The following is a 142386-nucleotide window of genomic DNA, read 5'->3' as shown; positions in this document are numbered from 1 at the left end:
CTTTGGCCAGTGAAGCCACAGCATCGGTCTATGGTTTCTGCAGATATTGAGTAATGCAGACTTCAAGGCACAACTTTTATATAGAGAAAAGCACAATCACGGCACATTTATACTAGAGAAAATTTGAAAAGGGTAAAAATCCTACAGTATTGAGTACACTTCTAAATATGATTGTAAACAGTTCCCTGCTTACAGTAGGTTACTCTCAGATGAAGTGTAGTTTGAAATACATAGATAAACACCGGCGAGACACAACATTAAAACCACTGACGGCTGATGTGAATGACAACATTGCTACAATGCAACAGTCTGCTGGGAATCAGCCCATTCATCATACTTTGACACGTACCTCCCGCCTAAAGGTTGTTCTATACACAATACTACATTACTTTGGCAATGAGTCAGTGGAAAGTGCTTAAAAACCACTCGAGTAACTTTAATTAAAGAACCCATGGAGTTGAGACAGGAGACAAAGAACGCACTTCCAACATCCCAGGACACACCCAGACATCGCCCGTCCATTTCCCAACGAGCAAGAGCTGGGAAATGCACAGGGGAGACCTTCACTGTACGTAAGGCATGTGGTTTTAATGTTGTGGCTGATCGGTGATTATTAGTTCACAGGTTTACGTGCTTCACTGAGTCTGCAGCGCTGGGGGGATGTTCAGGGCTGAGCCAGGCGGCAACGCCCAGTTTTCCTGGCCCTGGTGGGTCTGTAGCAGGCAGTAAAGCTGCTTTAGGTGGGTCACAATGTTATCCTTGATGTCTGGGATGGAAATCTGGAGGCGGATGCTGCCGCTGTCGAGCGATCGTGTGTTGTCGCTAGAAAACATCTCACTTATCATTCGGGCCACCACTGGAATGACCTGCAGGGTAAAAGAGGGTCATTAAGTGTTGGGACAAGACAATTCACAATCTTATTTGTTTAAAAGACAGAATTCTTATTATCTTTGGTTCCTTAAGATTCTTTAAACTTTTGGCTGTCATTTTTTATGACTTGGTGACATTTTACAGGCAAAAAGACGACTCGAAAATTATTTGTGCGTGCTGCAATGACACGACCTCATCATCCTTTGATGACCATTAAAATACACATTTCTTTACCTGGACCATGATAAGTTTCCTCTCCTTGGGTCTTCCATCTGGCCACTCCTCCCCAAAACACAGATTGATCTCATAGTCAGGAGTACTTGGTGCTTGGCCACGCTGTTGAGCTATCACACCTGCACAGCAAACAAAAAATATATATTAAAAAATAAAAATAAATGCTTTTCCACAGGTAATCAAAATCATTTTACATTGCAGGCCACATGCAGCCCACCTTGATCTTAAGAGATGGGCCAAACTGCTGAAATGCCCATTTTTGTCAGTGTAAAGATGTTTAACTACACATTGTATCTCATTTATTAAAAAGAAAATAAAAAACAAGTGCAATTTTAACAGTACGTCTCAGTTTTTCTGCATTATAAATGAGGATGTAGCAAATTAAAGAAATCTATCAGCGTATTACTTTTCCCAGAAATCATCTTCTGGGTCAGATTTAGGTCTTTGCTGGGCTGATTCTGGCCCCCAGGCCTTATGTTTGACACCCCTAAACTACTCATTTTTATTGAAGGAAGGTATAAGTTAAGTTATGAAATGAAGAATAATGCAGTGATATTAATACATACCAGCGAGAAAAGACTCAAGACAGAACAGCTTGACCTTCCTCTGCCGCTCTATGAGATTTGGAGCAGCTGGATTTGGAGCGCAGGGGCCAGACCAGTACACCTTGCACTGGCAGAGACGGACTGCATAGATATCGTGGCCGCTGACCTCTAGGATCAGACCTCTGTCCATCACGTCCAGAAGGCGGTTAGTGAAGACCCTCTGCTTGTCATTGGTGATGTGCTCCGTGGTCGGGAAGCGTAGCTGTTCCAGGTTCACTGGGCCGAACAGCTCTTCCTGATTGACCATGGGCCCGAGGTCTCCGTAGAACAGCCTGCAGCCAAGCGGGTTGCTGACTGTCGCTGTAGGACACATCTCCTTCCCTCTGTAAAGAAACTGCACCTCCAGGTCTGTCACTGGGTCAGAGATGAAGGTGGAAGCGTGTTAAAAAGGAAAATACAATAAAACTATATTTGAGATAAAAACAGAAAAAGAAAAATGCCTAATTTTTGAAAAAGGAGAGAGAAATTAAACTTTAATTTCACAATCGTGGTCCACATACTGGACACATATTCTCAATTAATTAATAAACAGTTCTGTTTATGTCTAGAGAAGACTTGAGGTTTTTTGATGTTATATTTTCCGAATTTAAACCAATCGAGACTTGACAAGACTCGTGTGAAGTCTTAGCAACAGTTCACACTCACTTGGAAGGGAACTGATCCACATTTCGGGAGAGGCAAACAAGCTGTCGGGCAGGGGAGGGGGCTGCAAAGACGGATCGGGCAGAGTAACTGGGGGCATGTCGTGTGTCGTTGGCTGCATCTCCACATCCACGGGCTCCTCTTTAGGCCAGGGTTTAACAGGCTCCTCTTTGGGCCAGACCTCGTTTGATGGGGGACAGCTTGCAGGCTGCATGGACGACTCAGAACCCATCGGAGACCACAAAATGAGAGGAGAGGGGGTGCCTACACAAAGAAAAGAATTCATTTACTGTTAATAAGTAATCAAACTGGACAATAAAGGCACAAGTGTAATGTTTTTAGACAAAGCCATTCACCATTAGATGGGTATGGAGGCAGAGACTCTGGAGTATCTGGAATATCTTCCTCAAGACCATCATCTTCCCCGGGTGTCCAGGGGCCAGCGTCTGAAGAGCCTGTGGAGTGAGGGAGATGGCAAATATTGCAAAATTAAAGATGAACAAAGAAAGACGAGAGCAAGCCACATTAAAGAGCTCTCATTTACCATGGTTGCTGGGGGGCTGGGGGATGTCACAGACATCATATATCTTCCAAGGATTCATAGGGATCTCTTTGGTGCCATCATAGACAAGGTTGAATTCTCGGCTTTTGTTCAGGGCACATCGAAGCTGAGCTTTCCACTTTGCGGGATCAGGTTCGTCAACTCCCTCCTGGAACTTTCCGGTCTCCACAGCCCATGCCTGGGGGAACATTTAGACCAAATGAAGGGATCAGTATCACACTGTTATTTTTATTTCTATTTATGCACAGTATGCACTCACTTTTTTTTTTTTTTTAAATGAAACCAGTGTTTATTTACGTGCTGGGTCAGCATGCATGTCAGGAAACAGCTGTATAATGTATTCACAGCTATGTCAGAACAAAAAGACTCCCATGCCCAGAGGCTCAATTTTTCGCGAGGTACACACCCCATCACAACAAAGTTTATTCTGATCAAATTCTGTTTTCTATTCTTTAATTTTTTTTTTAAAGAAAACAAAACAACCTCGTGAGCTACAACCTTTTCCTTTTGTGCCGCTCCTGTTTAATTTGGTAGGTTTACAATAAAATAAAACACCTGCATAAAATTTCATTCAACAGGACCCAAAGAGACCAAATGTAACTGGGCTACAAAGTCAGACGTTTTATTCAAACTCCTGCTGAATATTATTATTATGTATTTTTAAAGGAGTATTAACCAGGAATTAATGAGCATAACGCCTGCTTAAACATCTTGACTGTCTCTGCAGAAGTACAAGTTCTGATCATGTATAAGGAATAAAGTCACACACCTCTTTTAGTGAGTCTTTACCTTAAAGATGGTGTCCTCATCCTCGTGCTGGGGTGTGTGCCGTGTGGCGTGTTTCCATGGGATCCTGAAGCGCATGTTGTCACGGTCAAGCCACGTCAATCCCGGGTATCGCCCGCTTTCCACCTGCGCGACCAGCCAGGGCTTCAGGCGGACACGCCGAGGGGTGACTGCCATCCTGACTGCCGAGAAAACCCAAGTGAAATCAGTCCACCCTCAGAAGTCTTAATACCCCCCCATATCCCGGGGATCTTTAGTGCACCCCACGGCAAACTACACTGCAGCATTTATCAGAGGGAAACAAACATTTTAAAGCTGCTGGACTTCAGCTCTGACAGACGGAGCGACCTTTCAGTTGTTTGCCAGGTTACTTACAGACTGGGCCTCGTTTGGCGATGTTGCACGGTGTGTTTAAATAATGTGTGAAGCGCAGTATCTGTGTGTCAGATCCAGTCCAGTCCAAATATCAAACACCCGACCCAAGCAAGCACGAAAACAAAAGACGACACACATACCTGTGGGCAAAGCAGGAAGTTGGATTTCTCTTCGGCCTGTTAACCAGCAGCAAGGAATAACACCGCCGGGTTGCTTCGGTGGGTCCAAACTCCCCACGAATCTCCCCTCGAAGCGAACTAACCGATTACCGGTTCGACGAAAGGCGACTAATAACAACGACAGGCGGAGAGCTGGAGCTCAGAATGGCTGATGTTGCTCACTCCGTTTGGTCCTTCCCTTTTCCACACCGAAACTCAGGTAGAAGTGTGACGTCACGCCGGCGGCACACCTTTTCTTAGCAGCTGGGTGATCGTTTTTCACCAAACATGTGGACAGGGCACTTTATTTTTCCATGAATATCTCAGCTGATCTCGACGAGAACGACATTTTTTTTATTTTTGTCCTTTAGGAATTTATTTGATCAGATTCGTAATTTCGATACTCTACATTCCTTTTAATATTTATTTATAATATATCAATAAATAAGTAGAACGAGGCAGACCGTGCTTTTTGGGACAGTTAATATTAAGATCTTTAAATACCTTCGTTAAATATCCAAATGTGAAATACAATACAATATATATAATTGTCATAATTGTCATATGTACAAACAACTACACGTGTCCTGCCAGCTTTAAATACTCATTTTTTATACTCACACACTTATTTTGCTTCGATTAGATAAGAAAAGCGCGACTGATGTGACATGACTCAGCTGGCAGGAAAAGGAGGCGTTTCCACGATGCACACAATGAGTTTGCTCCAGACAAGTGGACGGTTGATGATGATCCTATCACCATTAGGAGCCAAAAACAGGCCGACAATAACAAACCACTCCCTGAAACTGCTCATGGGCTGCAGAAAGCGTGTCACTTGGCCTGCTTTTGTGATTTTTCCCGGGGTTGGCACAGCATGCATCAAGTGCTTGTTGCTTCCTGTGTGATGCTAATTGGGGGAGGGGGGTGGTAGTTTTCAGACGGGGGGTTCTTTTGCTTGGGGGCGATATGGGTCAGCTTACTGCCAGCTGCCTGCAGTATCACCACGATCTATGTGATCAGTTCAGTTAACAGAGGTTTATGGTTTCTCCCAACATAAATGTGACCTTAGGGGCTGCAAAGGGTTTACTAGATCTTTGAAAAATGTAAACGATAACACAGTCTGACAGGCAAAAACAAACACACAAACAAACAAAAAAATACTTTGTACCAAATAGTTAGTAGCCAAAAACTTGGGATATTTCAGGAGGCTGTACAGTTTGTCCTTAAAGGATTATATGGAAACTGGAAAAAAGAAGAAGTTGCATGCCTAAAAAACTATGTACATCAGATGAACAGTACCTGAAAGTCATGTCCACAAGATATAAGTTAACAAAGACATGACAGAGGACCGGAGGGATAAATCCGACCCTTCAGTTGATCCATCTACTGTTCACTGAAATCCAAATTACGCAAGAACTGGAAATCAGTGAAAGTCAGTGGCAACAGCTGTTATGATGTGGGGAATCTAAATTTGAAATTCCTGGTTCAAATCATCTTGAGTTAAAAAATTACAAAACAGCTTGGCTAAGAGCGGGTGTTCATACCAAAATCATCATGCCAAATACTGACTTCCAAGCTTCAGAGAAATTCAATTTTTGCCTTAGATACTGTTTTTCCATGTAGGTTCGCACATGTTTCAATGAAATGCTGCATTTTCTGCATGCCATGTCAGATAATAGATTTAACTATTGCCCTATAAAACAATAAAATTTTATTCTTTTATTCACCCCCAGGACTACAAACCTTGTAAAAAGTGCAAATACCGACCGGAGTATCTGTAAGTAAAGTGCAATGGAAATATATGAAATAAAATGTTTATTCATTCACATAAATAATCATTAAGGAAATTGTGCTTGATATAAACTGAATGTATACCAATCAAGTATTTCATTTTCCTGGATTCCATACAAATTAACATTTGTGTAACAAAATTACATGGAAAAGTTGCATGAAATTACTGCAAATTAGACAGATAGTCAGCATTTTGGATCCACATGATCAAACTACAGTAACTGACAAACTGTATGTTAACTTTTACTTTAATATTGTTACCTGCCCAACCTTCTCCACCAATTGAGACCTAACTAAGATCTCTTTTAAATGTAGTATTAAAATAATTTCTTTAGTTTTACTAACATTTAGCATTAGTTTGTGGCCTTCACACCAGTGCACCCTCCCTTCTGCCTCTGATGTGTCAGACAATACTGCCAAGTTTGTAATGCATAATAAACATGGATAGAAGTCATGCAGGAATCAGCAGACAATGAATCTGAAGACTGAAACGGTTGCAAAGAACTGCAGAACTCTGTAACAAAGTCCCACTAAAGCAATTTTCCCAGACTCTCCAGCTTAATCGAAATTACAGTGGTATCAGTAGATAGCATTTGTTTTGATTTTTCTTGGATTCTTGAACAATGTGCCAGATGTCCAAACCCTCCCTCGGATAAATAAATAAATAAATAAATTCCTGCTTTAAATCAAATGCAGTCTGAAATAAAATCTAAGAGTGGACAGCAATAAGAAGCACTCTGAGCACTCTGCAAACCTCCACCAAGGGCAGTATTTACTTGTCAGAGAATAGTATTGTACTTTGCATATTTGAATACATTACTTTTCAGTGTTGACTTATGACAAGCAGAAAAGCATTGATGGATGATGGATAGTACACATGTAGCATTCAATTCATCATTTAGTCAAATTCATTTAAAGGTTTAATAATAAATATTATATGAAAAAGTTTTTGATCACAAGTTTATTTTGGGTTTTTTTTATACTTATTCAGGAACACTGGACATGTATTCAAAGTATGTAAACAGTTATAACCTGTTACTGTAATCTAAATAAAAAGTCACGATAAAGTAATGTGATATTTAAGAGCCCCTTATTATTCCCTGTATGCCTGTGTGTTGCCAATACAAACAATGGCAATAAGAAATGAATTAATTCTATATCCCGTTATTATCACTTTGCCCTTCAGATCAATCTATTGACCTTGAAGGAGAGGTCAAAGGTTAAATGTGACAGGATATTTTAAATCTTTCAACATGTTAACAATACACACCACACTTATAAGGCTTTGGTTAAACTTTGGCTTACATCCACCTCAGTGTTAATTGTTTACATGACTCCACTCTCCTACAAGGTTTTATCAGAATTCATTCACAGCTCTTCAAGCTCTAAAGCTCACAGACAAATTATGGCACACACTCACAAATGGTTACAAAAACATACCCTGCTTGGCTCAGGCAATAACAATCCAGCAGTAAAACAGTGCAGCTATAAATCGGTTTCTCTGTCTACTCTATTTGCTTCATGAAGCTATCACCACACCCGGGATGCAGTTGCTGCAGTTGTGACATTTTGATTCATTTCACACATCAGTCATGTTGTCCTCTTCTGACTTACTGGAATTACGGTGAATAAACATGACACAGGGGATCCGGGTTAATGAGTGACTCAAACTCACTGCTTCATTGTTACATTTAACAACCAGCAGGTGTCAGCTTAGTGTAAGTTATTAGTACTTATATAATCATCCCTCTGTAGACATTATTGAGCTATTTGGTTGTTATTGATAGGAAGTATTATTTATCAAAAGGGTGTGAATTTATGCAACTCTCTGTGTTTACTCAAAGCTAATGTGTTCTTATATTTTCCCCCTACTTTCCTTTCTGTCTTCAATATGCCTGCACTAAAAAAAAGCAAAATAATTATAACGTCAAAACTGAAAAATTAAATCATGGTTCACAAGAAAAATCTTTGGATTACAAATCACTCATAAATACGCAGTACAAATTAGCATAGAGTTCAATCTGGAAGAGGCGATGTTGTAATTCCTACTTGAATGCTTGAAAGAGTGAAAAATGTCATATAATTTTATGTTGATAAAACAGCAGCATAAACTATAAATCAGGACCGAGTGACTGGGTACACATGGATAATCTTCTTCTCCGGGTTGTAGTCCTGTCAGTGTCCCACAGGTGAAATCAGGGCCACAGATGGCCTGACGTCCCTCAGCCAGCACAGTGAGTCTTCTGCTGCTACTCTTTTAATGCAGATGTTGACAAGAACTACATTTAACAAGGACTCAGAATATTTCCCGATAATAACAGATGTCCTTTCTTCAGTCTTCTCTCTGTGATCTCTCAGCCCACCCATTCTCTGCACTACTATCCAAAATAATACCAGATGTAATAGTGAAACACTGTATTAAAGGTGGTACACGATGTTCTAAGCTCTCACTTAGCAGCAGGTATGCATATAGTTTTAGTTTCATTAGGCTACTGTTTCCGTCACCAGAGAAGGTTTCTTTAACAAGGAGAATGACACATTAATAATCAAATTAGCCACAAGAAGCACTGAAACAGGTTTTGAAAAACTCCATAGGAATGGAGAGTAGACAAAGTGAGCTTTCATGAATTAAAAGAAACTCATACATAAATATATAAAATAGTTAACTATTGTCAAACAATACAATAAAAGGACAGTAACAAAAGGAGACAGAGGTATATAACAACACCCTGACCGCACACAGTGGTGAACAACAAAGACAGGCTTGAAACACAGTAATTAAAACCCAGCATCAGGATTCACACCAACAGTGCCTTCATTCCTCGGGAGAATCCGCAGTCCTTCCCGTGAACACTTTTCACAGTAATAATGAAAATGAAAGCTACAGTGCGGGTCTGCGATGCTGCCATACACCGAAACTGCTTTATTGCATGCATTCTTTTATTCAGTAAATTTTAAGATATCATCAGTGCTTTCATTTCCACTTCCAGCCAGTTTACACCACATCATAATGGAATTCAAAAATATTTGTGCTTTTTAGGTCTTCATTTCCTTTTACTTCAGTGCCTGTAAGCTGTCTGTCTTTTCATGGTTCACAGCTGAAGTTGCAGTGGAACCAAGTGGAAAGAAGGAAGAAGCTCAGTTAAATAAAACACAGCAACACTTCTATTGCTTATTTGTGGTAACTGGTAACTAAGTGAATGAAGCTCATGCTATGAGTAACTCTTTCTGTTACTGCTGTCTCATCCAGTAAGTCCAGTGCTGTCAAGCAGGTAAACCATTAAAAGTGCATTCACACCACACATTCCTCACATTTCGTTGAAAATCATGGCCACGATCACCTTCCATCAAGTACAGAGGAACTGGATGGACCAGCTTGTCTCCACGACGACCTGGTGCTACAGACAGACTTTTTTTTTTTTTTTATTTGTTAAAGGACGGACTGGTTTTCTGGACAGCAATAAAATAAAAACAATGAATTAAAGCATTGTCCCAAAACTGTGCTTACATAACTACCTTCTATAAAGAGTATATTCCTCATCCTGTAATTATTAAAAAATATACTTAAGTTAAATCTAGCCCTGCACTATGTGAAAGCTATCTTATTATCCTTTATTTATCCAGGTGAAAAGTCTCATTGAGATTTGAAATGAGATTTAAATCTCATTTCATATCTTATGTTTACCAAAAAGAATGCCAACTTAAGCATGCCTCAGAGAAAAAAAACAACTTATATTTGTGCAACAGTTATATTAAGCTGAGCTACTTACTTAAAGCATAAGTTGCCAGAGCTTCATTTAGTGTGTAAAATTAAGTGAGTTCTGTGAAATCTTAAGTTAGACTGAATTAATATGACTGAAAAAGTACATCAGCGCTGGAAAAGTGATTCACAGAGGCCTACGTTGTATATTTTAAAATTCAATCCAATCCATCTTTATTTATAAATCACTTTAAAATACCCAGCACAGGACCAAAATGCTGTACAGTAAATAAGTTAAGAACAATAGAATGAAACAATAACAATAAAATAAACAATAAAACAAAAAAACAATAACAAAAACAAAAACAAAACACATAATACATAAAAATTAAAACAGCCCTATATTTAAAAACAAGATAAAACAGAATAGAATCAACTAAACAACTAAAGTAAAAATAAACTAAAACCAACATCTCACAAGGTGTCAAAGGCCAGGGTGAAGAGAGGGGTTTTCAGGAGTGATTTAAAAAACAGGCAGAGAGGCCTGTCTAATCTCTAAACGCAGATCGTTCCACAGTTTTGGAGCTGCTACAGCAAAACCACCATCTCCTCTAAGTTTACGCTCAGTCCTCGGTACATTCAGGAACAGCTGATCAGCTGACCTGAGAGAGTGGGTGGCTGTATAAGGCTGTAGTAGCTCAGAGAGATAAGATGGGGCAAGGCCATGGAGGGCTTTAAAAGCAAATAAAAGATTTTAAAATGAATCCTAAAAGGAATGGGCAGCCAGTGAAGTGAAGCTAAAATAGGAGAGATGTGCTCAAACCTTCGAGTGCCAGTTAAAAGACGAGCTGCAGCATTTTGCACCCTCTGTAAATGAGTAATGTATGAAGTACTGACCTCTATATAAAGTGCATTAAAGTAATCCAGCCAGGTGCTAACAAAGGCATGAATAACTGTCTCAAAGTGCTGCCGTGAAAGGATTGGCTTTATTTTAGCCAGCTGCCTGAGCTGAAAGAAGCTTGATTTTACGACTGCCTTAATCTGACTGTCAAACTTCAATTCAGAATCCACTTTGACCCCCAGGTTTGTGACAGTTGGCTTATTATACTGGGCCAAGGTATCTAAAAACACATTGGGGGTCTCAGTGGGGCTACCAAAACCATCACCTCAGTCATTAAATTTTAAAAAGTTAAGAGACATCCAAGCCTTAATGTCATCAAGACACTGAAGTAATAGCTGTACGGAATATGTGCCATTTTTCTTTAGAGGGACATAGATCTGACAGTCATCAGCATAGTGAAATGCAATGCCATGTTTCTCAGTATACAACCAAGAGGGACCAGATACAAAGAAAAGAGGAGGGGGCCTAGAAATGAGCCCTGTGGGACACCACACAAGAGAGGAGCGGAGGACGACACATGGTCACAGAGACTGACACAAAAAGTTCGCCCCGCCAAATAGGACTTGAACCACTCCAGCGCTGTGCCCCTAATGCTCACCTAGTGCTCCAAAAGAGAGAGTAAAATGGCATGATCCACTGTATCAAGCGCAGTCATCAAATCTAAAAGCACATGAACAACACAGTCCCCAGTGTCAGTAGCTAAAAATGTGTTATTAAAAACTTTTAAAAGGGCGGATTCAGTGCTATGTGAGGGTTTAAAACCAGATTGGAAAATCTCTAAAACATTTTGTTTTTCCAGGAATGTCATTAATTGGCTGTGAATTATCTTTTAAAGAATTTTGGAAAGAAAAGGTAGTAGTTTGGAGATAGGCTTTTAATTTGCAAGAATTGCAGGATCAAGAGCAGGTTTTTCAATCAGGGGTTTGACTACAGCATGTTTAAAATCTTTAGGGACTACACCTGACATCCAACTGTGGTTTGCCAGCTCAAGAACCAAAGGTCCAACTGCTGGTAACACTCTTTTAAGAGTCGAGGAGGGACAGCATCATTTGGAGACCCTGCAGGATTAAAATGACCAAAAGTCTCCTTTAAAGAGGACAGAGTCATCGGCTCAAACCTGTCAAAGACAGCAGCGGAGGAGGCAGAGACTGAGGGGTCATGAGCAAAAGGAGAGATTTGAGCACTGGTTGAGGAGACCTTCTCAATAAAAAAGTGTAAAAAATTTTCACAGGCTGCAGGCGAAGGCTCGATACAGTCAGTATGTGGTAAGAGTAGAAAACATGCTCTACATGTTGGGTGACAGGGATCTAAGTTATTGTCGTAGTTGTACTTCTCTAGATCATAGCTGTTGTTGCACATCTATTGAAACCCTTCATTACATTTAACATTTGAAAGAGAGAACCTTAAAGATGAACACCGGGGCATCAATCACCTGTTTCAGCAGCTAAATCTTAACACAAAAACACAGGAAAACATATCACATAGTGACACAAATCAGCAGCAACAAAACACAGGAAACTGTTGGACTCTATTTTAATATACAGTCCCCTGTTTTTAGAAGCTAAACATGATGTGGACGACCTAAAGTAGTTTTAAATGTTTGAAGCGTAGAACCCTTGGACATTACCAAGTGCTGTGTGTCCTTTGAGATACTCCGTTAGGCCTTTTACTGCAGCTACCTTCAGCTGCTGCATTCAGTTTTGTATCTAATAAATAAAAAGCACGCTCTTTGTGGCTGGAATCAGATAGCCGACATGGCCATTGAAGAATATCCCATTTCTTTGCCCTGAGAAACTCTTTCTTTTGTGTCTTTTGTGTCATCATACACTCACACTGTGAAATGCCGTCTGAACAGTTTTGGAGCATTTGGCTGAATTTGAGCAGAGAGTATAGCCCTGTATACTTCACAAAATTCACCCTGCCACTTCTATCAGTCACATGATCAATAAACGCTAGTGACCTTGCTCCACTGGTTCCATTTAAGAGTGTACATGACTGTGGATTTGGCCACTCCTTTTTCTGTTTCTCAGACTGGTTTACTTACATGAACATGTCTTTGGACCTCATGTTTAGAATTCCAGTTAACAATAGTTAAATGAAAGTTCAAGATCTGAAATCAACTCCAGATCTTTTATCTGATTAATTAGTTTGAAATTACAAATAAGCAGACTTTATTTGACCGTGAAACAGTTTATCACTTAACTGTCCAAGTAGTTCTGAGCCTCTGAAAAGGGAGAACAATGTAACTCCAACAGTTAACTCAGAAATTTAAACCCACTGAATTCAAGCCGAAAGTCTGCGCTCCAATTAGATATTGATTATCTGGTCTAAAATCCACTGTGGGGGTGCACAGAAAAATGTATCATTGTCTTAAAAATGTATGTATCTAACTGTGTCTGTTGCTGGATGACATGCAAATAAAATGTTATTTTAAACCACATCATGCACTTAGTTATTGTAATGCTTGGACAAACTAAAGGGCTAAACTTTATCTCAACACTATTGTCAAAAGATCAGAATATTTTTTATCAAGAATTTTATGTTTACTCATTATTATTTCTCCATTTTTAAGCTTACTGAAGTGAAATTCTAAGTTCAAGAGTTTACTATAATGCACTTTAGACCAACCAAGTACATCAATATACTGATACAACAATATACTGATAACACAGTATATTAATAACAACCACTAATTGCAGCTTTGAATTGAATATATTAGCATCACAACTGAAATCTTTCTAAAATGATGTGAAATACAAAGTAAAACGTATCAAGCGTTTTATAAAACTGAATATGAGCGTAAAGGGAACATACTTCTATAGCAATACAAATTATTACTCTGCTACCAGCTGTAAACAACCCCAAATACCCCCAGGTTGTTAAACTGTGATGCCGAGTACATAAAATGCTGTTGTAGGGTCACTGTTAAAGGATTAGCTCATCTGTTTAAGATTTTTGGCCCCTTTTAGCCAAAATCTAATTTATGAGTATCCTGCTTCCACGTTTCTCATGCTTCACTATCCTTAAGAAAGTCGCACCAAGGAATGAAGGTTTCACTTCAGTAATATCAAAGATTTATTTAAGATTAAAAACATGCATTTGTTACATAAATGTAATGTTCCAACGTGAGCTAATAGCTAACTGAACAATCATCCAGAGTGTTGAATATAACACTTTCTGATTTGTTTAGTTCAAGCACCTGGCATGGCACGTTACAGCACCATCATATCTTTGTTTGAAATTTTTCTAATGTTTTCCAAGGAGACTTGTCATTTTAGCTTTCACACACCATAGCATTTTCAAAACTTTAAATACTGTGATTTATGTTGTTCTTTAATAATGTCTGATTTATATTTCTATGTCAGAAATGTATTTTTGTTTCGAAGTGCATGAAAACTATATGAGGACATTATGAAGCCTGTGCCTTGTGATGGAAATATGTTTTTCTTTCCTTGTTTTTTATGGCAGGCTGCTCTGTCACTCTGGTTCCTGTCTCAGCTTGAGTAATGGAAAGCTGAATGAACACAGAGTAAGAATCTTTAAGTGACAAATGTCTTTCTTCAGTCACTCTGACTGGATCACCAACGTGACTGAAACAGGAATGAAGAAATTAATTTATGATTTCAATTTAATGCAGTTCGGTTTTATTTTTATAGTAAAAATTATATAACAACAGACACCTCAAGGTGCTTTAAATTCTAAGGCAAAGAGCAGCAGTGTCAAACATAAGGCCCGGGGGCCAGAACTGGCTCACCAAAGACTCTAGTCCACATAATGGCTTTGGAAAATGGGAAGGAGAACAGAAATTCTGGAATTCTATTTTTATTTTCATAAATTTTACAGCCTTTCCTTCTGATAAAGACTCTCCCCAATGGGAATTCATACTACAGCAATGTAGTTAAGTTAAAGATTTCTGTCATTTTATTTATTTACTTCTTACAATTTAAGTCCAAAAAGTTGTGCTGACCGATTTATTTTATTTACTACAGCAGCATTTCTGAAAAAGGAAGAGATACTGTTGAAATAACACTTCTTTTTTGTATTAAGATACCTTTTGGATATCTGCTCAAACTTCTGTACACTGGCAGAAAGAGTAGTTTCACTGTTCTGGCTCACATTAAATCATAATGCGCTGTGTGTGGCCTAAAATGTAAAATGAGTTTGACACCCCTGCTAACAGAGTAACTAGACAAGACCCTATGAGCAAGTATTGGGTGACAGTGGGGAGAGAAAAAACTCCCTTTAACCAGGATCGGAGAGGGACAGCCAAAGAATAATAAGCTACCACAAGGTCTTTAAGATACGATGGCACCTGATTATTCAAGAGTTTTTATCTGAAGACAAGGATTCTGGATTTAAGAGAAATCCAGTAGTGAAGTTAAGTCAATATGGGAGAAATATGCTCTCTAGTTCTAGTTCCTGTCATTACTCTTGCCGTAGGATTCTGGATCAACTGAAGGGTTTTGGGGAGCTTTTAGAGGAACTTGATAATAATCAATTACAATAGTCCAGCCTACCAGTAATAAATATATAAACTAGTTTTTCAGCATCACTCTGAGACAGGATGTTTCTAATTTTAGACATACCGCGCAAAAGAATGAAGGCAGTTCTGCATATTTGTATAATGTGCTCACTGAACCAAATATCCTGGTCATAAAATACTCCAAGATTCCTCACAGTGGTATTGGAGGCAAAGGTAAGATCGTTTAAAGTAAGGCAGAGTACAGCAACCTCAACTTTGTTTAAATTTAGAAGCAGGAAAATATCGGCTATCAAGGTTTTTACGGTACGTTTTCAAGACAGGCCTATAGTTTAATTAGTTGATGTGTTTCAACCTTATGAATAGATAATGGTCGGTATCATCTGCATAGCCATGAAAACGTATATAGTTATCTTTTAGACAGATATAATTCGGGCCACTGCAGCGCAGTTCCGTTAATACCAAGTGTGTGTTCCAATCTCTGTAGTAAGATTTTGTGGTCATCGGTGCTGAACACTGCCCTGAGATCTACCAGGACAAGCACAGAGATGAGTCCATTATCAAAGGCTGTATGAAGATCATTCAGTTTTTACTTTGTTGATAATTGGTTTCATTTTATTCTTCAGACTTTAAACTATATTCATATATTATAACAATTGTTTTAGGTGCACATGCAAGACACGCAGAAATAATTAATCAAGTACATAAAAGCAGCAACAGCGCACTATAAAATACTGTTACAGGTGAAATGGCACTCGAGCAAAAGTGCAATCAGCAAAACGTATTCTATTAAATGTAAAATCACCGTGAGATAGAAGGAGCCCTTTTAGTATTAGTCTACATGCTTACAGACGCATTAAATACAACCAGCTTATCTAGTGTTGTGATCTGATTATTAGGCTTATGCATTCAAATATTTGGATCAAATTTTTAACCATAAGAAAAAATAAATTAAGATATTCAAATGTTTTGATGTTTTCAAATGCTTTTATTTTTATTCTTTGTTTACACTTATGACCATAATAGCAGTGACATGATACATAAAATAAACCCTTGTTGTCTTTTTGGCTAAGATGCTCAGCCAAGTTTACTCGCGTTCCTGAGCATTTTAAAGTGATCACTTCGCCCTAGATTTACAGACAGTGCGCTGACGCTCGGATGCTGATGGCAGACAAACCAAACAGTGAGAGTACAGGGCATGAACGTAAGCAAACCTGTGATTAAAGCACCTGATTCTTTCCACAGGTGAGGTTTGCGCTGGAATGTAAGGAGAGCCGTGGGCCTCACCTGCTGCTGCTGTTGCTGGGAGTGTACAGACAGAAACAGGGAGGCACGGTGGAAGGCGAGTGGGCGGGGTTTGCTCCATTTTCTCTATCGGTCCGAGAAGTTAGCACCAAATCACAGGAGTCAGGTGTACCTGGAGAAACGCCGTCGTTCAGAGCAGCACGTTTGCGGTTTATCCCGGATTTACCTGCCGGCGAGAATGCGCCAATGATCCGCTGAAGCCGAGAATCGTAGCTACGCATCAACTAATCAATAACAATGAAGAAGGGGTCGCTGAATTTTCTGGGTCGAAAGAGTCATTCTCTTTTCGACACCAATGTCAAAATGAAGGAGATGGGTGAGTACCTTTTGCTAGAGGCTTACAGTGCGGTCTGTTTATAAGAGCAGGGATCTACGCCTACAGTGAAGAGCAGCACGACCTTTGGACTTGGTGTTGCAATAGGGACACATCTGTTTCCACCAAGCTCAAAACTTTAAGCGTGCTGACAGGAGTGAATCCTTCAGGTGCTTTAAACAGGTAGCAGCAGGTGTCATCTAGGAAATTTGTACGGTGCTTTTACCAAAAGTAAATCCATATTTTTAATGTGAATGACTCCACTTGAAAAGTCTGAGTCCTCTTCAGACTGTGTTCACTTTGATCCAAGTTAAGATTTCTCAGACAAAACTGAAGTTTTCATCTAAAATAGCTAAATGTGTACCTTGGGTGTATTTCACATGAGCCAGCTACTCTTTGACACACAATCCACTGTGTTATAGATGAAAACAGAAATCTGTTACTTTTATTTACCTGACACAAACAAATTCACTCTTCTGGCCACAACAATGCATAACAGCATATTTCCATAGTACAACAGCTGGGCAAGCTCCATCTGCTGAGCAAGAGTGTGCCATGCAGTTTAAAGCCTTAGAAAAGGAAACACAACTTAATAGCTTAATAATAACAATATTACTTCCACACACCGATATCAGTTTAGTGATAAGCCATTAGTGTCATTTGACTAGCGAGAGCAGAAAAGGAGAGGACAATTTCTATGCAAAGCTGCAACACAGGAGAGATCGTTTGCCTATTTAAATCAGAAAGGGGCGCAATAGGAATCATTTGCTTAGACTGGTTTAATACCGCAGCCGATTCACTCTGTAGTTTCCACATTTTCCTGAAACGACATTGATAGAAGTGCATAAAAGCTATGAGGACATACACCTTGTGACTGCTGGGAATATGTGGGAAAACAGTTCCCTTTCCTTGTTTATTATGGCAGGCTCCTCTGTCACTCTGATTCTTGTGTCTGCTTTTGTAGTCGAAAGCTAAATGAACACATAGAGTAAGAATCCTTAAGTGGCAAGTGTCTTTCAGCAGTCAGTGTCATACTGGAACAAAGGAATGTGTGACTTCTAAGTTTCCGTTCTCAAATCATCAGTTTCCCAGGAATGTTATTTTTTGTCTTCCATATCTGAAAACTTGGTAGAGTCATGTTTCGGGTCTCTGCCTTGGTGCACTTTTAAGTCATCATCGAGTGTCTTGTGTCATCCTGTGACTTAGATACATACAGAAAAACCAGGCTTTTCCACTGACACGAAAGACAAATATGACTGGTCTCTTAACCACTGTGACTTAAGAATAGACGATCATTGTGTGGCACTGTTTGTTTAAAGAACAAAGGGTTACGCGACATAAAAGCAGCAACGTTTGGCTGCGTGTTATGAAGCTCCTCTCAAAGAGTGAACGCAGTTAAAGCATTTTTTTCCCAAGAATAAACCTTGAAATCATTCTTCCAGGCTTTCCGACAGATAAACTATTTACGTCTGGCTATATGATTAACATTGTGGTGTTGTGCAGCAAGCAGAAGGTGGTGCAATGGATTTCAGTTGGCACCATAACTGTTTTCACTTAAACACAATGGTGGACTTTAAATAAAGACTGTAATCATCGGCTCAGTTGTGCATAGCTATTTTGTTGTCAACAACCAACGGCCACACAGCAGATCATTAGGCTGACTGACAACTACTTAGAGGACACTTGGATGCACACAGTATCTCCTTACCTGCACACTGCGAGTGTACAACCTCATTGTTTTGGCCTTGACTGGCAGATTAATGATGGAGATTTGATGAGAAATTTAACAGCTTAATCAATTCAGTTGATCTTGCTTTCCTACCAGAGGCCCGCTGGATATTAATGATTTTTTTTTTTCTTTTTCACAGACAATGCAGAGTTGGTCCTGGGGTCATCTGCAACTCCTGAGTCAGGGACTGCGAGCGTGCGGGCCAGACCCACAGTAAAGCATTATCCTGTGAGTATTTCTGTGAAGCCACGTGAAGTAACATGTTTTACGTCTTTCATGTCTCTCTACCCTCACGACAACCGGTCACGGCAGATGGCTGCCTCTCCCTGAGCCTGGTTATGCCAGAGGCTTCTTCCTGTTAAAAGGGAGTTTTTCCTCCCCACTGACACGAACTACTTGCTCATAGGGGGTCGTCTGATTACTGGGGTTTTCCCTGTATTTTTGTGGGGTCTTTACCTTACAATAAAGCGCCTTGGGGCAACTGTTGTGATTTGACACTACATAAAATGGAATTTAATGAATAAGATTTGCATGTGAACGGCTCCACCATTTTATTCAGTCTCAAACCCTGTGCCTGCAGATGCAAATGAACTGATAGCTGACAGTTTAGTGTTTAAAGAGTTTATTTACTCGAGCAGGCTGATGTGTGACGTAGTCCGCACAGTAAAAGTCTCCACAGAGAGATCTTGACTTATTTCCTTCCAGTATCTCATGTGGGAGTGATAATGCTCACATCTTTTTTTTAGAATGACAGGCAATATGACTATGAAAAACGACATATCTCACAGCGATGCTGTCACAACAGGTAATTTGCAGAAAAAATAATCAGGTCACATCACACTGCGCACAAAAGCTAAAGCTGCCAAAGTTGTCATAAGAAATTAGAGCAAGTCAATTACAATGTAGTCTTGTACTTAAAGCTTGTGGTTCGCTTCACATTTGATGCTACTACTTTAACCTTCCAGTTACTAGCAAACTGACATGGTAAGATTTTGTTTTAAAAACTTGCAATAAGCTTATTGATTAAATACGTTTAGATAAAGATAAAAGTGTCTAGTTTGGGTCCTTTATATGGGACTTCCTGCAGATTATTTAAGATGCACAACTGTTGCTCGTAGTATATTTTTAGTACTGCGCTATTAAAACATTTCAGTAAGTTTTGAAGTTTGGAACAATTCATCTTAACCACGCGTCTCCCATCGCATTGTCATGGTGCAGACAAAAATGCAAAGCTCATCTGAGCACTTGGTTCACACACCTCAGCTCAGTGTTTTCTGGGAGTGTTCTGTGAATGTGTCTGTGGCATGTGGATGCGGCACACCCTGCAGCACATGGGCAGGACAGCTCTGAGCGCTGTGACAGATTAATGTGAGTCATAGCGCTCAGAAAAGGCGAAATGGAATCAAACTGGATCATACGCTGACTTTCATGGCACGCCCTCGCTGCGTGATGCAGTTTTCATACCTTTCCAAATAGCTACGCAACTGGGATTATTAGCAAAATAGGGTGTTATTCAAGGTGTGATATATCTTTTAAGATGACAGCTGCCTGAAACTGATGATTGTTATTCTTATCTATTGAAACTGATTTAATTCATTACTGCATACAATCAGCATGGCTGAAACATGGTATAAGGGGAGCTTTTAGGGCACAGTCCAGTTAAAAAGACTGCTGTTTGCTTGTCACTTTCCTCCTCAAATGGTCTGCTGCAGACTAAGATCAAAAGGATACAGCTGTTATGTATTCCTGGAATGATTCTCTGCCCCTTTGAAGGACATATAACCTTCCAAGTCTCTTAGATTTGTATTGTGTCAACACAATCTCCGTTTATTTTGGTGTCGTAGAGAGAACAGCAACTAATTTTCCATACCTCTCCCTCTATTTTGCCCCTCTTGCCTACAACATACAACACCCATGTATCTAAGACGCAGTTTTCTCAGCCAGGCCCATCTTAGACAATGTGATGAATAATAGGTGTATCCTCTGATTCACCAAATATTTCTCATCACTCAAGTATGCAAACATGTTTTCTTTTATTTTTTTTCAACCTCTGTTTTATGTTGAAGAAGCCTAAAGGCTATGCATGTACTTAAATTGCTGAAAGCAGTCTAACATATTTGCTTTTAATTATGTGCACATAAGGCACTATGAACCACCATTGTAGAATTTTCACATGATTTTGGCAGCTACTTCTGTTCTGCTGACGTTAAAAATGCTGCAAGCATTGGACAGGCCAACCTGTTTTCAAGGAACACTGAGAGCTGCTATAGCTGAGAACTGGTTTGTTCACCTCAAGACCGAATACTTGCCAGAAAAAAAAAATCTCTGCACATACAGGCTACAGTATGTAACCTTATCTCAACTTTACTGTTGATCTTTGTCTCTTATTTTAAGGGGTTTGAAAAATCAGTCTGATGGTGTTTAATTTTCTTCCCTCGCAGTCCTCGTCTGAGAGTTTCCACGGCTTTGCTGTCCCAACGCCAAAAGTCCCTCTCCTCCCCCCTGTCAATGGTCCAAAGATCAACGGTTCAGGTGAGCATCTAGCTACCCTCCAATATGTACTTTAGGTTTAACTTGACTTAAAGACAAAAATCCCATTAATTAAACTCTAAAAAGTCTGCATAACTTGTGGTGCTTTAGCTCAGACTCGGTTGATGGATCACAGCAATCAAAATAAATAGAAAAAAAGGAGGGCAGGTAAATGTTTGCTCGGGCATTGCTCAATAACTCCCCCTGCAAATGTCCAAATGGTCATACCAGTCGGCAAATATCTTTACATAATGGGAGTGTTAGCATTCCCAATAATAAGTGCAAACCATTTACTTCTTTTGTTTTTTTAAACAATTCTAAATGTATGTAAGAAAGCTGAATTTAAATCTTTATAAAGAATTTTCTTATTCTTTATAATCTTTTCTGCCTCTTGAGATAATATGCTTTTTATTGGATATTATATGCACAAATTAATTGCATTGTTTAAATAAAACAGAAGGATTTCAATTTTAGTGTGTTATTTATGCAGCAGGTTTTTCTTGCATATTTGAATACTGTATCTGTTTCTGCATTGAATTTTTCTCATTTGTCCTGTCTTCTCTTCCACAGTTGGTGGAGATCTGTTGTCCAATGGCTCCGTTACTTCAGTGCCTAACCTTGATAAAGGAGAAATATTTGTTCCTCCTCCTCCTTCTGTAGCACCTCCACCACCTCCAAGTGATTTTATTCCACCTCCACCAGACTTCCTGGGTGATTTAAACACTCTAGATCCAGCAACCCTACAGCCTCCTTCCATGCCCGCACCAAACCCTCCTTCAGTAGAACCAAAGGATTTATCGTTCCTAAAACCACCACCAATGGCTCCACCAAAGCCTCCGTCTACCACTTCTACTGGCTCTGCATCATCCATACCCATCTCTAGTCCGCCGTCAGCTCAAATTCCAGAGCATCCAAAATTTGCTGCCCCACAGCCCCCTACTGAAAGGCAACAGAAGACTCAGAAGAAACCTCCTCCAAAGCCCATTAGAATTTCCTCAGTCTCCAACTCTGACTCCCCCCCACAGACTCCTGCACCACCACCCCCTGTGCAGACACCCACATTGTCCACCTTCAATCCCCAAAACACAGCAAAGGTTTACACTGCTCCTAAAACCTCATTTTTCAATGTGCTTGAAGACCGTGACAAAAAACCTAAGCACATGTTACTCCTGGAAGATTCTGGGTCTTCCAGCTCTGGCCCTGTTCTTGTTCAGGTGGATGGCAATGCTCCCAAAGTGCCTACACTATCTAAACCAGTTCCCAATGTAAAGGAGCTGGAGGAGAATTTACAAGTTGCCCAACCTTCTGAATCTACCCCATTTGAGCAAAAGACAGTGACTAAGACAGAGACTAAGACAAAGGCTAAAACAGAGACAATTTCAGTGCAACCAGAAATAACCAACCCAGTGCAGCCACCGCTTCAGAAGTCTCTACAGCTTGATGAAGTTGACAATACTCTGATTAATTTAGAGACCAGCAAGGACAAACTTGGAGAGAACCAAATTCCAAAAGCAGAAAGTCCAAAAGCAGAAAATTCTAGAGAGTACCAAAGTCCAGCCCCAGTCAAACCAGGAGAGTACCAAAGTCCAGCCCCAGTCAAACCAGGAGAGTACCAGAGTGCAACCCCAGTCAAACCAGGAGAGTACCAAAGTCCAGCCCCAGTCAAACCAGGAGAGTACCAAAGTCCAACCCCAGTCAAACCTGGAGAGTACCAAAGTCCAACCCCAGTCAAACCTGGGCGGTATCAAAATCCAAACCAGAAATACAGTCCGATATTGGATCATAAACTACGTAGCCTGAAAGGAAGTGAAACCCACGGAGCACGAGACGGCCATGCGGCTTCTCCACTGGCTCTTCTAAAGGCAGCTAAAGAAAGAGAGAAAAACAGAACGACGCACTCTATTTCACGGGAAAACAGTGGAAAGAACAATGAGCAGCCAAGTATTCACTCAAGTGACCTTCCAAGTTCTGGCTCTTCAGCTGTAAAATTGACAGAAAAAATATTACCAGAGACTCCAAAATCCTTCAGTCCAGTAGACCGTCCACAAACAAATGATGCTCCTGAAACTTCAAGCAGTCATGCACTGGTCAATGGTCAGGCACCATCTACCAGTCCAGCTCTCAGCAGGATCATAGAAACCCCTACTGTTAGCAAAAAAGCAGAGGAGAGACAAAATGCATATCAAAGCAGCTCACTGTCTCAGACTCCAAAACCTGAGGGCAATAAAGATGGGTTCAGCATGCCATTACTGCCTCCACCACCAGAGTTTGATGATTTAAACAAAATTATGGACCTGCCACCTTCCATCATTCCACCGGACCCTCCCACAAAAAAGGCACCATCACCACCTGTAACCTCTCTTTCTCCTGCCTCAGTTCAGTATCCTTTGAATAAGACACAGCCCTCTGCAAGTCCTCCCTCTTCAGTTCCACCTCCTCCTCTGAAGACAGCACCCACAGCTTCAGTTCCACCTCCTCCTCTGAAGACAGCACCCACAGCTTCAGTTCCACCTCCTCCTCCGAAGACAGCACCTCCAGCTTCAGTTCCACCTCCTCCTCCAAAGACAGCACCTCCAGGTTCAGTTCCACCTCCTCCTCTAAAAACAGCACCTACAGTTTCAATTCCACCTCCTCCTCTGAACCCCCAACCTCCTAATGTCCAACCAAAGGCACAAGTCCAGACAAAACCCAAGCCAGACTCCACTCAGCCAGCACGCACTCTGGAACAAAGACATTTTGATCTCCAGTGCATCCTAAAAAAGAAGCTGGAGGAAATGGCCCCCAAAATGTCCCACCAAAAGGAAGACGTAGAGCCTTCCTCTGATGAATGGGAGGCCAATGACCAGCTGAAATCACCAACTACCAAATATCACCAGAAAGCAGCAACTCTGGACATGAGGGAGCTGCAGCGTAAAGTGGACAAAAAATATTCAGATAACTCGTCAACAAAAGTTTTCAGCAGGTAAGACTGTCATGCTCAAATGTCCCACATTGACTTTTTTAGATGCCAAAACTCACTGGTTGGCCAATATATTCATACATAATGTGTTTTTCTTTTCAGCAATGGACCGAAGTCTAAATATCAACATGGTATGACTTTCACAGTTCGGCCTGGAACCAAAAATCCTATTACTTATCATGAATAGCGGGGATTATTAAGGGTCTTTGGATTCTTGGACATGTTGGGATCTTCAACACAGACTATGGGATTCAACGTGTGTGAAACTATCCTTTTATCAGCAGCAGTGTGTACCACAGCTGAAAAAGGCAGCTTCACACAGATTATTTACACATTAGTGGGTAGCAAATATGTTAAGAATGCCAGTTGACAAAGGACTGCCGAGTCGTAAAGGCGAACGCGACACGGTCACTGTCAAATGGTGTTTTCTTTTCCATTGTGTCACAGTCAGAAAGAATGTTTTAAACATTTGTGTAGTTGCTGCTAATTATTTAGTCTTAAGCTATATTTTGCTATATGTTGACTTTTTAATCACAGCGTTGGGTAATATTATTGTATAGGTAAACTCCATTAATATTCAAATAAAAAAAGTTAAAAGTTTTTTAAAAAGTCTTTTATTGAACAATGAAAAATTATAATTGTAAAATATAGTAATTTGGAGCATAACTGTTATTATTTCATGCTGTAATTACCTGCCAAATAATGGGAAATGTTCTTTCACTGTTACATCTTGATTATGAAAGTCTTATGGAGCAAACTAGTGGAGGTCTAGTGTGATTCTCACATTTATTTATCCCATCAAATCCTTTATGGTTTGTATAGGATTTTCTATACCACTACAGTAAAAAGTGTTAATCTAGTTACGTATACATTGTTATTGATGGATATATCAATTTGTATGATATGAAAATCACATTTGGACATTGCAAGATGTAGTTATATGTACATGTTAAAGTTGTATATAGAAAGTCATCAAATTAAGATGTTCATCTCACTGGTTTCTCTAAGTAGGAAATAAATGTAACAAACAGCTGAGTATTTAATTGAATTGCATTGCGTTTTTTTTCACAACCCCATTTCCAGAAAAAGTTGATACGCGGCTTAATTGTATGTAAAAACACTGCAGTGATTTGCATCATCCTGGTAATTAAAGCTTTTATCTGTGGCTCAGAATGTAAGTGCAGATTTAATATCCTGGGAAATTCCCAGGTTACAGTATTGTTTAGTTTGTGGTTTTAGTTTGTTGTTAGGTGGTTGCTAGACAGTGTGACATCATCATGTGTCATGCTTAGTTTTTGGGATATAAATTATGTGTTACTGTTGTGAAATGAAAATGATACAATACTTTTATAAGTCTCTTCTAGCTGCGTAAAAGCTACAAATGTGTCATTGTGCTACATTGTCAGATGGCTGCTAGGCAACACGACGACCTCATAATATTTTATATAAACAAGAACCGTCAGGGCCCCATGAAGAACCTGTGTGCCAACTCCAGATTGTGTAGGAGCTTGTGTGCAAACAGAGATTTTTTATATTAAAGATTTAAGCTGGCTAAAGAACTGGTTTAAGTTTTTCCCCCCTTCTAAGAATTTTCCCAAGTAGCATCATGCAATTAATTCCAAAATACTGCTAACAAAGAAATGTATCAGATTTAGTTATGAGGTAGTTTTTGTTGTTGGTGTGCTTTGTGCTTTGACCAAAACATGTCAAAGCACATGTAATTTAACAGACCACCATGAAAGCCTTAAATGTACCAAAAGTTATAGATCGTTATTATCTACAACATCAGACCCCACATTGACACTGTTAGTGAATGACTGGGGTCTGCTTCAGCCACACCCTTACCAACAGAGTGGTGTATATTTACAGGGGATGTTATCAAAAAGTTCCAACAATAAAATAAGTTCTGCTAATAAAAAGCAAAAAACAACAACAAAAAGAAACATACTCAATTTAAATTTAGCTACTATGCTGCTCAAGATAGTTTCCTTCATTGCTTCTCCACGGCTACCATTACTTCTGTGTTGAAATGTCTTCTGCGCCAAAGTGAACCATTCTAGATCTGGAAGATTTACGAGTGGTTGGTCTGAGGTTAAGAGTATACCCCAGGAACATTTTTGTCCTGTTTTTTTTTTTGTTTTTTTTGTTAAATATTTACTGGGTAAAGCATCATCACTTTCAGTGCACAGTTGTACTGTAACATCCTGAGGTTTCCCAGGGTGAGCATTCTTTTCAAATAAAAACTTTCACTCACAACGAAGTTATGATTCCTTCTAATATTGTACTTTTCCACAAAATGAATTTCCAAGTTAAAAGCCCAACAGGAATTCCAGGAATCAACTCCACAATAGCTGCAGTGCTGGAAGCAGTGCACAGGTGCATAAGGACATGACCTTGAAGGAGGGGGTTAAGGTTTATAGCTTTTCGGGGAAGAGGAACTTATTGATTGCACTTTGTATATCCTTGAAAAAAACACTCCAAATAATGCCACTGACAACATTAAGTTACCTTTAATGTAAAATTCTGCAATACAAATGTGCTGCTTTGATGCAGTTACACAAACTATACAGTATGAAAGAAGTGGATAGTGAGGTTGTGATGTGATTAGTAGTCATAGAGAGTATAAAAATATGGACGCAGCTATCTGGCCAAAAAAATTAATCCAATTAAGTCAAAGTGCTATAAGCCTATATTTAATCTGAGGACCACCTAATGCCGAAAGCTGCAGCTGCAAAAAGACTCTCCTACAGAATTCCTCCAATAGCTCACTTAGTGGCTAACGACGTGTCAATCACGTCGCTACCCAATGACTAGGCATTTTCAGTCAGACCCGTCCCTCTGTAGAACGTCCATTTTTTGCAACCAAGACGGCGACAGCAGAAACGCTCATCACTAGGTAGATAAGTCCATTTTATGCTCTCTATGTTAGCAATGCACAAAAACCATGACTAGGACAGCAGAATTCTCAATATTGTGCGGTTTCCGGGGGCTAAATTATAGTCAGAGCTTTAAATCCATTTTATTTTCTGCAAAATGACACACCTCAGGAATGAGGGCAAAGTAGTGAGGAGAAAACGGTGCTTTCCTTCAGTGCATTTCCAACTGATGGGTCTAAGAAGAGGAACTGGGAATGCCATCAGTTGGACCCACTTTGTGGTGAAGCACAAGATGATCCCAGCCTACTGTTGTGAGGGTGGAGGAGCCATTGTGAAGCCAGCTCACACCTTTGACATAGTCCTGGTGCCGCCGGTCTCTGAGTCTACAAACAAATATGTGATTAGTATTTTTAATAGAACAAGAAACTAAATGCTTTCAGCATGAATTTCAAGCACTCACATTTCTCGCAGTTCAGAGTCCATAACAGCAACGCTACAGTCGTCACTAACAGAGGCTAGCAAGGGGGTGCTGGGAAGAAAAGGAAGAAGTCAGAATTTTGTAAAAGAGCAATAAAGCCAAAGGTGAGACTGTGACAGACTTTACATTTACCTGTGTGTGGAGAAGGCCAGCCCATTAACTCTGCGGCTGTGAACTTTCTCCACCCGAGACCGCTCCGATCCCAGGAAATCTTTCACAGTCACCCTGCCAAGCTCATCGCCTGAAACACGATCAGAATGTAAGCGAAGTTAACTTTGTCTCAATTAAAGTCAGGTCTTAATCAAATGTGACTCAACAATGTAATGCAGCGTCTTACCAAAAGCAATGGTGCTTCTGTGGTGAGGGTGCCAAGCTAGAGAAGTAGGGGAGCAGCTAGGAGACTCTACATCTGAGGCAAAACAAAAACAGAAACTGAGAATGCGCTTGCCATCTCTCATTACTTACACAGGATATCCTGTACAGCATAGACATATTTCCAAGACAGCCTATAAACGGATTCCGGGAACAACAACACAAAGTCCTTCTTTAATCATCTAGACAAAAATAAAACACTAGGTGGCTAGTTAGGTAATTATGGAGCACTTCCAAAGTTTTGGAAACACTCTTATTAACTCTTTAAACCTTGAAAGCCTTCTAGAAGTAACCCTTGAAGCTCTTTTGTGAACTAAGAGGTTTCATTATATTTCAGGCCTGCTTATAGAACTAAATGATTGAATCTGCATGTAAGTTAGTGAGGATGGTCTCTGCCTATGCCGCCACACCTGAAAAACCTGAAAACTACTCTAATGTTCATCAAATCACATCTTCATGGGTTTTTAATCCATCATTAAGGGGACAGATGAGGTGTTGTCAAATGTTGTCTTCATGGGGGAAAAGTTAAGGCTCTGGATTTGGGTTGATTACTTTGGTAATGGCTGCGTATGTGGAGGAATCAACTCCATTGCAGGTGCAATATTGTCTACCTGCTAGGTATTAGTACATACTCCAACTTTAACACACATACATTTGCAGAGTGAATGACTGCTGCATAGTCTGTGTACTGGCAGAAATTTGTAAACACAACTGTTTGTTTTGGAACAAATTTTACTCTCTGTCATAATTCATTTCCTGTGCAGCTTTACCAATTCTAATCTCAACTACTCTTCCAGTAGTGTTTGGCAAAAGTGGTTATCAAAGCTTAGTGAAGTAGCTTACCTATTCTTGATGCAGGTTTGTTGGGCTTCCTCCTGTCCCACAACAACACACGCCCGTCCTAAGAAGGGATGAGAAGAAGAAGAAGTTGAGTTTATCTGAATGATTGCAGCTCTGCGGTCCAAAAAATAAACCTCTGCGACAAGAATGCAAACAACACGCTGATTAGTATCTTACTTGGCTACAGGAGAGAAACAGAGACTCATCTGTAGGACTGCAGGCAACACAAGTGACTGGTTGTGTGTGCACTGTGGGAAGAAAACAACAAGAACTGTTGAGTTAAACTTTTCATGTCAATGATGTTTATGACATTTTAATATAAAACTTTCCTTCAGCAATACATCGTTCCAAAGAGTCAATAGGAATATGACACTGGGATAGTCTGGTAATATCAGCAATAGAAACAAAAAACCTTGGTAAATTAATTAATCTAAAATCTATACATCCAGGAATGCTACAAAAAATAAACATTTTTTACTTTTATTTTTCCACATTATGGAAAAAAAAGCATTTTTATAAGTTTTGTGCATTTCTGTATGAAGAAATGTTAAGATGACGCTTACCATTGTAGGTAGTGACAACCATTTCCTGACTTAGATCCCAGACTTTAATTCTGTAATAATAAGCAAAGATGCACTTTAAGGGATGACAAGGGCAACTCAAAAATTAAGTAAGCCAAAGTTTGAAACAAAAGCAATTAACATTGCTTCTGCGCTGTTGTGACAGGTGGAATGGTGTATGTATGTCCATGTAAAACAAGTCTAACCTGCAGTCCATGCTGCCAGTGACTGCAGCGGTTGCTCCAACCATGGGGCTTACTGTAGTGACAATATGGTCATGATCATTCTTGGTAAAGCGATTAACCAGTAGACGTTCATCCTCTGCCAGTTCCCAGAGCTCCAAGGCACCTGCACAGACAAATGAGACCAGTCTCATACAAGCCTCAAGTGTGTGCTTGATTCACCTGCCATAAAAACATTTCATTACCTGAATCTGAGGCAACAATAATTCCTTTCTCTGACACCCATTTGACATCTGTGACACCAGCCTCAGTCTGCACACCAGCTTTACAGAATCCCTCACTGGGGGCCTGGTCAGGGTCGCTGTAGATCCAAACAGATCCCTGCCAGCTTCTGCCAGAGAGGCTGGAGGCACCAAGTAGCAGGGTGCCATCTGTGGAGAAAGCCCAACGAGAAAACCTTTCAAACGTCTATATTTTCATTCATCGCCTGCCAGAAAAGTTTAGTCTGACTGGTATTCAACAGAAAATGTTATTTCTTTAACATTTTGTTGGATGTAAACATAAGAGAGTCAACGTAGGACTTCAACAGTTTAGCACAAATGTAAACACACTAATTATAACCAACTAGCGGCACCACGTGTTTACACGTTAACTTCAGCTAGCGCTCCTTTCCCCTACCTGCTCTGTATTGTGCCGCGCACAGGTGCCTCTCCATGCACGCAGGAGCATTGGGGGGTATGTCCCACCGGTTTTCCTTGATCATCCTAGTATCCACTGAACTATTCATCCAGAAATCGCACTTTAAATGTTGATGAGATTTCCTAAACTTCTACAACACAACTCCTGCGTTAGCTAGCTAGTGCTACTGCAGAAATGATGCAGGTTTTGTCTTTAGTTTATTTTGAAAATATTATTATTATTACTATCAATAATAGCACACAGTCGGTTGTTAAAAACACGATTAAGCCCGTAATGCATGAAAAACGAGTCCGTATATTATCGTTTCAGGAATGAATGACCGAGAGCAGCGCAACACATGGAACTGCTAGCAAACGCTTCCTGTCCGGTTTCTTCTTCTTCTCTTTTTTTGGCAGCATGCATAGTACCAGACGTGTTACTGCCCTCTGCAGTATTATTTAGCTTATGGGGCCTCTTCAAAGGTTTAATGTCGTAATGTAATGTAGTACTGCCACCTGGAGTTACTATAGCTTTGTATTTTCACATCATGTTTTTATGTTTTTTTTAAAAATTGTATTTCGTTTTAACTTTTGCTTTGAACACTGTTTAGTTTCAGTTAACTTCCAGAGTGCATTTTCTCATTTAGTTTTAGTTTTTGTTCGTTTCAGTGTTAGTTTTAGACTTAAAAAAGAAAATTGTATTTATGGCAAATGACAGAGGCAACATTTAGGAAAATCAATAGAGATATTACAATATCAACAGGACTTTTTGAAAGTGGTTGACTCACAGTCTTGTAGACATCCAAAGCCTCAACAAACAAGTTCACCAAAGCCTCATCATGCAGTTAGTGATAACAAATTTTACCAAAATAATACAATACTAACAATAATACATCATAACAATACCAAACTAGGGGTGTTTTCACTATCATTTAATTTCATTGTAGTTATTTTTCCAAGTTTACAGAATCACTTCAGATAGTTTACATTTTTTTAAACTAACTACTATGGAAGCTTCTTTCTGCCTTACAAACTCAAACATCCAAGAAAATAATTAGAAATCGCGAGTTATGTCATTTTTTTCTCCCAGTGGCAGAAAGAAGCTTCCATAAGTTTTAGCTGTAGCTTCTTTCTTTCAAAAAATAAGACATAACTTCAACCAGTACTTTGATGTGACTGCCTATGTCAGTTAGTTAGTATGTCAGTTACAGACAAATCAGTCCAGGAGTTATTAATCTTGGAGTATCTTGTCTTTCATTACAGTCTTTTCATTCTAGCTACAGATACCAACTTCTAAATTTACAATTTGGCAGATAGCCTAATTTTGATGTTTATTCCACTTTTGTAATGTTTCCTCCTTGTGCCGGGTCAACAGGAACATCTAAGCTAACTGAACTGCTTTAAGGCCCTTCAGCTTTTCATTACACCATCTGCTTTTGATCATAAAGATAAAATAAACCTGGTCACGCACTGCCTTTTGTAGATGGCATTGCATCTGCTGATAATTTCTAGAGAAACTTAAGGTATTATTATTATTATTATTATTATTGTTATTAATAATAATAATGATAATAATAATAATAATAATAATATCACTTATTATTTCTATTACTTAAAACATTATTACTGTATTATAATTTATTACAGAACAAGCACTGTTTTTTACCAGTTAATATGAATGTAACACTATTTGCGCTTTTGAAAAATAAAGCAAGCATATACGTTACATTTAAATACACTTTAAATCATTAAAAAATTCATCATTAGCAACTAAAATATTCACCTGATGATGAAACGAGATCCAAAGACAGAGGACCACAAAAGTTACACCAGTATTCCTGAAGGGGTATCTGTCTACCACAATGCATCCAATAGTTGAGATTCTTCATTTCTAAATACCACAGTAGAAGAATTGAGAATAACTACTTTATTGTCACTCAACAAGATCAATGTTCATAGTAGTGAATCTCTCAGTAAAAGGATTTAAAGCTGGGTGACAGGTTTCCCCAGTGTCCTCTTATTGCCTAAGAAATCTGATATTGTCCTTTCTTCTGGGGCTTTGGAAGATAAATTCTGTGCCTCAAGTCATATGTGACTATGGCATGACCATTTGGCCAGCTACCTTCAGAACTTAATTTGATGTATAAATTACATTATAGATAACTCATAAATGACTCATTCTGCCACGTGTCTATGTTTTCCATTTTTTTTCCAGGTCTTCAGGATTGGGAGGACATCAAACCCCCTTCTGCTATTTCTAGAAATCCCCATGTCTTCCTAGATCTTATTCTTTTTTGTCATCTCTTATCAAATAAGACTCGGGCTGGACGTTGAAAAGCTGAAGATGCTATGATTTTTATTGGGAGTGACCAGAATTGACAGCTCAGGCTGAGCAGTTTTAAGAGAAAGGTAGAGAGGCAAGGCTGGGAAGGTCTGGACATTCTCAAGAGGGACAGTGGAGATATTGGACAAAAGATGTTAAATATGTAGCTGCCATTCATGGATTTAGTGAAGGAGAACATGCAGAGGCTTGGTTGTCAAAGAGAACGCTAGGGATAGGGTGAGGCGGTGCCTTCACTGTGGTGACCACTAAAGGTTGCAGCCAAAAGAGGAAAAAAACATTATTGATATATTTCAAAGCATTTTTAAACCTTATGCGCATACTGCAAAAACCGTAAAAGAAGAAGAAGAAAAAGACATGACGCAACATTATGGATGCAATTGGAGGTACAGCCGGTGATCTACTACTCAGAAGGTTGGTGGTTCAATCCCTGGCTGCTCCAGTCTGCATGTCAAATATCCATGGGCCAGATTCTAACTCCAAGTTGTTCTCCGATCCATCCATTGGAGTATGAACGATAGATAGATAGACAGATAGCACTTAAGCATAGAAAAATCCATTCATATGAATGGGTGAATGAGGCATGTTATATAAAGAGCTTGAGTGCTCAGGTAGAGTATGACAGCACTATATAAGAACCAGTCCATTTACTATTGTTTTTCTTGACTGAATATGTCAAAAATGAGTTTTTGTGAATATGTCACAAACATAAGCTAATGGCCACATATGTGTAAAGTTACTGCTTAATGTAAATGGAGTTACCGTTTAGGTAAGTCTGACAGCTCAATAGGTTTTTTGAGTTACAAAAAAAGAGGTTTAATGGCGCAGTAAAAGTTGGTAAAAAAATTTTGAACTAACCGGAAGTCCATTTGCGCTCCTTTTCATGTCCAGTTTGACCCTGTTTATTTACAATTCTGGCATTGGATAGTTTATATATACTAACGAAGTCCCTATTATGCCAACTGCTTATCGAACAAACCCCACAGTAAAGTGACAAGAGAAGAAAAGTAATTCCAATAATGTAAATGCGCACTTATAACTACGTCAAGTCCATCAGCACTTTTATTGTGAAGGTAGGAAAACGGAAATGAAGGTTACATTGGCGAAAACGTTACAGTTCTGTCCCCCTGTCTAAAATCGATAAGTGATTGGCTTACTTGATGGTTAAGATTTTGTGGGTGTAGTGCCGTGTTCACTAAAGGTAAGCACACAGCCATGTCAAGTGGCAAAACGTGTGTGTGTTTTTTTTTTTCCTCACACAAGTGTCGTCGGTGCACATAACGGTAGCTTTGTAACGTTAGTCGTCGTTACAGTGATGCCTTTGTCTCGGCTTTAACCCACCAGGTAACGTTAAGGCTAACCGTTAACTGTAGCTAAGGCTAGCTGCTCCGAGGTGTGTACCTGTCCACGCTGAGTGACAGACACTCAGGTGGGTGGACAGCCGCCGTTCTGCATGCTAGGCTGCTGATGTGTGCACACTGGACTGCAGCCTGTGCGCAGCTGCTGGGGAGCATTAAGGGAGAGCTGTTAACATTCTTGGCGAGTCAGACCTCCAGACATACCAGCATCATTGCCGCGCACTAAGAGAAATGTCATTCGAGGTGAAAGCAGTGAGCTGCGGGGTCTGCAGCATTTAACAACGTAAAATAAGGTACTTAAAACCTACTAGGAGAGCAGAGGGTTTCCTTATTTTTTTAAAAAAAGGGGAAAAAAGCCTTCATTTTCCTAGTTTTCTTCTCACGAAAGTATAAGTCAAATAACTTTAAGTTCATCATTTTAAATTAAGGCTCCAACGTGCCGTTTTGGTCCTAGTACTATTACTGCATTTCTATACGGGATATAGTAGCCAAACATCTGCATTACATTTACTGAGAGCAGTGGCCAATGTTCACCTATTATGCCAGATAAATCCTACTTTGCTTATTTCACAAAGAGGTATGAATGACAACAATAACACTGATCATGTGCTACTTTGTCATTTTACACATCAGCATTGGTACAAGAGTTAACAGCTGGAGCATCCTCACTTTCTGCATATTAAAGAATATTCCTGTGTAATGTAAAAATGTCATATTTATTATAAAAGTAACCATAAGAATACAACAATGTGTGTATTTCACAATTCTTCTGGGTACACAGTGTAAACACAGTCGGTACTTTTAATGCCAGGTACATGATGGGTATCAAGTACACCCTACGTGAACATACTCTCACTAACTTCTTTATTAGGTAAACCTGTCCAAGTCCTTGTTTATATAACTAATATGTAATCAGCAAATCACATGCGAATGCAATTTATTCAACAATGCAAAGACCAAGTATACGTAGTGGGGATGACCAGCTGAAGTTCAAACCGTGCATCAGAATTGGGTGGAAAAAGGTGATTTAATCACTTTGAACATAGTATGTTTCTTGGTGCAAGGCAGGCTATTTCAGAAACTGCTGATCTACTGGGATTTTCCCACAAAACCATCTCTAGGGGTTTGCAGGGAATGATCCGAAAAAGGAAAAATATCCAGTGAAGGGCAGTTCTCTGGATAAAAATGCCTCGTTGATGCCAGAGGTTAGAGGAGAATGGCCAGACTGCTTTGAGCTGATAGGAAGGGAACAATAACTCAAATAACCACTCATTACAACCAAGGTATGGAGAAGAGCATCTCTGAATGCAAATCATGTTGATACTTGTCAAATCACCATGCCTTGGTTAAGCCTGATTGTTGTGTTGTAATAGTGCTGGTGATATTTTCTTTACCCACTTCAACCCCTTCTTAAACTGAGCATCATCCAAATGCCACAACCTATCCGAGTAATGTTTCTGACCATGTCCATCCCTTTATGACCATAGTGCATCCATCTTCTGATGCCTGCTTCCAGCAGGATAATGTGCAATGTCACAAAACCGGTTTCTTGAAAATGACATTGCACTCAAATGGTCACCACAGTCACCAGATCTTGACTGAATAAAGGACCTTTCCAATGTGGTAGAACGACATATTGGTATTATGGATATACAGCCCATAAATCTGCAGCAACTATGTGATGCTATCATGTCAATGTGGACCAAAATCGCTGAGAAATGTTCCCAAAGCCCTGTTAGATTGACGTCACAAAGAATGATTGTATTTCTGAAGGCAAAAGGGAGACCAGCCTAGTACTAGCGAAGTGTATCTAATATAGTGCCTGTTGAATGCATGTGTAAAGGACTTTGAGTTGGGAATAATATTAGTAACTACTAACTGAACTGATACTAATAACTACTGCTGAACCCCCACAGAGTGACAGTGGATAAACAGCCATTCATTTCAGTGGGAGTCTCTTATGCTCCCCATTCTCATACTCATTTAAGCTTTACTTGCTTAGATTTGTAATCATTTTCATAACGATTAGTCATGCAGTGTGGTTGTGTGTACAACAAAGGGTTTGAGGAAATTGTTTTTACTGACATTCTTATGTAAAACATAGGAAAATTGTTCTTGATCTCACTGACACCCCTTTAACTAAATACTTAATTGCTAAGTCTTTTACCATAACGAGAAGTAACATGACTTATCGCCAGTTTTTCAAAGTAAAAGTGTATGCCAGAAATCCAGAATACTTGAGAAACCTGCATTTTCTTGTTAAATGAAGAAAATGACAGCCACACTGTATGCTTTGAGCCTGATTCCTTTGTGTTTATTTTCTGCCCTTTTCACACCATTTGCAGTACCTGTTGCGTTTAAGGATGAGAGGATCTGTCAAGAAGGGGAAGAGACCAGTTCTAAACCTTAAGGCAACTTTTTACGTTTAATCCATGAAGTCATTGTAGTGAGATTTCGAGACCACATTTTCTGTAGGTATAGGAAATCACATGACAAATTGTCTACTTTATGTTCATCCCCTTTGAGTCCAAGGAAAGTCACAGCAGCACCGCCGTGAACAGCTGGCATTTCAAATCTTTTGACTTCACTACCTTAATATCAGTTTATATTTTTCATGAGTGACAATCTTATCATCTGCTTCTGATACAGTACAACTGAGTATAGCTCTGATGATTCTGTGCATTATTTCCCAAATACTGTTACTTAATTGGACTTTGTCTTCTCAGGGGTTCGTCATGGCCTTGAAAAGGAGAAGGGCGACGTCTCCCTCTAGCAGTGTGAGTGGAGGAGATTTTGACGATAGCCAGGCTTCATCGTTAGTGCCTTCATTTGGGAGAAAGAGGAGAAGGACCTCAAACATTCCTACTGTGGATCCTGTAATTTTACAAATTTCAGTTACCATTTCTTAAAAAATGAACTGTGAGAATTATAGTACCACACTGACCGTAAGTATTTAATGATGAAAAGGGTGTGGGTGTTTTTAAGTGTTTAAATTTTGCCTTACAGATAGCTGTATGCCACGAACTATACAACACAATCAGAGATTACAAGGATGACCATGGGAGGATGTTGTGTGAGCTCTTCATCAGAGCCCCGAAAAGAAGGTGATGAGAGGGATGAGTGATCACTAGATATACTTACATCATTAAAATCCTATAATAACAATCACAAAATTTGAAATTTTATACAAATATTACAAAAAAAGTATAATTTTCCCACAGGAATCAGCCAGACTATTACCACGTGGTGTCTCAGCCTATTGACATGATGAAGATCCAGCAGAAATTAAAGATGGAGGAATACGACGATGTTGAACAACTAACTAGTGACTTTCAACTTTTATTCAACAATGCAAAGACTTATTATAAGGTAACAAATAGATATTTAAGCTCTAATTGGTTTAACATATTTGTAGAGGAAATGTACGGTCCAGAGTATGAACATAAAATGAATTTGTCTTGCTCTAATGTAGTCGGACAGTCCAGAATACAGAGCAGCCTGTAAACTGTGGGACCTTTACCTGCGCACCAAGAATGAGTTTGTTCAGCGAGGGGAATACGATGAAGATGATGAAGATGGATATGATGCACAAGACAACCCTGGAGGATCTACTGAAGACGAGGTGCATTTTATGGATACATTGTTATTCTTCAGTATCAGCCATCTTCTGGCCAGGATCAGTATTGAATCAGCTCTCAGTGTATTTTGTTAGTAATCAACAAAGTTTCTACACTTCGTAGTTGTCCCTCAGTTGCATTTTTAGTACAGCTCTAGTTAGTGTAGTTTTGATCAAAGCTAAAAATTATTTTAGCCGTATTAGCCCTGCAACAACTGGAGTGTCTCATTCTTTGCACTATTTCACACTTGCATATAAACAGGGGTGCACATAAGTGGTCTGCAGGTGCGCATTCGCTGTCAAAATAAAAGACGCACCAGATAAGAAGTTGCAACGCGCGTTTGCGTACATAAGATTTTCTGGAGGACAGACATTTGTTTAGAACACTTAAAGATGTCGAAGAAGCAAGCTCCTTTAAGCAATTACTTTGGTGTTCCTCCACCTCCAAAGAAATGTCAGAAGGAGTCCGAACCGCAAAAGAAGCGCGTATTCTCGGAAAAGTGGTTGCAGGAGGTGAGCTGGCTTCAAACAAATGATGAATGCACAGAGATTTGGTGCAGAATATGCCGTGAAAATCCCACTCTAGCGGATAAAAACAGTGCCTTTTATATGTACGCAAACGCATGTTGCAATTTCTTATCTGATGCGCGTCTTTTATTTTGACAGCGAATGCGCACCTGCGGACCACTTATGTGCACCCCTGCATATAAATGAAGTATTTCACTGGGTTTTCGGTTTTTCAGGGGATTGGCAAACAGAAAACTTTGATTTGGGATATTTGTAGTTTATATTCAGGTTATTTTATTTCCTTTACTTACCATCACAGCTATGTTTTAAAATTTTACCAGTGCTAATCCCACCAGAAAACCAAAACCAGAAATCTACAAACATGGGATTGCTGTGTTAAAATATGAGTCACACAAGCAAACTAACCAATAAATTCAGCAACAGAGTAACAGGTTTTTGCTTTTTTTCTGACTGCAGCCTAAGCTCCAGAAACACTGTGAATATAGCCTACAGTTAAAATGATAGGGATTAATTAACTCCATCATGCTCTTTAAACAACAAGATTTCTCCAGAGGTTAATTTGTTAATATAGCTGATCCACTTTATGTGTAGTAATTATGAGAAAAATAATAATGAATTATAAAAAAATTAATTGAATGTGTGATTTAATAATAATGCATTATGTAAACCTTTTATGCAAAGATACTAACACTGATGTTAACAAAAGATGCAGTGACCGGATGGGACTTGAAGTTATTCTGAAGATATTGCAGTTGCACTTCTGTCATGTGAAACATTTAGCTCATCTGTTTTAAGGACTTTTAAATTCAGTCCCAGCAGTAACAGGTCTAAACCCATCTTTTACTGTGTCAGTGTTTATACAGTCTGCAGCTGACATGACTAAGGATGATACTGTATTTTGCTGCTTGACTGATGTGAATACTTGTATATCAGAGCGCACCTACCTGTTTGAAAGAACTCCTTGAGCAGCTCCTTGATGCTGTGGTGTCGTACACTGAGCCTACTGGTCGCCTTGTCAGCGAGCTGTTCCAGAAGCTTCCCTCCAAAATGGTACGAGAACCTTCAGTATGACTTGAAAAATGAAACATAAAATTCATAAATTCATCAACATAAAATAAAATAAGTTTGTTTAGTTTGATCTGCAGTTTGCCTTTTTCATTTAGCAATACCCAGATTATTATGCCATCATTAAGGAACCAATAGATCTGAAAATCATCGCTCAAAAGATTCAGGTACAGTTATACTTTGTTGTTAAATTATAATTTAGTGTTTTTAAATATTTTCTTAATGAAATGTCTAACCAATACTTTTACTTTTAGTTGGGCCATTATAGGAGTGTGGGTGCCATGGCTAAGGACATAGACTTGCTGGTCAAGAATGCCAAAACCTACAATGAGCCTGGATCACAGGTGTTTAAGGTCAGCATGCATCTGAAAGCACAACGCAGGCTATCGCTGGTGTCCAACACGCTAACTTGTGACTTGCTGTTGTGTTGCAGGATGCAAACACCATTAAAAAGATTTTTGCGCAAAAGAAGTCAGAGATGGAACATGGAGAGCCAATCAAGTCCAGCATTCGTATCAGGTACTTAACACCTGGAATAATGTAGAGAGAAGTTGTGTTAACTGTGTGGTTTTGACTCGGCTCTTTAAATTTTTCTGTCTGACTTTGCAAGGAATAGAAGATCTGCACAGGGAGACCGCCTCTCAGCTATCACCATGGCTCTTCAGTATGAAAGTGATGAGGAAGGCATACTCTCCGGTACATCATCATCTCATTGTTAAACTGTTGGATGTTGATTAAGTTGCTCTTTACGGTGTTGTAACAGAGATTGTGCCATTGGCCATTTATCTCCTCCTGTGTTTGACAGGGTCTGTCCACTATGATGAGGGAGAATCAGAGGCAGAGAGTATGACCTCTAACATGGACATGAGTAATCCCATCTTCCAGCTGTACGAAGCTGTGCGCGGTGCCAGGAACAGCCAGGGCCAGCTGATTTCTGAGCCTTTCCTGCAGCTGCCGTCCAGGAAAGACTACCCAGACTACTACCACCAGATTAGTCAGCCCATCTGCCTCCATCAGATCAAGTATGACAGAACTGTGTTTTCATAGTGCTGTTTTCATGCTCTTAAACTTGGTTTTTTGTTTTGGTTTTTTTTTTGGTTTTTTTGGTAAAATTATTTGTAGTTCAGAATAGAAAGAAAACTTCATTTTCTTATATTGGCAAATATCAGCTTGTTTTGTTCCTCATTTGTTCTTTAATGTTTTCATCACTGATTTGTTTTTTTCACCTGCATTGTGTCTTTTTTATCTTATGCGGGAAAATGTGGCATCAAACACACTCACTGTACAGTTCAGTTTTTCTGTGCCCTCCTTCCCAAATGTGAGAGCCCATAATTCCCCACAGGAACAAGATGAAGAACAATGAGTATGAGAGTGTTGAGCAAATCGACTCAGACCTGACGTTGATGTTTGAGAATGCCAAGCGCTACAATGTTCCTCACTCTTCCATCTACAAGCGCGCTCTAAAACTTCAGCACATTCAGCAGGTCAGTGCCTGGCTCTTCCTTGTAGTTGTGCGTCTATGTTGGGTTTGCTTGGACGTTCTCTTTAAAAAAAAAAGAGCTCCTTTATGAATTATTAAAGATTACACCTTTCTGTCAGTTTTGTGGTGGTTTTTTTGTTGTTGTTTTTTTTTTGTTAAATAATGATTGTAACTCCGCATTGTGTTTTTTTCACCTTTCACCTAGATGAAGAGAAAGGAGCTTTTACAGAGAGATGATGATGATGGAGACAGCATGCTCTCCTCTGCCACCTCTGACACCAGTAGCACAAAAAGAAAAAGGTGCACTTTGTCACGTATTTTTCAATTCTCTGAAGTTGGTCATTTCTTGGAAAGGGGATACCTGTGTGACAGTTCTTTGGTGGTTTCTCTCTGGTTTCTAGTCACAAGAAGAATACGAAGAAAAACAGGATGAAAGTTCTCTTTGCTGCTGTGACTGAGGCGCGAGAAGCCGGCACTGGTCGCAGATTGTGTGACCTCTTCATGGTCAAGCCTTCGAAGAAGGACTATCCCGATTACTACAAAGTCATCCTGGAACCAATGGATCTGAGGACCATAGAGCACAATATCCGCTCAGACAAGTACCTTACCGAAGACTCGATGCTGGAAGATATGAAGCTGATGTTTCGCAATGCACGACACTACAATGAAGAAGGCTCTCAGGTTTGATGCGCCTCCCTTTTATTAATACATTTTAGAGATCCCAGTTACTTGTCCTGTATTTTCTAAAGTTAAAGAAGCTAATTTTTTTCTTGTTCCTGAAGACGATTCCTTCTTTCACTATTAGAGTAGATAGTATGACAAAAATCAAAGGTCTCCTTTGAGCTTTTAATTCTTTTCTATCATATACACACCCCTATGAACTTGAAGCTCAGACTTTATTTATTAAAACTAAATATCTTTAATATCATAATCTAAGCCACGCAGTTCTGTCAGCGGAGCCACTTCAAATCTTTTGTTTTCAAGGGGCAGCCAATCAAAGGCAAGTTGGCTTGTTTGACACAGAGATTGAACCTAGAGGGCGTCTACCCTGAACTTGTGCATTGTATCTGTAGGTCTACAACGATGCAGACGTCCTGGAGAAGATCATGAAAGACAAGCGCAAAGAGCTTGGCCCAGCAACTGATGATGATGACATGATGTCCCCAAAGTTGAAAATAAGTATGTCACTCAAATAACATAATCAAACAATATATTCAAATATGTAAATTTCATATCTATCAAGAATTAGAAATGTTACTACTTCTGTTGCAGGAAAGAACAGCATTAGTCTAAAGAAGTCCAAGTATTTAACACCTCTACAGCAGAAACTGCATGAGCTTTACGAAGCTGTCAAGAACTACACTGATAAGCGGGGCCGTCGTCTCAGCACGATCTTCCTGCGGCTGCCATCTCGTGCTGAGCTGCCTGACTATTACATCGCCATCAAGAAACCTGTGGACATGGAGAAGATCAGGAGCCACATGTTGGCTAACAAGTACCAGGATGTAGACGCTCTGGTTGAGGACTTGGTGCTCATGTTCAACAACGCCTGCACTTACAATGAGCCCGAGTCTCTGATTTACCGCGATGCTCTGTTGCTGCACAGGGTGCTGTTAGAGACGAGGCGTGACCAGGAGGGAGGAGAGGATGCCCATGTACCCGATGTGCCTCGCCTCATCCAGGAACTCATTCGCAGCCTCTTTGTTTCTGTGCTCGGCCACCAAGATGATGAGGGACGTTGTTACAGCGATTCACTCGCTGAGATCCCAGCTGTTGATCCTGCTAACCCAGAGAAGCCGTCGCTCAATTTTGAGATTATCAGAAATAATGTGGATCGAGGCCATTACAAGAGATTGGATGTATTTCAGGACCACATGTTTGAAGTGTTGGAGAAGGCCAGAAGACTGAATCGGTAAAGTATTGCTGAGCATTGTATACAAAACTAAATCAGCGCTTATTAAAAGAAGCAGAAGTTTGTGTTACAACATTTGTTCATTACAGGACAGACTCTGAGATCTTTGAAGATGCTGTGGAGCTGCAGCAGTTCTTCATACGTATCAGAGATGAACTGTGTAAGAACGGAGAGATCTTGATGTCCCCAGCGCTCAGCTATACCTCTAAACATCTGCATAGTGATGTCGAAAAGGAGAAGAAAGAGAAGCTTCCTAAGGAGTTTGAAGAGGACAAAATTAAGAGAGAAGAGGAGAAAATGGGTATTATGTCAAACACTTCATGTATTAAAACTAACAGTCCATAAAAAGTGCTATCATTGACTAAGATGCATCTGTGCATATAGCCTTGTTTTGCTGAAAATGTGGTGAATTCGCAGAAGCAGAGAAGAGGGAGGATCCTGTTGGAGGATCATGGCAGTCGGGCCTACAGCGCACATACAGTCAGGACTGCAGCTTCAAGGACAGTATGTACCATGTGGGAGACTACGTGTACGTGGAGCCTGCGGAGCCTAACCTCCAGCCCCATATAATCTACATTGAGCGTCTTTGGCAAGATGACACCGGTCAGTCTGTTAACACCAATTAAATTATTTTGTCATTAAAACAAAAATCATATTGATATTTTCAGGCAGTAAAACTGAGTAATTTTTTCTACTGCTTATACACACAGGGGAAAAGTGGCTGTATGGCTGCTGGTTCTATAGGCCAAATGAAACATTTCATCTGGCTACAAGGAAATTCCTGGAGAAGGAAGTTTTTAAGAGTGACTATTATAACAAAGCTCCTGTCAGCAAGATTCTGGGAAAATGTGTGGTCATGTTTGTGAAGGTAATTCACTGCTTTTTGTTCTTTTTAGATAAATAATAGGTTTTGTTTTATGGCGGCTGTGTTTTAAATGCACTTTTCATTGAAGGACTACTTCAAGCTTCATCCTGAAGGCTTCAGAGCGGAGGATGTTTATGTCTGTGAGTCCCGTTACTCTGCCAAGTCCAAGTCCTTCAAGAAGATCAAGATGTGGACGATGCCCCTGAGCTCCGTTCGGTTTGTTCCCAGAGAGGTACCCCTTCCTGTAGTCCGTGTGGCGTCCATTTTTGCCCAGAAACAGGAGGAGAAGCCACCAGAGATTGCAGATGAAAGCAAGATTACAAATGGTATAATAGACAAGGTAAATAGTGATTTTATTGCTTCTATAAAAACTGCTAGTGTACATATAATTATCGCAGTCAGCAAAATGATTTGTGTTTGCAGGAAAGGGAAGATGTCCCATTGGATGTGACCAATGGGGAGCCAGGGTGTCAGTACTACGAGCAACTCTGCTACAACAACCTGTGGCTTAAAGTAGGAGACTGCGTTTACATTGCTTCTCATGGACTTGTGCCCCACCGAGTTGGCAGGTAGAGTAGCTGCACCCATGAAAGTGGCAGTGGTCTGTAAGTGCTGTCAGCATTTCTGTTATGACAGAGAAAAGTTCATATTTTGCGTAATTATAAAGATATGTTTACAACTCAGTTTGCTTTTTCCAAACTGCCATTTGGAATATGTCTCATGCTTCCCTGCAGTTATCATTATTTAAACTCTATTGTTTGTATGCCGATAATAGTTAATCAAATGCTTAAAAACAGTGTCTTTTATATTTTTTATTGAACAGGATTGAGAAAATGTGGATGCGCGATGGAGCGGGTTACTTTTTTGGTCCCATCTTTATTCATCCTGAAGAAACAGAGCATGAACCCACAAAGATGTTCTATAAGAAGGAAGTGTTTCTCAGCAACCTGGAGGAGACTTGTCCCATGACCTGCATCATAGGTACCCTAAACAGAACACCATCAGTTTTGTGTACTACTTTATGACTATAATATTATCAGTAGAATCCTTAAAAGCATTAATTAAATCTGTTCTGATTTCACAGGAAAGTGTGTCGTGTCATCTTTCAAAGACTATTTGTCATGCCGGCCGACTGAAGTGCCTGAAGAGAACGTTCTGCTTTGTGAGAGCCGCTACATTGAGAGTGAGAAGCAGATGAAGAAATTCAAAGGTCTGAAGCGCTTCTCACTCTCTGGGAAGGTGGTGGAGGATGAAATCTACTATTTTAGGTGAACACTCTGTACGCTACGTATGCCTATCATTGTTGGTTGCTGAAAAACCAAGACCTTTCAGCTAGTGTTAAAGAGCCAAGTAATAAATCTTTTATTGGGCCAAACTGTTTTAAAGACTGGCATAATTTGCATAGAGACAGCTGATCTTTTCATACTGGATGAATATTATTTCTATTGCCATCCATGTATGTATTTGAGTTATTGAAAGGAGAACTTAAAGCAAATAGCAAGCAAGCTTTTCCTAACTGAAGAATTTATTTGAAAAAGAAGAATAAATTGCACTGAATGTCTTGTACAGGAAGCTTATAGTACCCCAGAAAGAGCCATCCCCTCTGTTAGATAGGAAAATTGAGGAACTGGAAGCCAAGTTTGCTGACATGACTGATGAAGAGCTAGAGGATCTTGGGGATGATGATGGCGAGCTAGGGGACCAGACTCTTCCACAGATGCAGTCTTCCATGTCTAGTGACATGGATATCATGCCTTACACTCCCCCGCAGGTTAGTATGATGTTTGAAAGTAATTATTAGGGAGTTAAATAATTTTGAGCAATAATAATTGTGTGGTATTTTTATGGATTATTCCCCTTTGATTGGTTACAGTCAACTCCAAAGTCCATAAAAGGGCTTTCAAAGAAGGAAGGCTCAAAGAGGAAGATCAACATGAGTGGGTACATCCTGTTCAGCAGTGAGATGCGAGCGGTGATCAAAGCTCAGCACCCAGACTTTTCCTTTGGAGAGTTGAGCCGTCTTGTTGGCACAGAGTGGAGGAACCTGGACAGTTCCAGGAAAGCAGAGTATGAAGGTGAGTATTTTATTTAATATTCTTATTCAGTTAATAGCATAGAGATTGATTGATTGATCGATTGACTGAATCTATCGATCCACTTATTTATGGCTCAGAAATTGTGAATGATGAAGTTAACACTTTATTCTTGTATTTCTTGTGTTTCAGAGCGAGCAGCTAAAGTGGCCGAGCAACAGGAGCGTGAGAGGGCCCAGCATCAGACGTCCCCTAGAGCAGGTACCCCAGTAGGGGCACTGATGGGGGTGGTGCCTCCCCCAACCCCCATGGGGATGCTAAATCCCAGCATGACGCCTGTGTCAGGTAACCCCTCATAGATGCAGATGGATCCCCAGTGCACACTACAAGGCTGGAATAAGAAGCTTAACTGCTAGAATTACTCACATTTTCAATTTCATTTTTGTGTTTTCATTTTGCTGTGATTTTCTTTTATTTTGCCTCTAACATTATTTCACCTAATTCATAAACTTAAATGGTGCATAACACCCATTATGCATCACCCAAACACATAATAAAAATCGTAGAATCTGCATTTCAGTTGGATCATGGAGTGTCCTACACATGAAAGGGTGGTGTACACCATTTAAGGATTTGTATGGTAAAATGAATGCTTGGCCATGCTGCACATACACTAAAATGATTTTGTGCACATTTCCCATTTGTGTGACCTTTTCCATTCATTTATGATTAAACCATATAGTAACATATAACTGCATGCCTGGTAGTGAACGCATGTTTGACTAATGCATGTTGCTTTTTTGTGTTACTACTGTTCCTTCCTAAGAAGGTAGGATGGGTGCATATAGGTCAGCTATGATGCCCCTGCAAGGACATGTTGAAGGCATGGTTAGTATGACTGGCATACCACCACATCACATGGGGTTGCCTGTCTTTCCCCAACATCTCCTGCGCGTTATGCCTGGGTTCCCTGGAATACCATACTTTGGTAAGAGTGCTGTCATAGCCACACCACCTGTCAAGCAGTTGCTTCCTGTCTACCAATCTGACTTGCTGGAGGGGCTACCTGTACCAATAGGCTGAGGTCCTTATGTTGATGACTAGACAGCTGAGAGCACATAGTCTCAACAAGGACTTGGGTATTTATGCAGCTCATTACCAACAGACCTGATGGTAATGTGTTTCCATAACCTTGATTATGATGCTAATAAATCCACATGTGATCATTTTTTTAACGATTGGCATTTCTGAAATTCCTAAAAACGCTGGTTAAGTTCTAGTATTGTATTTTTAACATAGTATTTGGAATATAAACCAGTAGCACTTGGCTGGCTCCAATTTGTCATGGATTAATATCTTTTCAGGTATCAATGGAGTAGGTGGACCTGGAGCAGGAAGTGTTCATGGATCTCAGGTAATCAGTTGGGCTCTGAAAGAGAAATCCCCTGAAGCTCTATATAAGATTTTTCTCTAGATATAGTTTGCAACCTTGATGCAGATGTGTGTTTGGATATAAGCCTGGAAATCATCAAGTCATTGGTTTAAAGTTTACATCAAACAACTTTAATACAGAGTACTTGAAAAACATCTTTAATGTTTGCACTTTATTTAGCTCCCTCCCAGAAAGTGTACCTTTATGCCATTTGCATTTTTACACCTCAGAGTTTGTGGATCTGCTAAATCGTGAATGTAGGAGTTTGAAATTGATACCACAGGTATATCTACTGATAATTTTGGACAAGTTCGAATCCTAGTGACCTTAACCTCAAGGTCAGAGGTCAACTTTTCTGAAAATCTTGTAAATACAATAACTCAAGAAAGAAGTCACCTAGGTTTGTCAAATTTATACCATACTTGCATCTACTAGGAGGGGTAGCACTGGCAGCAGCCAGCATTTTGTAGCTTTGTACACATGTCAGTACTGATGATGATCAAATGTAATGTGAATGTCCTTTTTATATTTTTGTCCTGCTTGTAAAGCCCTTTGCACCTCCACATGTGATATTGGGCTGTATAAAGAAATTGAGTGGAATTGAGCTGAATTATAGCTGAATCAGAGAAATAATGGAGTTCTTGCATTATTATCTTTAGATGGGTTTGGTTGGCCCAGGACAGCAGGCTCCACCACCGTACCCTGGTCAGGCTCAGATAGGACAACCTGCACTGCAGCAGCCATCGACCCCGGTGTTTGTGTCCCCACCTGCCAAAAATCAGCGAGTGCTCCACTCTGAGGCTTACCTGAGATACATCGAGGGCCTTACAGCAGAATCCCCAACTGTTAGCAAGTGGGACCAAGCTCTCTCAGGTTAATTTTTTACTTCAATAGTTAGTCATTCAGCCTACATAGAAAGGTAGTTTTCAATAGTAGAAATATCTTCACATACTGCACATATTTCTTATCCATGAATACCAATATTTTGTTTAATTGTACTTTTTTCATATTCATCATTGATTTAATGTCTTTGCAATTTCAGTTCAAAAGCAAGATGTGCGTTTGACAAAGGAGCAAGAGAGCAGACTGCCGTCCCACTGGCTGAAGAGTAAGGGCGCCCACAAGACAATGGCAGATGCACTTTGGCGACTACGGGACCTGATGCTGCGGGATACCCTGAACATCCGTCAGATGCACAACCTGTAGCATGCTCATACTGCGAGCCTCTGTTCCGAAACCTGTGAGACAGGATGAGGGTTAAGCTCACTAAAAAGTCTTTACTTTGTGTTGTCATAATAAAAAGAAATGTTTGCATTCAGACAAGCTGCTTTCTGTGTTGATGCTGTTTTCTGTTTTACAGTTTAAATATGCTGTTCAAAGTGCATTATTGTTATTGACTGTCATTCTGTACTGAAGGATTTCACGCGTTCACAATTAAAATGTGAAGAGTTCAGCACGGCTGCGTTCCTTGACTGATTTGGTGTTTGTTTATGTTTGAGAAGTACTACAGCAGCTGTCTGTATCCATTACATTTCAGTAACACATGCTGCACTCCTGCATTTTTCACATTGCTCTGCATCATGTTTTCCTAATGGTCGTGTGGCCGAACTTATTCCAGACCTATTATTAGCCTAGAGAATATGACTTCCTTTTTTCTATTTCTTCCAGTTGCCTTGCCTTGCTTTGCCCTACTCTCTTGTATACTTTGTCTTCCCTTCTACTGTGCGGCCACTTCTTTTTCATTTTCAACATGATTAGGGTTTTTTTTTTCTTCCTATTTTACCAAGTGCCACCTCCACCCACTGTCACAGTGCCTGTTTAGCCCCATGTGTGCCATTCTGTCTCCCACATTACCACTGTGCTGGTACCCAAATAAACTCAGTTACCCTCCCCCCACCCAGTCTTCAAAGTAAACCTGGCCGGTTCTTTAAACTAAAGTGATGCACACTTTGACTCAGACAGTCAGAAATATTATAATTCTGATTATTTATCAGTACTGACACAGTACTGAATTCTTGCCTAACAACAGTGCTCAGTATGCCTGGGGGAGAGATCCATTTAATCCATCTGTACCTGTTGATTTTACTTCTGCTGAAGAAGACCTGCTCATCAAGATCATCTCTGACTCCACACTCAAGCTGAGGTTTGCAGCTCAGACACTGAGTGAATTCTGGCTGGTGTGGAGAGGGAGCATCCACTCATAGGACAGTGCTGTGGGCATTCTGCTTCTGTTTGCCATGTCCTCTCTCTGTGAGATGGGGTTTTCTGCTGTTGCCTCACTGAAAACAAAGCATAGCTCTAAGCTGAACATTAAACATGACTCGAAAGTGGCAGTATCAAGCCTGCAACCACGTTTTGAAAAGCCCTGCAGTGAAAAACAGGCTCACTGCAGCCACTAAATGGCCTGTATTTATATAGCGCCTTACTAGTCCCTAAGGACCCCAAAGCGCTTTACATATCCAGTCATTCACCCATTCACACACTGGTGATGGCAAGCTACGTTGTAGCCACAGCCACCCTGGGGCGCACTGACAGAGGCGAGGCTGCCGGACACTGGCGCCACCGGGCCCTCTGACCACCACCAGTAGGCAACGGGTGAAGTGTCTTGCCCAAGGACACAACGACCGAGACTGTCCAAGCCGGGGATCGAACCAGCAACCTTCCGATTACAAGGCGAACTCCCAACTCTTGAGCCACTAAGAGTGAAAAGTATTAAGCTCTTACTAAATTATATTTTTTCATCTCTGTTAGCAAGTTTGTGGATTTCTTTTTTTTAATAAGACTAAAAAGGAACTTTATTTTTGCATTTCTGGCAAAGTTCGCATTCTGTTTAACGTGCTACTTTTTTTTGAAGAAGTGGTGCAGACTAATGAAGCAGTCTAGTGACAAAAGTCTAAGGAGCTTGGAAAGAAAAGTGTCTGAACTTCTTTAAGTTGCTTGCAAATCTAAATTAAAAAGGGAGGTAGGATTTTCTGTCACTGGTTTGTTTAAATGTGGCATGAAAACATTTCTTCCTGCCATGTAGGGAATGATGTAAAAAGTTTGAGAACCACTGATCTAAAGTATGATTAAAGTTCAGCTTGATTAATATAAATGTCACTGACAATTACTAAGACAGTAAGAAGCAATCAGAGGGAGAAAAACCATAAAATTATTTAGAAGCTTTGAAGATTTGATCCTTAATGGCTGTGCAGCTGTTATAACTTACAACACAGAAGGTCAATGGAGACCTCATCCAAATTAGACTAGCACATATAGTATTAAAAACACCATCTACTACTGTGTCTGAATGTGTGGTATTTCCACTGTCAGATTAGGCCTAAAAAGATATGTGGTTAAAAAAAGACCGCCTAATTTAAATGTAATCATTACATCCTTGTTAAAAGCTAACTTCTAATATATAAAGTTTCTAATAAGGACAATGACCAAATAAAACATATGGCAGTGTTTATATGTAACATAGGCAAGCCCAAAATGTTTCGACTGTGGAATTTAACGTATTTGTTTGGAAGGACAAGATAAATTACTTTACTTTCAACTATAAAGCCAATTTAGACTTTAACCAACTAACAGGCCACTGATCTGATTTATGGCTTTGGACTTTCACAACAAAACTTGTATCTAAACACATTTTTTTAACAAAGCAAATACTATTATTAATGTTATTATTATTATTTAAAATATTAAATGTAAAAGCAGTTTGCTTCTGTTGCTAAAGAAAGGGTAGATTTTACATTAATAGATGCCACAGATGTTCAAGAGCAACCACAAAGCATTAAAATAAATACAGCGGTTAAGAATATAAAGTTCATATGTTATAAAAGTTCATATAGATTGAAAACAAGGCCCCAGTCCTAACAGCTGCACCTTCAGAAAAAAGTTTCGGGGCTCTTATGAAGTAGCTGCTCACTTTTCTATTTTAAACAATCAACAGAAAATTTCACAGAGAGATTTTTATGTAAGGTTTTTAAAGCTGTGGGGTTAATTTTTAAGTAACATGAGCCGAGAGGCAGCAGCAATGCTAAACTAGCAAGTTTATAAACCTGGTGTTAAACTGAAAGAAGGCACAAAAACAGTTTGAATAAGAGTAAACATTTACTCAGCAAATCAGTGTATCACGTAAAGAATCACAGCAATGCCAACGATGATCTCTTGAGCTGAAGCTTCTCCAGCTGAACAATATGTGGGCGCCATGAAAATGCAGACTGATCTGTGCAAGGGAGGAGGAAAGCAGTGACATGGCATTTTCAAACCATTGTTTTATCCTTTCCACTGGGAAACAAAATTTCCAGCTTACTTGGTTTTTCTAATTTAAAAAACTCACAGTGAGTTGATCAGCTTTTTGAATAAAACATAGTGGTGACTTACTTAAACTGAGTTCTAATAACAAATTGATAAAAATTGAGTTCAGTCTACTTCATATTATGTTCAAGTCAGTTGTTATCCAATTTAAAACTATAAAATATAATAAAGTCTTTTTGTAATTTACTTTGTTAATAAAGAAATTTTGGGGGGGGATTTTCAGGAACACTAACGTTATACATAGCAAAAGATGAAGCAAGCTCCCTTTACATACAGACTTTTGCCCAACTTTACAAACTGTTTTGAATTTTTTCCAGCTGAGGTGTTCAAAATAGATAACCAAACTGGTGACAGTCAAAGTGTAATGTGGACAGCTGCTTGCCTAATATGATGTAACATCATCACAATATTTTACACAAAATGAGCAAAATGCACCTTTGTTTCCTCAGCTAATACAGCTGGGCTGCTGTAGCTTGTGTTTATGTTGAGAGTGACATCTGATTTTAAAGCAGGGCGCAAAAGACACTAAGCAGCATATCAGTCAGCATAGAAACAATGCCATAAATTTAAGGAACAACGGTGAAATTCTTGATGTGTGCACATGCACAGACCACATGTGCATACTGCTGTGCACATAAACCCACAGATGTATATGACAGCTGGAGTTTGTGGCCTTAAATTTGTTTTCTAATTTTAAAAATGTAACACATACGTTTAATTAGGGCTGGTTATCACTGGTCACTGGTTTCTATAATCGATTCGATTCCGATTCACAAGCTCCAATTCCATCCTAAATTCGACTCGATTCGATTCAGTTTTGACTCAGTCAGAAATATTAGAATTCTTATCATTTATCAGTACTAACACGTATGAGACTTCATCAGTAGTGTAAGCAAGCGAATAATGCAGAAAACACAGATTTGAGAAGGGAAACTATTCTTGAAATATACTGAGAGAGAGACAGAGCTGTGCAGGATGTGTGATTTTATCGTGGTGGAAGCAAAACAGCAAAAGAAAGGGGGAATGACGATATTTATCAAATGTGAAGCGCAGTTTTGATCTTCTTTTCCTGCTGGTTCAGTGAATTTTTGTTGGAGAATCAGAATGACGGCTTTCAACCCCGACGGCATGTCTGTACGTGCCATCGGGTGAGACGGCCAGCATCTCACGAATTCTGATACGTCGGGTCCGCGCTTTGCGTTTACATCTTTGTGCGGAATCCGTTTACCTGCTCTCATTTGCTGTTTTAGCTGTTTGGTGGTTTTTGGAATTTCTGGCATAATACATTTGTATTTAAAATCGATTCAGGATTTAATGAATCAATATTGCGTTATTCAAGCTAAAATCGATTTTTTTAAACCCACCCCTACTTCCACCTCAACAGGAGGAACATTGTAAATAACCGTCCAGTGCTGCGAAACTTAAACCTAGACAAGAGGCGTGCCTTACGACGTTTGCGTGACATCTGCGCTTGCGCAGTACTCTGACCGCGCAGTTCCTTTTACTCAAGGCATTTGAAAGCTGCCTGGCTCGGGAAGCGGCACGTCTGTACGACTTGTGGTGGCTCTCCATCCCATCCTAAATTAAACTCACTATCACGGTAAGGCGTCCCACTGCTTTAACAGTTGTGGTATTCAGTGACAGTGAATTCGGTGTCTGACATTTGTTACGGTTCAATAACTTAAGGGGAAATTCATATTGTTCGGAAATTAGCTAACTTTATGGTTAGCAGCAAACACATTAGCAAGCTAGTGCTAACTGTAGCTGGATGACTTGGACAAGACCGGCTGCTGGATCAGTCTATTCACTGGAATCGAGATCCTGCTTTGAATAGTTTTTTTTAAATTTCTTTTTGCTTTGTTCTGGACAGTGATGAAATGGTTTAATATAACGTAGACCTTGCATACTGTCCAATACATGCGAATCTTCGACGGCCATGTGCTTATATTAAAACTCGCAGAAGATTGGACAGCCTTTAGCCTGCTAGCTCAGACGCTGCGCCGCATAAACCGATCTGGAATCAGCAGCGGTGCCAAATTATGGCAACATTACCTCAATCTGGCATTGGCAGTCTATAGTGCTTAGCTGCTACCAGGCTAAGTTGAATGCATGACTGATTTAGGCTAGCAGACACACTGTAAACTTAGGAGTCAAGAGTCAAGTTGGCTTGTTAGAGCAATGAAACGGCTTTCAATCAAACCAAGTCAAATTACGTATGCACATGGGAACGTTTATATTATTTTGCTGGAAACAGTGCACAGGTTTTAAGGGATTGCTAAAAATGTTGTAGATTTAGTTAGATCGTTACATGTTGTCCACCTATATAAGGTAATGCATTTAGTCTCTTGCAACACACTATTTGTTTTTCAATAATTTACTCTTTTAGTCTTTTTTTTCCACTCCCTTACAGTTTTCATCATGGAGCTGAATGATGCTAACCTACAGACCCTGACTGAGTTCCTTAGAAAAACCCTCGACCCAGATCCAACAGTCAGACGGCCTGGTAATACACTCTAATGACAGCTTGCATTTCAAAAACGAGTTTACAATGAATGTTGTTGTTCACTTACTTATTGAGCTATGAATTATTTACTCTAATATTTACTCTAATACTTCCTTTACAACATTTCTTTTTTTCTCCCTTACAGCTGAAAAGTTTCTTGAATCTGTAGAAGGAAACCAGAACTATCCACTGTTACTTCTCACGTTGCTGGAGAAGTCCCAGGACACCGTGATCCGTGTCTGTGCTGCTGTGACATTCAAAAACTATATAAAAAGAAACTGGAGAATTGTGAGTCTTGCTGAATAACAGCCTGATTGAAAGTGTTTTTCTCTGCACATGTTTAATATCTTTGAATAGAAATACACTGTGTTATCATTGCACCCAGGTGCAGTTGAAATCGGTTAGAGTTCACTTTTGTTATCTGTGTGCTAAACCTTTGTCTCTCCCATGCACATAAAATACCTCAGTGTTAGCAGTGTGGCATAAGCCCATCAGCTTCGCAGTTCAGGGGTGGGGGCAGTTAAAAATGCATTGCCATTCATTTACACCGGCACGGCAGTGTATTCAGTACTTTAACAGCACAATATAAAGCTGATAGGTTGTAGTGATCTAGAGTAAGATTTTTTTTCCTCTTTATCCCTTTAATAATTGTTTTGGTTTTGTCATGTGCCTGCTGAGGTTCTCAAAAAGGATGCATGTAATTAAATTTAACACCTGTGAGCAGGTTTGTTTATGCTGGCCTAATTCTGTGGTTTGTTTACTCACAGGTTGAAGATGAACCCAACAAAATCTCTGATCCTGACCGAACGGCAGTAAAAGCAAACATTGTAAATTTGATGCTGAGCAGCCCAGAACAGATTCAGAAACAGGTGTGTCCCAACATGCCATTGTCCCTAAAAGGTGTACTTTAAAGCAAAGGAAGAATATCCATAAATTCGCTCCTACTCATGTCTCCAATGTGTTTTCCCAGTTAAGTGATGCCATCAGCATCATAGGACGTGAAGACTTTCCACAAAAATGGCCAGACCTTCTAACAGAGATGGTGGCTCGCTTCAGAAGTGGAGATTTCCACATCATCAACGGTGTGCTGCGCACTGCACATTCGCTCTTCAAGAGGTAGAACTCTCTTCTCAGTGATTTTAAAATCTCTTATGAATCAGTTTTCATTAAAAAATATAATGTGTTCTGCACCTTTTCTTCTTTTTAAGGTATCGCCATGAGTTCAAGTCAAATGAGCTTTGGTCTGAGATAAAACTGGTTCTGGACACGTTTGCTCTACCTCTGACTGAACTATTCAAGGTTTGTCATCCCAGTTAAGCCAAATGTTATGTAACACCTAACAAAATGAAACTTTTAAACAGGGTTTGTCTATCTTTGTTGCAGGCCACAATCGAGCTGTGTCAAACTCATGCTACAGATGTCAATGCCTTGAAGGTCCTCTTTTCATCACTCACACTCATCGCCAAGCTTTTCTACAGTCTTAACTTTCAGGTCAGTTCAATTAAATCAAAAAACTAAAATAATGTAGGTTAATTTAGTTGTATAGTAATTATTGATAAATCAGGATAGTTGCGTAACATCTGATTAGCTTCAGACTGTTTAGGAATTTATTCATGTGGACTGTAACTAAACTCTGCCCTGTCACACAGGACCTTCCAGAGTTTTTTGAAGACAATATGGAAACCTGGATGACCAATTTCCACGGCCTACTGACTTTGGATAATAAACTTTTACAAACAGATGTGCGTTATCTTCTCCTTTACTTTTACTGCAATACAGTTTAATCACTTCTTGCAAAAGCATTTTTGACATTTGTGTGTATCTGTCAGGATGAAGAGGAGGCAGGTCTCCTGGAGCTGCTGAAGTCTCAGATCTGTGACAATGCGGCTCTTTATGCTCAGAAGTACGATGAGGAATTTCAGCCATACCTGCCGCGCTTTGTTACTGCAATCTGGAACCTTCTAGTTTCTACTGGCCAGGAAGTCAAATATGACTTGGTGAGAGCAGTGAGACCTGACTGTGTTTCTGTTATTTTTGAAATTCAGTCTGCCCATACTTACACTTCACCTTGTCTTTGTTGCAGCTCGTAAGCAATGCTATCCAGTTCTTGGCATCAGTCTGTGAAAGGCCACACTATAAGCATTTGTTTGAGGACCAGAATACACTCACAAGCATTTGTGAGAAGGTCATTGTGCCCAACATGGAGTTCAGAAGTAAGCCATCAAATTACACCTGGAAGCGCTTAGAGATTCAGGGCGCTGCTTGCTTGGATACACACATGCTTATGTGCTGAGTGACACTGACCAGATTGACATTTAATGTCGGATTAGGTGCGGATGAGGAGGCCTTTGAAGATAACTCGGAGGAGTACATCCGAAGAGACCTGGAGGGATCTGGTAAAAATACAAATTTTAATGAAAAAAGTTTTGCTGTTTACTTAATTTAAGATTAGCTTAAAAAAATGAAAAATGTGTTATAACATCTTATTATGTCAGAATGCTTGATGATAATCCTATTTTCCCATCCTTTCTCAGACATTGACACTCGCCGTAGGGCTGCATGTGATTTGGTGAGAGGACTTTGTAAATTTTTTGAGGGACCAGTCACAGCAATCTTCTCCGGCTACGTGAACTCGATGCTGAGCGAGTATGCCAAGAACCCTCGGGAGAACTGGAAACACAAGGATGCTGCCATCTATTTGGTCACATCGCTGGCATCGAAAGCCCAGACACAAAAGGTATGGTTGACATACGCACTCCAATGGTATTGAATTTGATGTATATCATATGCAACTGATAAAAGATTTGTGTTAAATGTCCAATCCTTCATACTTGTGTTGTCTTATCCAAACAGCATGGAATAACACAAGCCAACGAGTTGGTGAATCTGACAGAGTTCTTTGTGAACCACATTCTCCCTGATTTAAAATCCCCCAATGGTAAGAAAACTGCTAATACTTCACATCTTAATGTGCCAATGGCTGCGATACAACAGTTTCTTCACATTTATTCCTTTGTAACCAGTTGGATGATAGAGATACTATTAATTTTGAGATCCTTAAGACTTTTTATTGTGTAAATGTTCTGCCATTTACAAACGAAAATGTGAATTTTCTTCATGTCATTTTCATTGTAGTTAATGAGTTCCCAGTGCTGAAGGCTGATGCCATCAAGTATGTAATGATCTTCAGAAGTCAGGTATGACTTCCTTCTTTCCCCCCATGACTAGCTCAGTTTCAGAAAAAAAAATCCAATACTGAGAGTGCTTTTTTTTTTTTTTTTTTTCCTTTCTTCTTCTTCAGCTTCCTAAAGAGCAGCTGCTGCAGGCAGTCCCTCTACTAATAACTCACCTGCAGGCAGAGAGCACAGTGGAGCACACTTATGCTGCACATGCTTTGGAGAGACTGTTCACTATGAGGGGACCCAACAACGCAACACTGTAAGTATCAAATAATATTGTAACACATAGAATAATAAAGATAATTATCTTTGATAGAAATGTAAGGCAAAGTTAATGGAACCTCTTTCCATCCATGTTTTGATGGGCAACACAACAGGCCAATGGTGACAATAATGCTGAACCAGTCATGTGGCTGGAATAGAGCCATGCTGGGTTAAATTGATGCGCGCAGCACAGAGCATAGGAGAAGCATCTGGCATCAGGACATGTTACAGTAGCTGTATGCACCAGTATGTTTGAAGTGTGAGGGGGATAATAGGAAAAAACAACAGTGGAAAATGTTCATTAAAACTCGAGTGGTGGCGTTACTAAAGAAGACACCCCAGCAGACACGGCCCAAGGCTCAAACAGCGAGAACAAAGAGAGGTCAGAGGACTTCAGATGTGTGGGGATGTTTTGGCTTTTTAACTCGAGAAAGAAGCAGAAAAGAGTGCACTGCAAATTGTGTTTGTGCAAGTGGCATCTTTAGAGCACACACAATGCAGGACTTTACAGTCACACGTTGTCTATCGCCATTTCTTAAGTAAAAAATAAAAATGAAGCGATAGAGAACATAAATTTAAATTGGTCGTTTTAATGAGTTGGTCTGATCTAAGAAATAAAGCTGTGTTAAAATCAGGATATGTGAATGTAATACCAGAGGTTCTACAGTTATAAAAAGCCTGCAAAAGTCATGGACATTTAGGGTGGAGCATTTTCCAGGTCGAAAAGTTTTGGAATATTGATGAAAAAATGTTTTGGGGAATATCCTGGAAATGTCAATCCTAATTTTGTGGGGAATCACTTTTCGTGACCTGTGGTGTGGATGTAAGTTTGCACAATGCCAGGAAAGAACAGATTTTAATGTGTTGCATCATGTTTGGTGATAATTAAAGGTAATTAACCTCAAACAAGGGACTGTTGTGATCACTGTTTGCCGAGGTAAAGCTTACAGCGTCTAGTTATCAGCTACAGTCGTGTAGCATAGACAGTATAAAAAGTCGATGTAACTTTTAAGACAATACTCAGTGTTTTCTGAAGTCTGTACTGAAGCCTTAATGCGAGTTTCTGCCATCACAATCTTGGTATCAAAAACAGATGTGATGAGGAAGATTACATCTGATTGCACAATTACAGGTCTGTTATAGCCACAAATGTCTATCAAGCCCAGTTTAGTGAAGTAAATTTTGATACTAACTTAATGTTTTCATTTGTAATAAAGAACATTTATGAGGATGTATTCTCAATCATTAAAGGAGAAAACTGTGTATTAATCCTGTAATGCACTCATGCCTAGTAGTGGCTATATTGCCTGTTAATATCCTTTTCTCCATCCATTTAGTATGAAACTATAAGATGAAATGATTCCAAAGTGCATAGTCATTCTTCTTCTTTGTGTGTTATCAGTATCACTGCTGCAGAGATGGCACCGTTTACTGAACAGCTGCTCAACAACTTGTTCAAGGCACTGGCTTTTCCTGGTTCTGCAGAAAATGAATACATCATGAAAGGTGAGCCTGACTTGCCTGTTATCTAAATGCACCTCACTCGCCTTCACACCAAGTCCAAAGTTAATTACATAGCCTCATTGTGCATGTTCTTTTTTTCCCTTCATTTTCTTTTCTTTTCATTTTCAAAGCCATCATGCGCAGCTTCTCCCTGCTGCAGGAGTCAATTGTTCCCTACATCCCAACGCTGATTGGTCAGCTCACTCATAAGCTCCTCCAAGTCAGCAAGGTAACACAAAGTTTGTTAGTACTTATAAATACAGAAAGAGCTGTTTGAAGGGGAAACATGTCAAGTACTGAAAAATGTTTCGTCTGCTTTCAGAATCCCAGCAAACCTCACTTTAACCACTACCTGTTTGAGTCCCTGTGCCTGTCTGTCCGCATCACCTGCAAGGCAAACCCCACTACTGTCAGCAGTTTCGAGGAAGCACTCTTCCCTGTCTTCACAGAGATCCTTCAGAACGATGTTCAGGGTACGTCAGTTTATTTAAGTGTAGATTGTGATGAAACACGCCTGGTGCCTGATTAGGGACAACTTAACATCTTTATTCGTCTTCTTTTGCAGAGTTTCTTCCATATGTGTTCCAGGTGATGTCTCTCCTCCTAGAGATCCACTCCAACTCTATTCCCGCTTCCTATATGGCTTTATTCCCTCACCTGCTGCAGCCTGTACTTTGGGAACGAACAGGGAACATTCCCCCTCTGGTGCGCCTCCTTCAGGCTTACCTGGAGAAGGGAGGTGAAACTATTGCTAGGTCTGCTGCTGATAAAATAGTGAGTATGCACAACCTTCACTGAAATTTTGTGAACAAATAGTTTTACATTTGATATTTACAAGATTCTTTTTTCATTGGCCAGAAGAGGAGAAATTTAAAATTTAGCTCAACCGAGTACTGTAATTACTAATCAGTTAAATAACTATACAAGTTTTCTTCTGATTCTTGTTTTCATACTCAGGAAAAAGGATTGCATGTTTCCTTATTGTTTGTGATAAGTATATGCTCACAGTTTCCTCGACTTTCTTCCTCAGCCTGGCTTGCTTGGAGTTTTCCAAAAGCTTATAGCATCCAAGGCCAATGATCATCAAGGATTTTACCTTCTCAACAGCATCATAGAGCACATGCCCCCGTAAGCTGCTAAATGTTCTCCTCAGTGGTTCATTTATAAATTGTTGTCTTTGGCAAAAATTGTGTAGGTGTTGTTTTTTTTTTTTTTTTTTTTTTTTTGCTGTTCTTAATGTTTTCCCTTTTATTTGCCAGAGAATCACTCACTCAGTACAGGAAACAGATCTTCATTTTGCTCTTCCAGAGGCTACAAAGTTCCAAAACCACCAAGTTCATCAAGAGTTAGTATACTGTTACCATTAGCAACATTCAAGCTCTGTTTAAGGCTTTTAATGTTCTCCAGCAGTGTCAGTGACTGAACCTTTTATCCTGCTTGAATAGCATTGAGTATTACCCAACATATGAAGCCAAATTAGCTTTTACCTTTTTATCTCCCCTCTCATAGGTTTCCTGGTGTTTGTCAATTTGTATTGTGTCAAATATGGAGCTATAGCACTTCAGGAGATTTTTGACAGCATCCAGCCAAAGTAAGTGTTCAAAACAAACAAAACAACAACAAAATCCCCATAAAATGTTTAATCCTTCAGTTCCACAAATGAAGCAACAAGTTCTATTGATAAGCTGCCAACCTGTTTTAATTTGATGGCTTTCAGACTTGCTGCAAAGATGCACAATTTTCTCGGATCTATAAGTAACACCTATGCCAAAACAGAGTCCAGTAGTTATCGATAGCTGTAATTTAATGCCAAAACCAAAGACCAGTTTAAAAGTTTATTAAATTCACTGACTTTGTGTTGCAGAATGTTTGGTATGGTGCTGGAGAAAATAGTTATTCCAGAGGTTCAGAAGGTGTCTGGACCAGTCGAGAAGAAGATCTGTGCTGTCGGCATTACAAAGGTCCTCACTGAGTGTCCTGCAATGATGGACACTGAGTACACGAAACTCTGGTAAGAAAACATGAAACTCGAACATTTAAAACTTTAGACAGCGGTAGTGCACACTCTATTTTATTTTATTCTATTGTGTATAGTATCTTTTTGATATCTTATTCCAGTGTTTTTCTCTAATTTTTCTGTGTAACTTTGCACTGTCCACTGCTGTAACAAAACAAATTTCCCACGCGTGGGACTAATAAAGGTTATCTTATCTCTTCATTTACACTGAGATGTCAGGATGCCAGGATTGAAGTGAACAGTGGATAATTATATTACAGCAGTAACCCAAAATCTGTTAAACTTCAGGGATGTCAGCTTGTCCAGTTATGAAGTATAAACCACTCTGAATGCACTTCATCTGCAAAGAGAGCAGGAGCAGGTTCACACATGTGGCAGTTGTGGAAGAGTCTATGGGAAATAATGGGCTCCTTGCACTTCAGGTGTTCTCTGGAAAATGCCAGATGATGCTGGGATGTGAGCACAGGTCCCACTGAAGGATTAGGGGCCACAAACATGCACATGTAACCCACTCTTCCTGTTCCTCCTTGTACAAAGGAGCAGATGGCTGCTGGGAATATTACATATTAGTAGATACTGATGTTTATTTGTTGTCCTGAGTAAAACTAAGGAGAGTTATTGCATCTCTTCAGGACCCCACTGCTCCAGGCCCTCATTGGTTTATTTGAGCTACCTGAAGATGACAGCATCCCAGACGACGAGCACTTCATTGACATCGAAGACACACCGGGCTATCAGACCGCCTTCTCACAGCTGGCCTTTGCCGGCAAGAAGGAGCACGACCCAATTGGAGATGCTGTTGGCAATCCAAAAATTCTGCTGGCCCAGTCACTGCACAAGCTTTCTACTGCCTGTCCTGGAAGGGTACGTTTCCACATGCAGGCAATTTTGTTCTTCTTTTGGTTTGATTCAATGTGTTTGGATTTCAAGAATTGTCACTTTAGAAACCATATTAATAAACATTGTACTTTCTTTTTTCCCCCTCTGTGCAGGTTCCTTCAATGCTGAGCACGAGTCTGAATGCAGAAGCTCTCCAGTTCCTGCAGGGGTACTTGCAGGCGGCTACTGTGCAACTGGTTTAAAACCAAAGCGAGGGTGTTCACACAAAGCAAAATCTCAGTACACTGCAGGAATAGCCACAATGGCCCCCGGTCACATGACAGTCCTGCTTCAGTTGAACTCGAGACCTGAAAGTTAAATGATGGATTTACCAGAGAAGTAAATTTTGCCTGAATTCAGGGTGTGTACTCCAATGGAAGTCATTTTAAGGTTTTTCTTTTAAAGAAAAAAGGAACACAACCAAAATGGAATTACTTAAGATATCTGGGCCTTTTTATTTCCTGTGTTAAAGGCTAACAAGGATTTGGATGTCAGGTTGTGAAGCACTTGCCAGTTTATTTCAAAAACATCAGCAACAGAAGCAGATGTAAAAAATTGAACATGTGGGACACTGAACATCTTTCAAGCAGGAGGGTTTAAAATCATTTATTTTGTATGTTTGACTCCCTTTTTACGGTTATGAGGCTGTAGTCTGTGGCTCAAACATAAAGCTTAATATTTTTCTGTTGCATGTTTCCCTTCATTTGTTAATGTCCATTTTTTTTGTTCCCGCACTGTTTGTTAATGTGAATAAAAAGAGGCACTTGTATGGATCTGTTATCACTGCAGTCGCTCTGGTTATTCTATCCATATGGTTGTGAATTGTTTTTATTTCATTTGTGAGGACCTTTAACATCAGCAGCGGATACTTAAGCAGCTCAGCATTCATGACAAATTGCTTAATACAATATTGCATTTGGGAAGTCCTGGAAAAAATGAACTTACGCAGATTTACACAGAATGTTATAGAGACGCCTTCAGGAACATTAGCACAATTTGGTATGGCCGTTGGAGGTCTTCATTTCAATGTTCTTGATGAATGGTAGCATGCACTTGTCACCTCCCATGAAGCGATATGTGGCAACATTTGCCTCCCAAGGTAGTAAGCTAGAAGAAAAAGAATAAACTTTGTCTCAAAAGTGGAATTTTTTTTTTTTTCTGCATTTGCATCATAAAACCATCACCAAAAATTAAACATCTTTCCAGTAATATAACTCCAGCAAACATTCAGGTATGCCGTGATAATTTACAGACCTTTTAAACTGTTCTGAGTATTTAAAAGTACAATAGATTATGAGAGGACTGAGTGGTTATAGCGGTTTGCTTTACAGTTGGTTGCTTTATACCAGGAGTCAAGCATAAAGCCCAGGCAGCTGAATCGGACCAGCAAAGGCTCCAATCCGATCCACTGTTGACAGCTTTGGAAAATGAAGGAGGGCATGACCTTTAAATGCATTTGAATAGGTTTAACAGCTTTTTCCTAACAGCTTTTAAATAAAAGACGACTGCCAAATTTGTGTCCAAAGTAGTGTTTAAAAAAAAAAAAGGAAGATATTTCCCACAAATTAAACTTGTTTTATTTATTTATTTTTTATAGCACAGTGTGTGCAATGAGCTACCACAGCTGTTTGATTTTTATGCACATTTTTCTCTGACAGTTTACCCCAAAGAGTTGCGCTGATTGATTTCTTTCATTTACTACAGCAGCATTTCTAAATCATGTAGAACAGCTGAGAAATATTGTTTAGACGTCTCAGGGATTAAATGTGTAGTTTAACCGTTTTCAGTAGAAGACTGGGTAGCTTCACTGGCCCTGCGCACTATAGATCATCATCTCATTCAAAATAAGTTTGTCATCAGTGCTCTATACAGACTCCAGGAGAGTAATAACTCTTGAAAAGGGATATGGGATGGATCATCAACAGCTTTCTCATATTTTGGTTGGAGAGATTAGTGTCCTTTGTTTCCTATGATTTTCATGGCAATTTTTACCCGTTTCTCAATCATTTATTTTGACTTGACTGTAGGCAAGTCAAACCAGGCTGCTATCCCGTATCTAATCAAGTTTCAAACACTGGAAAATAATAAGTACCCATAACTTTAGAGCTCACACCAAACGATCTGAGCCTATGAGCCAATTTTTCACTTAAAAAAAAAGAAAAACAAGCTAACATGCTCTATTGTACATCCATCAAGAAATGAAAACAAAAGCCCCATATTAATTTAAGCCTTGGTAAAAGCAGCTGATGATGTCATATAATCCACTTAGTACTTACGCTCTTGCAAGAAAGGGGATGTACATAAGACGAGGAATGCAGATCATCTGCTGTTCTGCTAGGATGGCTTTCATAGACTGCTGCACAGTGTAGAGAGGCTCAAGGGGTGGAATTATGCTGCGAAGCTCTTTCCTGGTAAATACAATATAGAGGCATTAAAGGACATACTGAAATGCTGCTTTACACAATTTTTACCACCCAGCAAGCTCCAGTTGTGAATATCTCACCTGATTTCACAGCCTGCGAACATCCCTGTGTCTACAATATAAGGACACACTAAAGTGGTTTTGATGCCATTCAGGTCTTCTGCTATCAACTCATGTGTCAGTGACTCGTGGAATCCAACAGCTCCAAATTTACTAGCACAGTAATCCTGGAGGAGGAAGTAGAAAGAGCAGCGAGAGGAGCCTTTAAATGAGTTGTCGGGTCACTTAACACACACTTTGGAAATGAGGTTTCTGTTAAGTTTGTGCTCGAACAGTCCTTTGCAGGATACCTCAACACAGGCGGTGCTGAACAGTCCAAGTGCACTGGCAACGGTCACGATGTGGCCGTGGTTTTGTTCTTTCATCCGAGGCAGGAACGCCTTCGTCATCTGTTGGGTGAAATTAGGAAGGTTTTAGCAGTGGGCCAGGAACCATGAACCTTTGCTGAAAGCTCAAAATCTGATTTGCATAGTCTATGTCTCTACACCTTTTTTCAGAAAAGGTGTGGAATTATTGTGCCTTTCCTTATTTTGATCTCATACAGTGTGGGTGATCATATTTAAAAGTATGCAAGTAAGTGCTCAGACTCCAGACTGCTATAAATGACCTTTTTCACACTGTTTTTTCGGCATTTGGCTCTGTGTGACATCACAGAGAGAGAGACATCAGCACCAGCATACAGCTCTGGAGCAAAGGATGCTAAAAGACAGTGGACTTAAAGATGTAGGAGCTAAGAGTGCTTGTGTAAGACGACAAGGAACGGTCGGGCTGCATCAGGCCAAATTCGTAAGACAATGTCCAAGAATAAAAATATGGACCTACAAACTTGCACAGAAGCTCATTTTAAATTATTTTCAGAATGTTTTTAAAGCCATTTTATGGGGCAAAAAGTCGATTTAGGACATTCCCCCAAAAATGCTAAAAATGGCAAATGAACTGTTAATTAGACATGCAGAGAAAAATAGTTGACTCCAGGTGGGCTTTAGTGTAAAATAGTTTGTGTAAATACATACCAACCCCCCAAAACCTATGAAGATATGGGAATATGCACATGAAGGTTGGCTTTATTGTTTGGAGGATCTTGGTTTTGAACACTGAAAATGGGACACTGTGGATGTTTCAGAGCTTTATGACTTTAACTGATAGCGTACTTGTGCTATGAACATGTATTCAAACAGTGAAACTTGGAACTGCACAGATAAAAGCCAACACGGGGTTGAACAGGACAGAAGCAAGTCTCCTTTGACGGATCAGGTGTAGCTTATTTGATAACAATAATGAGAAAAGTCGCCCACCGTCTGTCTCTGGTCGATTTTACGCAAATCCGCTTATTGCAACTTATTTTATGAGCAGGAGATTGAGGCTTTAAGAGTATCAAAAGCAGGATCACATGCAACTTGATGCTGGTTCGCAGCGTGTCTTTATTTTGGACAACCTGGGTACATGAGTTATGATCATCATTATGACACATCAGTGACCAAGCACAACAGGCGGAACCAGCGAGGAGGACACTAAATGGGTGTTACATAACCCATGTGAGACCGGTGAGACCTTTTTAAAGTGGTAGTTCACGAATGTGTGCGTAAAAAAGCATCAGATCTCACCCAGAAAAGCGCGTGGCAGTTCACCAGCAGAGTCCTCTCCAAAAGCTCGTCCGGACAGTCCAGCAGCCTCCGTCCAGCCACTACGCCTGCGTTGTTGACCAGTATGGAGACATGCCCGACCTCAGTTCTCACTCTGTTGGCCGTCTCGTAAATGCTCTGACGCTTGGACAGGTCCACCGTGTAGGTGTGCACCCGGACGCCCAGTTCCCGCACCAGCCTGGCAGTCTGCTCGTTGGCAGCCGCGTTGCAGTCCCACAACACCAGGTGCGCCCCCTCTTTGGCAAACTCCAGGGCGAACAGGCGACCCAGCGCGCCCCCGGCTCCCGTGATCAAACACAGCTCCCCATCGATGCATTTAAGCCTCGGCCGGAGGAAAGTTTGCAGGATGGCGCTCAGAATAGAACCGGTTAGGTCGACTAGCATCAGCAGCAAGTCTACTAACACAATCATGACACCTAGAAACACCTGCTCCTTCTGCGTCCAGGAGAAGCCAAAGAGCCACACAAAAAAGACTGCCAAGCTTCGCGTATAGTTACCTCTCCGTGTGACGTTGGGGTTGGAGGCCTGTTTTATGTAACTGTGCCGGATTATAGGACGGCTGGCTGATGGTGGCCGCCAATAGAGCAGCTTTTTGTTTGATGAGGAGCTGAGTGACTCACTCGACCACGCTCATAAAGAGCGGCTGTGGGATTGAGGCAGGGATTAAGATAACACGCAGTGGACCCAGAGTTATTGCAGTCTTTTACTTTCTAATGAGCTGTTATTTTTGTTTTGGGTTCATGTTTTCTTCGTAGTTTAGGTTCAAAAGGTTTTCGGAGTGAATCTGCTCAGCAGAGACTTTTATTCGAACATAAAAAACGCTTTAGTAGTCTCACTGTTGCTTTCGGTCATTTTAATACAATACGGTGTCTGTAAAGTGTTACAATGCGAACACTTGGCGAAGAAGGCACCTGACCTCGAAGTCATGACGTAACAAATCAACAGACGTGCACGGAAGCCTCATCAGGCAGGCTGTGCAGACAAATGTTACCAAAGTGACGAAAAACTTTTTGTTTGTTTCTTTTGTAAGTTCACAAAATGTTTATTATCTCAAGCGTTAATTTAATTTAATTTAATTTAATTTAATTTTTGTTTTTAATTAAGAGTTTAACTTTCTTATATATTTTTATTTCATATTTTAACTAAATTATTAAGAATATTTTAAAAGTATTAATTATTATTACTATTTTTATAATACATTTTGACGTAAAAAATCGGTCCTCCTTATAATAAATAGTCATGGTCTTGTTTCAAAGTACGTCCTGTAGCTTTTAGTATCAGTTACTACAGTAAACTACTACTTGATATACATTCCTCTCCTTTTATCTTAGTATAGAAGTTATTCCTGATCCATGATGTGAGGAGGATTATCCAACTTTGAACAAAATGTTAAGCTGTCTGTGAAGGTTCTCAGTTAAGCTGATAAACTGTTCAACATGTGCGCACAAATCTCTAATAAGTAGCATTTTTCATAAACTCATATTCTTGGAATATTTTCTCGTGATTTGCTGTAGGTCACGCTTAACGTTTTTGTGTTATTGCACAAAAACATTAAGTGCAATAACAGACGTGACTACTTCAGTTAAGGTTGTTGTTGGCGTTTACTGTGACTTAATCCTTTTCACAACCTTGGTCATGGTGTAGAATGATGTAACATAACTTTTACAGTCACTGAAAAATAGTTTTTGTTGTTTGGTTATAGTCTTTAACTTCTTCTTTTGGGTGCTCCATTTAGGGGATCATCTGGGCCCATCTCACCCTATCACTAGCATCTTCCTCTGTCACACCAGCCCTCTTCACTAGATCCCTGAACCTTCTCCGTGGCCGTTCTCTTTTCCTCCTGTCTGGCAGCTCCATATTCAGCATCCTTTATCCAGTGTGTCCACTATCTCTCATCTGCACATGCCCAAACCATCTCAGCCTTTCCTCTATAACCTTGCTTCAAACCGTTCAACCTGAGCTGTCCCTCTGATACACTCATTTCTAATCCTGTCCATTCTGGTCACTCCCAATGAAAATTTTAACATCTTCAGCTCTGTCATGTCCTTTTTTCAGTCCCACCGCCTCCTAACCATACATCATAGCAAGGCTCACTACGATCTTGGAAACCTTCCTTTTAAAATGGTTAAACTATACATTCTTTAGAGTGAACCTTCCATAGAAATTTTGACAGTCATAATACTAAAAGGGATTAGAAAATGAGATCATATTTCTCCCATATTAACTTCTCTTTATCAGCTCCCTGCTAAATCCAGAAGTGAATTTAAAACCCTTCTCCTTGCATAAAACCTGAATAATTAGGCCCCATGACATCTGAAAGACCTGATAATACCACTTTGTCCAATCAGAGCACTTCGCTCTCAGACTGCACACTTCCTGGTGGTTCAGAGAGATCCTAAAAATAGAATGTGGGACTTCCCGTGATCGACTTCTTCTCCATTCCTGTCTTTGCACACCCAGTGTGTTTGTACCCCACTACTGCATTTCATTAAATTACATTGTGTCTCTGCTCTCTTCCATATTGTGTGTTTTGTGTGTATATGCTCTCCTTTTCTTTTCTCTACCCCTATGAATGCTGCCCTTTCCGGAGCCTGGTCCTGCAGGATGTCCCTTCCTGTTAAAAGGGAGTTCTTCCTCCCTACCATTACCAAGTGCTTGCTCAAAGAGGACTGTCTGATTGTTGGAGCTTTCTCTCTAATACTATTGGGTCTTTACGTTACAATAGGCCTATAAAGCAACTACTGACGTTCATTTACCGTGCACAAGGCTCATGCCTAGTGAAAAGTAAATGTACCTAAAATAATATGTAACGTCTTTTTACTCAGTTGGGCACTCAAAGTGCTTTCTGTTATAAGTCCCTTTCACCCAGACATGCATTCATATACTGCTTTCATACGTTCACACTTACACTACAGTGGATCCATTAGACCAAACTTTGGGTTGAGTATCTCATCCAAGCATGGATGCAGACTGGAGGAGTCATGGATCAATTTACCAACCTTCTCACTGGAAGGGCTCATTAGTCAAGCAAAATATTGTTCTGGTCCCAGTGTTCTAATTGTGTTTGCTCCATTTTTGCTTCTTATGGAAGAAAATGGACAGTTGGATGCATGTTTTTACCTGGATATCCACGTCACCTTAAGTAATTGAAAAATGCAATTAAAAAAAAGCCAAAATAACAACAACTGCAATAATCAACAAGTAATTAAGTGTTGATGTTGGCATTGGTGGTCATTGTTGGCACAGAATGGAAACTTCACGGATCACTCATTAAAACTAGATGTACTGTCTTTGATGCAGGAATGAGCAGTTCATTCTGCCAAGTAAATTAATGGCATACTGGGACTGCTGTGGAGGGCTGCACCAAATCTGCTCAGCATTAATTGTATCTCTATATGAACTTACTGGTCAAGCCGTCCACAACAGTTCCAGTTTCTCATGTGGCATCATGGGAAACTTAACCTCCCACTCCTGCAAGTTTAGTCGGAGACACTGGATCCGTACTCATCTTAATGGATACAAAAACATGCCATTAGAGGGAGCTGTTGTATAAGACAAGCAGTGTTTATCCTCGACCCTTTAGCTCAGGCTTGTACAATCACTGCAGTTTGCTGTCACATGTTATTATGTATAAACTAGTCTTATAAGAAGCATGAGACTCGCAGGACCAACACTGGATTATTGTCTTTTATTAAGCATCAATCAGTAAAATGAGAAATCTGCTTCAAAACTGCTCATTATAGACATTTTCCTATAGCTTTTTATTCTCTTTTCTTTTCTTGTTTTATTTTTTAGATAATATTTACAAGTTCTGTGTGTCAAAGTTTAAGAGCGCTACATGCACTGAACAATGAGAAATCACAAATATTCTACAAAGTCAACTGGTACAAAGTACTAAACTTTACAAAAGAGACATTTTCCCAGACACAGATGGGGCGGCGTACAGACCTGTGTGAGTTGAACAGAATGATTATTTCCCTGAAGGAGGGGGAAGGAAATGATTAAAATCAAATGATGTGTCTGTATTTGGCTTGAAATGCTTACTCAGTGATCAAACTTGTGCTTTCTGGAGTTGTATTTGAACCAATGTGTAACTTAGTATTATTTTAGTTTTTTCTTTGTTTGTGTTGTTATTCCTATTCTCGTTAAGAAGCAGAGGGCTTAATTTAGGCAAAATAAATAAAGTGCAGTTCAGAAAACAAGAGGAAGTTATATAAAAAGCAATAAGGACATTGTTAACATTCATCCAACACAGAAAAAATATTCAAATAGACTATGGCTTGTTTAGAAAGTCAACTAGATTAGAGGCTCATTTTCCAAAAGATTATTTACTGCATGTCTGACTGTTGAATGCTAATGAACCTTCATTCTTCACCGTGTGACACATGCTCCCCCCTTTCCTTGTTCTTTTCTTATGTCCCTAGCACCTTCAGCAGCCAAAGTTATATGACCATTTGTCAGTTTGACATTTTTATTCTATTACAATGCAGCGTTGGGCTGGGCTGCAAGAAAAAAAAACCCCAAAGTAACTACACAGTCAGCGGTGTAGCTGTGTAGTTTCCTCCAAGCCACCCCTTTTTCCAGACTTGGAGGCAAAGTTTGTTCTTCAAAAACTGCATGACACAATCTGACCAAACACACAGCTGTAACTGAGCCTTTCCTGCAGGCTCAGACCTTTCCGGTGCATGCCCAGGATTGTATTTATAGACTCACTGAATTGAACACATCCTCAAAAGGTTGCCTCATCTGCCTGCTTTGCACTGTGATTCTTCAAAGAAGACTCAAGCAGAAGGTCGGTCCTTGTAATGGAAAATACATACGAGAGATATAATCTGACTGCATAACTTGGTTTCTTACTGACAGAATGTTATGGGAGTTGTTTTGCCTGAGAGACGCTTTATTCTTCCCAAAAACAAGCGAAAAGAAAAAAAAAATGGTAATACATCCATGTTCTGCTCTGAATGATTAACTTCTGTCTTTGTTGGTCATGACGTGAATGAGCAGAAAAACGTCAGTTATAATCAGGCTGACAGCTCTACTGCACAGCTAGGAAGCTGAAGTCTTTATTAACTGCATCACCTTAGATGCGGGCATATGTTCAGTCTGCTGTCTTGTAATTTGCTGAAATGTGTCCATGTTTCTATGAAAAAAGGGAATATGTGACTGTTTAATCCAGTTTTCTGTTTACACATTTTTTTAAGCCTTCACCACACTCGAGTGACAAGTGAGCAGGGAACAAACTGAGAGGAATGAACAGAATGTGAATGCTGTCTGCACTCTCAATATGCTATTTGAGTCTTTAAGGACTCCATCTCTACAAATTCGACTACTTGCTTGCATCAAATCTGAGCCATTCAGTCATCTCAGCCATCACCATGGAAACAGTGGTCGTTCACTCCACCGAGCGAGTCCCCACCTGTTTGTTTGTGTGGACCGGGCCTTTTCCGTGCACCCGTTTGGCGCTTTTTGAGTGAAAGTGCACAGGAAAGACATGAGAGAAAGGGCTGTAGATATCTAATATATCAGTCTGACAGCATGATGACCCATTTCTCTATGTGTTTATTCGCTGTACAGTTTGTTTTATTGTCATTCAGGCTCCATTAGACAGGGCACAGCGACAGATTCAGTGTGCAGAGTAGGCGTTTTTAAAAGCAAAGGCACAGAAATATCTAACTCATATTACGGCTAATGACTGCAGACATTGCACAACAGTGAATATTTCTTTTAAGCTTAAGGTCCACTACTGAAAACAACTGCTCGTAGCTGGCTTGCATGATATGTTGTAAGTTAACAATAATATAAAACCGATACTTGGATGGTTTCTGTAAGAAAGAGCATGAGAGCACCGGACGTTCAACGCCCAGATTGTTCATGTGTCCGGTGATCATGTGCATTAAGAAAAGCGGGATGACGGATCCCTTTGGTTGAACTAAAGTGGCCTAATGTACCTCCTTGCTGTTTGTGTACCAGAGTGGCAGGCTGCACATAGCTGCGAGGTGTCTTTAAGTTTATAAGAGATGTCATGTGGACTCAAGTGAGCATAATGTTTTGAATTTCTGGAAGCGAACCACTTGCCAGAATCCAAAGAGTGTAAATAATCAAATTAGCTTTCTAAATGGATCTGAAATAAAGTGCTTTGTTCCCGCCTTCCTTTTTCATTTTCTTATTTCATCCTCCATCAGCAGTCGTCTTCTTCAGGGGCCAGCGCGCTCTCTCTGGCTCACATGTTTGTCCCCAGTGAGCGAGTGTGGCTCCCTGAAATATGTCAGATTCTGCTGTTTAGAAAAGGAATGCTTCAATTTCTAATATTCTTTGAGATAAATCATCTGCATCAGTTATCAGACAGAATAATTCTTTGGTTCTTCACATCACACAAAGAACAGAAGGACAGACATTTACTGGGAGACAGTAGCAAACAATACAAATGTATGCACTACAGAATATTGTCTAATAAATGCAGCTCCGTTGAAATAATGCAGTACATACACTTGAAATGCAAAACTATGAGATTAGCACAATATATTTATCTAAGAATCCATTCTTTTAGAAAATAGCTTAAAAATATAAATTATTTTGATTCTTTACCTTGTACAATAAATGTGTATCTTTGTAACAGATTCTACTCGCGTAATTAGAAATGTACAATATTCACACTCCTACTAAAACCGGAAGCTCAACATTTGAAAATCTCTGGGATTTTCACTGCTGTCTTTCCAGCTGTTTTGATGCTCATAAGCATTTAATGCTAAGTTTATCAGCTACAACAGGAATGGCGACTCCCCCTCAGCTCCTTCGAGAAACCTTTCATCAGCGCAAGACCGTTTTTTTTCGTTTAGTTTTCCTCCAGATTGGACATGAAGTCTAAGAGACACGCAAAAGACATTTAGAAACAAAGAAAATAGGTACACAAACACGGATAACACAATTTTTTTCTGTGTTAATAATAAAAAAGTGCTCTCTCTCTTTCTCGCCAGCAGTCTGGCACAACGGGAACAGGGAGGACATTCACGGATGCAACCTCACAGTGTGTCTCTGTGTCGTTTAATGTGACCTGTGCAGTAAAAAAGAAAAGAAGAAAAGATATCAACGAGTATGACACTGAACTTTTTTTGGACGACAACAGACTGAAACACTTGAGTCTTTCTCGAGAGCACACAAGACAAGAGACCACAAACGCTACATAGGAATAAATATAGTAGATATGAAAGGTAATGATTAAGCACACGTGTATGCTGCCTGTCTGCCTGTTAATTTCTGGCTTTCGCTCTGCCATACAAACATAAAACACAGGAGACGACGTGTACTAAGGCCAGTTTCGAGGAAGGAAGATAAAGGAAACAAACTACGCACTTTCCCACCACTTCGCTTTTGTCATATACGCTGTATATAGTTATATACTGTGTAGAAAGTAAAAGAAAACGTGTGTTCCCCTTACAGCTCAATATGCCATGTTTCAATGCCCTTTGTGGTTTGCTACTGATTTGACAGCCTTTGCAATTGTGGCGTCAAAGTGCTATCCGGGGATGCCAGAATTGGGAAAGTAACTGTAGTCAACTAGACAGGCTAAAAGAAATGTACAAATTGTAAAACTCTTCAGAATGCATTCCTTGCTTCTTTTTTAAAATCACTTAAGAGTTCTCTGCTAAAAGGATTTATTTACGAGTCATTAGTAGAAAGAAGCTTGAGAGGACACAAAAGTCTTTCCCAGTGTGCACAGTTACTGTATCTTCGCGGGATAGAAGTATTTTTGTAACTCTTCAAATGTTCCCGCAAATCTTTTCCATGCCTTTCATAATGCCAGGAGGCTCACTGTGCTTCTTATTTGCTCGTCACCTCCTTTGCTTTCTACTCGCATTCTGTCTGTTGTCTTTTTTCTTTTGGTTCTTTAAGAGTTAGAGTGACTCTTCTCTCCCTGAAGTGGCTGAAGTTCCTGAGCCACGTGGTTCTCCTGCCCCTCAAACGGCAGCGTGCTGTTCCCCAGCTTGCTTTGGACGTCCTCCATGTGGTTGGGAGCCTGCTGGAAGGTGGAGCGATGGCTAAACTTGGGGCTGGATTTCTCCAAGAGTCTTTGGGCTGGGCTGGCAACTGAACCATCATGCGGGTGCTCCTCCTCATCTGTGTCAGCATCAATGAACTTACTGACGGAGGCATCGTGGAATGTGAACATGCTAGGCAGTAGGTTTTCTGGGCTCTTGCTGGGTGTTCTGCTGCTGGCGGTCGTGTAGATGGAAGCCTCGGGGCTCTGCATGGACGAGCTGTCCGAGAGGACTCCCGTCCCCGAATCCTCGCCACCTCTGAAGTTGACTTTATGAGAACGGCTTTTGAGTGGGTTGTTGATGTAAGTGCCTCTGGAGTTTGTACCTTTCCCTGTCAAGGGTGTTGTGGCCCCTTCGTGCTCATTTTCCAGGGTGGTCTCCAGGCTTGGGTTTGTACTAACCTTCCCTGGGATGTTGCCTATGGGGCTTTGGGAAAAGCGAGAGCTCTCAGGTAAGTCAGTGGCACAGCTGATAAAGCTGTCGATACTGGACATGCTCTTCATGTCTGTCACCGCCTCCAATGTGCTTGGGATAGCTTTATTGGGGATGCTTCCCATCTCAAGCTCAGCTCTCTGTCTACATTTGGATGGCTGCCCCTTTTCCTTGCCAGTGAGGCTGGGTTGAGTTTGGGTCTTGGTCATCTTGTTGTACAGCTCCTCCAGTTTCTGTGCACTGAGGTGCTGGGGGCTGCTCGAAGGCTTGGCCTGCTCTGCATAGTTTGATTCAAGGGTCTTGGTGGGGCTGCCGGGGTTGGTCTTTGACTTGTGTTTTGGAGTCCCTTTGTGGATATTAGGAGACACGTGGTTATCCTGGAGTTTCTCCTTCTTTTCATCAGATTTCTCCACCATTACATCCATGAGCTCCACACTGCGGCCAAATGCGTCTTTAATGTTCATAGAGACAATGCTACCATTTCTCCTAGCTCTCTCCAGAGCCTCCCTTCTTTTGATGGCTTTCTCCTGCCTCTTTTGCTCTTTGTAGAATTCAGAGAAGTTATTTACAATGATGGGGATTGGCAGGGCGATCACCAGAACTCCCGCAATGCAGCACAACCCACCGACTATCTTTCCCAGCAGAGTTTTTGGGTAAATATCTCCGTAACCCACTGTGGTCATAGTAATGGTAGCCCACCAGAAGGAAGCTGGGATGCTCTTAAACTTGGTGTCTTCTTCATCTTTCTCAGCGAAGAACACCAGACTGGAGAATATCATAATTCCCATGGCCAAGAAGAGGATGAGGAGGCCCAGCTCATTATAACTCCTTCTGAGAGTAAAGCCCAAGGACTGAAGACCTGTGGAGTGACGAGCTAGCTTCAGAATACGCAAGATCCTCATGATCCGAAAAATCTGAACCACACGGCGGACATTTTGAAACTGCAGCACGCTCTTGTTGGATTCAGTCAGGAAGATGGTGACATAGTAGGGCAAGATGGCTAACAGGTCAATAATATTCAAAGGACCCTTAAAGAACTTCCATTTGCTGGGGGAAGAGAGAAAGCGAAGGAGGTACTCCATAGTAAACCACGCAATACACACGGCTTCCACGTGGGCCAGTTGTGGATTGTCGGTGGGTTGATCAAACTCATCTGTGTCCTGCAGCTCTGGAAGTGTGTTCAGAGACAAGGCAATGGTGGACAACACAATGAAGAGGATGGAGATGATTGCCAGGATCTGGAAAACACAAAAAGAGATAAATGTTCAAAAAATGTCTCAGGTATAAACTTCCAATACTCTGTACTTATGTACTGCTATTTCCCCAGAACAGTGTAGGTCAGTCAGTTGTCCTCTTTGGTTCACACTGAAACAGTTTAACAGCACTCCATAGTCCATCGCTGTGGTAAACCTGAAGGGGGCACAAGGTTAATTAGCATGTTAGCAGTGTCAATTGCTTCAATTTTAATAACAGTTAGCTAAAATTCAGCTTTTCAGGGGGTCCATTTGTAAAATTACATTACATTGTAGACTACAGAAGCTGAGCTGAACAAATCAAAAAGCGGGATATTGATCAGCACATGCATGCCAAATGTGGATAGCTTCGAAGTAATTGCCCAATCCATTTTGTTAATCTTACACAAACAAGAAGCAAATGCTTGATCATCAGAATATCTCTTAACCGATGGCCGTCTAGACAGAAATGAACACGTAGAGATTTAAAGACTGCGCAGAGTATGCAACAAGTCTGAAGCCATCTGTTTTGTATTCATGGAAGGCTCCTTCTCATTACTCTGAATATGGAGCTCGCGCCACAGTTTTTATTTTCAAAACCAGATTCATCAAAGTTATCATTCACAACAAAGAGGTAAAGTATCACAGATACATCAAACATTGCTGTACATTCAGGGGAGTCATTTTGCTTCATTGCAATTCACAGCGAATATCAGTGCAGATACTAAAACCATCTTTCGGCTGTGTTAATCATGTAGAGAAAATCTGATACGATGACAGCCTTGACGGAATATGTTTTTAGACCAGATGGTTTGAAAAGCTTCTTTCAGAACAACACTCAGTGTTTTCAATTGACCTTCTGGCTTTTCTTCAAGCATCGCCGGCTAATGAAAACTGACAGTCAGGTCTCTGACTGGGTGTCTGCTGATGAATGGGAAAAACACTGACACTCCAACTCTGCACTGGCACAGTACAGCTGGTCTTCAGGGCTGGGATCAGGTAAGATGCTTGACTGTATCAAAACTGATATAAGAGTTTGAGTCTTGTATGGCAGCAAGGACGGTCATTCCCGAGAGAAACTCAATTTCAAAGAGAAGAATTGGTGTTGCTCCATTTGTAGCGTTTAACTGCATTTTCCAGAAATAGCTAAAACGCCCTGGCTCATCCTTTTGATGATATTAGTTCACGGCCCCTTTAGCTTTTCTACTTTCATGTCAGCATTTCAAAAGAAAGGTCAGAGCTAATGTGAACTCTGGGGCATTTTTCTTTTTGTAAGTGTCTTGCGTTACACTGGGAGAGAGTGTAAGCAAAAGACAAGAAAGCAAGAAAGACAGTGAGTTTCTGATTGTACTGATACTCCTGAAACCCTTTGACACTTTACTGCCTCTGTCTCCATTTCTATTCATTCTGCTAAAATCCTTCAATGCCCCGGGCTCCAAGAAAACCCGGATGAATTACTTTGCTACAAAGGACAGCATGCGTAGCAAGCCAGACCCACTGAAAGGCTACTGGAGACCTTTTAAAGCACTGAGCTACCTACTAATGATATAATCTGCTGAGTACAACAGGGTCTAGTCATAGTGCTGGGGATTAGGAAGCCTACACCGTTGTGGCTGTGTAGGTGTGCCACACCTATTATTCCTGTTCTGGAGTCAGTGTGAAATCCAGCACAAGGTCACTGTGGAGGCTATGTCCCAGGCGACTGGAGAGCGGGATTATTCCCTTGTGCCAGTCAACCTCTATAAGCTTTAATTAATCTTGACAGGTGAGTGCTTGCACACCTAGCTTGGCCTTTAAAGAGAGAGGGGCTAAAAGCAGTGAAACTCTTGTTTGGCTGAGATGAGAGAGGACAGGAGTTTAGAAACAAGAGGGAATTAAAGGGCACCCCAAAATGTAAACTTTATCAGAGCTTTCCCTGAAATAGCCTGCCTCCTGGTCTGGATCCCAAGAGAGTCAAAATGATGGATTAAACTCTCAAATAAGACCTGTTAGAGGTAGATTTCAGGTAACTAAATAATCACACTCAAGAGAAAAAATCAGCTAAAGTTATAAAAAACACAAACGTTACCCTCAACTGTAAAAGGTAAAAGTTTGCGGCATTGCTTTCAGTAGTTTTGCCAGGATGTGGAGGTCACACAACTTAGCAGAAACCCTAAAGTGGAGTTTTGGGAAAAGCAAATCATGCAGGGAGCGCGCTGATTTAGCATCAGACTGGGACTCAAGACTGAGCCTGAAGTGTTCAGTGGAAACTCAACAGATCAGGACTTTTCTAGCAGGCTGGAGTGCACTTTAATGTATCACGCTGAAACCTGGCTGTGTTGTGTAAAGAGAGCACCTGAAGGATGATGAGCTCCAGTTCCCATCAAATTATCTCCCTCGCTCACCTTTTCTCCTCCCACCCTGGTAGTGAGCCAAGTAGGGTCAGCCAGAGAGGAGATTATAGGGATGTGAGCTCGCTACAGTGATACAGATAGACACAGGCAGAGAAGGATGTCTGCTGAGGACACTCGGCGCAGTGACAAATCTGTGACGAAGGGAAAATGAGGCTAGCCCAGTCTGTGCTTTGCAACAGAAACCAATGAGCTCCCTGTGGTAAGGACACATGGAGTGCAAAATGAATGTGTTCCAAAGTTAAAGTTAAAATGAATTGGAGTATCTTTATGTAGCTGACAGAGTGCACAACTGAAAGCTGAAAAATGTATGGGCAAATGTATTACAGTGCAGCAGGGGCATTAAGACACAGATACGCTGCTAAAGAGGGTTATGGTCAGTGCTGTGTTACCTCATTAGCTCTTAATGACAAGCACTGGAGTCATGAGGACAGCCCGTCCCACTTCCTGTTTGCATAAATGGAAGATAAATCTGATCAAGGCTGTTGCTGCTTCTGCACAACCATGGCACACACTCACCCCTAACAAGCACAAACACACTGAGAGAGAGACACACACACACTCCCCCCCTCCGGCTCGGTAATTAGCCCCAAGCCTCCTTTCCCTGCAGGCCTGTAGAGGCAGGAGACTGAATATTTAATATCCTCCTCAAGTGCAAGCTTTGCTGTCCTGGAAAAGGTGTGCATGAGTGGATCCTCAGTGGGCCATGGCGGACTGCAGAACTAGAGACGTAGCCTAGTTTTCACACTGCGTTCACCACACGGGGGTTAGTTCAGCTTCACGCATGATTGAGGGAGGAATGGACAGGAAAGCAGGGTGTCTATTAACACCTGGCAGGAGGCTTCCACAGGGAAGGAGTGTCCCGTCAGGACCGGAAGACAGAGGGAAGGGGGCCTTGACAATGATACAGTTGTGTAACCAAGTCGTGCTCATTTGCCAGGATGGAAAAAACAAAGCATTTCATTATTTTTAACGAGTCTCCTCACCTCTATATTTTATCAGACATATGTTATTTTGTTTCTTGCAGGTGTTGAGTTCAGATATATGGTTAATAATTAACTTGGACAAGCAACAAGGCCAAAGTTGTTGCAGTGACTGATTAGGAAAAAATTCCCCACCCTGAAACAATGATCCAATTTTTTTCCAGGCAAAATGAATGTCAAACTTTGCCCAAGTTTGTGGCTTGTTCCATCAACACAGATGCTATAAAACTTATGCATTACGGAGGCAGAGCACTTACAAAAGTGATGTGTTTCCATGGGGAGGAAATGCATCACAATATGAATGCTTGCAAATGCTTCTGCAGCGCATTTCACCCATCAGCTTTCCATCAGTTTCTTGGCATCTCTGAGATCATATTTATGTTCTCAGCGCAACTTTTAGCCTAAGCATGCTAAGATTTGCTAATTGGCACTTAGCAGAAAGTACAAGTGAGAGTTATGGGAGTATTATTAGTTTTAGGGGCATTTAATCAGAAACTAACCTTTGACCGCATTTAGAGTTTGGCTTCAAGTGGCATTACTTGAAAAGTAATCATCACCGAGTTATTACAGCTGAGGGCAATATGAATACAATATGAATACAGAAATAATGTAGTAAGGCAGGGGTTTCGAACATGAGGCATAGGGGCCAGAATTGGCCAGTAAAGACTCCAATCTGGTCCGTTGGATGACTTTGGAAAATGTGAAGGAGAACAGAAATTTTGGACTTTTAATTGTTAGGATGCCTGGGTCGTTGACCCGGGGCTTTTGAGTTTATTATATTATTTATCATTTCTAGTCTTCGGGTTTCTTAGAGTTCCGTCTTATGGTTTATGTCTCTGTGTTCTATAGTTTCTCTGTCTCCCCTGTCGGCTGTATCCCCTTGTTAAGTTCGCGTCTCTGTGTTATGTTTCCTGTTTTACTTTGAAAGTCCGTGTTTCATATTAGTGTATCTGGTTTTGCTTTCCTTGTCTCGTTAGTCCTGATTTGCCCCAGCTGTGTTTCCCTCCTGTTGCCCATTCCCTGATTGCTCCCTCTATGTATTTAAGCCCTGTGTTTCAGTTTGTCATTGTCGCGATCTACCCTTAACTTGCTGTGTGTTTTGTCTACGTAAGTGTATTTTGTATTCTTAGTTTTGTTACACTTTTGGGTTCAGCATTAAAGCTGTTTTGAGTTCACGTCTGTCTCCGTAGTCTGCACTTTGGGTCCTCTTCCTGTCTGCACACAGCCTACACTTAACATTAATTGTATTTTGCTGATAAAGACCTCCCCCATGGCCGTTCATTCTACACAAAAGTAATTAGTTATAGATTTAATTTTACACATTTACTTCTTAAAATTTAATTCCAAAGAGTCATGCTTACAGATTTCTTTCTGTTGAAATAGCACATCATTTTTTTTAATATACACATCTCTGTACACTGGCAGAGAGGGAAGTTTCACTGGTCCGGGACACATAAGATCGAAGTGGTCTGGATGTTGCCCGCGATGTAAAATCTGACATGTGCAGTCAGGAGAGATGTGAAGAACGTCATAAAAACTGTGGGTGTGTAAGGTCTTAATAAAGCACAATTACAAGACACTCAAATGACATTTTGGGTTGAGAACAGATATATATATAAACTGATTAAAAAAAACTGATACTGTAGTCTAAAAAAACCCACCCATCTCTCTTTTACTGGTGTTTAGGATTTTTCCCTGTGTCACGCAGCATGAACCGATGATTCACTTCTTCGTTGTAACTGGATTTGCCCTTTTCGCCACAAGAGATGAATCAATGGGGGGATTATGTCACGCAGTGATTCACTTCATTTTATTTTATGTCTGCATGTTGAGTGCAAGATGGCATCTCTAATCCTCTTATTGTTGTACTTGTTTGTGTCTGGCCAATAAATGTTTTCCTGCCCTTTATGCAAACGACTGACCCGTCCTCCTACAGGGGCTGCTGTGGCGCTGCAGTTATTTCCTCTGCAGGATACTGGGTCAGTGTTTTTGTTTTTTAATAGAGACAAGGGAACAGATGGATGGTATTACATTGCTAATAAATAAAGTGGAAAGTCCTCTCCTTAGTGGAGAAAAGGCCTGTTGCAGCTATAAACACTATAACTCCCCAGGGTTACAATCACCTTCTTGGAAAGTTCCACAAAGGGACTGCGGTGCAATAAAAACTGCTCTCACCTGCTGCTCTTACATAATATAATTATGATGAACCCCTGAACATGCTGTCCTTCCTTTTATTTACCATAAAGTACTTTTATAGTTTCTAGGACAACAGTGTTTACATTTTTTTATATTTTGTAACTTTGAACAAACCTTACAAAAAGACTTAAACTCAACAATTCGTTAGCCTGTTACTCAGTAACCGATCTGTGGGCCTCTATGGCATTGAGTCCCGCTAAAGGATAAGTTATAATAAAACATGTCATAACTGCATAAATTGAGTTAAACACAGACATCCAACTACAACGAGGGACAACACAACAGAGAACAGAGGGAAACAGATTATACACAGGATAATGAGGGAACAGGCCACCGATGGGGAAGGCAGCTGATGTTAATCAGACTGATGAGACAGGGGAAGCAAAACTGAACATAACACACATGAGATGGAGACTATCAAAGTAAAACAGGAACTAACACACACAGAGACTGGATGTCAAAACTAAGACCAGAAAATACAAATGCTAAACAGCAGAAATACAACAACAACCACCAAAACCTGGAACACAAACCAAACCTTGGAATATTAAATACAATGTACATAATGCATATTAGTGAGTTGAACGGTAGGAGAACCGTGCACAAGAGCGCTCCCTCAAAATCAAGTAAACATACAAATACAGTCCCAATGTTCCTGTTAATGAAGGAACCTGATGTGTGTTCAGCAGTTTTTGTAACGTACGTAGTCCCTTGGCACAGAGAAATATATGTGCAGCTGTGGAGCTACCCATTGTAGTGACACTTTGTGAATAAGCTAACAGCTCAAAGTAGCTTCTACAGTAATATTGAAAAGCAACAACCAGTTTTTAAATAAAGAAAATTACTCCGACTGTAACTTGAGCATCCAAATTTACAAGACCTTCTGTGTCCCCCCCCCCGATTCTTTTCACCTTGCCTAGCAACCTTTTCTGTCCCAACTTCGAGCCTCTCTATAGAGAGCCTGTGTATATCCTGTGCTATGTACTGAGAAGACAGGGAGATGGATTACTGAGCTTGCGGCTACTCACAGGATGTGTCCTTTTGAAGGTGTGAAGGTGGTGCTAAAACGTTGAGGCACACAGACAAAGTGCATTAAATGTGCGCTCACAGATTTCTGGTTTTTGTCTGACTTTGTGTGAACCTCTAGAAGTCTAACGTACATAATATTTTGCGTTATTTTAGTGGTTGCCCAGTTCAGATTTAAAAGATAAAGTATAATTTAAGATATACCATTAAATTCATTCCACCAAAAATTCCAAAAAATTACTATGTGAGTTGTAAAAAACTGGAAGAGACCTGATCTGTGCTAATAATTAACAGTCTGCAGTGCATTTCGTCTGATTCTTCACTGTATTGGAAGCTCATCGCCAGGCGCTCAGAGGATAAAGTCGTCTACCTTTCGAGGATGGCTTAGAAAAGGTGAGAGGTGGCATAAAGAACAGAGGTGGCTCGGTGAAAATGAAGACACAATAAGAGAGCAGTGAGTGAGTGAAATGAGATTATTCCCTGTGGATGATGAACAAAAAAAGCACCAGCGCTGCTGTCACCGTGTGAGCGTCAGTCTCCTTGATAAAACATCTGTACTCCAACCAGAGGCCACAGAAAACCTTGAGTCTGAAATATCTGGAACACCTGCACTAGATGATGTAGACTGAAGGATCTCTAGCACTGTGGCCTGTTTATTAAAAACTGTTTTAGAGATTTTAAAGAACAAATCTCACGTAGAGTGGTCCATTCAGAAGTTTCATAACGGATAAATGGACCTAAAATATTGTGGGATACAGATAATAAGAATTTTAAATATCTGTTTTCAAATATGTTAAAATTTTCTAGCTTTGTCTTAAAACCATGAAGAAGAATAGAGGATGCAGTGGTGGGAGATGTTTCTTATGAGATCATATTTTATAGGCCGTATATATGTATACGTATTTGTCTGTAGTAGATGAAACATGAATGATGTAAAAATCATGGTACGGAAAATACAGAAGTTATCAAAAGAAACCCTTAGCTGTTGTCAGGGTATGATCTTCCATTTTTTTTAAATTGGTTTTTGACATTAAAAAATAGCCTTTTTTTGTAGTGTTGCTATATTATAGACATTAATCTAGATCTGTTTTTTTTTTCACCCATTTTTTAACCACTTATGCAATTCAGGGATAGAGAGGGGTGGAGCCTACCCCAGCAGGTTACACCCCTGAAATGCTCACCAGTCTATCGCAGAGCTAACAGGGAGAGTCAGACAACCATTCACACTCACATTCACTCCTAAGGCCAATTTAGAATCTAGGTTAACCTAATGCTGTGCTCCTGTCAGAAGTAAAGTCAGAAGGCAAGCATTTTGCTGTATTGCCAGTGATGAACATGAATGGCTCTACTTAGCTTAAGAACTGAAATAAATCCTGTTTTTCCTCATTTTTCTGGAACGCATTAACTCGGGAGTGGCGTCACTCTGTGCTGTATCTGGAGCGCAGCCTACCACAAGCATGACTTTGAACTGTGATTTCTCAGAGGAAACCCACACGGGCACAAGGACACAATGCAAACTCTACACAGAGCGATCAGTGGATTCAAACCCACTGATTGCTGTGAGGTGACACCACTCCACCTCATGTAAGAATCATTCATATCGTACAGCAATTACACATAATTCTTGTAATAAATTCCACCATTTTCATTAGGATTGTGTTGATGGACAAGTCAGTGGGCGGGTGTCACCACAAAGACTTTAGAGAAAAGAGAAAACTTGTCTGAAGAACTGTGAACATTTAATGAACTGCATGCTGGCTGCACTCTCTGCTGAACCTCAGAGACAGGCTGGGCTTTCAAACAGCATGTCCCTGTTTAAATAAACCTACTGTGGTAACCCACAATAAGCTTGGGAAGCTTTCCTCCAGGCTGGATGGGAAAAAAAATAGAGTCTGCATGGGTGAGCCCTGCTAATGGAATAAGTATGGTGTCTGTGATCCTCAGATGTACAATCCTGTTAGACAGTGGGCGTTTTTCTGCTTGCCTGAAATGCAGCACACTGGCAAGGCTCCTGGCTCACAGCCATCTCACATCTCCTCTCAGTGAAGACACATCACACTCAGCTGAAAATGACAAGTTCTCAAAATCTGTCTTTGTTCTCGATACTTATTATTATTATTTTTTTTTTGCAGGCTGGAGCTCCAGCTGTCTCTTGTTGCTATGGTCGTTGCTCACTATGAAAGTGGCAGCAGTGTTGGCAGGTGAATGGAAAACGAACAGAATTTTTCAGCTGAATCATTACCAACTCTGTGAAAATGGACCATTTGGTGCTGTAGTGCATAACAAGAGCGATGCTGATTCTTGATTATCTTCTATGAAGGTCTGGGTGCTGTTAATTAGACAAAAGTACCAGTCGAGAAAGTAACCAGAGCTTGTTGTAATTAATATTCCAGTGAAAACAGGTTTACCTGTAATTAGAGAAGGTAATCAGCATCCTTAAAGAGAGTCAGCAGCCATCAGACACTACCATTTAGCAGTGAATGATGACTACTTACAAGGGCGGGGCTTTTACTGTCTTGACTTGCTTTTTAATGAGAGGATTTGTCTTATTCAGGTAACTTCAGGTTTATAACTGGGTTTTTAGAATTACGAAGGTGGTTAACCTGCTCTCTAGCAGGCAGGTACGAAATCAACGCCTCGTGACCAAGAAAATAGCACCATCTTTCCTGGAAGATCCCTGGAATCTCTGTGAGCAGATAGTACAGGATTGGTCATACACTGCCAATACTGATGGATTATAATTGAGCGTTTCATTAAATTAAAAATTTAAAAGGAGGGTTTTAGTTTTTAGTCCTCACAGGTGCAACGCTGGTGGCATCTAATGGTCTGAGAGCAAGAATAATGTAGAAACGAAATTCAAATGCAGGCTTAGTCTACGTGCAAATTTGTTACAAATTTCATAAGCAAGTAAAGTGTAGGTGAATCATTTTAGGCTCATATGTTGAGGCTTAGAGAATAATGAAATTGTTAAAAAAAAAATTTCAGCTTGCAGAAAAAAAACAAGAAACAAAGTTACAGCTAAGACTATAAACACAAAGACATGATGTCCCCTATCCACACATACACATCTGAGAGATCTTCCAGTGATGGTTACGTTATTTTCCATTTTCCTTTTAGTCAGTTAGTGGTAAATTTTGTACCTGCTGATCTCTAATCTGGATCCTAACCAGCTGTGAAGCAGGTTAGGTTTGCAGCATAAGTTACCATGGTGGTAGGACAACGAGGACAAAAAGTGAAGCCCGTTTGTAGTACAGAAAACCCAGAATTAGCCAACAATTTACCTGGATAACACAAATTCCTTACTTGGCGTCTGGACTCATGTGAGCATAACAGAAAATCTGACAACAACAAATGAGAAGACAGCAGGAGACAGCTGGAGAATGAAGCACACCAGAAAGTAAGTAACACAGGTGAAGACTGGTAGGCCAGGATGACAATCACACAAGAGGGAAAAACAGAAAGTGAAACTAAACACAAGAAAAAACCTTCAAACTCAAACAGGAAGTAACTAAAAGATAAATAATAAACAGACACAAGACGATTTACATCAGACACAATAACAGAAAGGGGGACAGACACTAACAGACGTACAAGACAGAGCCAGAGAATCACAGAGGTACTGCTGAAAAGTACTGTTACTAATAACAGGATATTACCCAAAACAGAGAATTTCAAAACTGAGACTCATCACTAGAATAACTACAAAGCAAAAGCAGGAATCAAAGAGTCAGTCATAGTAAAACAAATACAACTTAATCTATTTGCATGATGATAAGAAAATCCAAACAGGAATCCAGAATTTCTACGAATCAAAAAGCAAAGGTACAAACACAAGAAAAAAAACCCCTGAGACACAAAACTATTAAACAAAAATCCAAAACCCAGGAACCAGACACTCGACTGAATGATCAGTGCATGAACACACATTAATGTGTAGCTTCTTAGATTTCTGACAAGGAATTAGACAAATACATGACTCCTAGTGGAAGCTTTTAATCTGTTTTTTTTTTTGTCATTAAGTTATGCTATTTACTTCCCATTGGAGATACGCCCATTATCTCCATGGCGATATTATGCTGAGCCTAATCACATATTAGACCTGAAGCTTACAAACCTAGGCGAAGTAGTGAACACAGATTCCCTTACTGGTCTGGTGTCTGTGGACAGCTAATTAGCATTCACTAATTTTTCTGTCTTCGGTGACCTTCCTCTAATGCGCCTGTGGTCCTTGTTTACCACAAAGACTAAATGTCAGTGGGTTCCTGTGACAGGATTGGGTGTCAGCACTGAGTGGAGATAGTTACTCGTGACGTTTACTATAAACACTACCTGCAACAGGAGAGGCCTGGTTTTTGTGGCTGTGATGCTAACGGGACGACATGAAAAAGTTTTCAGTTTCTGTGCTGGACATTCAGTGACTTCACGATAGACTGTGCAATGGTACTGTGAAATAACTTCAAGATTTTGACTGTTACTCTCATGATCAGACACGCAAGAAGTTAAATACTAAAGGGTAGCGGGCAAAATGCTAATGCAGCAGCTTCAAAATGCAAAGCCCTGAATGATTGTTGAAAATTCATGCAGTCTATCGTTTATCCCACAGAGTAGTTACAGATGGACACAGCTAACCTGGCTCCTTAACAGCTCACAGAGGCCTTTCTAGGTAAATTTTACCATTAGACCCCACCAGGCTAGCTGCTTTCACTAGTTTCCATTCTTTATGGTAAGTTAAGTTAACAAGCTAATGGTTTATATTGAATATACTGATATGAGATTGGTATTGCTCTTCTAACTCTCAGCCAGACATTGCATCATCTGTTATATAATTCAGTTCTGAATATCCACAGGTTCACTAGTGACCTGTTTATGGGACTAGTTTAGGTTCATCCATCCATTTATCATCCCCAAATAATAATCTTACAGCATTTAACCTGTAATCCCAAATTGCACGCTATATATTGGCAGCTGATATTCAGGTGATAGAGCAGGTCATCTACCAATCAGAAGGTCAGTGGATTGATACCTCGTCTCCTCCAGTCCAGTAACCGTGGTCAAGATATTGAACCCTGGTGGATGTTAAGAGGTTCATTATTTACAATATATCCCTGTTGCTGTTTTTAAAGTATTATTATTTTTTGGATACATAATCTAGTAGAGCAGTAGAGAAATTCTGGTAACATCTCACATTTATATGTGTGTCTGTGAGCCTGTGAAACTACTAATGCATCAAAACTAAAATGATCTTAACTGGTCCCAGTGTGCAGACCCACTACTCAGTGTAGCCATGACAACAAATTCACCAGGTTGCAATTATAGAAAGTGCTGCGCCACTGGATGCCTGGCAGAATCTATTTCCTTCAGTTCCTGTTCCTTTTCCTTTCCTTTATGCCTTTCTTGGTTTATGTGAGTGTGTATCATATAGTTTTTTTCTGGTTTGTAAAAAATTTAAAAGCAGTGGAAAGTAAGTAAATAGTTAGATATAATTATTAATACCTGATGGAACGTGTGCTTTGCTCTATTAGACACTGTCAGCTTCACATACCTTTCAACCACAGTATTAAACCATTCTGCCTAATGATCACAAATTTCCATGGCAACTGATGAAGATTATTTTTTTTGGATTGTTAATACTAATGTAAGAGTCTGTATTGTGAGGTAATGAATTCTGCAGTAAAAGCTGAAATCACAACTTTTAGTGTACCTGATTTGCGTTGGGTCAGTTTACCCTTCAAGGTCATCGAAGCCACCGCCTCTTGTGCATCTAGACCTCTCCCAGCGTGACTGCTATTTTTAGATCACAACCTGGAAGTCCCATTCTGACCACTGAACTGGTTTGCTCCAGTGTCAAAACTATTGAAACAGTAACCCATCAAGTTGAATTTCATTCTGGGGAAGAGAATGAAGTTGCAGGTAGACAAATCGAGTAAGTAGGGGAAGGATTGCCGCAAGCAGAGCCTGCTTGCTGTTGAAAAAAAAAAAGAAGAGGCAAGCATGTGGCCATTAACATTTGTTTTTGTCTCGTAGAGTCATAGCTGAAAATCTTTCTGACACGGAGGTGGCTGTGGCTCAGGAGGTTGAGCAGATCATCTACTAATCAGAAGGTTGGTGGTTTTATCCCTGACTTATTCAGTCTGCATGCCAAAGCATCCTTGGCTTCTGAACCCAGAGTTGCTTCAGATGTGTTTGTGGGAGTATGAATGTTAGCTAGAAAGCACTTAGACATGGAAAAGTGAACGAGTGAATGGGACGTGTTTGAGTACAAAAGTGTTTTTTAAGAACCAGTCCATTTACACTGTCACCGATGATCCTCAATGACCCTATATTATAGTATCATAGTAAGGCTGGTGTACAAATTTCTATATTTAAACCTGCCCTTTGTACACGTTTGAGGTCTGTGGTGGACAGGTAAAAAGTGCAGGTGGTCAGAATGGAACTTTTAAAAAACAACCTGAAAATGTAATTCGTCTTGTGGTGCACAAAAGCAGAATGGATCTTTTCTGTTGTTTTCAACTGGGAATGAGACCTTTTGCATTTGGTTACTGAGTCTGGCATTGGGACAAGTCCTTTGGTTTGATCTACAAGTACGGGTGAAAGGGAAGGGACTCTGGATTAGATCTGTGTGTGGGGAGTTTGGAGAATGGGCCAAGAGCTTAGGCTATTTTTCATCGTGGTTGTTATATAATGTTTGGATCTTGCAGATCACAGAAAAAATGGTTACATTGATAATATGACAGTAAATATATATAGCATATATGAGTGTAAAATAGTATATGAGTATAGTGAGCGGCAGATTCCACCTCTGGCTTTTTTCCCTCTATTGCTGTGGGGGAACACCTAGTGTTTTATTAGTAGAATAATATTAACTGCCTTCATAACGATCTAAGATATTACATCCTACATATTTTACACAGATGCAAAGTGCATCATAAAAACATCTATTTTCCTTTCCGTACAGATGAAACTCCTGCTGTACACCAGCCAGTGTCTCCTCCTAAAAGATTTAGAAGAGTGGAAAGGCAGACCAAGAGATTTCCTTCGTGACTACAGTCGACCTTAGCAGTGTGTCTCATGTTCATACAGTAAGGCTTCTGTGTCAGTGTCAAACTGCTCATTTCTGTCCAGCTGAGGTAACAGCACTCCGAGGCACCCGCTCGTCCTCCATGGTAAAATGGTAAAATGAAGTCAGAAATACATAATGTAGAAAGGAACCAGCAAAAAAGATGTTTGAAGTGCAGTGTATGGTGTATAATGTATGCAGTTGAGATGTACAGGCACTAAGGAGCCCTGAGGCAACAGGCAGAAGAGAAACTTTGGAAGTGACCTATTTTCCTAAATACCTCACTGAAATGTTAAAAAGAAGTTGTGCAATAACGGGCAACTTAAAGAAAGAAAGAACCGAGAGCCTGACATTTACCATAGGAACAGTTTAGAGGGATCTAACCTTTAAAACGAACATTAGTTCAGAGCTTAGAGGCCTGGGATACAAAAATAAAACGTTCATTACATCTGACTTTGTGATGGAGCCTTTCAATGCAGGCTGAAAAAGAACAGGAGAAAATGGCAGGAGCAAAGGATACTTACATCCAGTAAGCTATAAAACCACTGTATTTACAATGATATGTGAGAATGGTAGATTTCTGCACATCAGGGCCGCGTGGCCTTTCAATCATGCTGTAACAGGAGTGGACAGAGATTGTAATGAGACAGAGATGCATGCCCAGCTGTCCGCCACAACATATGGTGAGTACAAACAAAGGCAGGCAACTGCATGTGATCTGCCTGAATCACTGGACCAGGATTTGGACACTGATTATTTAAAAAACACAGGAAAAGGAAAGATTAGATTAATAGTCATCATGTACAAACAATAAAGAGGGAAAACATCACTGCTACATGCACAATTATCCCCCCGCCTTGTTTGTATTTATAACATAGTTATAAGGACACACATGCCCTGACAGCAGCACACTTGTACCCAGATATCCTCGTGAGGAAGCTGCAGCACTTCGGCGTACAACCCAGCTGATAGTTTCCATGGTTACTCGAGGCTTTTAAGAATTTGCATAACAGATGCAGCTATTCATAAAAAAGAGGACATGGAAAAAAAACAGAGGCCAGGGGGCAGGTTATCAAACTGAAACAAACAGGACACACTGCAGTGCGATTTACAGCACTGACTGACATGTTTCTATTAACACACGTGTTCAGGAGGCTCAAAGGAGCTTGTTTGGCACTCAAGAGTTTTAAAATAAATCAGTCACTTCAAAATGATTATAAATCAAATCTAAGGAGTGTAGAGGTACAGACATCTACACTACATGTCAAAGATCATCATGGCCAAGATTTGTCTTTTTCTTTTGACTGCTCCTTTTAGGATTGCCACAGCCAATCATCTGCTAATCCAATCTTCTTCCTTCACATTAACTTTCTGCTTTCTTCCTCATTCATTACATCTATGAACCTTTCTCTCTGGTCTTCCTCTTTTCCTTCTCCCTGGCAGCTCCATCTTTAAAATTATGTGTCCAACTTATCCACTATTCATCCTCTGCACACGTCCAAATTATCTTAGCCTTGCCTCTCGTCAGCCAGCTCTCCCTCTTTGCCAGTGATAGTCCCTACATGTAACGTCCCTACTCTCACCTCCACGTTCTCACCTTTCCTCTTCTTTCCCTGACTCTGAACACACCTTTGCCCTCTTCTTCTCTCTCTTCTTTCCAACTCTGCCCCGCTGGTCACCAGCACCAGTGGCAAAGATCCTTCCTGATGCAATCCCTTCAATTTATCAGGGCTTAGGACTGACACTAGGAATACACTGGCTTGTGACCAGCAATGTTCTATTTCTATGTGTGTGTGTGTGATAGACAAAGCTTTGCATGAGTGCATGAATGTGGCTTACAGTGTAAAGCTGTTTGAGAAGCCAGTAAGACTAGAAATGTTCCACTGAAAATTCTCCAAAGACCACATCCAATATCCTTTATATTACACAAATTAGATTACAGAGGGTAAAAAACTCTTATTTCTGTTCAATTTCCGACATTTAAGTAGGCGGCTAGAAAAAAAAGGCTCCAGGCATTCTGTGAAAATTCTGCGAAAATTTGAATTTATTCGATTATCAGATCCTTTAGTTGAGAAATATATTAAAAAAAAACATTATTTTGTTCCAGTTTCAAAAATTTCTACACCGAATGTCTAGTGCTGTTAAATTTTGGTATGGTTCCAATACCAAGTAAATACAGGGTCAGTATTGCAGATACCAACATACTGATACTTATAAAGGCAGCTTATGTAGGGGAGAGCAGTGTGCCATGATTTATGGGATGAATCATCATCAATCTGCAAATATTCAGAACACATTTTAATGACCACTGTGATTTTTTACTTTCTACAATAGTTAATACAACCAAACACACCTTTCAGCTTTCCATGTATTTCAAAGTGGGTTTTTTAAAGATCTGGAGTGTAAATGTGCCTGTATCTAAAGCAGTTTGGTTCAACTTCTGTTGTTTAAATGTGCCATAGGCTGTAAATAAAACAGACGTAGCAGTCAATGCAAAACAGTTCAGAGATTTCTCATTGTGCAGGTTTGATGTATAATTTTTAGTTTCCAAGAAGAATAAAAATAATTATTTAACACAAATCAGTGGTTTACATACTGAACTTAGGATATAGAAACAGTATTACAGTAGTATACTATACTGTATAGAATAGCAGTAGTATAATAGTACAAACAGAAGTATCAATCCTATCATGCTAGATTTGAGCTGATACCAATATCGATATCTGGATCAATCCGCCCACTTCTAGTTTGGACTAAAGAAAGCATCTGATGATTTAACACAGGCCTTAACAATCAGTTTCTTTCCATAATAATCAGTAGATTATTCACACACACACACACACACACACACACACACACACACACACACACACACACACACACACACACACACACACACACACACACACACACACACGCACACACACACACACACACATAGAGGAATGTGTATTCATAAACATAATGGTGTCAGCTCAGCAAGAAGAATGCTACTACGGTCCTTCAGTGTATACAGTTACTCGTGCTGACACTAATCAATAATATTCTTAGCTTATTCTTACATTCTTATATAATAATTTAAGGGGAGCCCAGGAAGTTACTGCTGTTTATCTGGACACAGCATTTTCAGTGAGAGGCTGAGTGATGAACAGATTTTCCCACTAAAAACTGTATTTCAAGACTGAACAGAATCAACTTTTTGGATTTCCTTACTTGGATTTTTGAGCATGTATCAAGTCAGTTTCAGAGAACCTCACTGTGCTGCTATTATGTAAGCAATAAAGGATAATAATAAAAAACACTCACATCAAGCTTAGACCCCTTTTTAGAGGAAGCCCAAAACAAATGCTAAATTCTCTGTGGAGAAGAAAATTGATTTGACTCCTCTGAAAGCCGTCTCACAGGGAGCCAAGATTCAAGGGCATGCTTTTAACGCAAATATATTACTAATGTATCATTCTTAATACAATTTTTGAATTGTCCCAGGCTGTGTGTACACTTCTATGACCAAAGTTTCAAATGATGTGCTCAGCGTAAAAAGTCATCCCTGTGAGTCAGAAGCTCTGTCTCCAGACTTTTTTCTACTCCTGGCTCTGTATGATGTCAGGGAAAGAAAATATCTTTTAGAAATTAATTTCAGGCAAACACCTCTGGAAGCACAGAAATTCCACCCACCTGATGTTCAGCCAATCAGCAGGCAACCATTCCATTACACTAATTGGACAGTTGCCTTAAGGGGAGAGAAGCTAAACAGCTTATTTCAGAAGTGAACTGAGTGGACGCACCTAGGCACAGAATGAGATAAAGGTTATTTTCAATTCTGGGTCCAATAATAAAAACATGGAGCTGAAAATTAGCACGATAGGTCATCATTCATGACATACCCATAAGAATAAGTAATGTCAGAAAAAGCTGCCAAGCCAACATGAACTGTAGCAGACTGCTGATTTTCAGTCGAGCTGTACATCCCAGTTGTATAAAGTTGAAATGACAGAGAAAATGATTTGCAAGTGGAACAAAACCTTAAATTAAAGAAGAATGTTTTTAATGGTGGTGCCATCGCTGGCATCATGCGACAGAGATACTGGACAGCAACCGAGTGAGAAAGGCCTGTGAGATCTGAGTAGCTATAATTTAACCATGCCATTCTTTTTAAAAAAGTACACTATTGTCTCATAGGTATGAGCCCTAACTTTAGTTTCCTACGCATCATGCTCAAGAAGAAAGCTACACTCACTGAATAAGAGGCTAAACACATGTCAGACTGCTGGATGATGCTCCACACACTGCCTATATCCATCCAGCCTGCTGTAAACTGGCCGACAGTCAAGCATGCCGGCCCAGCCAGTCGCTGCCATACATGGAGATTCTGACCTCAGATTAAAACACAGTGAACGAGTCTTCTGCTGCCGCACCTGACCCTCGCTGTGCTCTCATCAAGACAACTTTCTTTGGAAAAGATCCGTTTGACCTCCATTACCACCCATATCAGCTGATTCTCAGCTTACCTGCATGATATCACCTCCTGTAAGTCGCCACACACACACAGTCCCTCTTACTGATCAAACTTTACTTCAGGCTGAGTAAACACCACTTTATTGCCTGTCCGATGGGCAGTCACAGCGCTTCCTATTATGAAAGAAATCAATCAGGGAGCTGTTTTAATTTGCAGCTGTTATCCTTCTCACTACTAATCTGCCTCTTCTGCTGCGAGTACAGCTGCTGTCCTGTCTACCAACTACTGTTTTGGTTAATTTATTAAAGAGCAGATGCAGAGTTTCCCGGCAGTCGCAGAGATCATCTCGCCCCTACTTTTGGAGTCTGGAGCATTTTCACAGGCGTCCAACCTGCTGTGTTGCCGTGACTCCCACACTTTGATGTCAATGTAATATCCAAGTGAAAAAAACAAACAAAAAACACTTCTAGTGGGTTCAATAAAATGCTTTTTTTATTTATCCTTTTTGTGGTGATTCATTTGTCAGTCAATAAAAATTCCTCTTAGGTGAAACCATCCAACTAATAAAGCTGTAGCTGAATGTTATCCAGATTTTAATGACACTCCAAACAACAGCGCCAGCACTTTCTCTATGACCATTTAACTAGCAATTATCCCTCTTAATTTAATTATTGCCAGCTCTAAAGGTAAAAACAATTCATTGCAATTATATTTTTCTGTGTTTACTCTTAAATCATTCAGATGACAGTCACTTTCCTTTCTTCAAAAGCTCACTTCCTAAATAATCACTTCAGCTGATCTTTCAGGATGGCTCAAGTCTCCCATGTGACCACGTAACCAGACTATGTACTATATCGAAAATCAGTCCAACAATTGTGTAATAAATTTCACTTGACAGAAAGGTATGTCTGTTAGCAGTCCGGTTACCATCCTTCTCTTTGATTATGTTCTCTTTAATAGTGTATGTTCTACAGCGAGCGAGCATTTCCGTAATCACTTTTGGCATTAGACTCAGAAAGTGTGAGATCACACTCAGATTAGAAGGCAAATCCTTAGAGATTTGGCAAAACTGTTGTTGGCATTATCCAAAGAGCCAAGGTTGCCCTGGGATTTCCATCTAATACTGATTTTGATCTCAGTAGAGGGTTGATGAAGAGGCTCTAATAAGCAGACCTTTTCATCTCATTTTCTTAAAGTCCCGTCCTGCTCAAAAACCCTCTGGACTGACCAGAGGAGGAGCGGTATTGCATAAGCATAATAAGATATAAATAGTTTGGACATGCTGTCTTTGTCATCATCACTTTGTCTCAGATGGGAAAGACCAATGAAGTCTGTCAGTCTTAACTCCTTTAAACATGAGGGCGCTTATTATTTATTTGACTCACAGGTCACAACTGCACAATCCTGGTGATGATTAACGACAGAAGCGATGTGTGTTTTGCCAAATCTGCAAATGCAGGTGCATGTCTGCATGCAGACCTTGTGACAATTCAAACCTTTCGTAGCTCAAGCCTTAGAACTTTTATCGACTAATGTCTCAGCAATCAGAAAAGGCATCTTTGGTGCACCGGCCACGGCAATATAGAATGCTGTGAGCAAAGCGCTCTGCTTGAAAAACCAACAAGTTCACAAAAGATGGTAGGAAGTTGTTGTAAAGACAAGCCTGTCAATGATGAAACTACTGTTTGTGTTTGTTCTCACTCACTTTCACTTGTTATTGGTTGCTTGAATCACTAAAAGTACTCAGCCAGTTTACGGTTAATTTTAAATATGCCTTTCACAGCACATAAATGAGTACACATAAAAAAATTATGGTAACTGTCAGGCATAGGCATCCTGACCAGGGAATGTCTCAGTTTTCCTCCTTTCACTGAACAGGTGTGGGAGGGGCTACCACAAGATATTCACCAGCGCAGCACACAGTCCTCCATGATTTTCTTTTCACAGAATGACCCCGACTGCTGCGTGACATTTGTTCAAATCTGTCCGTGGAAAAGCAGTGAAAGGGTGCTGGGAGTGAGATCGGCCTCTCTGACTACTGTAGCAAGTCCCAAAAGGTAAAAAGACTTTGTGGATATTTTAGATGCCAAAGGGAAAAACCAGAGAAAGAAAACAGGTATGAAAGGCCAGTTGAAAAGAAACCTACAAAAAGAAAATCAGCAGACAAAGTCCTACATGAAAATGAAACAAAATCAAATTCCATCAAAAAACTGGACATTGGAAACCTTGAAGCTGATAAAAGGTACTTGAGAAATTAGGTTTTGTCCAAAACTGAATGCAATCCAACTCTAAAGAACACAAATTGATAAAAAATGAATAATGTTAAACATATACAGAAAACTTGAGATGGGCCAGAGGTAAATAAATCAATTCCACCTTAGTGCTCCACTCCTCGGGTTCATGCTAATATGATCTTCACACATTGAGTTCTTCAAAATCGTCAAAGCTCAGTCTGTGTTTGGGTTCAGAGAGAGCTGCATCTGGAACCACAAATGTGTTAACAACAAGGGAGTCATGTTTCCCACGGATCACTAACTCTTTCAATTTACATCACGGCTTTCAAAGGAGCCATTCACTCTTAGCTTCTGTTCACACGGAAGAGGAAGCTGCCTGAGGTAGACAATAATGATGATGAATGTCCGGTAATGATGAGCTTAAACCTAGATACATGTCATGTAATAAGTTCATAACCATAAAGACACAGATTATAAAAGATGGACACAGTTACCGTGACATCACCGCGACATTGCTGATTTTGTGCCCACAAAATATATCGCAAGTAATTAGGTATTTTTGTCATGGACTTCAATATAATCTGATTACTTCCGTCTTTTACATACAGTTGATGGAATAAAAAGAAGCCAGTAAAGTAGGTTTTTACAAAAGATTAAAAGAGAAAATAGAGATAGCTGGCACATAGTATTAGCTGATCCTCTCCTCTCCCGTCATCCTTGGCCCACTTAAGACCAATTTGCCTATATATGTGGCCTATATCACACACCAGACAGAGGTAAGCTGATGTGCTTCTGACTGCTGTCTGGTAGGTGGAGAGATGAGAAATGAGAACAGCGAGTAGGCTGCGGCTCTGGCGGTGGACTGAAGAAAACAGGGACTCCTGGGACTGCTGCCTGGAGATTAGTGGGAAAGTGACTGAAACTCACACAATCTACCTACTCGGCATTGACTGTTAGCTTCAGTGGTTCTTACGGTGCGGTATGCTAAGGACAGCAGTTAAATACACGTGGATGCAAATGAATGAGAAACCCGTGCATGCCAGTAATTTGATGTGCTGAGTGGCTACAGGGTTTCAGGTGAGCTACCCGAGGAGGTGCACTGCTTTCAGCTGCTCCCCAAGGACCTCCTCTGTGCTATCCTGGCAGTCATGTACCACTATGATGTTCTCCCGAGGCTCGTATGGCTCGTCTGCACTACTCTGCTACCTGAAGCGCTACTCTTGAATGTAATTACAGCATTAGTTCCTCTTCAGTCAGCACACCACATGAGTCTCACATAATTACCATCAATATTAGCATACAAATACCACAGGGATGTGGTCTTTGATCCTTCCTCACTTAACCATGTGTTCACTTTGGATTGAGCATATTTTGAACTGACTTTTGCTCTCTCTCACGATTTGACTGGCAGGCCTAGGAGTGCATCTGTTTTCACATTTGCTTCGCTGGATGACAACTTTACTTTGCAGCCCAGAGGACAAAGCACACAGATGATTGGCAGCAGAACCAAAACTTACTCTCATGCGGAAAAATATAGCATTATATCCCTTTAAAAAAATAGAGGCAAAATCAGCTACAACTTTGTTGACCCAGAAAATCTTCACACACCCACACGCAGTACAGTGACGCAGAGCAGCCACTACATTAAAACCACTGACAGTTGAAGTGAATAACAATGCTCTGCTGGGAAACCTTTGGTCCTGACTTATTGTGGATGTTAAGTTGGAACAGTCACCCAAACAATGCTGCAGACCAAGTATACCACCCAATTAGACCCTGTGCCAAGGAATGACTTGTTGACCGGGACAAAGAGACCAAATCATGACTGTGCTCCAAACCCTGCAACCCAGTCACCCAAGGATGTCCTGCCAACGTCCCTCAGAGACAACCCAGAGATCCTGTATCCACACCCCCTGCTTCAGACCTGCTTTGGTTCTAAGAAGACACTCTACATAATATCTAGCTGTTTATATTTCATGTGTGGAGACCTAGAGTGGTGAATGGAAGAGTTGCGTCATCTCCATTCATGCCAATAGACCATTTTTTAACCACAATGTCATATCATGGAGCCTTGCAATAGTTCCGGTACTTAGCAACATACGCTAGCTGTGCCATACAGATATAGCAGCACAAAAGATTGAGATGTACTTTTTAAAGGTAAGATGTTTAAAAATAAAACTCTATGCTATTAGTACAACCAGATAAAATTAACATGTGCTGTACATGTATTGATAGATGTAGGTGCTGTAAATATAGAAAAGATCAGGCTACTGTTAACAGGACATAGCTATAGTCACAGTTTTCACAGTTCCTATATTTTACTGTTAAAATACATATATATGGATGTAACCACATATACAACTGTATGTGCTATGTGAATATTGTAAATTAGTGGCTTTAAAGATTTATAATTACCAAAAATTGACCGTCTCTCTTTTAATTTAAACTTGTTGATAAGCACTGCCGGAGCAGTCTCCATGTATCACATGACAACAAAAATCGATAAAGGATATTTCCCCATATAAAAAATCAAATAAAATTACATTTCGTTAAACTTCTTTCCTTTACACACAGTGTGAGCAAGTGCACCGTAAAACACCACCTTCAGACCATTTTCCGTCTTACACCAATCAGCTGAGCGTCAGCCTGTCTAATCCCCCCTCACACTCCCTATTTTGTCTTCGCCTCGGTATCAAAGAACACCTCTGCTGTACCTTCTGCTGATTTAGACATGAAGCATTCTTCTGAATCTGACAGCCTGCTCACGGTGAAATTCGATGACTTCCAAATAGCTCGATGTCGCCCAGCACAAAAACACAGAGAAAAAAAGGGTTCCAGTCTGTCACAAACAATCAACTAAATTACAACATCAATGTGTCTATTTAAAGATATGAGTGTGCGTGTGTTTCACGGGGGGGAATGAGTGTGAAAATAACAGGCTGAAACAGAAAGCCGGTGACAAGATGGGAAAATGTGTACGTATGTGTGTTTGTGTACCTGCGCGTCTGTGTCTACATGTGTGTGACAGCGTATTTATTTATAGAAGCCCCTTGGGAGCAGAGTGCCATTACCGTGCTAAGGTAGGAAATCTGGTGGGGCTGGGCTGGATGTCACTCTGAGGTGGCTTCATAACTTCTTGCGAACGATGGCTCATTTGGGTGGGCAACACCCTGCACGATATTAAGAACCGCATCACTCCTGCAGTGTTCTTCGAAATGTCTTTGTGTAAACTCGGTTATTAAAAACACAGCACATCTCCTCAGGGGATAAAAGTGTGAAAATACTACAATGTCACGCTTTCTCGTGCAAATTAATTGTGTGTTTTTTTCATTTTAGCTTTTGCTTTTAAAAACACCCCAAAACAAGCATATACAGGCAGGTTTTTGATTCTGCCTGTCATCATTGATTCCCTCTGTTTGAATGAGTTATTTTGCTCCATAAGAGTGAAAGGGAGTAGGAGGCTGAATTGATTCAAAAATCGAACTCAACTCTCCAAGACAGTTTCTCTCTCGATAGAGTAGGCTACATAACTTTTGCCAACACACAGGCTAATGTGCAACCTTTAAAGTCCAAACAGACAGAGGGGTGATGAGATCAACAAACACACACAAAAGCAAAACAGAGCAAAGACGTGTCTATTTTCTGGCTTAATCTGTGACAACAGGGGCACCCGGAAAATCTCTTGCATCACTTCCACTGAAACCAGTCAGACCTGAAGAGCTACATTTCCTATATAAAGGCTCAGAAGCCAAGCAAACATCTCATGAGGGGCTCGATGAACTGCCTCACGTGACAGACAACCAGAGCGGAAGCTTTAGCTTAAAAGCTGAATGGACACAGCTCTAGTTGTAAAATGAGAAGTGTAAATGTTCCTGTGTTTGCTGTGCTTTTTCTACTCACTTTGCTAAAGATTGAGAGGAGGACGTGAGAACCTCTCTTGTCACTCGATAGCTATTTTATCTCCATCAAATCATGTTTACAGCTTTAGTTTTTCCCCCCTCTGCTTCATCGTGTGCATCAGTTCATTTAGAAACTGTATTTCGGATCAGGATGTTTGTTTTGTGCGCAAGCACCTGCCAAAATGATGCAAGGTGATATGCTCGGCATATCTGTAACTTGAGTCTTTTATTTAACTCAGCCTGCATACTGCAGTAGAGTGACGCCCCACAGCGAGACACTGGAGGTGATCTTTTGTTAATTCAACCCTGTCGTTGACCATTTGTCCATGGAGCTTTTAGGTGTTGTGTTCTGTATCAAGTTCAGGTAATTACTGTTTCTCAGACTGCAAGTTGCTGTGAGCAGCAAGGTGCACGTGGATTTACTCCTGCCTTCAAAGACGAGGAACTTCAAATACCACGACTGTATTTCATTCCAAGGAAATGTGAACTTTGTTGTTTGCAGCGGTTTGAATCTCCACATGCTGTCTTTCACAGGCTGGTTTGTTTTTGTGAAAACACTTTAAGTACAGCCTTTATTGTTATTCAGCACAACATTACACTTTCTTCTACCAAGGCATATCTTGTCATGACAGGCATACACAACAATAAGCTAATGGACCTAGCAGGAAGAAGCTGATTTGAGTGTGTGTGTGCTGAACCTCATCTACCCCTGCGTATCATGTGACCTGTCTCATCTTAAATAGGAAGCCTACAGGAGATAAGCATTACTCCAAAGATACCGTACACTCAGCTCAGCTGTAAACCGGAGGAGTGTAATTACACTACATTTCTCTGTCTGCTCTTTCGCTGAGAATAAACCATTTAGGAAGAATCTTTCTTTTTTCTCAAGAATCAAACACTTGACGCTGTCTTGATGTTGGATCTTTTGGCAAGATCCAACATCAAGACAGCGTCACTGTTCCTGAAGGAATATCCAAGCTAAGTGGGTCAAAAGTGAAAGTTCTGCAGGCCATTAAGTGTAAATGTTACATTAATTAAAACAATGTATGAAGGAGGGTTTGTACTATCCCAGCACTAATCCTCTCAAGCCAACTGAACATTAGACATACAAACACACACAAAAATTAATTATAGGTCCTCATACGCAGGAAGCAATAATTTAAGTATAATATAAAGAAATTGATAGTTTATTTATTCAAATAATTAATCATTAAGGAAAATATGCTTGGTATAAACTGAATCTGTACCCATGGAATATATTTAATATGATGAGATCCCATAATTTTTAATATTTTACATTGTGCTAATAAAATTACATGGAAAAAAATATATGTAAGTAAATTATTTGAAGTCGGCATTTAGGGCATAAATATTTTTGGTGTATGAAAGCACATCACAGGTTTATTTTGCTTGCATTAAATGGGCAGAGGGACCCTCATTATGTACTGTGACAGTCCAGAACTTACCATCCGGCACACAGTGAGACAGAAAAATACAGTACATGAAAGGCATGAAGATATTTTTTTAATATCAGGAAAAAGACATTGAGTAAGCTTTCGTACGGGAAATGAACATCCAATTGTTGTCAGAGAGCAACCGTATACGTTCTCAATGAAAAGCTTTGAAAATGGGATTTTCACTGAAAACGCATATTTCTAGTCTGAGACCTTATCTTGTCCTGAGTTTATATTAATGTAGTCCACTGCTAGACCAATCATCAGCTATTTGATGCACCTCAGGACATAAATGATTGTTTTTTGTAATGTGCAACAATTTTTAGAGCCATCAGTGGGCTATAACTAGTCTTGGCATACCACACCAAATTTAGATTACAATTTATGGACTTCAGCTGTGGATGTTAATACTTAAAGCTGTTAATTAAAAAAAAAATATTGGTTTCATTTAAAAAAGGGACATTTAATGTTTTGTCCCAGAGTTAGCTTAAGGTCATTTACATCTTGGCAGGTTACATGGAAAAGATCACCACACCAAAATTTCATTATAATAATAACAACAAGTTAACTTCTTGGGTTAAGTTACACATTTGCAGCTTTAATATTGAGGCTAGTTTCTAGAAACACAAAACTGGAAAGGTTTCTTTTCTGGATTCAGCATTCAAAACAGAATCCCGTAAAACCATCTCGGAAAGTCATGCTGACGTCCAATCAGATGAGCCCTGAACATCCTTGGTTACTTTGTTGTGTTTCTTTACTATTTGTTTTAAAAGCTAGGTGCTTGAGGATGAAATGCAAAAACCATTTTTTTCTTCTGCTGTCACCAACTGATGATGAGTGGGGTAACACACGTGTAGCACTTCAGTTAGGATGAAGGCAGAGGATTAACGTCAAAGAGTGTCATGTAAAGAACAGTCTGTAATGCCTCAGAGACGGATTACACAGGTTTAAGCTCCACAGGAAATATATCTGCTGTCAAAAAAACAAAAAATGCACTGGACTGACAACAGAATTTCATGACATTAGCCAGTCTTTCCTTCAAGGGTGGCTAGAAACTGACCTTTTCAATCACAGCCTGCCAAGGGAGCAATGAAACCCTCACTGGGTTGTGCAAGTGTAGCGTAAAAAAGAAGCTGTAGCGGGAAATGAGTTCGGGTTCAAACATCTAACTCTCTGGAAAGTTTTGTTCAACTCTGCGGATGACCACACGGTCCCCACACCACTCTGCATCTTCTTGAGTGATGTTCTCTTACTGACAAGTCTGCCTGAATAATGAATGAAGTTCTGCAGTAAAGTAGTCATGCCTCCATCCTATTGCTTTTGACCTGTCACCTTTTAAATGTCAGCATCAGTGAAAACTTCTACAGCTACAAACCCAGTTACATCAGTGAGGAGTATACGAAAAATAAGATAAGGCATTGTACTAAAAATAAAGCATGGCTTTTTGTAGGTCTAACAAAAAGACGTACCATATAGTTAGACTGTGTGCTGCATGTGTGTGCCTGCCCCAGCTGGTTTGTGTGATAAGCTAATGCAGCGTAGTAGATCACCTCCCTCCATGGAAACCAGTAATGAAAGCTTTCAGAAGCCTTCATTTCCCTCTTCTTCCTAAAAGTAGGAGGAAGCACTCTTTCCTTTACTGAAATGCAATATTTATTAACTCTACCTGCTTACGTCACTGAGTTATTATATCCCAAGAAAATTATTATTTTTACTTTTTCAGCTTTATTTGATAGATGCAGCGAAGAGAGGACAGGAAAGCAGAGAGGGGAAGACATGAGGCAAATGGACGCAGGCCGGACTCGAGCCTGGGCTGGCCACTCTCAGCCGTATGGCAAGAATGGTCAAGAATCATCTTTACTGAAAATGAAATGCCTCGTAAGCTAATGTAGAAACTTTTCAGCCACCAGTTCCCAGCAGACACAGATGAAGTCGTGTTTCTGTCTAATATTCACTCTTCTTCATTTGCCCTTCACCAAACTCATGGCTTATTGTTTCCCAACAGAGTGTTTATTTTTGGCTGGCAGGAAAAAGCTGCTGGTGTACAATGGGCTTTTAGAGCTTTTCAACTGAATACAGGTGGCTGTAGCTGCAACTGTTGATGGTAATGAGCAAGCACTGATTAGCAGTTATTAACCTTTCATTCACACCTAGTCATGCGATGCATAAATATGGGAAAAAACCCAAACTTATAATGAGTAGAGCCTAGGAAGACACCGAGCGTATGACAGAGGTGTTTAATTAACCAGATCTTCTAAATGAACTCATTAACATATTGTGTTAAATCTTATGGCTGCTGTCAACTCGTGACACTAATTTTGCTGGTTTACATGTCATTACATCAGGTAGAAAACATATATGAACCAGTGCATGGGACAGACTAACTAATGCATAGCAGCCCTGTGCACAGACTGATTTGAATAGCCGCATAATTAGTCAAACATAAAAGAGGTCCAGAAGGAGAAAACAGTTACTGGCAGGCAAACTGAGCAGCGTGTCCATGTTGGAAACACGGCACATTCATCAATGAGGGAAGCCATTTACAGAAGCTCCGCTCCTTGAAACTTGTTTGTTTTTGTTTTTTTAATGAACAATGCATTTCTTCAAAATCTCAACTTTGTTATGATAGAAAGTAGTAACAAAGCTTTCAAGAAGCACCTTAAAAAACCTTAGCTCTTATGCAATGAGGAAGTGCTGCTTGCAACATAATGCTTTGAAGTCTCTGTTAAATCATTCAGGCTTACCACAGAAGATGCATATGGAACACACTGCGACCACTACACAAACAATTTAATCCACATCTCTGCGGCTCACAGATGGGCAGATCTTCTCTATAGATTAGCAGCCACTCTGATGGGACAATTACTTCCTAAGGTGAATTTCTGCCAGCTGATCAAATAGCATCAAAGGCTTGTTATAGATCAATAATGCTGATGCCTAAGTTTAGAGCACAGCTTAATTAGAGCCTGTGTAGTTGACACCGCACAAGCCAGATTTCTTCTAAGGGAACACAAAAATGTAGACCACTCTATCGCTGGCTTTAGTGTTGCGGCACCAGTTTTAAGCTGAATTTTCCTAAATGTGTGATTGTGAGATATTATCTATTTCCATTTACACGAATGAAAGTAATACAGTTATAGCATTCTTTCAATCTTCGTTTATAGTTTGCACAATAATGATTGCTTATATGCCAGAATATTTGCATTTAAATAATGAGAGTGTGACTGTGAGGATGATGAAGGAGCAAGGATGAGAACGAAATCACACAGACAGACTCTGTTTTTCTCTGTCAATCTGCCAAACAGTCCTCGTGACTCTGTGTTATCCCAGTTGATGCTATATGGCACTGCAATCAGCCTGGCAGCTGTGAAACTGTGCACCATTGATTTATGGCTATTGAAAGCTCACCTAAGCACAATGGAAGAGCTGCTTCACTCTGCAACGACTCCAGAAAGCAACTCATAAAATGCAGACTGTTCTATAGCCCCAAGCGTGATTTTAAGCATACATTTACACACAGAAACAGCACGAGCAAGGAAGGGCGAGAAAGAGCTGCACAGAGACAGAGGAAGCTCTCCGTTTCATTACAAAGCTCCTGCTGAAAATAACAACAGAGTCACCGTTACTGTACTGCCACATCTCTTCTGATCCTCCTGCGCTCCCTGTGACACACTACAGGAAGTGGAGTGAATTCCCTTATGCAGAGCAACAGTATCAGCAGACGATGGCCCTTGGGAAGTCATACATCTTGGGCTTTCCTAAAGTGTCTCTTAAACAAATTCAGTATACTTCATAACTTAGTGTATTTGCCACCGATTTCCTCCCATCCGTATGAAAAGTCATCTGGCAAGCCGTGTCGGGTGAATATGCAGCAGGTAATAGAGCACAGTGCTCTGAGCCAATCGCCCCGGACACAGAGTGATCTCAGACTTCACAAACAGCACAGCAAAGTGCTTACAGAGAATTAAGTCGGGCATATCTGATGTGTGCTAAGAAGTTCGGTTAAATGCCTCTAGGCATGGTTGTCTCTGGCTCACTGGGAAGAGATGTTTCCATGCAATTAGTTCAAATAGCCTCTGCTGAGGCAAAAGAAAGAAGTGTCAGTTTTTATTGCTCAGTATCTTGTTCTGGTCCAAAGCTTCAGTGGGTACAGAGGCAACACTGAAAGGCTCTGAGAAGACAGAGTAAAGTAAGAGTAAGACAGAGTAAAGACTGCCAAAAAAGTCTGTTTTGGCAACATTTTATGTGCCCTAATGTTTTGGGGTTTTTTTAAAATTAAATTTAACACAACATCAGCCATCAGCAGCTGCTCGCATTAAGTTTGAAAGTAATTATTGTGGTCTATGAAATATCCTTTGACTCTGTCCTCCACAAAGACAACATTTAACAACCTCCTCTGTGGGTGAAACTGCAGCTCCTCAAACGGCCACTACAAGCTTGCTCCCGTATCAAAATACCAAACTGAATGATAGTGGATGCTAACATGAACAGGTAGCTAAAATGTTGCTAAATTTGACCCATTTTTAAATAACTATTAGAGAAAAAACTGTGGTTTCCTATGACTTATTTGTCCAACTGTATAAGCAGTCCAAGAAGTCTGTTGTAGTGAAGTTCTGTCATTATTTATTGTGTTTTTGTTAGCAATAATTAGATCAGCATTAGCATTAGCACAAGCTAACCAAGCTAGGTAGCTAATATAGCTTGGTCTATGCTCACAGTATATATGGTTGCCTTCTGATACTGATGTGCTGTGCCTATTGCTTGCAGATTCAAATAAAAAAAAGGCATTTAAAATGTTTTATTTATTTCTAACTACTTAGTAAGAATTAAATTCATTAACAAACAATTACATTTGTTTGAGATAAATAGTAGTTATTTTGGTTATTAGCTACTTTTGGCTCAAAATGTTCAGAAAACTGTTTCACGGTTTAGAGTAAGGCCTGCTCGATGCCAGATCCCGATTTAGTGATTTATTGATTGGCCATGATTCCTCTGAGACTGAACTGTACCTTGGGGAGAGCTGAGCAGCAGAAGCACACTGGGATCTGCTTTATTACATAGCCTGATTTCATTCACAGCTGCTTACTCTTTCATACCACTAGGCCACACTACTATAAATATTACAACATTCGGTATACTCTTGTCTGTATCAACAAGAGCTTATCTGTTACTGATGGAATGATTACTGGAGAGTTTATGTTTAGGATGGACCGATTACAAATCCAGACTTGAGTGTTTGCAAAACTATTCATAACACTCCCAAACATGAGCGCAGTTATAACCTCCGGGGTGGTTATAACTCCAAAAGGCCCAGAATAGAGGCATCTGGGACTATAGATATTTTGAATCACACCTTGTCTCTCTGGCATTAAGTCAAGCATTGTTAATGTGCAATAAAAAATTTATCAGCACTGAAAAATAAATGAGGCAGAGTATGTGTTTGGGAACTAGCCACTTCACTGATGCAACTTTTCAATTAAGCTTTAGGAACAAGATTGCATTTAATGGCTGCCATTTAACCTCAGTTGGACTTTTTCTTCCCATAATAAAACACTGCACACACCATAAGGTAAAGCCTCTATTTGTCTCACAACACCCACTACTCTCTAGCTGCTTTCCTTCAAATGTTTCTGGGCCCCACAATTGTAAATACTCTTCATCATGTACAGTTCTTATGTGTTTACCTCTGGATCAGTGCTATATACTAGTATAAGCATGGAAGGACATAAATTGTCCACCTATTTCAAACTATTGGGCTGTGTAATAAATTCAAGCACGATGGCACAGCCCTAGTGGAAATTGTCATGGACCAATGTTGAAAAGTACAGCAATGCATGTAAAGAACCTGCTTCCTAAAATGTTTTTGAATCCTGTGTATAATAGTTTTCAAATATTTCACACAAACACCAGATGGAACTGATTATTCATAAATAACTGTGCTGTGGACCATGTCACAAGCTTATCATGAATTTGTAATGCGTGAATTTGCAATGTAAACTATTAATATTTGTTCATGCTCCTGATCTTTGTCTCATAACTTCAAGTCAATTGAGCGTAGTGAATAGGAGCTGAGTAAATATTCAGACTCAAACATTTATTTTCACATTTAGTCTCACTGTGCTCAAGTTTATCATCGCATGTATTAATATACTAATAAAACCTGTTTAATTAGTTTACATTCACAAGGTGTGGAATGTACCATATAAGGCTGGCAGCTAATATTTATTTAGTTCTTTGAGTTGCTCCTTTAGTTTAGTTGTTATATATTAACCCGCCATGTTTAACATATGGCTGTAGACACTTGCTGTTAAACGTCTCTCTCTCCTGACCTCCTCTGTACAATGAAATTTTAAATTTGGGTTTCTCACTGCATAGTGCGGTTCTGTGTAATGTGGCATACCTAAGCCTTTTCTACCTGTTTCCCTTCCTTGAGAATGGCTTCTTGGCAGCCGCCCTTCCTCTGAGACCATTTCTGATGAGGCTTCACTGAACAGTAGATGATCAACCGAAGGACCAGGTGCATCTTTCAGGTCCCGTGTCAGGTCTTTGCTGGATTTTTTCTTAAGGACATGACTTTCATATACTATTCAGCTGCTCTTGATCTTTTTCTTTTTTATGCCTACCACTTCTTCATTTATCATCCATTTGTCCAGGTTCCTCAACACTGCAAACCATGCTGGGATATGCCAAATATTTGGCTAATAACTTTTTGGCAATCACCTTGTTGGTGCAAATACGCTATTTCATACTTGTCAGACTGTGATATTTGGCATTTTTCATAGAGTCATCTGAAAAAATTTGAACAAACTATTTCAATAATTAATCACATGTAAAATGATTTTGCAGTTGCTGAAGTTGTGATATTTTAACATGGCTTGTTATAATGAGTTATAATTAAATACTGCAGTCTCAACAATAATTGTAAAGGGTGGTGCTAATAAATATTGAAATGTTTCTATGTGAACATTTAACAAAGAGTGCCTACTAAACTGGTGAGTCGGGGAAGGCTGTTATTTGTCACCTGTAAATAAATAAAAAAGAAATTGCTACTCATCAAAATGAACTTGGTAGATCTTTACAGATTTTGCCATCATCAGAAATATGTGGCCACACAGTAAAATTATAACAATCTCAGTGACAAACATTTCATTGAAGATAGGAGGATTTTTTGTGGTTTATATTGTGTTTTTGTGTAAACATGATCTGTTTAAGCTGCATTGTAAATGGGATTTAACATAAAGAATAAAGAATGCTTGCTTGTCCCAGTGCTGGCAGAAGGTCTGGCATAAAAATGGAGGGTGGTGTCATAATGGGACATAATTTCTTTGAGCAATGTGGCTGAATATTAAAGACAAATAATTAGGAGCTTCAGAAATTCAAGGTCAGAGATAGAGTAGGTTCTTTGAATAGACGAGTTACATAAATTATGCAGGAACCCCCGTTTCAAGGAGGTGTTTGAGATTTCTTTGAGTAATGATATCGCCATGAGATCTTTTGTTTCTGAAATACTTAGCATGCTGTTCCATAGTGGAGGCATTCTCCTGTCTTCCAGATATATTTCAGGCATTTTGAGCTGACACAAAAGAGGAAGTAAATTCAGTCTGGAAAAACTTCCTTTTCAGCCTGTTTAGTAATGAAATAGACACCAAACAGGAGTTTGCAGAATCCACCAACACCCATACTTTAACATGGAACCAGCTTTGTTTTTATCATTTACTCTGAATACTGATCCAGTCACATCTTTGGCGAGTTGGTTCACTTAAAAAAGTTGTTGACATGACAACATCCATCGATCCAGAGAAGCACACTTCTCTTATTCCTGCACTGTGTTATGAGCCTGTTAATGAGCTGGAAGATTGAATACTGAACTGGAAATGAGACAGAGGTGGCTAATGAAGCCAAGAGGGGTGACAGAGGGAAGGAGGAGGTGTTGTGTGATGATGTCTAAAAATACATAATGTGCACATGGAGGCTTCTCGCAGTTATGACATTGATGAAACTCTTCATCCTCTTTGTTGCCCTTTAAAACAAACATTCAGTAATTACCACGAGAGACACTAGAGAGTGGAACCTGTGAAGGGGAATAATGAAAGTTGTCAGGTTTTCATGCTAAAAGACAAAAGGAGGTTTAATTGACTCACCGGAGAAAACAGCATCCGGCGCTTTCTCCAAAGAAAGCGCACCTGGTTGGCATTAGATTATTGATCAGAGAGCAGCTAACAAAATGAGTTTCCACAGCTATTTGAATAGAGAGTGATGAATAAGCAACTTTGCAGACAGCTTTGAAGTTCACCTCTCGAGTACAACAACACCTCTTTCTCTATCCATCCCTCATTCTTTCTGCCCTCTGCGCTCCAGCTGCGGGAAGTGACAGCTTAAAAGCCCTGGTTCAGGTCAAAAGAAAGTCAGACATTAGATCAAACCAGTCTCAAAGAGAGATTTACGCCAGCCTCTGGATGTTAAACTGGAATTCACGTGCTCTCTTTTTTTGGTTTGTTGTTGTTTTTGTCTTTAGAAGATTTCTAAATTTAAACCTCAGTCGTCAGGATCCAAATCTGGAGAAACAATTATCTAAAACTTAAGCGACAGAAGCCTTGCTGGCTGTGTGCTAATGCCACAATCTCTCAGGTTACCCACCACTTTCACTTGATCTGCTGTGCCAAAGTGAACACCTTTAAGAAACAAAATGCTGAGTGGCACACTACCTTAGCAGCAAATGATGAGCTTGGCTTTTCCAAGAGGTCCCAGAGTTTCTTCCTCTTTTCGGAACAACACGTGGTAGTAAACTCCTCTCCTTCCCTCTCCCTCATGTTCTCGGCCTCTCTTTTGAGCTCTTCGTTCATCTGCTCTTTTTTCTGGTGATACCTGGCCTGGCAGCAGGACTCCAGGTAGATCTCGTCGATGCCCCAGAAGTCCAGCTCTTGGCTGAATGAGAGCGCGCACATTTCCTCCATCATGTGCAACTTCCCGGTGCGGTAAAAGTTGAGGATGGAGGTGAAGGCGCCGGGGTGTCTGTCGAAAAAGTACTCGTTGGTATCCAGGCTATAATCATCGCATATCTCCATGATAGAGTCATGGGTGTTGCAGTCTCGTAGTTTGCCCAGTCGTGTGCGGGGCAGCCTATCCAGAGTCCTCCACAGAACTTCGTGGAGAAGACCCCCAACGTTGAGTCTCACCCGGCGGGAGTGGGTCTTGCTGCGGATGATGTCAATTGTATCCGGCGGCAGCGTGGTGCCCAACCGAGGTCCTGTTTTGATCATCTTCACTCAAGTCACTGGGTCACCTGAAAACACTGGAAGATGCAGGATGGTGGATTAAAAGAACATGGTCCTGGAGATGACCGCATCAGGTTCTCCTTTCGTTTCTTTTGCCTGACAAAAAGAAGAAGAAGAAGAAAAGGGACGAAATTAATGTGGGTGTTGCTGAACGGGCACTGCTGGTGTCCTACAATAGCAATGTCAGGTGGTTTATCCACTCATCAGAGAACCAAATAGATATTTTAATCAGCTTTAAGAGGCACAGCCGCTTTTCTTGCTGACAAGGGTGGCGGGGTAAGGGCGGGGTGGGGGAGCGAAGTCAATGATAAACTGGATTCCACTTGCGAGCGCTGTCCGGTGCTGAAACGTCCATCACTCCCAGGACCGCCGTCTTTTCGCTGTCCACGAACTCCGGTGCTGAAACGTCTCAGCTATCAATCTCGGCCCAAAGGCACTTGTGTTAGGTGTTGTTATGAGCATGCGTTGTGAACTGTTCTCTGGAGTGATATTAAGCTGGGCTAATGCCGATTATCAACTTTGATTAAGGGCTCATAACACACTGTATCATCCTCTAAGACCATTCTGTGGACTGTCCTCACAGTAGTGGAGGGTTTTCCAGGGTTTACATAACGACAAGTTATTATCAAAAGAGGAATAATTGATATATAAAGTATTTTCCCCCCTTTAGTCAAACATGCCATGACCACTACTGACTCATTTAGCAAAACTGCATTTACACATATATTTTTAAAGTAACCCACACGCGCTGAAAGTCGAACTCGTGCATGTTGTAACGATGGCCAGCTGAGCCAAACGGACAGGACACAGCATCTCGAAGTCCGCTACAAAACCACAAAGCTTATAAGACTTAAACCACAAACTAAAACAGGATCGCACACGACAAAGAAATAAACGTAACGCATACCTGTCTTCTTTATATCCCGATTCACCTCAATGAGCGGCATCAGCAACATTTCGAGACTAAACGCGTTCAAACTTGTTACTGCTCTCCGGCTCTTCGGCTCTCTTTTGGGAGCTGATGGAGGCATCATGAGCTGCGTACCGACATGTTGAAAACTATAAGTGCTTTTCGCAGGAATCAACACGTCCAGTCTACCCTGTGCACCGCTCCGGAGGCGAATCAACAAGTAGAGCTCCTGAGAGTTAGTCGGGAATGCTCCTGGTGTGTCTCCTCCACCTGCTCACAGTGTGCGTGCGTGCTGGCCGGTGCCTTTGACTGTGAACGGGATCCTGCAGGGGCTGATTTCACTCAGGCTCCTCCAGCGGCGCAGGCTGTGAGTTTAACCCTCGCTGGCCCAGGCAGCGAGTAATGGCTCAGTGCATCAGTGCTTCGTGCTGGAGTGTTATAGAGCTACAAAACTCACATGTCTGGCCAGAACTGGACAAAGTATAACCTTTCACAAAGTTCATGCAGGTTAGATAATCTGTGGAGTGAGCATTAATCAAGCAACTTGTCATTCAAAGCCGATACTTGCTCTCTGCACTCACATCACAATAAATAAGAGACATGCTGTAAGTACCTCTTCGATCCTTAAGTGCTTCCTAAATATTAAAATACAATATTTGACATTAGGGAAGAGTGGCCAGCTACTTAACTCACTCTTGGAGAGGACAATCTGACAGTCTGGGTTCTGTGGCTTGGCCTGATGTATTGCAAAAGTTTCTCATTAATCCTCACACAATGGGCTAACATTTAAAAGACAATTACAGTGAGGTCTGCGGGAGAATTTTCCAGTCTGGATTTAAGACACAGACATCCTCTCTGCTTTTCAGATTAGGCTTTAAACTTTCATTTTTGACAGAGTATATAGTTAGGTTGGATCAGGCGACCTGGAATCACCCTTAGTTATGCTGTAATAGGCATGTGCTGTTGGGGGCTTCCCATGATGCACTGTTTCTTCTTCACTCACCTTTTCTCACTCACTATGTGTTTATAGACCACTCTGCATCATTAGTTATTACCTATCTCTGGCTCTCTTCCTCAACTCACCACAAACTGATCGTGGCAGATGGCCACGCCTCCATTTGGCGCAATAAGTGATATAACACACAAGATTGTTGTTCTTTGAAGACCTGCACAGTGCTTTACAATCTGTGACCTATCATCTCCTGCCAGTGACTGATCATTGCTTTCCAAACACTATATAAATCCAAACTTCAGTTCGCAAACAGCAGGCATGTGTTAGTGTGACAGATGTGTGACTGGCTCTGTTTACAGTACAGGCAGTCCCTTCATACACTCAGTCTCTGCAGCTGACAAAAAAGAGTGCGTAAGTTTTTACTGTTTCCTCCCCCTAAACGAAGGCAATTTTCAGTGTCTTATGAGGTTTTGTCTGAAAAATAAAATGGTAGGTGTAGAATGGGCATCCAAAACACCCTCTCTAAAGAAGACTGACAGCACAGGTTACAATATTATTTATATTTATTGATAAATAGCAAAGAAAAATGCAAACTTTATTACATAAATAAGAAAATATAAAATTACAAAGGACATATGGACACTATAAACAAAGTTTTTATGTTGAAATGTGCATACAGTTGTTGTTCTTGCTCATTTTCCTAGTGAGTACTTCGAGGTTTATATCGGACAGGCAAGTCTCCTTCAGGTTGTAGCATCCCAAATCCATAACGGCTGGCATTTATTTCTGGCATCTGAGCATTTGGGTCACAAAGCTCCAAATCATAGTTAGTCAACACCATGTAAACAAACCTGTCAAGGAAAAACACAGAAAAAAGGGAATTAGGGCATTGAAGCAGAAATGTAAAACTGTAGCGTGGAACGTTTTGAGGCTCTCAACAACCCTAAAGTTGTCTAGTAAAAATAAATCTAGGGCACTCACTGTCTGATGGTATTGATTGCAAACTGCTTTCCTACACAGCCATTGGTCCCTGCACCCCATGGCATGGTGTAATATTTCAGCCGCTTCCCTCCTTTATAAAAATCCTTCTTCACAGATCCGTCTTCTCTCAGGAAGCGATCGTACTTGTATTTCTGGAAAAGAAACAGTTTTTGCAAAGCAGCTATTAGATGCAACTAATATCAGAAAAATCACTCAAATGCATTGGCATTTGTCTGCCATTTATTTCTTAAGTATGCCCTGCTATGTCCTTCCCACACCCATCAGCTCATTTTCTGTTCCCGTGCTCTGCTAATCCCTCGGTGGCCCACAGCTCCGGACTTGACCTCTCAGTGGGTAGCACAAGGTAAGCTTTGTGTAGGTGTTGTTTCCACGTTACATAAACAACTGCAGGTGCTAATTACACTTAACTCTGCCTTCAATGAGTCCATAAGATAATTACTGCTATTCCTGTTGGCAGCACAGGGAGATTTTCATAGATTAGAGACTGGAAACAAGACAGGAAGACAAACCTGTGGCTCGTGGTAGATCTCAGGGTCCATTTGAGGGCTGACGTAGGGAAACAAACACACTCTGTCTCCTTTTCTCAGCAGGTACTGTCGGCCATCGGCCATGTGGAGGGTCTTTTCCCGCACTACCTCTCTTGTAATGAACGGGGCGGCGGTGAGTCTCAGTGCTTCTTCCAAGGCACTATCTGAGAGGGGGTTGAAAGAAATGGTCAGTATCTGCAGTATTTCTAAACTTTATATGATTTCTTTTGCTACTACCATCTTGCTATTAACAAACTGCGGTCATGCTCTTAAAAAGCACACCATTGTGGTGTGGTGGTTAGCAGCATCGTCTCACATCATGAAGTTGCTGGGTTCTACTTTCTCTGTTGTTTTCCTCTGTGGGATCTCTCTGGGTATACCAGCTTCCTCCCACAGTCCACAGACATGCATGACAGGTTAACTAGTGATTCTAAAATGGGCGCAAGTGTGCCTGTGGAGACCGCTTGTTAATAGTGGGCAGCCACATGAGGCTTTTATTTATTTTCTATTTCTGTGTGCTGCACAGTGGTACGTGCTCATATTAAACATGGCTAAAGATTCAAATAATCAAATCTGTGTATGTGCAACTATGTGACCCAAAAGTTCAGAGGTCAGACTGCTCTAAACACTTTAAGACTGGTTTTTTTTCTACTTTTGGACATATATGATGCCGCCAAGAGCTAATGCCCCCATTATGGTCATCACAGGCACACAGCAGTCCCATCCACCTGCTGCTCAAACCTTTTGTTTGTGTGGGGCAGCTAGTTTACGTAAAGGGAGGGGGAAAGGAACTCAAACATCTTGTTTATGTTCCTGACACTATGATAAACCTACTGTTTACACAGGCTGGAGAAAAGCCCTTACCAAACACTGGGGTGTTCACTTGACTGTCCATGAGGGGAGTCCCTGTGGTGGTTTCCATCTGTGTGTTCTGGCTAAACTCCCTCTTTACTGCCATCAGGGCTTCAGGATTTGTCAACAAGAAGCCCAACAGCCAAAATGCAGCAGGACCAACATTACCCTGGAAACAAACAAAGACTCACATGAGGAGGATGATGATAAGGTCACTCACTCTGGCGTTGCATAGTGACAGCGCAGGTGGTTATTTGGTAACGGCAAATAAAAACATCACACGGCAACCTGAGTACTTACACAACCTTCTGCTGAAGTGACAACAAGCCATTATTTTCATTTAAATATAAGTTTCATTAAAACAAAAAACCTAATGAATTTGCACTGCTGGAAAATAATAAAATAAGAATGTCTGGGATGAGAAGAGCCACTCTCTGGATTGTCTCACTATTGGCAGAGGCACAGTGCAGTAATGGTTTACTTAAAAAGGAAAGCCATTGGAAACCTGAGGTCCCCTGCCATCTGCTTGCTTCCAAGGGCAAGACACTGAAGCTATTCAGTTTTATAGCAAACTATGGTGCTATTATCCGAGGGGAAAACATAAAATAGTGAATAAATTATCACAAAATTGGCTGTTAGTTTATTGGAAATACACTATTAAGACTATTAATGATCACTTTACCAAACATAAGCATCTCTGATGAGAGCACTTGTGTATCCTTTAAAAAGATTTGTCGCCAGGACATTTCTGGCCCATGTATCACAGTCCTAAGTGTGGAAGAGCTTTCCCAGACACAAATATTTTCTTTATATTTAAAGTTAAGATGTTTTGGCTTCTTAACATACCATTTGTTGTTGCTGCATTAACTGTTGAGCAAATCCTGACCACATTTTTCAAATGTATTTGATTTTTCTTTATTGAGTCATTTGAAAATGTGTTCATGAGTGTTATGAATTGAACAGAAACAAAACAGGTTGACAAAAAAACAGCAAATGGCTTATGGTATAGGCCAAAACACATATATGATAAATCTTTGATGAAATAAACTCTCCAGCGGGGCTGTAAGTAAGACTATGAGTCAAAGTCCAGCTTCAAGGAGCTAAGATCAGCTCACTAACACAGCTTTACTTTTTGTTTTACAAATATGAAAATTTATTTTTTTATATGTACACACTACTTGATAACAAATGCATGCACTAATTATTTTCATACTGACTCTTGAATAAAACTAACCTCAGCAGTTAATCAGTCATATCAAATACTGCAACAGGACTGAAAAGTGTGCTCAGTTTCTGTACCATTATCTGTCTCATATTGCTTAATCCTTGTAATCTGTAGTGAACAGCACCCTCATGTGCCAAAGAAGAGTACTGCGTCTCTATTTCAGTCCCGCCTAAATAAAGATTTCTTGGACACAAGAGGCACAATTATTTAATTAATTTTGAGTGAGCTCTAGTGTAATCGCCAAAGAAGCCCTTGTTTGTACAAACATGTCAGCATTTCTTTGTTGTCTCCCTCACCTGTGTGGCCCAGAGTTGCATCAGTATAGCCCTGTTCTGCATCTCCGCATCGGTCCCATCTTCCTGCAGAAACTGCCTGTAGGCATGCAGCCAAGGGCTGGACCCCGAATCGTCAGTCAGACCTGCTGGAGCCAGAAGCTCCCAGAGTTTGTTTTGAACACTCTGAGCTGTCTTCTTCTCCTCTGTTACACACACATAAACATCATTAAGTGAGTGAGTGAACCACGGATGTTACCAAATATAAACAGATGAGGTCACAGTAAATGTCACTGGGCAAGATGCCAGACAAAAATATGCTATTGCATACATGCACAAAGGTACGCAATAATATTTGAACTGGCTGTCTTTGCTATTGTTGTCATGGGTGGAACGGATGGAATTGTACACAATAAAGAGGGCCAAGTCCCGAGGCGACGAGCTCTGTGTTGTGATAATGAAGTAAGCTATCAGCGGAGTGACATCGCAGTTTGCATATGTGATGACGAAGTCTTTAGAAACACAAACTCCTAGACACTATGTAAGCACGTGAGTAAGCGAACCCCACCATGGCAACCACAAAACAAATCTATGGGAGCAGTCAGTGGTGATGTCAAACCACATTAACCGAGACATGATGTAAACAGGGACGTCAAGTAACACCCTCATCTGACTCATGACTTGGGGTGATTCTTTTAGTGTTCATTTAGTAACAGTTAGCCACAAAACTCAACCCGAAACTAAATTTACATTTTTTTTTTCTCCAGACAGTAATGTTATCTTTCCACCTGGAAGATTTTATCCAAGTTTCATTTTGAGATGTGCACCTTCTCTTGAATATAATGGAACCAAATAGCACTCATCTTGTGGTGCCCAATATGCCACAAAGGTTTATTTAAAAATCTCAGAATCATGACTCAGTTACTCCAAAGCAAAATCCACAAACCTTGGTGCAAGCAGTCACATGCAGGAGCTATGTTTACAGAACTACAGTCTGTGGAAAGAAGCATACGTCTACCTGTGACATATTTACAGCTTCCCTCTTGACTGAGCTGTAATGATAGGACCATCATTTTGCTCGTGGGTGTAGCTCAGTAAACAGTAAATAGTTCCTAGATGAGACTGCTTACAACAAGGTTTGTAATTATTTTTGAGTAGCCAGGTCATGATTTCTGCAGTGTCATCTGATTATGCTTAAGAGAAGGCTGGTACCTCTACAGCCAATCAACCAAAAGTGCTCTTTTGATATTGAAGTTCATCTCTTTACCTTGCGTCAGTGTGCCCCTTGCCATTTTGACTAGAAGACCATCAAACTTCTTGTACTCCTCGTAGACACTTGAAGGGTCTATGGGGTTGTTGTTCTGTTCTCCCCCAAACAGCATCAGGTACCCCGCCCTGCACGGAAAGAAGAAACACAAAACGTGTGAGTGTGTGGGACTGAAGCGATGAGAAGATAACCAAACCAGCACATGACACAATTTTAAATGGTACTCTTCCATTTACTACCATGACACAGTAAACATCCCCATAGCTTTCATTTTTAAGACAACCTTTGACTCACATCTGCCAAAAATGTTCAACCGGAAAAGTGACCCACAAACATTTTTATGACACAGCGTGGTCATCCTACATTTTTGTTGCTGGGTTTACAAACAGATGACCACAGGATTGATCGGTGTGTAAACTGTTTGGTCGGAAGCTTTTGACATTCTTCTTTTGACATAGTTAACCGCATTAGTGCGCGTGTGTGGGTGGGCGAGGCTTTTTCATACCTAAATAACAAGCTGTAAGAGAAATTGAACAGTCCCTCCTCTTTCCAGTCTTTCTGGTTCTGGGTTGTCTTTGCTTTCATCAAGGCTTGCAGGTTTCTGCTCATGGCGCTGTTAAGAGTGGCCAAGTTCATTCCCACAAAGTGCCTGTAGACATAAACCATTAAAGAAAAGGTTAAGAGCCCTTCTGCTGAGGGGAGTCTTGCAAATCAGCTGACAATAATTGATTGTTAAAAACATTGTTGTAGCAAACATTATTTAAAAAAGAATCAAAAAACATTTGATTGAGCTAATTAATAAAAGCAGGGTAATTAGAAAAATGGATGACGCAATCTGAAGAAGGCACAGTGCCCAAAAATTCACCTATGACGCTGAAAGATTTTCCTCCACCCTTCGATGAAAAAATATGCATATCAGATAGTTCTGCACAATAACAAACTAAGACCTAAAATAGATTTCCAAGTATGTGCAGTTGCTCTGCAGGAATATCCACAGTGTTACTATTTATAAAACCTTAACCAGTGAATTTCCAAGAAGATTCTCACTTCCCAAATAACATAAAAATGAAATTAAAAATTTAAAGAAAGTGCTTTTTGCTATTGCTTCAGTACCTTTTCATGATTTCTTTTGATTTAGCCTGCTGGCTATACGGGAGGTGCAGTCTGAAGATCCTCTCCATCAGCACCTGCGCGTAACGTGTGAAGTCCAGAGAATCGGAGTCACCCAGGACTGTGTCGTAGGAGTGTGGATCCAGGAGCATCGTCACATAGCGGCCAGCAACCCGCACCTGCAGAGCCAAAAGCGGACACTGATTAAATGCTCTTAAAACATCTGTACCCGCTTTAGAAAATGCACTGAACAGAAGGCAGTGCTCCTTAAGTGCTCTGAATGACACCAACATATAAAGATCCCGCTACATGGAAAATTACTTAAAAGCAATTTTCAACAAACAAACAAACAAAACTATGAAATTTTCATTTTATATCAGGATAACTTAAAATCACAGCTCCTTATGCATCTAAACTTGAATATGTAAATTCGTATAATATAACTCACAGTGAAAACGTCACCATGCTTCATCTTCATGCGATTTATGAACTTGGATGCATCTTTTCCAAATTCAAGTGCATGACCTAACCACGGGATAGCTCCTTTGTCTAAAGGTGGTTCCCCCTTGGATCTAAAGGAAATAAAATAAAAGAAATTCTGCATTCAATCAAATGATTACAAAAGCATGTTTCAACAGTTATATGTGACTGATTTCCTCACCCTTAAAAGTAATTCAGAGGCTTAGTAAATATCACTATAAATAAAAGTTAGATGAGCCTGATAAAATCTATGAATATCCTTTTAGTAATTATTTGAGTTTGAGAAGTTGAAATAAATGTCTAAAATGTTAACGTATGTGTTTGTGTTAAATTAAGGTATATATTTACATTTATCTCAGACAATGTGTGGTTCACAGAATACCTTCTTTGCATGTACTTAATATTTTTGTTTAAAATTGAATCAAAATATTTGAGAAATAGGTATCTATACTCATCAGTATCTTGTACTAAAATCATTAATTATTCAAATCAATATTATTTATTGTCAGCAACTACGACTGAAAAGTGTAAGTAAGGGTTAGGGTCTGAATCTGAATGTTAGGGGGCGATCGTGGCTCAAGAGTTGGCAGTTCGTCTTGTAATCGGAAGGTTGCCGGTTCGAGCCCCGGCATTCCGGCACCGACAGTCTCGGTCGCCTACTGGTGGTGATCAGAGGGGCCTGTGGCGCCAGTGTAAGGCAGCCTCACCTCTGTCAGTGCGCCCCAGGGCAGCTGTGACTACTGTGTAGCTTGCCATCACCAGTGTGTGAATGACTGACTGATTCAAAACACATTCAGGATGACTGAATGCAGTGTAAAGCGCTTTGGGGTCCATACGGACTAAGTAAAGGGCTATACAAAAACAGACCATTTACCATATTTAAGTACAATTTTGATTACGTTCAGTTTACAATATTAAGTAAATGGAACAAAATTTTGGATTAACTGACCAGTTACATTGACCAAGCATGTCAGTGTTATTTACTCAATTTTTTCATGTTTGTGTAACAACTACAATTATTCATTTCAACTTAATATGTTTAAGCTTTAGTTAAAAATATTGAGTAGATTGGAAACCAGTCAGATCTGTTCAATATACTTGATCAATTGAATAAGTGTAAAAGTGTTGCCTCAAAAATTTTAAGTAAATGTCAGTTTTAGAGTTTAGAGTGCTCCTCACAGCAAAGTGAGCTGGAAACTTTTTTATTATTATTATTATTTTCTTTTTTATTTAGTCTTCCACATCCGTTTGAATTTGTAGCGAAAACTGATCTTTAGCTTATAAATGTAGCCTACTATGGAGGGGAAAAGCACAAATAGCATTAACTGGAATTAGCTGAAAAGTCGCAATTACATCATAGATTTTGTCGCTCGTAATTCCCCCAAAGCCAAACAAAAACCCGAGAGGTGTGACGCTCAGAGTTGTTTAAGCACACAGCTTAACAGCATTCCTCAAACCGGAGCCGGGAAAAGCCCCACTAAACTGAAACAGACTCGCTCCTGGTCAATCCCCAATAATTCAAGCCGGGTTTTCTTAACGCTTCACGAGGATTGCGCGTTAAAATTCAAATATTAAAGAAAACACGACTTTACAACAGCACGTGTGTTATTTATAAATAACACACGTGGATGAATGAGTTACCTACCTCCATCTGTTTGTTAGAATAAAAATGAGTAGGACGAGCAGGAGGATGGTCCAGATCATGTTGTTACGTTGTTACGTCTGCGCTGGCTCGGGAGTGTCACTGGAGCACCCGGAGTCCTCACACTGCATTTATACCAACCCGTAGCTCAGCCCCAGTCATAACACTTCATTGTTAACTCCCATGCCATTATCCGCTGTATATTTTATGGCGTCATCACAACAAAAAGAAAAAAAAAGTCTGTCTAAACTGTGACCCAGTGACACGAGGGAGTCGAACGTCATTCGTCTCATTTGCGTTAAGACCACGTTTTGCACGTCTTTCAGACACTCCCAAAGAATAAGAAAAACAAAAAAAAGTGGTGATCCTAAAAGGGTGAACAAGCTTTGTTTCTTATTCACTTATGGGGGAAAAAAAAAAAGTAAGAGGTGTGGGAAGGTGGAAAAAGTGGTAAGCATTGCTTCATATCTGGTACCAAAACCTGTTTGGTCCACATGAAATTTAACACTGAAAGTGTCATGGTTCTGGGTCGGTGACCCAGTGTTTTTGATTTTGTACTCTTATTTTTGATATTATGAATTATGACAGTTTGTTTTGGTTTCCCAAGTGTTCATTCTGTGCTCCCTCTGTTTTCCGTCGTCCCTGCCTGTGTATCCCCTCTAGTGTGGTCAGGTCCCTGTGTGAAGCCCGCGTCTCGGAGTCTGTGTCCTTGCTTGTGTGTGTGTGTGTTTCCTGTTTTATTTTGAAGGTCTGTCTCTTATGTGAAGGTGTCCTGCTTTGCTTCCCTGTCTCGTCAGTCCTGATTTCTCCCAGCTGTGCCCTCCTTCTGTGTCTCATTCCCCTCGTTACTTCCCAGTGTATTTAAACCCTGTGTTTCTCTGAGTCTGTGTCGCGTCGTCCCTCAAGCTGTGTGTTTCCTTGTGTGCCTCCCCGTCAAATGTAAGTTTATATTTCCCAGTTTAGTTTTGTATGCTTTCCCCCTGCCAGCAATAAAGCTGAGTTTTGAGTTCACCCTTCGAGTCTGAGTATCTGCACCTTGGGTCCTACTCCTGCCTGCCACACAGCGTTTCATGACAGAAAGTGACGTTTCCATTGAGGCACACTTCTTCTTTTTATTAAGGTTCACATAAGAACTGAAAACATTTTTTTGGTTCGTTTTTCCTCCTCGGGAATATCCCTTGAGTGTGTGTAGTTCCTGCTTCTAGGAGTCTTACACACGTCTTTGGAGGTGAACAGAAATCCTGCCAGCAAGAACTAGACTGTAGCTGAATACTGTAACTCTCCTTGAGTCACTCACACATGCAGTTGTTTTCTTTAAGTAATGTTTCATCATGTCTCTTCTTGTGTTGTGCTCAGGTCAGCACGTCGGCTGTGAAGGATAAAGAAGGGAAGGTGAAGCTCACATGGAGGAACGCCCCTCTGCCCCTCACTAGAAGCACTTACCATAACAACTTGATAAGCGTAGGTGATTTCCTTTTACAGTTAATGCATTCAAAACATTTCCAGGAAACTTGACCTCTGACTTTGACCCTGAGGTCACTGAGATTCAAACGCATAAGATATACTTATGGTATCAATTTATAAATCCTGTCGCCTTGTTCCCAAATTCACAAACTTAGGTGTCCACAACACCCACCTCATTGGCAGAGTGACAGCAATCATTTCTTTACAGCTGAGGGATAAAAAACATTTTTTCTGTCCTCTGTGTTTGGGATAAGAGTGGACTGAGACAACTGCTGCAAATGGTGCGAAGAACGACTAAATCAAGTGATAATATGAGTGACCCTTTATTATTGGACACATTTGAGGGGTACAACCTCAACCTTCAGCAGGATTCTGAACAGTAATATGACAGGTGAACAACCTTTAGGAAAACAGTGCAAAAACCATCAAATCTGCAGATCACGACAGCTTCTTGTTGAATTACAAAGTAAAATTGCTTGGCATGCTTGATCAGAGAACTTGGTTTAAAAAAAAAAAGTATTCAATTGCTAAATATAAATAAAATCATTTTAACCTGGCCTCAATTTAAATTCACAACTGAAATGCTGGGTGTAACTTAGGAGAGCTCCTTGTCTTCCTTTTCATCCCCCTGCGTGTTAGACATTCCTCGTGACTCATGGACATCCTCCGGAGTTTGGCCAAACACGGCCCCGGTCCGCTTGAGGAGGTAAACGCCAGCATGTAAACCCCCGACATTGACCCAAACAGTGTGCAGCTTCCTCCACAGCCCTCCCATCCTCGATATAGCCTGGAGACAACATAAATCCCATGAAGGCAAACTAACAAATTAGACATTTGTTTTATGTAAATTGTAGACAAACAGTGGATGAAAGTGGGGGTTTTTTATCGTGATGGAGCAAAGTTAAACCCACATTACTTAAACAGCTGAGGGATTATTTAGACATCATTTCAAGACAAATTCAACCGGAAAAATCGTTCATTAAGTAGAACGACCATAAAGACTTTTTTTAAACTTGAAGAGCAGCATAAACATATAAAACATGAGCCTTTTTTTTTTAAACAGCTGAAGGATAGCAGTGGTGAATCAAACAAGCAGAACTGGCTTTTTCCAGTTTGGTGACACTAATCATTTATGATTGAGTAAAACTGGGAATTTACCACACACTATTTTATTCACTGCATTAGACAGGTTAATTCCTGTTACCCTTCAAACCTTTTTAGGTTAAAAAAAACAAAGCTCACTTCAGCACTGCTCAGTTTGAAAATGTGATATTTTAGGAGAGAAGGGGGATTTTTTTTTAAACTACACTGTACAATTAACAACAATCTATTGTTACATACAATGTTGATTTGTTAACACAATACACAAACATTGCAAAATCCTCTGTTTTAACTCAACCCTACAATGTAAATCTGACACCTTCTCCCCGCTGCATTCCTAAACTTTTTCAGGGCATGTCAGCAGTGTGGGTAGGGATGATGGGAAGAGATTAAATTACTGGTTCCCAGTAATTTAGTTCCTTGGAATTGTAAGTCTGATTTAATATTGATCCCGGTCATGTGCCAGAGGAGGAAAATAGTGGTGGATATGGATATTACTTTTAATCATAAAAGGACAACAGCTTTTTATGTAAAACGACATCTGCATTGTGCTGCAAACACAACTTTGGCTCTTTGTGAGCACGCAAATGCTAAGCTAGCCAAGAACCCAGAGTGATGTTAAAGATGAGTGAATGCTGACCCCAGCCCAGCAGCCAGACCCTAAAGTTCAAGAAAAGCAGTGATGAGCAGTCAGGCTGAAGCCTTCTTCACGTTTCTAAAGTAGAATCCTCGTGGCGATCGCTTTGAGGGTTTGTGTTGGTGTGTGGGACTCAGGTTTATACTGTTAAATGGTAATTATGAGACGATGCGTTTCAGGTCATTTTACAAAGAAAAGTGAAAATAATATAATGAGTAGTATTACTAATTCCTCTCCCTTGGGAATAATAAAGTAACGTACTGCATTAGTTTTAAGGAAAGTGTTGTGTATAATATTTGAAATAATTACTTTTTTTGCCTAATGACCCCAACGCTGATCACAGAAAAGAGGGGAAATACCTCCAACATGAACAAACATCTGCATGCAATTAATTTGCACAAATGTAATGTTTTTGATAAGCTGCTTAGTGATGGTGGTGACTCTCAAGCGGAGCCAATGAGAAACCAATGGGAGTCAGTAAGAGAATCCATATAGAGTGATATCGACAAAGGAAGCAGAAGCGCTAAATTCTTATCAATTCCCATCCCTGAGTGTGGGTCTATAATAATGATCAGTCAGTCCACCACTTTAGCTTTAGACTAAAACATTTCAGCTGCTGATTGGATTGCAGGTTTTCCACAGACACACATTGTTCATATTGATTTCAGTGACTGTAGTATTGGTATCACTTTTTTTTTAGCTCAACTAAATTAGAAATTGTTTACAGAAAACACAAGTACATGATCTGTTGGGGTCTCTCTCTCTCTCTCTCTCTCTCTCTCACAAACACACACACACACACATGAAGATAACAGTGTTGCTAAACAAAGTCTCAGCACAGGGGAGATAACAGCTGAATTCCTCCTAAAATCTGTCATCACATTTGAATCTTTTTTTTCCTTTTAGACATTCCAAGCAGTACGACTTGCACACTATGGGCTTGTGATCAGGCTCATGACTACTGAGGAGGCGGAGTCAAAAGGAAACCTAATGACGCTAATGACTCATCACATTTTGGCTTTGACGTGTTGAGTGTATAGGAAAAAAAATGGTGAGGATGCATCCCTAGGGCAACATAGTGAAACAAGAACATGTGTTAAAATGCCATTAACCTTCACCCACTGTGATAGTTCAGTTAAAAAAAAAAAATCCATCAGTCAACAAATTAGGCCACGATCACTGCACTGCATCCCCATCAGGGACTTTACGCCCTTCCACACAGAGCAAATACCTGGTACTGAGCATATTCCCTGCACTGTCCTTGTAGCTACATTTAGCAAGTTTTAACTCCTTTTTAACTTGTTCCTGTAGTTCCTCCTATTGATCTACATCCCACTGATTAAAGAAGATAATTGGGATAATTTCTGACAGCTTTGGAGACTCATGGTTTATAACTGGGACAAATGTAAAGTGATATGAGTTCATGCAGGTTAGAGATATTATTAAAGAAGTCCAAGCCAATGTAACTGAAGCAGTCCTGGAGAAACTGAACATACTTCTGCAACCAGACTGGGCTCAAAATCTCTTCCACACTGAGTTTTACTATGAAATAAAAATAACAAGTTTGATCACTGGACATACTAAAACACACATGTAACTTTGTGGTTTCAGTGTGGACTGTGGCCTCAGATTTGAACATACTTTCTCATACACTGTTTAATGTGTTAAGGTTTTGGTGATTCTTTCCTGTTGATGAAGTTTCGTGACTACAATATTTATCATCTTATTTTTACAAACTCAGAATATAATGCGGCCTTCTCTTTACCAGAAATATCAAGTACTGTCTTACTTGCAGAAATCTGACAGCAAGTAATACAATAAGGAAATGGGATTAAAAGAGACTCTGGTTAGTTTCCGAGGCTTGCGCAACAAGCTGGGAACTTCAAAACAGAAAAGGCGTAAAATCTGACAGCAATTTTAAAACTGCACCATGGCGACAACTTACATATTTACAAACATCGCACGTATTGGCTAAACCTCGACACACCTCCATCTCAAGCTTACTGGAAAACAATAAATAATAAATGGGTGTAGATGCAATGCAGGACAACTTTCCTCAGGTTGAGCATGTGACTTATAATGTGTATTGTTCTACTGTACTACGAACGCATGCCTGCCCGACGTCAGTGACAAAGCATCAGAGATTGCTCAGGGCGCACTGATCCTGAGCTCCAGTCAGCAAATAAGTACAACAGTGATTTGTTAAGCTGGTGTGTCTACCTGCGTCGGAGTGATTTACACAAATTACTGTAATAGCCGTACCATTGAAAAATGAAAAATGCATCTAGTGTTGATTTCTTCAGCACTGATTAAAAGCCTAGTTAGCAGGAACATCACAAAATGCAAATTAAAGACATTCTGAATGACTTTTATCCAACTAAATTCAGCAGGTTAAGGCAAGCAACCAAACTAAAGAAACCAGATACCTTTTTTTGACATACCATCTCAGGCTAAGGCAAATCAAGGTCTGGATCAGGATTTAAGGAAGTATGATGCGGAAAAATCATCTGACATGAATTAATGGAAAGATCAAAGCAAGATAAAACTTGCACTGTGGATTTTTTTGTCTTTCTCCTGTACTGATTTCAACTTCCTTGCAAACTTTCATGAGAATATATGCCCAAATATGTGTTATCTGCAACATTAACATGGCTACCTTGGCAAAGCACTTCTTGTCCTGGGTTAAGAGGACAGCCTTTCCCGAGCCTGGTCTGCACACACGAGCCATTTCCCTGAGACATAAGGGGTACAGGTCCCAGTTCTTCTTCTTGGAGCCCATCCTTTGAGAAAACAGAAGAAAAAAAACAAAACACCATCACACAGCTACTTTACTGCTTTGCTTTAAAGTGGGTTTAATGCCTCGTCTTCCATGTGCATTTTTGTTATCCTGTGATATAAATTTCTGACTTCAATCTACTTCTAAGTGTTGAACAGCAAAGGCATTAAAAAACCCCACACATACACTTATACCATTCAATATCTACATACAGGAAACAAATCTTCTAGTGTTGATGGTTACGGTACCTCTTGCCAAATGGCATATCAGTGATGATAATATCAACAGAGCTGGTCCTTATTGGTAAGCTGCACAGATCCCATTGCACTGTGTCAATAGGCAATCCAGATATTCTGTTTGAAGCCGGAGAGATTAGATCATTATGGGGATCATCTACCACATGCACTGCGTTCAGTCTCCTTCTCTGTGTGTTCACTCTCACCTGTCCTTGTCTGCCCTGCGTTTCTGGATGTGACATATATTGTTGACTGTGCGGTTAACTGCCATGTCGTTGTTGTCGCCAGCAATGTAGAATGAACTGCTGAATTCAATGGCACCCTGAAGAGAAGAAAAGCAATACACAATTAGTGGCCTGTGGTTTATTATTTGGATCTTGAGGCTATCGCTGAATAACTCTGCCTTCCGCAGTCTCTGGAAGACATATTCATTAATCTCCACCTTTAACAGTATCCAGGTTGTGTGATCAATATCGCAGTAATAGCAAGGTTGCAGAATGTAGTGCTTGGATGGCAATATACAAGAGATAAGTTACAGACTGCTGTAGGCTCAAATCACTCGACTCAGAAAACCAAAACAATATTTGAAGTGTGCAATCTATAGTTTCTTAATCAAGCCAATTCTTTTATGGGTACCCACGAGAATTGATCTAACTGTGTGGAAGCACTGATGTGCACACTTTTCACTGTGTAGTGCAAAATTATCTACTCTTTCTTATAAAAACTGATGTAGTTTAAGCACAGGGTAAGGTGATTATCAGGGTCACGATAAGCTGCGTCTCACCTCCAGTGGTATGGCTCCAGTCCCACACATGGGGTCGAGTATTACATCAGATGCCTGAGGTTTACACAGCCTGTCAACAGACAAGGAAATGAACAACGTATTTCATAAGGATTTCATCTCATATCATATTTAACTCTCATACGCTTCCTTGTAACATTCAATATTACACTCTTCAGATGCTCCAACTCAGCAGTCAGACAAAGTCAGCACATACAACTACTCATTCAAGAAATCAAGAAATCATTCATCTTAACTGCTATTAATATGATTGACAGCTCATAATGGAATTTTATAAATGTTCTTTTTCAAACCAATGTTTTCATCTTGCTGTGTGTTGTCTTATTTGTTTTATTTTTATACACCGAAAGCCAAGTTTAAGACAAATTTCCTCTGCTTTGCAATAGACAATGTTTTCTGATTTTGGTTCTGAGGGACGACCTGACAGAAATTATTTTGTACAGTTGAAATGGGATGTGTTATACACACTGTCTAGATAAACTTTCTAAATGGACAAAGACCAATGATGCATAAATATTTAAAGTGTTCAGTGTTCATGTAATCCCACCTTCAAATAGACTCATCTAACCTACATTTGTGTGCTTCTCAGATTTTCACCTTCTCCCAAATACGAAGGCATTCCTGTGAATTTCACGCGCTAATGTGCTTTTATGGTGGTAATGTGGGATTAAAACACAAGGATAAGAATGAACAAGCTCTTGTTATAACATACCATTGTGCCATTTCCAGGTTATTTTGCTCTGCCCGACTTGGTATTTTATGTATACAGTGATCAGTGGTTATTAATTCTTTCCTTTTTCCTCCCCCTGTTCACTTCAGGCTCACCATTGGACTGGAGCCTATCCAGGAGTGAGAGGGGATGTACACCCTGTACAGGTCACCAATCTACCACAGGGCTCACACAGAGAGAAAGACTCCACACGGAAGAGGGTAGCTGGTGGTTTCAAAACCAGGACTGTCTTGCTGTGAGGCGATGATGGCAACCACCACCAATAACTTAACCTCACAACTAGAAATTAAATTGTGCATAATTTTATGTGTGAAAGCAGCCACCAGACCACTATACATTTTACAAGTTTTTTTCCCCAACTTCAAGTGTTGTATATGCAAATGTTCACAGTTTGAAATTCATTTATCCAATTATTCCACCACATGGATGAATGTTATGTGCGAACGCTTTATTTAACTGGAAATAGAAGAGTCACCAACATGCTGACGGTGCCCAAACCAAACAACTGTAAATGTATGCAACGAGACGTCCAAATATTCAAGTGAATATCACCATCTCTGTTTCAAAGGCTTAAGAATTCAGAATCTATTGTCTCTCATTCTTATCTTCATGGAAAATGTGAGTGAACAGACAGTTCATTGTGTTTTGTTACACCTTCAAATAAAGGCTGACGTACGAATAGGAGACACATTGCAACGTAGAGGAATTCCTCCTAGTATAATAGAGTACGGTTTGACATGCCTGCATTTCATCAGAGTGCTGAGAATAACTGCCTCACCACCCACCGGTCTGAACCCTTAACTAACCTCATCAGTATCAACACAACAATCATCACTTTTTAACAGAAAGATTTTGGAGCCTCAGTCATATCTATGAAACTGGAATCGGACACTATACCAAACAGTGAACGTACACCACTGTTTACTACGTATCTGCAAAATAAAGAAATTAAAAGGCTGCAGGCAAACAGACAAAATATTTTTCACGTCTGTCAGCTTTGACATAGTTGAAATAAATAGGAATATTATGATAATAGAAATAATAAAAAGGGAAATAAAGCAAGCAAAAGAAAAGGAAAAACATGAACAACAGACAGAGAGAATTTGCACAGCTCGTCTTGGAAGAGCAAATGTGTTTGGCACAGCAGAGCATTCAGATCATAATTCTGATGCAAAAGTTGCCTGACAGGTTAACAATGACAACAAAACAAACAAAGTCTATTCTTGAAGCTGGATTTAAGAAACAAGAGTTTAAAAGTTAAAGTTTTTAGACAATGTGCAGCGCCACCTTGTGCCAGTGTAGAACTTGACATCACTAGGGTTGTTGGTTGGTTGGTTGGTTGGTTGTTGCCAACAGACCCTACAATAGTTTATGTTAGCTAACTAGTGACAGAAATGATAATTAACTGGAAAACAAGGAGACTAAAAAACAACGATATACCGTCAACTTCACTCTGTCTCTTTAGCAGCAAGTGGTTCTCCCAGAGAATCAGCTGCTGTCCATAAGATCTGATCAGAGTGATTAATTGCAATAAATCAGTCACACCCAAACAGTTTACGACATGAGCATCACACCACCTCAGCTCAGGAGGTAGAGCAGGTTATCTACTAATCGGAAGGTTTGTGGTTCGATCTCTGGCTGCTACAGTGTACATGCCAAATATCCTTGGCAAGACACTCAACCCCAAGTTGTTACATCAGAGTGATCATCACAGTGTGAATGTTACGCAGAAAGCACTTATGAAAGAAAAAGTATAGCAAGTACTTGAATGGGTGAATGACGCACGTTACATATAAGCGCTTTGAGTGCTCAGTCCATTTGCCAACCCAAACATAACTAGGTTTGTTATCAGCATCTCATCAGGAAAAATAGGTCAAAGTGGATTCATTTTTTTTTTAGAAATTCTTATCTCACACTGTCACTGATAGCATCATACTAGAAGTAAAAAAAAAAGTGAAGTCCTACTCTATTTGAAGGAGACTTCCTATAGAGATGCTAGTAGATATCAGGATTCCTAATCATGCTTCAGTAAGAAGCTTAGTTATGTCTGTGGTGTGATGCGGATGGAGCAACTGCTTATCTTCTAAGCTGTTTAGGAGTGCCTGGGAACAAAAAAAGAGACTATTTTATTGCATAAAATGGTGCTGATCATATCTTGCAGACATCAACCACTGTTGGACTCCAACTTGTTGGTCCGGTGAACCATCGGTGCACCTCACTCAAACAGGCTCTCCTCCACACAGTTCCCATTCATAAAGTGATCTACAAACCTGAACATTATAGGTGAAAGGTGGATTTTCTAGTAGAGCCACTTACCGCTAAAGAGACAGAGTGAAAGTGGATAGTATACCCTTGTTTTTATAACATAAAACTCACTGTTGCAGCCGGGGGCAGGACAAAACTGACCCCCTTAAACTGCTTTTTAGTTATAGTGTCCTTATGAGTTTCCACTGAGTTGCCGGTTCTGTCAAAAGTTAGCGAACATAAACTAATGAAAGCTTATTAGCAGCAAACAACCAACAAACAAACCCAGTGACATCATGTTTTGTCCTGGCACAAGAAGGTGCTTAACATGCTCTAAAAACTTTTAAACATTTATTTATTAAGTCTAGCTTCAGAAACAGAGTTAAAACTATGACAGGTTTTTTTAGAGTAGGCCATCATGGTGTAAATTAGCCTTTGTACATGTAGTGTTTCATGTCCACTTTAAGTATGACAAGAAAACATTATGTGACATAAATTATTGGAAATCACATCCCATCAACTCTTGGACTCAAACAGTGCAATCGTTGTTAGAGGACTTACCTCAGCATGCCGTAGCACAAAGTGGACCGCAGGGTAGTGGGTCCAAAGTGACTGATGTTTCTCCTATGAAGGCTCTCTTCAGTTAGTGCAATACCAATCACCATCTCCTCATTGTGTATGTTGAGTAAGACCTACAGGAGAGAAAGATTATCGATGTGTCCCGGAGCACTTTATTATGTTATATTATATCATTGTGAGTGTGCTGAAATTATTTAACGGATTAAAATAATGAATTGCAAAGTACTGTAACTGACATTTTTTACTTTGTCATATAAGAAGAATGAGATGAATACCTTCACTTTTGCTTATACTGGATTTTTATTTCTTAGGACTAAATTAAGAGAAACTGATAAAAATTGAAAACAACAGTTAGTATAAAGATTGATATCCTTAAACTTAAGCAAATGAATAAAAGCAAACTAAAATCCTGGCAAGTGGTGGAGAGTGTAATAAAGTAGTAGATTAATAGATGTGATTACCACCACAGTGTGACAGGTTTTTGTTTTTTGTTTTTAAAAAACAAAACACTGATTTGCAAAATATACACATCATCACCAATATTTTAGCCTTTAAGGTCCTGAAGCATTTTTTCTCATCTTGTCACATGATATAAACACTTTACCTAAATGCAAAGTGTTAATTACTTTGTTACTCCCTATTATGCCTCGCAAGCTTCACTCTTTTTTGGGCGATGTAATGTGATGGTGTTCACTGTGCATCTATCAACGCTGAAGCGTGCCTACCTCTATGTCAAACTTTGTCATGTCTGCTTTCCACTGGAAGAATTCTTGCACAGCTCCCCCAAAGTCTCGAGCTGCTTCATTAGAGGAAAAGCTGTGTTTGTCACCGGCCCTGTTACATGTCACGCGAAACTTGATGACTTTGGCCTCGGGCGCTGCCTCTTGCGAGTCCTGTTCACAGGGCTCAGCGTCAGCTGCGCTCTCCGCCTCCAACTGGCCTTCAGCAGCAGACGCCACTTGATGTAGCTGCTGCTCAGTGTCAGCAGCAGCTACCTCAGTTGTGTTCCTGTTAGGTTTCACTTTGGTGGTGTTGCCTCCTTTTCGGTGGCCTTTCTTCTTTTTAAGTGTTCCATTTAGTTTCCAAACCTCAAGGGCATTAGTCCAGGGGAGTTTGGAGGCGAGCTGCTGCAGCTCCAGTAATGTCTCCTCCTGTAGAAGCCACAGTATTTGTTATCCTGACAATGACATGCACCTAACATCGGCACCAAGAATAAAGACGGGACTGGTTTACCTTGGATTGTTTAAACTGGTAATGATCATATTCCTCAACGACAACAAACAGGTTGTCTACAGACCTCAGAAGATGAACCTACAGCAGGGAACGACAAGTTAATCAGACACAATGATTTTAGATTGGTAAGCTTGAAAAAAACAACAACCCCAAAATGGCAACATTCTTACCTGGAAAAGCTTGTCAGTAGTTATAGGAAAGTATATGCGACCGCGATCTTTGCTAATTCGTGCAGCCACCCCAATTTTCTCCTTGACCTCCTCTGCAGCAGTGTGTTCAAAACCCGTGGGCACAGTCGCCCCTATGGTCACAGTAATCACGTCTCCACTCTTGCCATCCGTCTCTGAGGAAGAAGAGGTGCATGGTCCCACGGAGTTGGAGCCCTGCTCTGAAGGTCCATCTCCTTGGCAGGACATATTTTAATATGAGGCCCAATCCTTACTAGACACGGATATACTTGTATGTCTGTGACAATCAATATCAAGCACAGCAGCTCACCTGGGGAGAAAAATATGTGAGAAAGCATTATATATGGGTAAGGGATTAACGTCTTTTAAATAGTTAGTAGCATTAAATTAGCATTAATGTCTGTGTGTCTAACCACTGTAAGCAAAGACCTTTATTGTTACTTCTCGGGAAATAACGCTTTCAGTTAGCTGGCTAACGCTAGCTTTAAATGACTAAAAAGTTGTTTTCGCTTGCAAAGCCAGGAAGCGTTAGCCGCTGACAAGGCTTTTATATTTAACTGCTAACCCATAGAAATATGTATTTATGCAACGAGCCCACCGTCTGAACACAACAACCTTATTAAAAACCCTTTAAGACTAAGTTGTTTTCTGTTTGCTAAATGTATTAGGACCAACCTGTCACACACGAGGTAACAACATGCTGCTTCCGCTCGACAACAGCAACAGCTTCACTTTTTCCGGTCTACATTTTTCAAAATAAAATCAAAATTTTCAGGTCCTCAGTTAAATATCAGAAAACACCTGGCAGAATTAGTCCCACACTGGGTTAAGAATGAAGTCACTATAAGTCAGCAACACATTAGAAAAAAAAGAAGAAAAAAAAAGCGGATTTAGATACATTCAAAAACTGAACAAGAAATGATGTACAACGTGAAATAAATCAGCAGGAACAATGCTTTAGAAATATTATAATAGAAATCGTATGGGATTTTGACAAAAACGTAGAATATAATTCAACGCTTAGAAGCACCCGCTTGTCCCCTGTACATCAAAGTTTAAACAAACAAACGCGTCCCAAAACGGAAACAGAGACTGTACGCATTCAAAGTAAAATTGTAATGCGTTGGGTGAATCACATAAATTAGCAAATTGATTAAATATTTAACATATTTGACATATTTTTGTTCCTTTCATATAACTAGTCACCTACGAAGTGCCACGAGAATTGTAATTTGGGTGTCCATATATGTAACAACCCAATGCTTCCCCCCTCATCATTGTAAAACTTTTTTTCCCCCTTCATCCTCTTTCTTCTTGTTAATACTTGGACAAATTATGACATCCTGGGCGGCATAAACATCATCACCTTGTGTATCTGCCCTGACCTATATATGACGTCACCGCGCTGAAGGCCGTGAACTATTGACTGCGCCGTTGGAGCAAACCTGCTCCCACTAACGCAATGACTGACAGACTGAATGAGAATACCAGCTCAACTCCAGCTTCTCTTTCATATTTCAGCAGCTTTACGGTTTCCATCTGAACACTTTGCCATTGTTATCATAGCAACAGAGACCAAAACCCTTTCCACACAGACTGTGAATATTCAGGTTATGTCTGTGAAGCTCTGTAATTCCTTCATATTACTACATGTTAATTGCATAGTGACTTGATGTGACTGGAAGGCTTTAGTGTGAAATAGCTTTCAATATTCAACTGCAAGACTTGTTGAATAAAAATTATAACTATTAATGAAAATGAGTCATAAGTCATTATTTTGATTGCTAGTCAGAGAACTAAATCTACTGTGTTCTGACAAGTTGTGTTGGCATGGGGTTGTTTTGCTTGCTTTAGATTACTGTATTACAAAATGTAAACCTAAAGTCAATCCATAGAGGCTTTATATAAGCCGCATTATAATATAAGCTTTGTCAAATGTTTTGTCTGCTGATGATTTATTGCAGATAAAGTGCCACAGTGGTTATGTAGCATTGTTGTTGGCTGAGTATCTGCATACTAGTAAGTAATAATACTAATGTCAAGAAGCCAGAAGAGCTCAAAAGTAAAGTTGAATGAAACAAAGCCTGATCCTTTATGTAGCTGATATTAATAGTCATGAACAAATAGATATATTATGTACAGATCATTAAAATCTCTTGCGCTGTGACATAAGGTCACAGAAACACAGAAAAGAGCCGATTCACCGTTATGTTACCCATAAAGCCAATAGGTTCTAAAATCAACCTAACAGTGAAAAAATCCTTATTTTAATAATATTCACCCAACACGACAAAGGATTAAAAAGAAAAACATGTGACTGAGTTATTACATGCACCCCTGAATCACAGTCCTCATGACACTTTATCAGTGTGTGAAAGCAACACAAATATTTTGGTAATTGGGAGGGACTGTTTTTCTATGAACTTCAGCTCTGCCTTCAATACAGTTCAACCCCACAAACTGGTTAATAAACTAAGCAACTTAGGACTCAGCAGCTCACTGTGCAGCTGGATACTGGACTTCCTGAGCAACAGACCCCAGAACGTAAGAATGGGAGAGCACACCTCCTCCACCCTCATTCTGAATGTGGGTGTCCCACAGGGGTGTGTCCTCAGTCCCCTCTTATACTCACTTTTCACCCATGACTGTTCACCAATCCACACCAGTAACACCATTATAAAATTTGCTGATGACACCACTGTCATAGGACTGATCGACAACAACAATGATTCAGCGTACAGAGAGGAGGTTCAGCATCTGAAGCAATGGTGTGACGACAACAACCTGCATCTGAACACAGCCAAGACCAAGGAGATGGTAATCGACTTCAGAAGAACAAAGCGATCTGAGCACTCTACCCTCTACATTGATGGGGAGGAGGTAGAAAGGGTAGAAAGCTTCAAGTTTCTCGGAGTCCACATCTCGGCCGACCTTACCTGGTCCACAAACATCTCCCACCAGGTAGGGAAAGCACAACAAAGGCTGTACTTCCTCAGGAAACTACGTCAGGCTCAATTACCCCAAAGACTGCTAGTAAACTTCTACCGCTCCACCATTGAGAGCCTTCTGACTTACTGCTGCACACTCTGGTTCAACTGCTGCACTGCGGAGGACAAGAGGAAACTGCAGCGGGTGGTGAGGGCAGCAGAGCGGGCAATTGGCACTTCACTAACTCCCTCAGAGACATCTATACTGGCAGACTTCAGCAGAAAGCCAGCATCATCATTAAAGACCCCTCGCACCCTGGACACTCACTTTTTCCCCCCCTTCCCTCTGGTAAACGCTACAGGTCCATCAGGTTGAAGACAAACAGACTCAACAGAAGTTTTTACCCACAGGCTGTCAAACATGCCCTACCTCCACCCTGATTGGAGGATAACTGCACTGCCAACACTCATGGACATTACACCTTATTTATAAATCGTATTTCTGTTTATACTTCAATGCAAACAACACCCCTACCTCTTTAAACTGTATTTATTATAACATTATTTAGTATAGTTCCAACAGCACCCCCCACTCAATGTGCAATATCACTGATCACACTGCACCTCTCAATGCACCTGCTAGTTAGATGGCATGTATGTGTATGTATATAGATGTAAGTGTGTATGTGGAAATATGTGTGTGTATGCATGTACGGATGCAAATATGTATATATACATATATGTATGTATGTGCGTGTATGTTTGCAGGTGTATGTATAACTTGTACATATCTTTCTTGTGTAAATGTAAATTTGTCATTGTGTAAATACTTACGCTATTGTGTACTTCACACACATGGAGAGATGCCAAACTGCCTTTCACTGTTCTTGTAACAGTGACAATAAAAAGCTATTCTATTCTATTCTATTCTATTCTATTCTATTCTAAATATCTGTTTTCAAATAGAGGAGCTTTTGGAGCTGTCGTAAAAAGTTTTGTGTCCTTATTCCGATAAGCATTTTGCGTCACAATAACTACAAAACAACTAAATAAAAAAAATTTAGGGCTGTTAAAAATCCACTAAAAGAAATCACATTTTTGCTACTTGGATATATCCTCTTTCTTTTACCCGAACACAACAAACCGATTAATCAATTGACCGGCAGAGGGCGCTACAGAACAATATTTTGAGCTGGGAATGAGCACAAACCCATTCAGAGAACATGGAAAAAGAAAAAGCCAAAATAAGAAAAACAGACATGGGTAGAAAGAAACATTATCATCGCACAGCCAAATACTGAAGTAGCCTATCATATAAAGAAGAAAATGGACAATTATACACATCGAAAAAGCTCAAAGAAAATCTAGTAGGTGAGATATGATGGAGGGTTTAAAACCATCATGTCTTTTATAGATTTACATGTCTGTTTTTATGGATTGCTATCTAAGTTTATTTGAGATTGTGCTTCACATATGGGACTGTCTGCTGATATTTATGGATTTCATATTTCTCACAGTGACAGTCTACAGCTTCATGTCACAGGTAAACCCAAATGCACTGCTATTGATTTTTTTCCCCCTCTTGAAAAGTGTTAGTCTTTCCACTGGCCAGTGCACTCAAAGACAATCTCCGGTCCTCATTTATCATTTGTCATTAATGGAGATGAGGCTGTGGGTGAAGATGTGAATAACTGCCTTCTTCTCTGTGTCACGGGTAAGTGATCAATACTGAAGCCTGAAGCAGTAGAAGGTAATGTTTTTTTAAGCAAACACTTGCAGAGAACAATAAATATCATGTCTATTTATTCACAGTGTTTTCTATACTATTATTGTGACATGTAAATAACCGCTTTATGAATCACTGGTATTTAAGATGTTTATCTGCATCACCTTCTAAAACAGAAAAATGCCCCCGCGCCTCCCCACACAGCGTTCTCTGTGTTTGCTGAAAATGTTTAGTTGTTTTCTAACTTTTTGTTGCAGGTCAACTGATTAGTAAGCGTCAAGTCTGAGAGACAAGTGGGTGTTTGATCACGTCAGGGAATGAAAAGTCCTGCTCAACAGATGGCAAGTGTTGCATACGAACAGAGACTGCAGAGAACTTACTGGCAACTCAGTGCTGCTATAAACACACCGGCAAAGACAACGTTTTTCATCGTGCATGGATTTATTCCACCTGTAAGACCAGTTAGCACTGAAAAGCTGTAGCTCTTGCTGGTGTGTTGCTTCAGGCAGACAAAATATTTTATTGCCGGTGTGCAAATTGAGTGTTGTAGGATTCTTCCCGGTGATGAGAAGACCATTGCTGATCCTCTTGGTGCTATGCAACTTCATATTACAGCATCATTATGTCAGCACGAGTCCCAGATAAAGGATAAATTGCTGTGTAATTCAGCATCAAGAAATAACTATCATATCCTGCAATAGATGCTTTCTTGCATTGTATTAAATAGGTAGATATTGAGAACGGATTATACAGAATATACAGAACGGATTCAACCGACTAGAAAATTAAAAAACGAAACAAAAACAGTGAGTCATTAACTGAAATCAGCTAAAACACCAGCGTTTGCCCAGAGGCATGTGTCAGATAGGAATGAAGGTTTGAGGCCGTTTAATGATGCTGGAAATACAGCAACGTGTCCAGGTGACAGCAGCTGGACAGCTACCACCTTCCTTAGTGATACTTCATGTCTTGAGTCCAGCTCAAAGATCACTTACTATTTGCCTTCATGAATTCCTTGCTCAGAATTACTATTTTCTGAAGTGTAGATGAGTTCAACACAAGAAGGACCAAAGCTATCTTTCTTTTCTGGGGAAGCTTAGGCCCTTTGAAATCTGGATGTGTTCCTAGTCTGTGGTGGCCATTTCCATCCTCGATGCCGTGGCACACTCAAGCAGCAGACTGAGGGTAGCAGAACCAACATAAACTGATCCTCCAGGCCAGTACGCTGTGGGTGTGGAGCTTGACTCTCAGATGGCGGTGTCAGAAAGGAGATTGCTGTCCAAGTCACGGACAATATTGGACAGTCCTCCATACTCTCTCCATGACAGTCACCACAGATGCACCACAGGAAACCATTCGTACCCCTGCCCATTAAAAAAAGTCCTTCCTATGATCTTCCTATTAAATTTGCTTGATGCTGTATAGATTGTACACAGTATCATTTACCTTTTGAGCATTCATCTTAGAATATTGCATCTTAAATAGAGAACCCTTTTTTTTTACATATAGGACATATTTTTTCCATCTTCCATATTTATATATTAACTGAGGATCTGATTCTGAAAAATCCTTCTCTTTGACCACATTTTACATATTTAAATGACACCTTAAACACACAGTGGTGACAATGCATTACAAAGTGACCTCAACCTAAAGAAGAATCCTAGCAAATCATGTGATAATCATTCTTGGTAATGTGTGTCATGATGAGTTTCTGTTGCATAATTCCCTGTTTATTTCTCTATTGTGTGCACCATCTATGTATTAGTCACTTCCTGTTTCATTTTGACATTGTTTAGTCTTACAACACAGTTAGTTGTGCTTCCAGCCCACTGTTCTGTTTTCCACCCTTTTTTGTGCCACATCAGTGTCCAGTTAGCCAATCATCCTCCTCAGTATATACCTCCAGTTGTTTAACCTAAAGCTTTGCAGACTGTATTGTGATTGCACCTTCTTTCTGTGCATCCCACAGTCCAAAGACATGCATGGGATTACATTAATTTGTCATTCTAAATTAGCCGTAGGTGTGAATGGTCTTCTGTCTCATTCTTCGTTAGCCATATGAATGACTGGTGTGGCGTTCAGAGTGCAACCTGCCTCTCACCTTTTTGACAGCTGGGATAGGCTCCACCTCCTTTGATCCTGAGTATAGCTGAATTTAAATACAAGTCAATATGAAACACCAGTCAAAGGGCAACTTTCCTACCATCACTTTATTATTACAGTTATATGTGAAACTGACAGCCTCTCCTCATCTTGCTTACTATGCTTGCTTCACTGATTGTTCCTTCTTCACTCTTCCCTGTTCACCCTATGTGTTTATAAAACATTCGTCATTTAATCATTGTTATTATTATATCATCTCTGTCCCTCCCTGAGCCTGGTTCTACCAGAGATTTCTTCCTGTTAAAAGGGAGTTTTTCCTTCCCATTGTCACCAAGTGCTTGCTAATAGGGGTTATTTAATTCTGCGTTCTATCCATTATTGTAGGATCTTTATCTTACAAAATAAAGCCCTTTGAGACAGCTGTTGTGATTTGGAGCTTTATAAATAAAACTGAATAGAAATAAATTTCCCCCAAAAACAACTACGTAGTATATTTTGGGCAGATTGAAAAAGGAGCTCTAACTAAAAAAAAACCCCCAAACAGCTTCAATAATTATCTCAATTTCTTTTACTTGTTATGAAAGCACCTGCGATGTCTAAGAGATTTCCAGCTAACAAATTCAAGCAACATCCACCCTGTAAGGCTGATCTCTGTCACACTTGACGTGTCACAACTGAAGTGCTCCCTCATGGCTTCACTCTTCAGACGTGTAAGTGATGCATATAGGGTCTGACAAACACCACACAAAGATACAGAGTGATACACAGTAAAGACACACAACACAGGAAGACGCTCAGTTTCTCTTTCATATCCAAGCTCACTGAACCCAGACATAGATATACACACACAGCCTTTCAGAGGCCATTTAAAATTCCTCTGGGCCTTTTACTCCTGTGACGAGGCTTGTGCATGCTGTGTTCAACAGCCTGAAAACATCAGTTGACATCACAAGGCCAGCGAAGAATTCAAACCTGACTCCTTAAATCATAACTGGTGAGAAAGCAGCAGGGCAGAAGCAAGCCTGCGTGCACACTGTTTGAGGGAGACAAACGCTTCAGAGATCTTCTGTGCAGTAATTGATCAATTAGATGCTTATTGGGTGACTAGCTAATTGTTCCATCTCATTTGTACCATGTAATATGTAAATTACAGTTAAATTGGTGTTGCTGGCTGAATACTAATGCAGGCCCTTAGCTTCCAATGATATACTATTTCTTTTGTCAAATGAAAGTAATTTGTAGTTATATTCTGAAAACCATACATGTCTTGATAATTTAATGCTCATTTGTAACAATTGATTTACAAAAACAGTGCCATGTATGCAGACTTTCAAATGGAAACAGTAATGTTTAATACACAGCTCATAAAAGATTTAATAAACCATACTTATAAGTCATTAACCCGTTGAGGTCTAATACTAACCTAACTAACTAACTAACCTTAGCCTATGAAAACCTCACAGTTGTATTTTTTATAACCTTTCGTTGTCTAGAGTCTTGGTAATCTGTAATCAGGGAACAAAGAAAATAATCACCAACCTTCACACATCAAAAGCTGTTCATATTGTTTCCATGAAAGTCTGCTTCACCTTTCTCCAAAGTACATGCTTAAGGTAGGGATATCATCTATGATGACTTAGACCTCAGAGGGTTAATGTGTGAAATTTAAATATTCTTAATGTGTTTAGATATAGAAAAGAAAAGCACTTGTATGAATGTGTGTGATTGGGTCACTGAGGAAAAAGTGCTCTGATTGCTCAGTTAGAGAAGCAGTATGACTAGCAGTTCATTTACCATTCTTTTTCTTTTAAATATCCCTGTGTTACATCACCTCTTCCTTTAATAGCACTCTATGCGGATTTAAGAAGTGAACCAAGGAGTACAGTTGCTGTACTTTAGAGAGCAAAATATTTCCTCTTTCTTGCTTAATATGTGATTTCAGCTGAATCGGCAGTTTGGGTCTTCCTTTATTATATTTTTTGTTTCAGAAAGCAACAGATGTCTTCAGTGAATGACATGTCTGGTCTGTGGGAACCAGTCTTTTACCAGCCATACAAAAGTAATCTGTATGGCTGGTAAAAAGACTGCTTCCCACAAACCTGTACATGTATCTGTATATATCTGTATCTGCATATCTGTATATATACACTTATATGATTTCTAGAAAGAATTTCTTATTTGACTATAACTTCATGTCAGCAAATAGTAAATGAGCAGGAGTGGAAATGAACCTAACCTAAGCCCCAAACAGGTCTTGGTGGGCGTAAAACCCCTCGGATGTAAGTCATCACTGATGATGCCAACCCTAGCACTGAGCTCTAACCCTAACCCAATGTTTGGAGTCAAGCAAAAGGAAAAAAAAGCTGTTTTTTGGGGGAAAAAAGAAATATTTTTGATCAGTATCAGTGAGAATTATTTTCCCCTGATTGCTAAGACTTTGAAGAACTGTTTTTAAACAGAACAACATTATATATTCTGATAGCATAAGATTTGGATTGGACCTCACGGGGTTAATAACATCTGCTGCTGAATCATTTTGCAATAACGAATCAAGTTAAAAATCTCACGTTCATTGGAAAAAAAAGTCTTTCTTTCTTTTTTTCTTCTTAAAAATCAAATGATTGTGTTTTGAAATGTGGCAGAACGTAGAACTGGAATCTGTCAAGTGTCAGCTCATGATACCGATGCTTGTGAACTGCAGATGGAAATAAAATGCAGAGGTGTACAGTGTGTCAGTATGCCGATTTTATGCTATTTCAATGTGAGTCACGCAGCCTGGTTCTTCTGAACCGAGAATAGCTAAGGTGACAACAATCTGAGTTCCCTGAACTGTTAAAAACAGTGACAGATCCAAATGACAGTGTTCGTCAGAAACACACTCAGTTTCTGTCACAATGCTTATCTTTATGACACAAATGCAAGGAACAGGCTGCAACACTGACATGGCACAGGGATTTGTACAAGCATTACTTACTTAAAAACAGAAACGGAATAAATTTGGAACATATTTGTTTGTTCCTTTACAAAGAATTAACAGTTCTTCTCCCCTCGCACCAAATTATTTAATTTATTCTTGCTTCTACTGATGTTCACAGGCTTACTGTAGGAGACGAAATATATTGTTGTGACTGATGCTGTTATTGTCACAGTTATCTTTAATGATCAGAAAGAAGAGGTTTAGCCATTTAAGAGCCATTTAAGGACCAGGCTTCTCACATTTCAAATATTAACTCTTACAATCTACCACAGCTCTTAAACAGTAGCCATGGTGAAAGTAGTGCAGAGATAAAAATATGAGGTTTCCATGCCAATGGCGAATAATTGGGGGATGATTGCTTGGTTAGGTTAGCACTGAAGCTGTGAGAACAACTGAAACAGGAACCTGAAGGTGGTGGTGGAACA

At 40.1% G+C, this 142386-nt stretch overlaps 9 protein-coding genes and 1 long non-coding RNA gene across 16 annotated transcripts in view; 4 read left to right on the top strand and 6 right to left on the bottom strand.

Annotated features, from left to right (window-relative positions):
• Positions 1 to 4444, bottom strand: part of irf6 (interferon regulatory factor 6) — a 5007-nt gene extending 563 nt beyond the window's left edge. Inside the window, exons 1-8 of one of the 2 annotated variants that reach the window (XM_031757099.2) lie at positions 4215 to 4444; positions 3703 to 3881; positions 2896 to 3091; positions 2708 to 2806; positions 2355 to 2615; positions 1671 to 2063; positions 1105 to 1223; positions 1 to 866 (exon numbers count right to left, since the gene is read on the bottom strand). The exon at positions 1 to 866 is cut by the window's left edge and continues 563 nt beyond it. In XM_031757099.2, coding sequence (XP_031612959.1) covers positions 636 to 866; positions 1105 to 1223; positions 1671 to 2063; positions 2355 to 2615; positions 2708 to 2806; positions 2896 to 3091; positions 3703 to 3876 — 1473 coding nt within the window. In that variant the 5' untranslated portion in view covers positions 3877 to 3881; positions 4215 to 4444 and the 3' untranslated portion in view covers positions 1 to 635. The remainder of the gene's footprint in view (positions 867 to 1104; positions 1224 to 1670; positions 2064 to 2354; positions 2616 to 2707; positions 2807 to 2895; positions 3092 to 3702; positions 3882 to 4214) is intronic. The other variant, XM_031757100.2, reaches the window with a different exon arrangement.
• An 11704-nt stretch (positions 4445 to 16148) lies between these two features.
• LOC116333923 (proline-rich extensin-like protein EPR1) lies at positions 16149 to 25104 on the top strand. Of its 2 annotated transcripts, XM_039612726.1 has the most exons (6): positions 16149 to 16725; positions 18591 to 18679; positions 20893 to 20983; positions 21551 to 22519; positions 22553 to 23942; positions 24042 to 25104. In XM_039612726.1, exons 1-6 carry the CDS (start codon positions 16647 to 16649, stop codon positions 24124 to 24126), a joined length of 2703 nt encoding a protein of 900 aa, XP_039468660.1. In that variant the 5' UTR covers positions 16149 to 16646; the 3' UTR covers positions 24127 to 25104. The 2 variants fall into 2 exon arrangements, with proteins under 2 accessions (XP_039468660.1, XP_031613076.2); XM_031757216.2 differs by having other exon boundaries at positions 21551 to 23942.
• A 1320-nt stretch (positions 25105 to 26424) lies between these two features.
• On the bottom strand, positions 26425 to 30337 carry wdr77 (WD repeat domain 77). Its single transcript, XM_031757199.2, has 10 exons — positions 29926 to 30337; positions 29493 to 29678; positions 29272 to 29413; positions 29069 to 29118; positions 28683 to 28753; positions 28509 to 28566; positions 27631 to 27702; positions 27426 to 27534; positions 27276 to 27344; positions 26425 to 27198 (listed from the first exon to the last, which is right to left on the bottom strand). The coding sequence occupies exons 1-10, from the start codon at positions 30032 to 30034 to the stop codon at positions 27051 to 27053; spliced, it is 1014 nt and encodes a 337-aa protein (XP_031613059.1). The 5' UTR covers positions 30035 to 30337; the 3' UTR covers positions 26425 to 27050.
• A 5676-nt stretch (positions 30338 to 36013) lies between these two features.
• pbrm1 (polybromo 1) lies at positions 36014 to 48010 on the top strand. Its single transcript, XM_039612694.1, has 30 exons — positions 36014 to 36034; positions 36350 to 36499; positions 36630 to 36727; positions 36845 to 36992; positions 37096 to 37245; positions 38701 to 38817; positions 38931 to 38999; positions 39087 to 39185; positions 39266 to 39351; positions 39443 to 39528; positions 39638 to 39854; positions 40175 to 40316; positions 40518 to 40612; positions 40714 to 40993; positions 41386 to 41491; positions 41585 to 42224; positions 42314 to 42525; positions 42642 to 42827; positions 42935 to 43092; positions 43178 to 43429; positions 43513 to 43658; positions 43913 to 44070; positions 44174 to 44357; positions 44659 to 44860; positions 44963 to 45164; positions 45315 to 45467; positions 45949 to 46110; positions 46487 to 46536; positions 47214 to 47427; positions 47597 to 48010. The coding sequence occupies exons 2-30, from the start codon at positions 36359 to 36361 to the stop codon at positions 47758 to 47760; spliced, it is 4917 nt and encodes a 1638-aa protein (XP_039468628.1). The 5' UTR covers positions 36014 to 36034; positions 36350 to 36358; the 3' UTR covers positions 47761 to 48010.
• Positions 48011 to 52325: 4315 nt separating this feature from the next.
• cse1l (CSE1 chromosome segregation 1-like (yeast)) lies at positions 52326 to 61981 on the top strand. The gene is made up of 25 exons (XM_031757077.2): positions 52326 to 52456; positions 53267 to 53359; positions 53505 to 53647; positions 54127 to 54228; positions 54330 to 54475; positions 54568 to 54658; positions 54743 to 54850; positions 55009 to 55101; positions 55189 to 55356; positions 55443 to 55572; positions 55690 to 55755; positions 55894 to 56096; positions 56213 to 56297; positions 56495 to 56556; positions 56661 to 56797; positions 58205 to 58308; positions 58437 to 58534; positions 58628 to 58778; positions 58871 to 59079; positions 59336 to 59433; positions 59565 to 59650; positions 59815 to 59896; positions 60170 to 60316; positions 60955 to 61186; positions 61315 to 61981. Exons 2-25 carry the CDS (start codon positions 53275 to 53277, stop codon positions 61402 to 61404), a joined length of 2916 nt encoding a protein of 971 aa, XP_031612937.1. The 5' UTR covers positions 52326 to 52456; positions 53267 to 53274; the 3' UTR covers positions 61405 to 61981.
• Positions 61922 to 66190, bottom strand: LOC116333813 (retinol dehydrogenase 10-B-like). Its single transcript, XM_031757079.2, has 5 exons — positions 65288 to 66190; positions 63974 to 64072; positions 63705 to 63850; positions 63478 to 63609; positions 61922 to 62308 (listed from the first exon to the last, which is right to left on the bottom strand). Exons 1-5 carry the CDS (start codon positions 65735 to 65737, stop codon positions 62188 to 62190), a joined length of 948 nt encoding a protein of 315 aa, XP_031612939.1. The 5' UTR covers positions 65738 to 66190; the 3' UTR covers positions 61922 to 62187.
• Positions 66191 to 72981: 6791 nt separating this feature from the next.
• LOC116333924 (potassium voltage-gated channel subfamily B member 1-like) lies at positions 72982 to 109981 on the bottom strand. The gene is made up of 2 exons (XM_031757217.2): positions 109427 to 109981; positions 72982 to 75032 (listed from the first exon to the last, which is right to left on the bottom strand). Exons 1-2 carry the CDS (start codon positions 109979 to 109981, stop codon positions 73212 to 73214), a joined length of 2376 nt encoding a protein of 791 aa, XP_031613077.1. The 3' UTR covers positions 72982 to 73211.
• A 2465-nt stretch (positions 109982 to 112446) lies between these two features.
• On the bottom strand, positions 112447 to 120297 carry LOC116333908 (prostacyclin synthase-like). Its single transcript, XM_031757201.2, has 10 exons — positions 120239 to 120297; positions 118562 to 118685; positions 118117 to 118292; positions 117509 to 117652; positions 117004 to 117131; positions 115761 to 115942; positions 114252 to 114408; positions 113370 to 113551; positions 112840 to 112991; positions 112447 to 112709 (listed from the first exon to the last, which is right to left on the bottom strand). The coding sequence occupies exons 1-10, from the start codon at positions 120295 to 120297 to the stop codon at positions 112559 to 112561; spliced, it is 1455 nt and encodes a 484-aa protein (XP_031613061.1). The 3' UTR covers positions 112447 to 112558.
• Positions 120298 to 121123: 826 nt separating this feature from the next.
• Positions 121124 to 129354, top strand: LOC120440375. 4 transcript variants are annotated; one of them, XR_005613204.1, is made up of 3 exons: positions 121124 to 121174; positions 121592 to 121696; positions 128071 to 129354. It is a non-coding gene; the product is annotated as an uncharacterized LOC120440375 (long non-coding RNA). The 4 variants fall into 4 exon arrangements; XR_005613207.1 differs by lacking the exon at positions 128071 to 129354 and adding an exon at positions 124344 to 126079; XR_005613205.1 differs by having other exon boundaries at positions 121137 to 121463.
• thumpd3 (THUMP domain containing 3) lies at positions 122004 to 133026 on the bottom strand. 2 transcript variants are annotated; one of them, XM_031757155.2, is made up of 10 exons: positions 132901 to 133026; positions 132208 to 132535; positions 132038 to 132115; positions 131530 to 131955; positions 130787 to 130917; positions 127234 to 127303; positions 126656 to 126771; positions 126462 to 126566; positions 126094 to 126217; positions 122004 to 122486 (listed from the first exon to the last, which is right to left on the bottom strand). In XM_031757155.2, exons 2-10 carry the CDS (start codon positions 132451 to 132453, stop codon positions 122295 to 122297), a joined length of 1488 nt encoding a protein of 495 aa, XP_031613015.1. In that variant the 5' UTR covers positions 132454 to 132535; positions 132901 to 133026; the 3' UTR covers positions 122004 to 122294. The 2 variants fall into 2 exon arrangements, with proteins under 2 accessions (XP_031613015.1, XP_031613016.1); XM_031757156.2 differs by lacking the exon at positions 132901 to 133026 and adding an exon at positions 132655 to 132875.
• Positions 133027 to 142386: the final 9360 nt, after the last annotated feature.

Source organism: Oreochromis aureus, linkage group 5, assembly GCF_013358895.1.
Source record: "Oreochromis aureus strain Israel breed Guangdong linkage group 5, ZZ_aureus, whole genome shotgun sequence".
NCBI classification, from domain to species: domain Eukaryota; kingdom Metazoa; phylum Chordata; class Actinopteri; order Cichliformes; family Cichlidae; genus Oreochromis; species Oreochromis aureus.
This window is presented reverse-complemented; position numbering and strand designations above follow the sequence as displayed.

Bases quoted from the DNA above. Each gene is read 5' to 3' on its own strand.
- LOC116333923 (XM_031757216.2), top strand. From the start codon at position 16,647: ATGAAGAAGGGGTCGCTGAATTTTCTGGGTCGAAAGAGTCATTCTCTT. The intron at 20,984-21,550 runs GTGAGCATCTAG...TCTCTTCCACAG, and splicing joins TCCAAAGATCAACGGTTCAG to TTGGTGGAGATCTGTTGTCC. The intron at 23,943-24,041 runs GTAAGACTGTCA...TTTTCTTTTCAG, and splicing joins TCAACAAAAGTTTTCAGCAG to CAATGGACCGAAGTCTAAAT.
- wdr77 (XM_031757199.2), bottom strand. From the start codon at position 30,034: ATGAATAGTTCAGTGGATACTAGGATGATCAAGGAAAACCGGTGGGAC. The intron at 29,679-29,925 runs GTAGGGGAAAGG...CTTTCTCCACAG, and splicing joins CGCGGCACAATACAGAGCAG to ATGGCACCCTGCTACTTGGT. The intron at 28,567-28,682 runs GTAAGATACTAA...ATCCCTTCTTAG, and splicing joins TGTTTCTCTCCTGTAGCCAA to GACGGGCGTGTGTTGTTGTG.
- pbrm1 (XM_039612694.1), top strand. From the start codon at position 36,359: ATGGCCTTGAAAAGGAGAAGGGCGACGTCTCCCTCTAGCAGTGTGAGT. The intron at 43,659-43,912 runs GTAGAGTAGCTG...TTTATTGAACAG, and splicing joins GTGCCCCACCGAGTTGGCAG to GATTGAGAAAATGTGGATGC. The intron at 45,468-45,948 runs GTAACCCCTCAT...TTCCTTCCTAAG, and splicing joins CAGCATGACGCCTGTGTCAG to AAGGTAGGATGGGTGCATAT.
- cse1l (XM_031757077.2), top strand. From the start codon at position 53,275: ATGGAGCTGAATGATGCTAACCTACAGACCCTGACTGAGTTCCTTAGA. The intron at 55,102-55,188 runs GTGCGTTATCTT...TGTATCTGTCAG, and splicing joins ATAAACTTTTACAAACAGAT to GATGAAGAGGAGGCAGGTCT. The intron at 56,097-56,212 runs GTATGGTTGACA...TTATCCAAACAG, and splicing joins CGAAAGCCCAGACACAAAAG to CATGGAATAACACAAGCCAA.
- LOC116333813 (XM_031757079.2), bottom strand. From the start codon at position 65,737: ATGATTGTGTTAGTAGACTTGCTGCTGATGCTAGTCGACCTAACCGGT. The intron at 64,073-65,287 runs GTGAGATCTGAT...TTCACCCAACAG, and splicing joins ACTGCCACGCGCTTTTCTGG to ATGACGAAGGCGTTCCTGCC. The intron at 63,851-63,973 runs GTATCCTGCAAA...TTCCTCCTCCAG, and splicing joins TCAGCACCGCCTGTGTTGAG to GATTACTGTGCTAGTAAATT.
- LOC116333924 (XM_031757217.2), bottom strand. From the start codon at position 109,981: ATGATCAAAACAGGACCTCGGTTGGGCACCACGCTGCCGCCGGATACA. The intron at 75,033-109,426 runs GTAGTGTGCCAC...TGTGTTTTCCAG, and splicing joins GCTCATCATTTGCTGCTAAG to ATCCTGGCAATCATCTCCAT.
- LOC116333908 (XM_031757201.2), bottom strand. From the start codon at position 120,297: ATGATCTGGACCATCCTCCTGCTCGTCCTACTCATTTTTATTCTAACA. The intron at 118,293-118,561 runs GTGAGTTATATT...TTGGCTCTGCAG, and splicing joins AGCATGGTGACGTTTTCACT to GTGCGGGTTGCTGGCCGCTA. The intron at 114,409-115,760 runs GTGAGGGAGACA...GTTTGTTTCCAG, and splicing joins TGCAACTCTGGGCCACACAG to GGTAATGTTGGTCCTGCTGC.
- thumpd3 (XM_031757155.2), bottom strand. From the start codon at position 132,453: ATGTCCTGCCAAGGAGATGGACCTTCAGAGCAGGGCTCCAACTCCGTG. The intron at 126,772-127,233 runs GTGAGACGCAGC...TCTTCTCTTCAG, and splicing joins CTGGAGCCATACCACTGGAG to GGTGCCATTGAATTCAGCAG. The intron at 122,487-126,093 runs GTAGCCATGTTA...TGTTGTCTCCAG, and splicing joins ACAAGAAGTGCTTTGCCAAG to GCTATATCGAGGATGGGAGG.